This window comes from Anabrus simplex, chromosome 2 (genome assembly GCF_040414725.1).
Source record: "Anabrus simplex isolate iqAnaSimp1 chromosome 2, ASM4041472v1, whole genome shotgun sequence".
In the NCBI taxonomy this organism is placed as follows: Eukaryota; Metazoa; Arthropoda; class Insecta; order Orthoptera; family Tettigoniidae; genus Anabrus; species Anabrus simplex.
Window position 1 is genome coordinate 1215334127 of NC_090266.1, and position 144179 is coordinate 1215478305.

Consider the following 144179-nt stretch of genomic DNA (forward strand, 5'->3'; position numbering starts at 1 on the left):
ATTGCCTGCCACCACAGGTATCTAGCTAAAGAGGGCAGCACGGTGCTCAAAGATGGCTGCTGTCAAAAAGCATTTTTCAAATTATCCGCCACCACATTTCAAAGGTAAGTAGCTAAAGAGGGCAGCACTGTGCTCTATAGATTAAAGATGGTGGATGACAGCTGTCAAAAAAAGCACGTAGATTTGTTTATCTCACGCTAGTGAGGTTAAGTTGGTAGCACTAAGGTTTAGGCCCGTTAAGATGGCAGCACTGCGGATGACAGCTGTGACGAATTTACATCTACTACGATAAAGAGGGCAGCACTGTGCTCTATAGATTAAAGATGGCGGATGTCAGCTGTCAAGAAAGCACATGGCTTTGTTTCCAAACAAGAGCACGTAGAATTTGCCGCCACCACATTTCAAAGGTAAGTAGCTAAAGAGGGCAGCACGGTGCTCTCTGGATTAAAGATGGCGGATGACAGCTGTCAAAAAAAAGCGCATGGGTTTGTTTCCAAACAAGAGAATGTAGAATTTTTCAAATTGCCGCCACCACATAGAGGGTAGCACGGTGCTCTCTTGATTAAAGATGGCTGCTGTCACGTGAAATTGTCTGCCACCACAGGTATCTAGCTAAAGAGGGCAGCACGGTGTACAAATATGGCTGCTGTCAAAAAGCATTTTTCAAATTATCCGCCACCACATTTCAAAGGTAAGTAGCTAAAGAGGGCAGCACTGTGCTCTATAGATTAAAGATGGCGGATGACAGCTGTCAAAATACACGTGGCTTTGTTTACCTCACGCTAGTTAGGTTAAGTTGGTAGCACTAAGGTTTAGACCCGTCAAGATGGCAGCACTGCGGATGACAGGTGACGAATTTTGCAGCTACTGCGATAAAGAGGGCAGCACAGTGCTTTGTGGTTTAAAGATGGCGGATGACAGCTGTCAAAAAGCACGTGGCTTTGTTTACCTCTCGCTAGTTAGGTTAAGTTGGTACCACTAAGGTTTATTCCCGTCAAGATGGCAGTACTGAGGTTTGCGATGCGTTGTTGTCTGTCAAAAAGCACGTGGCTTTGTTTACAAATCGGTCAAAAAGCACGTGGCTGTCAAAAAACACGTGGCTTTGTTTACCTCATGCTAGTTAGGTTAAGTTAGCACTACTGGGGTTTAGGCCCGTCAAGATGGTAGTACTGAGGTTTGCGATGCGTTGTTGTCGATGACAGCTGTCAAAAAGCACGTGGCTTTGTTTACAAATCTGTCAAAAAGCACGTGGCTGTCAAAAAGCACGTGGCTTTGTTTACCTCGCGCTTGTGAGGTTAAGTTGGCACTACTGAGGTTTAGGCCCGTCAAGATGGCAGTACTGAGGTTAGCGGTGCGTTGTTGTCTGTCAAAAAGCACGTGGCTTTGTTTATCTCGCGCTAGTTAGGTTAAGTTGGCAGCACTGGAAGAGGCCTCTGGCTGAGGTGGAGGAGGCCACTGGGAGGCCACTGGCTGAGGAGGAGGAGGAGGTGGCCACTGGGAGGCCACTGGCTGAGGAGGAGGAGGCCACTGGCTGAGGAGGAGGCGGCCACTGGGAGCCGGAGGTGGCGGTGGCGCCAGAACTGTCCAATTATACTACTAGGGAAGAATAATCTTCTAGCGGATTGTTTAAGAAGGAATCCAAATTCTGAAACTCCGAGTATTCATCAGATCGAGCTAGTGCCAGAAGACCATGAGTTCTTACGCAAGCTCCGTTATCTCCTACAAGCACAGAGGCGAATTATTAATTTCTTAGAAAACAACCTTACTCCAGTTGAACCAGGATACAGGAAAATTCAAAGACAGGCTAAAATCTTTAGATACCTCAATGGAATCCTTTCTAAATTTGTAGATTCCGCTAAGTTGAAATTAAAGATCATAATTCCACTTAAATTTCAGACACCACTCACTTGGCATACACATCGGATTACGGGTCACGGCAGTGTGAACAAGATCATTTCAACCCCCAAGAATAATTTACGTGGGAAGGATTAAGGACATATGTGAAGGAAACCGTGAGGACTTGTGACACTCTTCAGAGGGCCAAAACAAGTTCCCATCTATCACAGCAGAATCATATACCTGGTTGCTGCTTGTTGTTTTAAGGGGCCTAACATCAAAGGTCATCGGCCCCAAATTATATAACAATTCCACCATCACAACCCAAAGAGTTATATGCAATGGATTTATTCGGCCAAATACCCACTTCAACGAGAGGAAACCGTCATGTTGTGGTGACAATGGACGTGTTTTCTAAGTACGTCACTCTGTGCCCTGTCCAGAAAGCAAAATCTAAATCCGTTCTAAGGAGAATCACCCACAACATCATCCCTCACATTGGGAAACCTAGAGTGCTTTTAACACATCATGGTCCTCAATTCACTTCGGAAGAGTTTAAACATGCAATGCTCTAGTTAAATATTAAGCACATCTTGAACTCCGTCAGGCATCCATATAGTAATTCAGCGGAACGTGTGATGCAGGAATTGGCGTAGTTTTGCCGGATATTCTGTGGATATGCTCACTGGAAATGGGTGGATGTACTCCCTATAATTATGCAATGTTCCAATGGTATGATACATGAAGCCGCTTCTCAAATTCTTTCAGTGCTGCACTTTAACCAATATCCCGGAGACCGTGAGATAGCATTATCTCTTGCCCCAGTACGCCGAAACCAACTCCACAGGAGAATATTGAAAATGCCGTTAAATCTCTCAAGCGCCATGCTGAAAGAAGACAAAGAAGAGTACGAGATAGGAAATTCCATCGTCCTCTCAGGTTAAATGAATACATTCTACTCAGAAAACCAGCTACATCAGAACCAACTAGTAACGCTAAGTTCGCACCTGTGTTTGTAGGACCTTACAAGATTATAAAGGTATTCGGCAATAATTCGTATAAAATTCAAAGCATGGACAAGTCTTACGAAGCGGTCCACAACGCGGCGAACTTGAAGGTTTACCATGCACCTAAATTGAGGATCAGCCGTCAGGTTAACATCTGTTAGAAGGTAAAATCTTCCGCCGAGGGAGAGTCCTGGACACCTCATGTCACATTCGTATAACAACTGGTTGATCAGCCGACGATATTTGTATCGAGATGTCCGAACTTATGAGACAGCCTGTAAGGAGTGTGTGTTACTCCGTGCCGAGCTCCTAGCGAGACATCATAACCTATAGAACAAGCAGCTGTGTAGAGTTAACACTATAATGGTGCAGCCTTTCCTGCAAACATTTGGGCACGTTATTATTAAAAACAACCACATCATAATTTACACTACTGTATAAATCATTTCTAACCAAGGGAGAAATGTACCCGACAAATTTGGCTATTGATAAACATTTACTCGTGAACCAGCATATATATCATTTGGTTTAATGTAAAGGGCCAGATTTTATTAACATCAAGTCATCCTAGCATATGTCAAATCGTCTAACAAGTTCTGGGGAGCAAAGTATTGATCAGCGAGCGGAATTCGATCGAGTACTCCCGCTCGTCACACATGACAAACTGGATTCTCCTAGCGAGGAAGTGCGCGTGTGCACAGATAAGAGATGGCCACACTTCTGGATTCATCCGAGCCAATAAAAATGGACAGCGAACCAATAGATGCCAAGCTACAGACACACCTCCGAACCAGAGGCTATAAGAGAGTTTACAGTTAATAAATCACTCTCTTATTACACTTGGACTTTTTCCTGTACTTTGCGTTCTGGTACGTTTACACTCCAAGATTTCGGCTATCGTTCTACTAACTTTGGGCAGAATGCAGACTAGCACGATTGTGTGCTAGACTAAATCTTGTAAAATATGACGTGGATTTTGTCACATTCTCAAATGTGAACATTAACTCACTCTACCACATCGATTAATTTACTAAATCATTTAATTTAATCATGATATTTCGTACGATCGTCAAGCCCGCAGTACATTTCCTGCCCCTAAATTAAGTGAAATGTTACCTGGCTCGAACGTACACTAAAATGTCACTGTCAGTTACAGCTACCTTTCTACTCAGCACGTGAAGAAGACAACGAGAATCGTCGCCTCTACAAAATGTATTTCACCACATCAAGAGGATCAAGATCATCGTGGGACATCAACTTTCCTCCCAGTATGATGTACTAAACATGCGATGCACCTCTAACACCGAGGGGATGGACGTGAAGGACATACTGATGTAATGGAGGAGCTGATCGAGAATTGAACCCCATCGTCAAATTTGAGTACACTTTTTAATTTGTTTCTGTTGCACCTACGTAGAAACTAGATGATCTTCCATCTTTTAGCAATATTTGGTTAAATTTAGTCGTATTTAATAATATTTCACTTCCTTCTCTTGAGGTAATGGTAGACTAGTTGCATGCGTGATTGAGTTTTGATGTTATTAGTGTAGTTAGACGTAGTTAGTCTTCTGAATATATTCGATGTGTGCTTATCTTTAATCAGAGCGTAAAATAAATGACCATTAGTTTAACAATGAATTAAAAAAGTAATTATGATATTTTCAGATTATGAGATTGAATGGAGTGTTATTCCATTGAATTAGATTGACGTGAGATTCATCTAAGAATAGTTAGTAACTTTGTTGAGATGATGTCATCTGAATTTTAGACTTAATTTGATGAAAGGATAGAGTTATTAATCACTAATTATAATAATAAATTCCAATCTTAAGACCGGGTTAAAGACCAAATTAAACGTCGTGAGCATAATTGGTGATTTATTGTTCTTGTGAATGAAGTTATTGTGCCCTTGATGTTGAATTTGCCTGGAATATTGGCGGATTCTGTGGGATTAAATTGTTACTTGGAAGCATGTGTCTTGGGAACAATGCGTTGTAATAGTTAATTTGAGCACGCTTGAGTGTCACTTCGTTGTGTGAATAATAATAATGTAGTGAAAGCTTACTGACCACGTATTTGTCAATCCGAGTCGTCAACAAACCTGATAGTGGTGCTGATTATTTTCTATCATATCCTTGAGATGTATTTAATTCAGATCGATCGTCATCGGAATATTACTATTATACATTTTTAAGTGATTTCCTTGATTCAGTCACATGTCAGAAACATTGCCGTGCATGTTCATGGATTTAACGCTCACCTATTTGAATTAGATAACCAGATTTTGACTTAAAAATCACTCAGTAATAATTACTCGACTAAGATTCGACTGTAAATAGTGTACATATAAAATATTTCGTGTATCCTTTGTATGAATGGATGAATGAACATGAATTTTGTATATTGTGTAGTGATCTAGTCTATTCCAGCGTTGCTTTGGTCAACTCCTCGTTGTAGGAATGTTCATTTCATTATTTATCGTCGTTAAATTATTTCCTTTTGATTGAATTTGAAGCAAATGAATTTAAAGACAAGACGAAACATCATTTTGTTTCAATTATAAAGGCAATGATTTAACTCTGTTAAAGCTGACTATCTAGACATTTAAAGTAGGCTTATCCAATTTAACAAGTGAAAATATTTAATTTAAATTAAGGCATCTCAAGTCAACATAAGAGTGTTAGATTAAAAATGTGCGTTCAAAGGTCAGGTTTTTGAATTGTAAAAATAATAATTTGCGAATAGGTATTTATCTAAACATTTATCTGTGATACTAAAGCCAAATCATGATGTAAATATTTTCAACTAGGCAATTGTGTTAATTATTTATTTAATTAATCACTCAATGAAAGAGGCTAATAATGACCTAGATTTGAGCATTAACGAAATAATTATTGAATAATTGTTAGCTTAGAGTTTAAACAAATTATTTACCACATGTTTGACTGAGGAATAAACCATGGCAGGTTCTTGGTGAATTTTGCATTCCACAACATCTAATATCGTTACTGAAAAGTCTGTATGGAAACAACATTGCAGCTATAAAGGTATAAGGCGACATTTCAGAATTTTTCAGTATTTCGCAGGATGTCCGACAGGGCTGGATATTATCACCTATTCTATATAACATCTATGCTGAATATGTGATGAAGAAAGCCTTCGAAGACTGGACTGGAGGCATATCAATTGGTGGACGAAAAATCAGTAACGTGCGCTTTGCTGATGACACCACTCACCTTGCCAGCAGTGAAGATGAACTTGCAGAATTACTAGCAAGGGTAAAAGATGCAAGTTTAGAACATGGGCTAGAGATCAACCTGAGCAAGTCCAAACTAATGATAATTGACAGAGCGGAACAGATCCAGCTGAAGGTCGATTAAGGGAACTGGAAATGGTTGTTGTTTGAGTCATCAGTCCATAGACTGGTTTGATGCAGCTTTCCATGCCACCCTATCCTGTGCTAAACTTTTCATTTCTACGTAACTATTGTATCCTACATCTGCTCTAATCTGTTTGTCATATTCATACCTTGGTCTACCCCTACCGTTCTTACCACCTACAATTCCTTCAAAAACCAACTGAACAAGTCCTGGGTGTCTTAAGATGTGTCCTATCATTCTATCTCTTCTTCTCGTCAAATTTAGCCAAATCGATCTCCTCTCACCAATTCGATTCAGTATCTCTTCTTTCGTGATTCGATCTATCAATCTCACCTTCAGCATTCTTCTGTAACACCACATTTCAAAAGCTTCTATTCTCTTTCTTTCTGAGCTAGTTATCGTCCATGTTTCACTTCCATACAATGCCACGCTCCACACGAAAGTCTTCAAAAACATCTTTCTAATTCCGATATCAATGTTTGAAGTGAGCAAATTTCTTTTCTTAAGAAAGCTCTTCCTTGCTTGTGCTAGTCTGCATTTTATGTCCTCCTTACTTCTGCCATGTTAGTTATTTTACTACCCAAGTAACAATATTCATCTACTTCCTTTAAGACTTCGTTTCCTAATCTAATATTTCCTACATCACCTGCCTTCGTTCGACTGCACTCCATTACTTTTGTTTTGGACTTATTTATTTTCATCTTGTACTCCTTACCCAAGACTTCATCCATACCATTCAGCAACTTCTCGAGATCTTCTGCAGTCTCAGATAAAATAACAATATCATCGGCAAATCTCAAGGTTTTGATTTCCTCACCTTGGACTGTGATTCCCTTTCCAAATTTCTCTTTGATTTCCTTTACTGCCTGTTCTATGTAAACATTGAAAAGGAGAGGGGACAAAGTGCAGCCTTGCCTCACTCCTTTCTGGATTGCTGCTTCTTTTTCAAAGCCCTCGTTTCTTATCACTGCAGACTGATTTTTATACAGGTTGTAGATAATTCTTCGTTCTCGGTACCTGATCCCTATCATCTTCAGAATCATAAATAGCTTGTTCCAATCAACATTATCGAATGCCTTTTCCAGATCTACGAATGCCATGTACGTGCGCTTGTCCTTCTTGATTCGATCCTCTAAGATCAGTCGTAAAGTCAGGATTGCTTCACGTGTTCCTACATTTCTTCTGAAGCCAAATCGATCTTCTCCCAGCTCAGCTTCAACTTGTTTTTCCATTCTTCTGTAAATAATACGTGTTAAAATTTTGCAGGCATGAGATACTAAACTAATGGTGCGGTAGTTTTCACACCTGTCAGCACCGGCTTTCTTGGAAATAGGTATAATAACATTCTGCCGAAAATCGGATGGGACTTCTCCTGTCTCATACATCCTGCACACTAAATGAAATAACCTTACCATGCTGGTTTCTGCTAAGGCAGTCAGTAATTCACAAGGAATATCACCAATTCCAGGTGCCTTGTTCCTATTTAGGTCACTCACAGCTCTGTCAAACTCTGACCTCAAAATTGGCTCTCCCATTTCATCAGCATCAACAGCCTCTTCATGTTCCAGAACCAAATTATCTACATCGTTACCTTGATACAACTGTTGGATATGTTCCTGCCATCTTTCTGCTTTGTCTTCTTTCCCTAGAAGTGGCTTTCCATCTGAGCTCTTAATATTCATGCACCTAGATTTCCTTTCTCCAAAGGTTTCCTTGATTTTCCTGTGTGCAGCATCTACCTTTCCCAGGACCATACAGCCTTCGACATCCTTGCACTTCGCCTTCAGCCATTCTTCCTTAGCTACCTTGCACTTTCTATCCACTTGATTCTCTAATCGCCTGTATTCTTTTCTGCCCTCTTCATTTCTAGCATTCTTGTATTTTCGTCGTTCATCAATCAGGTCTAGTATCTGCTGAGTTATCCACTGATTCTTAGTAGATCTTTTCTTCCTTCCTAACATTTCTTCAGCAGCCCTACTGACTTCATTTTTCATGGCTCTCCACTCTTCTTTTGTTGTGTTTCCTTCAGCTTTTTCATTTAGTCCTTGTGCAACATGTTCCTTGAAACAATCCCTCACACTCTTTTCGTTCAACTTGTCTAGATCCCATCTTTTTGCATTCTTTCCTTTCTTCAATTTCTTCAACTTCAGATGGCATTTCATGACCAAGAAGTTGTGGTCAGAGTCCACGTCTGCTCCTGGGAAAGTTTTGCAATCCAACACCTGGTTTCTGAATCTTTGCCTAATCATAAAGAAGTCTATTTGATACCTTCCAGTGTCGCCAGATCTCGTCCACGTATACAGCCGTCGTTTGTGGTGTTTGAACCAAGTATTAGCAAGGACTAAATTATGATCAGTGCAGAATTCAACCAGCGGACTCCCAATCCAAATTCTCCTACTGTACTACCTTCTCTTCCTTCGCCTACCACTGCATTCCAGTCTCCCATCACAATTAGATTCTCGTCACCTTTTACATATTGTATTAAATCTTCTATCTCCTCATATAGTCTTTCGATTTCTTCATCATCCGCTGAACTAGTAGGCATATAGACCTGCACTATTGTGGTGGGCATTGGTTTGGTGTCTATCTTGACGACAATAATTCTTTCACTATGCTGGTCGTAGTAGCTTATCCGCTGCCCTATTTTCTTATTCATTATTAAACCAACTCCTGCATTTCCCCTGTTTGATTTCGTGTTGATAATTCGGTAGTCGCCTGACCAAAAATCCTGTTCTTCCTGCCAACGTACTTCACTTATACCAACTACATCTAACTTTAGCCTATCCATCTCCCTTTTCAGATTCTCTAACTTACCACAACGATTCAAACTTCTAACATTCCACGCTCCGACTCGTAGAATGTCAGTATCCATCTTCCTGATGATCGCCCCCTCTCGTGTAGTCCCCACCCGGAGATCCGAATGGGGGACTAGTTTACCTCCGGAATATTTTACCCGGGAGGAAGCCATCATCAGTACATCATTCATACAGACAGAGCTGCATGTCCTCGGGAGGTAGTTACGGCTGTAGTTTCCCATTGCTTTCAGCCGTGTAGCAGTATCAACACAGCTAAGCCATGTTGAGTATTATTGCAAGGCCGTATCAGTCAATCATCTAGACTGCCGCCCTTGCAACTACCGAAAGGCTGCTACCCTCCTTTCGATGAACCATTCGTTAGTCTGATCTCTCAACAGATACCCATCCGATATGGTTGCACCTGCGGCTCGACTATCTGCATCATTGGGACACGCAAGCCTCCCCACCGCGTCAAGGTCACATGGTTCGCAGAGGATGCTGGAAATGGTAAATGACTTTATATACCTTGGGTCGACCATCTGTGATACTGGAAGTTCTGACAAAGAGATTAGGAGACGTATCACCTTAGGGCGCGCTGCCGTGAGCAAACTCACAAAAATATGGCAGAGCAGAGCAATTACAAACAGTACAAAGATTAGACTAGTTTATTCTCTTGTGTTCTCTGTCTTCCTTTATGTTTCCGAGACCTGGACCCTCAAGGCAAGAGATAAGTACCGTATCGACGCCTTTCAGATGTGGTGTTGGAGAAGGATTCTCCGTGTACCTTGGAGGAAAGAAGAACTAATGCATCTATTATTCAAGAACTGAATATCTCCGAACGTCTCTCCTCTAGCGTCATAAAGAGAATCGTCCAATTCTTCGGACATATTGTAAGACGTGATAGTGAAAATCTGGAGAAAAGTACCATGGAAGGCAAAGTTTTCGGCAGAAGACCACGAGGAAGGACATTGAGTAGGTGGATTGATCAAGTTCTGCGTACCACCGGTCTGAATCTTCAGCAGGTTTTAAGAGAAGCTGAACATCGTCAAAGTTGGCGCCGCTTAATCCAGAATATTGTGTGAAGTCCAATGGGGTCACGACGCTCAGCAATGAGTTACACGACTTATGATGATGTTTGACTGAGAGCTTGAGTGAAAATGTAGACATGAGGAAACAGATAGAATGAATTTTATTTGGTAGGAATGACTATGTCAGGACGTCTCCTCAATTATTTTTCTTTGCAGCCAGTAGAGGCCTAATTTTGATTTTGGTTATTTTCCAGCGGATAATCTTTTGCCTACGGAGCCGAAGTACCATTCCAGATCAACTGTACAATCAGATCAGAAGTTATCCACGTGAAATGTTACAGTTTGGAGTCAGCACGGATATTTTGTCATTATAATTTAAAATTGCTTGTGTAATAAAGGTACACCTGGGGTTTTTATGTGTTATTTTTCCTTGATCGTCAATCCTAACCCTTTTCAAATGCCTCGATATAAGGACCTTTGGGATTCCTCGTGCACGGGCTGAGCTGGACCGGGAAAAAGGGGAAATATAGAAGAATATCCTTCGAGAATTTGAATTAAGTGTAACTCGCGTACTAAATCAATAATGGTTCGCACGTCGCTGTCACGTCTGCACATCCTCTTGATCAGCAGTGTTAAAACTACAGATTGGGGGAGTCACCTGTACTGCGCGTGAAGTATAAAAGAAATAACTTAAGGATCTTCTGACGACTGATAGCGATCTGTAAATTGATGGTGGCTGGAAACAATCTAATGAACCATAACCATTTTTCATTGCGATACTTCACACTTAATCAACTCTAGGATCTCATAACTACGTCATGCATTAAATTCCCCTTGCCACAATAAAATGAAGATTACCCAATCATCGAAGACAAATTCCCTATAAAAAATATAATAAAACTAAGAAAGCTCGAATGTAAAGATGTAAAGATGGGGCCAACTGCTGCTGTTGTGTGAAACGCCTCTCCAGTAAATCTCGCCAATTAGCAAGATTAACAGCCAACAAGTGCCATTTGTGACATTCTCAGTGTAACTAATCTGTCATTGACCTGAAGCATCTTTCAGTATGTCCGCTAAAGAAGCTATTCGTCGTGTAGCGTCTATTGAAGATGTTATGAAAGACTTCCATGGCCGCTTGGAAGTCGCAAGCTGCATCTGCCGCGCGGAAGTGCTGCAGCGGCTAAAGGCTGAGTTCTCCCATTTCCAAGAAAGGTTGTGTAGTGAGCTGAAAGACACAACAAAAACTGGAATATACTGAACAGCGCCTCGAACAACAGGCTGAACTGCTTGATGAAGCTGAACAGTACAGCCGGCGGAACTGCTTAGTGCTGCAAGGTATTCCAGAGGAGCCGGCAGAGAACGTTTACGATAAAGTTATCGGCACGATAAAGGGCAAGTTAAATGTAGATATAACTATGTCTGATATACATCGTTGCCATCGATTAGGGGTGCTAAAACGAACCACAGCTCAGCCTGTTGCTACGGGTAAGCGCCCTATAATCATGAATTTCGTGCGTTATCATGACCGGGACAGTGTTTGGAGGACGAAGCAGCTGTTAAAAGGAACTGGCCTTCTACTGACAAAGTCCATGACAGGTATCAGAGAAACCATTTAAACAGGGCACGTGATCACTTCGGGCTCCGACGGGTGTGAACACAGGACGGCCGCATTGTGTTTTGAAAGACAATGGAGAGAAAATGTTTGTTAGCAGCATGGCACAATTAATAAGCCTTATGTGAGCGACGAGATTGACTGGGAAAATAACAACGAGTGATATAATAGCGTATATGTTTGTGTATGTGAAAGTGATAGTGTGTGCGAGAGTGATTTTGTAAATATTTCTGGAGGTGCTCATAAAGCAACTAGGGTGAGTAGTTTGAATTTTTCTGTTTATTTATTATTAATTTATTGACTTTAGCAGTGGCGAAGTTAGGGCTCGTGGCCCTCTCTTACCACGTAATTAATCTACAGATAATACATATATAAAAGAAATGTACTATTCTATCATAAAATAAAATTTAGGCTAAAAATTACAGATTTGGACAACATATAATGAAGAAAGAAAGCAGAGTTCAGCAAATAACATACAAACTGGAAAAATAAGCAATGCATAAAGAGAACACAATAAGTAATAAAGTAAATGAAAATATAAGTATGACCATAAAAGTGATCTGTGTACATGAGTAAGAAGCTAAATATTATGTACATTACACTATAATAATAATAATAATAATAATAATAATAATAATAATAATAATAATAATAATAATAATAATAATAATAATATGAACCCTTTTGGTCCATATTGATGGATACCTACCTTTCTTACATATCAGCAAAGTTCATGTGATCTGTCTCTTGGGTCGTATCGGGTTCTTCGTCACTTGCTGAGGTAAGGTAGGGTTCAGTAATTTTAATCTATCTACTAAATGAAAGGTCTGTTTAAAAGATTCCTATTTATTCATGAAATTCTGAAGCATTCTGATTTTTCAATGGTATCATTGAAATTAATCGTGTCCACTGGACACCACAATCATTTTTATTACATATAAGGTCAGAACACTGGTGTGAGCCTTTGACGTAACTGCCTGATGGGCATTCTTACTAGAAACCATTGTTTCATTTTTATTAAAGAAAGGAAAGTCTGGAAATCCTTAAATTCGGCTTCCATGTGAGACCACATGTACCATCATAGTGATTCGTTTGGTCCAGCCCTCGTAACACGAACTCTGGACTCTGGGTATAATTAAGGCAGTCCAATCGGTGTGTGCCACTCAGTGGTTATACGACATGGACCCTTAATTGAATCGATGTGACCTGCGTCTCTGCCATGGACCGACATCTAAATTTCTAAGTTACTTTAAAGTCATTGTGGATGATGACCGCAAGGAAAACGATGCTAGAGTGGCATATGGCCCTAATCTAAGTCACTGAGGTTAATGACCCCCTGACCATCCAAGTTTCTAGGCTGAAGGCTAAACACAATTAAGTTACATCGGTTGATGACCAAAGTTTCCACTTTACTATCCCAAGTACATTCACTGCTCAATCAATCAAAGTTAAATAATACAACAATAGCAATGCTCACAATACTTTGTGGCAGTAAAATCCATTACCTTCAGATATGTCCCCTTAATCGTTACGTTAACATTTACACATTCCCCAGAAACAAACTAAGATTTCCAGAACGCATCTCCAAGTTATTCGCTTGATATAAAGTTATTTCAAATGCGGTTTCACTGAATATAATAATTAAATAAATTTAAATGATTTAATGAAATCTTAAAGAACAACAAATTCTTTCTCCGCTGACTCTGGTTTCTTCACAAATTCCTACGCAATTGTGTTCTCACAATTTTAAAATCCTGTGATGTGTATCTGTTTATTCCTATTGGCTGAGAATTATTACATCATTCATGTCCAGTTTATATATCTTGTTTCATGACCTCACACTTTAAATCTAATCTAACCCTAGCCATTATTAACACTTGGATAACCCTAATAATCTACCTACAAACAAAAAGCAACTCGCCCTATAATTACGATGTCATATCTCGTCATATCATTTTATAAAGTTTGCGCACCCCTCACAGACAAACAGTCATCACTACCATCGCTCTATATTTTGGACAACCCTGAATTTGGCTATTCCTGTTCATTATACTCTAAGTCCGTGGCATCAAATGCACATTACGTCCCTAATTAAACAATTTTTACAGTATCTAATAATACTCAGGTTATTACCGGATGAAAATTTCAACTAAATCCAACATTTAACGTTCTCCCCGGCCGAGAAATACAATCTCAATTCCACGCGTAACATATTCTCCAGGCCCCGTTATCCCAGCGGTCAACCCCTATCAGCTGACGGCATCTCGCCCCCAAGCTTGTTTGTCAGTGATACGATACATCTGTTTCATTCTACCTGACTGGCTTCTCCCTTTTAAACTCCGCCGACTTAATTAAACAAATACGATATTCTAACCAACCAAAATGCACATAGTTTATACTTCAAAATGCCCACAATTATTATACACGTCGCAAATTTATACCAGCGCGGATTCCTTGTATATTGCTTTCCATTCCCAACATTATAAAATCTTCCTCGGGCTTCCACAAGTCCCGGCTTCATTGACAGGTCTCTATCCTGATTCACAAATCTCATCTCGACTCACACGACAAAACTAAACTCTGTTTCCCAACTCACGACTATCACCGACAAATGAACTGGAATAAAATCCTTACTAGAATCCACGACGCCTAATAACACACAATGCATTAATAATGAATAACTTCGCATAAAATGATATCGTAATTTAATTACTGGATTTCCACGAAAATGACTGAAAAATTCTACTAGATCTTTTTATTGTCAGTCAGACACAGTTTAAATGAGCCTAGAAAAACGTTTCACTCAGTGACCAAATTCATCACACTATACTCTCACCCGACAGCGCCCTTCCACTCGATTGAAAATGGGTAACTATGGATTTCTTATATTATTTACGTCAAAATTTCAGACAGAAAAATTTTACCTCGAATGAACATCTTAATTTGACATCACAAAATAAGGCAGTAAACACACGGAAATGACGATCTACATTGGACGTGATATCACTTCGAAACCCTATTTAATAACTTTTTACAACATCATACGGCACTCGCAAGACTTCAAAAATTTATCCAAGTGGAAAATAAAACAAATGACCCTTTTTAGTCGTATTCTAACATTTACAAAAAACCACATAGGGGTGACCAGCTGCGTCGTATATACCCCATTCAAATACACATTCAAGAGATCATGAAACAAGATATAATAGGTAGTAAGATGGTAAGTCACATACCTCATGTTACGCCATCGGTCATCATTGGACTCACCAGCGACCCTGGCATTTTTATTTAGCCATTTTTACATTTCTGGGTTTCCTGGAAATAAAGCATAAAAAAGAAAATGCCCTTCACTTTTTCTTGTTGAGCGCACACGGTAGACTGTATTTATTTCCGCACACGAATTACTTTCTTTATCACATAAAATTGTATTCGGTACTTTGACCGTCCTATCTGGTACAATTATTTCCACTCAAGAAAACTATCTCCACATGGAGTCAAGACCCCAGCCACATCGGCCGAAATATGTTGGTTGAACTTAGTCTACTTTCGTTGTTTGATTTTCACAGAGCAGCTCAACCCTCTGTCGTTTTCTTCGTAACACAAAATGCAGGAGAAGGAGACTTCGTCATGGCGTCAATTCTTATATATAACTAAACGGTAATTACAGGAGTTTTAAAGGTGACTACATATTCGCTACATTTCCAGCAGTAGTGTTTATGGACATTTAAAATTAAACGTCTGCAATTAGTTGGATAAATGACCTCATTTGATAGGCACTATATTTTCGACTTGGCTTAGGCACGCCATATACACGCGCTTTGAAATAGTTCACAAAAATGACTTAAGATTCTTCCGCCGTTGACACGTGCGACTGACGTCACGTATCCCAGAGCGTGGGACCGAAGGTAATCACCCCCTTGCCACGTGTCAATTCCACGCTATCAAGAATCGAACTTCTTATTAAATTGACAATTTATGCATAATATTCTTAGGGCACAAAGGTCATGGGTTCAAATAATAATAATAATAATAATAATAATAATAATAATAATAATAATAATAATAATAATGATAATAATAATAATAATAATAATCACAAACACACAACCTATCATACGTCATCATACACACGAAACAATCAGCGGTATTCTCTGCATGCAGTCTTAAATTTCAATATTGAGTTTTAGTCCCTGACAGCAGCTGGGAGTGAATTCCAAAGTCGTGACCCAGCCACAACGAAGGATCTGTTATATATTGAAGAGTGGTTGACGGGAATAGTGAGGGAAGTGCCAGATCCAGTGTTACAATTATGGAATGAGGATAATAAATGGAATTTTGAAGAGATGTATTTGGGTAGATTTTCCTTCTGAGTTCTATATATCAACACAAGTACTTGGGATTTCCGTCGCCTTTCGGGTTTCTGTTGACAATGGCTAACGTAAATGAGTCAATTATGTATACCGAATAGCATGCCCGTGATGTCATTGACCCTATCCCTTTTCATTGTCGACCGCCTTCACCCTTACATTCCCCTTCACCAGCTGTGGCAGGAGACATTCTTAAGGAAAGGTTAGCTCCCCACCAACAATATTTTCAGTGTTGTCACATCAATGCACAATATCTTCTTTGTCACTTTAACGAAATACAGGCTCTATTTAGAAACAGTAACTTGCATTGTATTTGTGTAACAGAGACATGGTTACAGCAGTCACTCAAATCTGATCACGTTAAACTGAATAACATGACGTTACATTGCCTAGATCGTTTAAATCGTGTAGGAGGCGGTTGTGCTATATATTGCCGTAGCGACTTAAGAAAAGTAGAATAATTATGACCTCAGATCCTAAGATTCCATTTCGACCTGAATTCATGTTTGCTGAACTCTTGGTTAATAATCAAAAATTACTGATCTGAGTGGTATACAAGGCACCGAACATACGACACATATCTGACCTAGAAGTGGCATTATCGAAGTTAACTCCGCTGTACGAAAACATAATACTTATTGGTGACTTCAATACTAACCTCCCAGTTACAAGTAACGAATCAACATACTTACAAAACTTATTCCATGGCATGGATTACAATATACTGAGACTAGACGCGACTAACCACGTTCACACAATAAACCGCTCGTCTCACACACTGATCGACCTTATTATAACAAACAATCCGCAGAAAGTAGTAAAACATGGACAGCTTGCTGTGCCAGGTATTTCGAGCCACGATCTCATATACAGTACTTATGTTACTCTCTCAAGGTACCAAAGTACAAAACCAGGTACATAATGCGACGGGACTTCAAGCATTTTAATACTGAGATAATACGAAATGAAGCATATCAATTGCCGTGGAATGGCATTCTACTGACTAATGACATTGATGATAGGGTTGACAGACTGAACTCTGTAATATTAGGACTGTATGACAAACACGCACAGAAGAAGCAAATTCGAGTTTCTCACCCTTCGTCTCCTTGGCTAACAAATGAAATTAAGTCGGTCATGGCAAATCGTGATGCTTGGTATAGGCGATTTAGGCGAACTGAAAGCACTAGTGATTTCGAAAATTACCGTATTCTTCGAAATCAAGTTAAGAAATTAATTAGTAACAGCAAGTATAAATATATTCAAGAGATAACAAACAGACGAATTCAGCACTAATATGGAAACATTTGCATCAGATGGCTATAGGTCGCAGCCTGACCTAGCAGACACCCAGTATACCACTTGATGATCTAAATTCTCATTCTACGAAAGCAGCATACACTAATAATGACATTACTAACAATAATGACTATGATAATAACTATCCTAATAATGATAATAATTATAATAATAATGATAATCATCTACCAGTTGATGACCTAACTGATGATTATGATATTAACGCCTTAAATGCGAGTGAATCAAATAAAATTCACATTCAAAGAGTTGGTGCGAACTATGTGAAGCGTGTAATTTACTCCCTCAAGTCAGTTGCTCCGGGTAATGACGACATACCATTATCATTCATAAAAATTATTATTGGTGCAATATTACCTATTCTGACTCATATATTTAATCATTTCCTAGTACAGGGAGTATTCGAAAAACTTACACGTCTTAAAACAATACGAAATTCCTCCTGTAGCACTAAACAATACAATTATTCCATTTTGTGAAACAGTTATGAATCTTGGTGTGGCTATAAGCGAAACATTGAACTGGTCGCAACGTGTGACGAAAGTGTGCCAAAAGATATATCAAAGCCTGCATCCCCTGAAGCGGTTTAAAAATATATTTCGTTGGTCCCTGAAAATAAAGCTCATTCAATCACTTTTGTTTCCAATTCTCGAATACTGTGATACAGTTGTTATTGATATCAATAACGAGCAAGGCATGAGACTGCAACGTCCCCAAAATGTATGCATCAGGTATGCATTCGACATACGACCATATGCCCACGTATCCCCATACTATAGACAATTACCTTGGTTACGACTGAATGACAAACGTAGACTCAATGAAACTACTTTGGTGTATCAAGTGCTTTCTGAAAACACTCCCCCTTACCTATCTACCAGATTTCGCTATCTTAGTTCCCTACACCTGTTTAATACCCGGTCAGGCTGTACGCTAGAAATTCCTGTGCATCGAAACGCAACCTACAACAGATCGTTCACGATCACCGCCACGAGCTGGTGGAATGAACTCCCCAATGACTTCAGGGAAGCTAAATCTAAGACAAAATTTAAAATCCTTTGCCAGCGTCATATTATAAGCACGTCCAGTCTTTCTTGAGTGTGAATGGGATGCATGAATGAGAGTGAATATGATTGTTTATTGTAATGTGTTCCTGTTTATACTTTAGTTATACTTTACTCACTTTAGTTAGTTTAGTTAGTGATACTTTAGTTGCTTTAGTTATACTTCAGGTTGTAAAGCTTTCATATTTTTAAATTTAATGTAAAAATTATTATATTGTATATACATGAAGTGGTTAATGTAAGAAAGGGCCGGGAGCCCTAACTTCGCAACAATAAAGACGCTTTAATAATAATAATAATAATAATAATAATAATAATAATAATAATAATAATAATTGTTACCGTGTTTTTGTGGTAGTTATGCATGAAAGAAGGTGCTGGGTGGTGAATAGGTCTCAAGCTACTAAAGTGAAATTAATTTTAAAATTTAACAAGGTTATATTTTCTTTTCAAAATTAGGTAACAACAAATAGAACAGGTACTTAGTAGCCGAAACACGATTGAAAAATACATTTACATAGGTACCCCATTTGGGGCTTCAAAAAGTCAGAAACATAATTCTTGAGCAATGAGCCCAACCTTACAATGAACACCATACAACAAAGGGGCCGAAAACCCCCAAACATGCCAGAAACATTTGCTTCCAATTACACCCAAAAGCCTCCTTGAGGCAGAAACACAATTTTCAAGAAAGGGCAACTTCCCCCTAAAATACAAGCCTATCATAAGCCACTCCGAACTCCACCTTTAAGCTGTCCTCAAAGGACATATACACAGGGGTAAAATACCCAACCTACTGAGGTCTGTTAAATGACAAGAAGGTTAATACATGACCTCTAAAATACAATTTGAGAGGAGGCGAACTTGCACTCCTAATACACTTTGCTTACGACCTACTTGGCACTAGGCCGTTAATACAAGGGCTAATCCCATACTACAGAGGTGACTTAATAGCAATTTACATTACATTACGGAAGAATTGGTTGAGAAAAATAAGTTCACCTCAAGACGATGTGAGTGGGAGCTCGAGAGGGTTAAGCACTCTCTATCCCAGTATGAAGCTTTAAAAGAGAATATATGAAAAGAGTAGTTACATTTTAGGAAAAGGTTACATGGTTGAACGCTTAGAACCCGCCCCGAAAGTTAAACTGCTGAGCTAGCAAAGAAAGAAGTTATTAATCGGCCATTACCTTGTTGTTGATCGCTGCCGAAGAAAGAGGCGCTTCCCGCCCCCTGCTATGTACTTAACACACTGAAAGATGGAATAGAAGTGGCGCAGAGACCCAAAAATCAGCAGTTTATATCCTCTCGTGGAAGGTTCTAGGCGTTAGGGGAATGAAAACACCCGCCCACAATTATTTTATTGGCTAGGTTACAGAAACATATCCAAGTTGGGGGGAAATACATCGGATTGGTCGGAAATTACTAAAAGAAATTCGGGATTGGATAAATCTAAAACAAGGGGGAAAAGAGGGGTATACAGCCAACTTAAACAATAACAGAAAGAAATTTAACAAGAAACAAACATTTGAAATAAAAATTTCTCCAACAAAATAGTTCTTTGACTCCGCACTAGGGTGCACTATTGTTGATCTTCAGTAGTGTCCTCTAGGAGAGAAAGTTTACACTTCTTACTTCAGGCGAAACAAAAACACATCAAAAATGACACAGTTCAAAAACTCAAAATTTTCCACGTGGTGACATCTTCTGAGAAGGTAAAGAATTAACAGCGTAGATAAAGTTCAGCCCTCCTCCAGCAGAGGAGTTTCAACAGGCGCACATTTTAAATTAGCGGCGTGGAGGTGTACCGCCCGGTACAGACCTCCCCCCCCCCAAAAGTTCCTCCAGGGGTGACACATGAAATTGTTTGAAACAAGGTCCAAGTTATGCTGTGGATATGAAGATTGATTGCAGAAGCATTTATAAGATTTCTTAATTTGGTTTGATTCAGTTTCAACATTTGTTGTTGCAGGTGAAGTACAGTCTTTATGTTTGTAGAAGTTGAGTTCTGAAGATAAACTTTTAATACTTAAAAGTGATGAAAAATTTTGCATAGTCCACCAAATATTGCAGTTAAATTCCCAAGTGTAGTCATTACTTATAGTAACCGTTCATGTAGTTGATGGTGATGAAGTGGGATGGCCAGACCGGCCGTTGCGGCTTGCGTCCAAAGGAGGCCGCTCGGACCCCTCAAGTACCCTGAGATACCGCTCGCCCGCACTATGAGGGGAGCAGAGGTGTTGAAGCACGCCGCGCCCGCGGTGAACATATACAGGCTGCGGGCAAGTAGCAGGTCGTGCGCCGCACATCAGCCTTGGCCGGGAGGAGAGCTCCGGCTCGCCGTGCACACGTCGTCCTCGCTGGGGCCGAGGGGGCCCGTCCTCGGACCCAGTTGCTGCACGGCGCCGCGCGGCTGCGGGGGCACTGAAACATTAAAGCTAGGCGGCAGAATATTGTTGGACCATCATCATTTTTTTGAGGGCACAGGCTTGGTGAGGAGGTTGAGGGGTCAGCGGCGTGCAGATATCCATGGCATTTACTCAAATCAAGCCACAGTGTGTATTGAAGCAGAAGACGGGAGCGTGGTAATGGCCGAGGCAAGGACAGAATGGCAGTTTAACGGATCGGGGAAGGTTTTACACGAGGCTTACATATAAGACCAAAATATTATAGAAGGGGCAGAAAGCCTTAAAAGTTGAACTCAAAAAAAAAATATAACCTTCATATTCCTTTCAAATTATATGAAGCAAGTTGACACAAAATTTACACTGGTTTCACCTGTGACAGGGACCCTAAATATCCTCTCGGTGGCTGGATTGCTTACTAACAACGTAACTGGCGTAAGAAAATCGAGAATGATACAAGGCCCATGAAATCTGGGGGCAAGCTTGCCCGCGGGAACAAAATTCTTGACCATCACCTGGTCACCTACCTTCAAAGTGGTGGGTCTCCGTCCACGATCATACTTTTCTCTAACCTTTTCATGAGATACCTTAAGATTGGCTTTAGCCTTCTTCCAAAGATCTTTAATATTATCCGGATCTATTGTCTCGGGTAGAATGTCACTCAGAGACCAAAGGTTAGAGAGCGGCGTGTTGGGAATAAACTTGAACATCAAGGAAGCTGGAGTGAACTTATGAGATTCATGAACCGCCGAATTCAAAGCAAAAGCTAACCAATGCAGGGACGTGTCCCACCTGGAATGATCTTCATGATGATAGGCAATAAGTGCGGACCTGAGATTACGATTAACCCTTTCAGCCAGAGATGGTTGAGGGTAATACGCAGAAGTAGTTACATGAGAGATGGATAAGTCAAAACAGAATTTACGAAATAAATTAGATGTAAAAGCCTTAGCATTATCAGATACAATATATTGGCACGGACCAAAAGAAGCAAAAATAGAATTTAGGCAAGTAATGGTAGACTGAGCGGTAGCCAGCTTAGTCGGAAATAACCAAGAAAATCTGGTAAAACCATCTACACATACAAAGATGAACTTGTTGGCATTACCCTTTGACTGGGGGAATGGTCCTACGTAATCAATATACAGGCGTTCCATGGGGCGCGACGCTTGCTGAGAAGACAAGAGGCCTACCTTGGTGGACATGGTGGGTTTACTAATCAAACAGGATTTACAAGCCTTTACTAGTTCACGGATTTCACCGTCCATACCTTTCCAGATGAACATTTCACGAATCTTTTCACGAGTTTTAAAGATTCCAAGATGCCCCCCTAATGGGGTCTCATGATAGTACTTGAAGATCATAGGCACAAGAACAGCTGGAACAACAACCTTCATCATCTTGTCATGCCTCGAAGGGCAACATAAAACACCATTCCTCAGAACATAAGGGACAACATGTTCCCCAGAAGAAAGGGTTTCCATTATCGGAGCCAGCGTCGGATCTTCATGTTGGTATTTCTCGATATCCCTAAAGAGCATGGGGGCATCAGTTAAAATGGCATTAACATCAAATAGTGTGGACTCGGGAGGAGATGAACGGTCGACCGGTTCATGGTTCTCAACGTCGTTTGAAAACATACTGCTGAGTCCATCAGCAACAACATTTTCAGTACCTCTGATATGCCTGACATCGAATTGGAAGGCAGAAATACGGATGGCCCAACGGGCTATACGACCAGTACGACGCGGCCTACCTAAGACCCAGCTTAAGGCTTGATTATCTGTCTCCAGGTCGAATTTAACGTGTTCCAGATAGAGACGGAACTTCTCTAAGGCGAATAAGACTGCCAAACCTTCGAGCTCATAGATGGAATACTTGGCTTCTTGAGCCGACAAAGTCCTAGATGCATAGGCGATGGGTCGCCTCCCTAGTTCAGTCTCTTGAAGAAGGACTGCAGCTACTGCTGACGACGATGCGTCGGTTTGGACAATGAATTTCTTCGAGAAATCAGGCATAGCAAGTACAGGGGCATTACAAAGAGCTAATTTAAGGTCTTCAAAAGCGGCTTGTTGAGAAGGTCCCCACTCGAATTTGATGCCTTTCCTACGAAGAAGGTTTAAGGGCGCCGCTCTATTAGCGAAGTTAGGAATAAACTTCCTGAAGAAATTCACCATACCAATGAACCTGGCGATACCTTTAATGTCCTTGGGAGGTTTAAAATCACGAATGGCCTGTGTTCTAGAATGATCGACTGCTACACCATCAGGTGACACAATATGCCCTAGGAAAGACATAGAGGGCTTAGCAAAGGCAACCTTGGACAACTTAACCGTTAACCCAGCCTTACGAAGGCGGTCGAGAACTTCTCGCAGATGATCTAGATGTTCTTCAAAAGTCTCTGAAAATACGACGACATCATCCAAGTAGTGATATAAGTACTCAAATTTGATGTCGGAGAAGACCCTATCTAGTAGCCTAGTGAGTACAGCTGCTCCGGTGGGGAGCCCGAAAGGCACGCGGTTGTATTCGTATAAATTCCAGTCCGTGGCAAACGCTGTAAGGTGTTTAGACTCTTCGGCAAGGGGAATTTGATTATAGGCCTGATTCAAGTCCAAGATGGTGAAGAACTTGGCCTTACGAAACCATGAAAAACAAGAATGAAGGTCAGGAAGGGGCACAGATTGCAACACCACCTTCCGATTGAGAGCCCTGTAATCAATGACAGGCCTGAAGCCTCCTTGGGGTTTCGGGACCAAAAAAATAGGCGAAGAATACGCTGACTTAGAGGGCCTAATAATACCGTCCTTCAACATCTGATCAATGATATCTTTCAGAGCCTTCATTTTAGGTGGAGATAGCCTATAAGGTGGAAAACGGACAGGAATAGAATCCGTGACCTCAATTTTGTATTCAATAAGGTCAGTAACACCAAGAGTATCAGAGAACACCTCGGGAAATGACTGACACAGTTTGCGAATACTATCAGCCTGCTCCTCAGTTAGATGTCTAAGGTCTAACAACATCTCATCCTGGGTAGGCGAAATAGACGAACATGACACAGAATTACACTTTAATAGTGGGATTTTACAATTAGAAGCAAATTTGAATGTGCACGACCTAGACTGGAGATCGAGCACAAGACCAGTGTGAGAAATAACGTCAGCTCCCAATATAATGGGGCAAGACAATTGCTTGGCCACAAACAATTTAACTTTCCATGTAAACTTAAAAATACGAATTTTGACCAGTAAGGAACCTAGAATTTCTAATGGAGATGAATTAGCCGATACGTATTGAACAGGAGAAGAGACCTAGTCAGGAAGTTTACAAACCGTTTTCAATTTAGAATACCATTCAGCCGAAATAATCGAACAAACACTTCCTGAATCTAAGAGAGCTGTTATAGGCTCGTTATTTAACTCAATCTTAAGAAAAGGAACAGGTGCGGGGGTATCCGCCGCAATCCTAAGACATTCTTTAGGGCATTCGAAAGATGAATTTGAAGGCTGATCGTCCTCTGAATTTACAACCTGTTTACCAGGGGTTGAGTCTCGGGAAGATGGATTAGTCGACTCAGCCGAAGCCACTAGTCACTTTTTATTATTGGCATAGGTAGAATTTGCACCAGAAGTTGAGCAGGAGGGGGTGCTATTCGAGTTTGGGCAATTCTTGGCGATATGTGAGAAGGCCCCACATTTAAAACAGCCTTGTGCTGAACCAGCTCCATTATTTGCCCTACTACTTTTGACCAATGGACATTTATTGCGAAGATGGTCAGGCGACCCGCAAGCATAACATTTACGGGGTGTGACTGGTCGGCGAGGTGGAGGCCGAGTATTACTAAACGAAGGAGGGGGTTCTTTTGCCACACCCAAGGAATCGGCGTACCTAACTCCTTCCGCTGAGACGGCCAACGCTTCAAGTTCAGAGAAAGTTTGCGGGCACGCCGCGAAACACAAGTATGACCTATAAGATGGTGAAATGCCTTCTACAATAGCCTGTACAATCTGATCTTCAGGAAAATGAAGGGCAAACACCCTAGTGTAAAACTTAATGTCCTGTATGAAATCAGCCAAGTTTTCATCCAAGCGCTGTACACGATAATAGTACTTCTGAATAAGGGAGGACCTGGCCCTAGCCGGGATGAAATTAGCTAGCAAATGGGCATGGAAATCCTCAATAGATGATTGCTCGGCAATGGCTCTTACGATTTTATCTGAGAGAATACCAATAGCATACGGATAAATAATTTGCAAAATTTGACATGGAGAAAGAGAAAACACAAGGGCATGATCCTGAAATTCAACTAGAAATCTTAAAAATGAAATTACATCACTGGTGGTATTAACAGAAAACTTAGAAATACCTCTGAGCAACATTGCCAATGGATGAGGCAAGCTGCTAAACCCAGGTGACATAGTAGGTAAAGGTTTCAATGGCAAGGAAGTTAATTCAGAACGGATGTTACTCAATGATGCACGACGTTCAGATTCGTTGTCCAATGGGGCAGGGATAGTTTGAGCAGCAACGGTTATCCTATTAACTTCTCCCTTGGGAGGCGCTTCCTCACTACCTGCATTCACTATGGTGGGTTGATCAGATTTGGGAGGAACTTCCCCAGTCAACAATAGAGTGACCTTACTAGATAATTCGGAAATATTTTCCAGGAGCGTACTAGCTTCCTTCCTCTGAACGTCATTCAGTTTTAGAGACAACAGATCGTTAACCCTATTCGAAAAATGATATAGCCTGCCTTGCACACGCTTAATTTGATTAGGAGACGGATCATTTTCATCAAAAAAACTAACTACAGAAGCTAGCCCAGTAATATTCTCGACGATCGTGGAAAGAGAGTCATCAATTTCTTTCTCTCCCAAATTGGGGATGGAAATGGGCAAATCTAGGGACTCTCTAAGCTTGTTAGTGTCTACTGCAACCGTGCCTCCAGATTGCACATTTCTGATAGTTAATTCATAGATCAACACCTCTTTGCGCAAATAATTAAGATGGAGAACATCGCGAGGGCCGGGCATGGTGACAGAACAATTTTGAAAAACTCAAAAAATTCCAGCAACTGGGAAAATAGTTAGAGTTCGGAACAAACAATATTTAGCCGTCAAAAGGGGCTAAATTGAGACCCATTCAACCACGCTCTGCTACCACTTGTTACCGTGTTTTTGTGGTAGTTATTCATGAAAGAAGGTGCTGGGTGGTGAATAGGTCTCAAGCTACTAAAGTGAAATTAATTTTAAAATTTAACAAGGTTATATTTTCTTTTCAAAATTAGGTAACAACAAATAGAACAGGTACTTAGTAGCCGAAACACGATTGAAAAATACATTTACATAGGTACCCCATTTGGGGCTTCAAAAAGTCAGAAACATAATTCTTGAGCAATGAGCCCAACCTTACAATGAACACCATACAACAAAGGGGCCGAAAACCCCCAAACATGCCAGAAACATTTGCTTCCAATTACACCCAAAAGCCTCCTTGAGGCAGAAACACAATTTTCAAGAAAGGGCAACTTCCCCCTAAAATACAAGCCTATCATAGGCCACTCCGAACTCCACCTTTAAGCTGTCCTCAAAGGACATATACACAGGGGTAAAATACCCAACCTACTGAGGTCTGTTAAATGACAAGAAGGTTAATACATGACCTCTAAAATACAATTTGAGAGGAGGCGAACTTGCACTCCTAATACACTTTGCTTACGACCTACTTGGCACTAGGCCGTTAATACAAGGGCTAATCCCATACTACAGAGGTGACTTAATAGCAATTTACATTACATTACGGAAGAATTGGTTGAGAAAAATAAGTTCACCTCAAGACGATGTGAGTGGGAGCTCGAGAGGGTTAAGCACTCTCTATCCCAGTATGAAGCTTTAAAAGAGAATATATGAAAAGAGTAGTTACATTTTAGGAAAAGGTTACATGGTTGAACGCTTAGAACCCGCCCCGAAAGTTAAACTGCTGAGCTAGCAAAGAAAGAAGTTATTAATCGGCCATTACCTTGTTGTTGATCGCTGCCGAAGAAAGAGGCGCTTCCCGCCCCCTGCTATGTACTTAACACACTGAAAGATGGAATAGAAGTGGCGCAGAGACCCAAAAATCAGCAGTTTATATCCTCTCGTGGAAGGTTCTAGGCGTTAGGGGAATGAAAACACCCGCCCACAATTATTTTATTGGCTAGGTTACAGAAACATATCCAAGTTGGGGGGAAATACATCGGATTGGTCGGAAATTACTAAAAGAAATTCGGGATTGGATAAATCTAAAACAAGGGGGAAAAGAGGGGTATACAGCCAACTTAAACAATAACAGAAAGAAATTTAACAAGAAACAAACATTTGAAATAAAAATTTCTCCAACAAAATAGTTCTTTGACTCCGCACTAGGGTGCACTATTGTTGATCTTCAGTAGTGTCCTCTAGGAGAGAAAGTTTACACTTCTTACTTCAGGCGAAACAAAAACACATCAAAAATGACACAGTTCAAAAACTCAAAATTTTCCACGTGGTGACATCTTCTGAGAAGGTAAAGAATTAACAGCGTAGATAAAGTTCAGCCCTCCTCCAGCAGAGGAGTTTCAACAGGCGCACATTTTAAATTAGCGGCGTGGAGGTGTACCGCCCGGTACAATAATAATAATCCCTTTGAAACAGCTTGAGACAGTTACCTATACTATAATTTATTTACATGAATAAAGTTATCTATTTACAATTATGGGGGTGATACAACTTTCAGGCCTAGAAGTTTGGAGATGTGCTTATCGCTTCAGCTTTGTGATCAGTTGTCATCAGGCAGGTACATCCATAGCGCTTAGGCTGTCATCACGGCGGCTTCATTAGTGTGGAATCATGGGTTCGTCTGCTTCTGGGTCCCGTTCATGCTGTTTGGATCTTTAACTGGCGTCGGACGACCTAAAAGTTCTTTGGTGTACTAGTAGTTGACACAAGGCAAACAGCTCGAAACTCCTCCTGGTTCTGACGATCTCGCTCGTTCCTATAGGCCTATGCAAATGAGGAAATTATTCTATTACTGCTATAGTAATTTTATGCAACATAGTATAACTTGCGGCGACTAGGATCACTCATAGACTCAATTGTACTAGTCTGGTAACGATATCGTCCCTGTAGCCCGTTAACTTTTTCCTATCATTTGCCTATAACAGTTAATAATAATCAGTTAAGTATTGAAGCATCACACGTTCACTTGAACACTGACTCTGGATACAGGAATGCTTCTGATTAGTCTAACACCTTGCGTATCATTGATGCTACACTTGCCGGATTCACAGCATTTACTATTGGTAGGACATATTACTCTTGGGTTTTATGGTAATTAGCCGACACTGCCCGTTCCGTCCGTATCACACACATAAGCCGCTATTTCGTCTAGCAAATTTCCACTTTCCGTATATGCTATCGTGATGTTATCAACATTCCTAAAGCGCATCCCTTTCTTTGTCTGACCTATGTATTCATTATTTTATGTACATATCAATCCGTACATAATAAAACCTCGCCAACTACCACACGGTTCAATGTAAGTGAATAGCTCTCGCTTCACTAGATTTATATTGTTTCACTCATGACACTAAATTTTACAGGAAATGAATAAATTCATAGCTCCGTAATACTCCGGCAAGTAATAATAGAGGTCAGTAACTAATACCGTGCTTACATATCAGAGGGTAACAAAGTACATGCGAACCGCACAAGACGTAGAATGCAGAACAGAATAGAACAGAATGACCCGAATTATAGAATGTCGACTTCAAGTGAACTGACTTGGCACTAGGGGAGGTGGCAAACCACGTCTACTTGCCAAAAATCGGGCCACCAATACCTGCTTCTCAGCGTTGATTGTCCGACTCATTGGCTGAATGGTCAGCGTACTGGCCTTCGGTTCAGAGGGTCCCCAACATCCCTGCAACTCACACATCACACATAACACTATCCTCCACCACAATAACACCCAGTTACCTACACATGGTAGATGCCTCCCACCCTCATCGGAGGGTCTGTCTTACAAGGGCTGCACTCGGCTAGAAATAGCCACACGAAATTAAAAAGCGTTGATTGAGGTATCAAATAAAAGCTCAGATATTCCTCTTTCTACTGATCAAATTTCATTCTGATCGCATCGTAGGTTTGGTCACAATCACTAAAGCATCATTAAACAATTTTCAGTTTGGGACGCCATGCCGTGGGGATTTCTGAAGTTCTGTCTCACGGTCAAGACCCAAACATGTGTTTGTCATCAAATGCACCCGCATAAAGTGCGTCACTAGTGATACATTAATTATGTAAGACATATCTTGATACTATAAATCAGTATAAAATTCACTGATTCGTATTAGTCCTTATTCATAAACATCCGTCACGTATTTCAGAATTTCCCTTATTATTATTATTATTATTATTATTATTATTATTATTATTATTATTATTATTATTATTATTATTATTATTATTATTATTATTATTATTATTATTATTATTATTAATGACAGTTGAAGAGGTTTGCATCATTGGATTTATAGGGAAAATCGTAGAGAATTGCTATTTCAAGCGTTGATACACCGTAATAAGTCCTGCATCTGCTCTCGTGCGTAGCGTGGGTATTCTCTTCTCTCTCTCGTACAGTAAGAGCACTTCTCAAGAACCCGCTGGTGTGAGCTCTCTTTTATCTCGTTACGCACAAATAGACTGCCCAAATTACACGATCACCCGGTCCAAATTACACGATCACCTGGTCCAAATTACACGATCACTCGGTCCAAATTACACGATCACCTGGTCCAAATTACACGATCACTCGGTCCAAATTACACGATCACCCGGTCCAAATTACACGATCACCCGGTCCAAATTACACGATCACTCGGTCCAAATTACACGATCACTCGGTCCAAATTACACGATCACCTGGTCCAAATTACACGATCACCCGGTCCAAATTACACGATCACCCGGTCCAAATTACACGATCACTCGGTCCAAATTACACGATCACCCGGTCCAAATTACACGATCACCTGGTCCAAATTACACGATCACCCGGTCCAAATTACACGATCACCTGGTCCAAATTACACGATCACCCGGTCCAAATTACACGATCACCTGGTCCAAATTACACGATCACCTGGTCCAAATTCCACGATCACCTGGTCCAAATTACACGATCACCCGGTCCAAATTCCACGATCACCTGGTCCAAATTACACGATCACCTGGTCCAAATTCCACGATCACCTGGTCCAAATTACACGATCACCTGGTCCAAATTACACGATCACCTGGTCCAAATTACACGATCACTCGGTCCAAATTACACGATCACTCGGTCCAAATTACACGATCACCTGGTCCAAATTACACGATCACCTGGTCCAAATTACACGATCACCTGGTCCAAATTACACGATCACCTGGTCCAAATTACACGATCACCTGGTCCAAATTACACGATCACCCGGTCCAAATTACACGATCACCCGGTCCAAATTACACGATCACCCGGTCCAAATTACACGATCACCTGGTCCAAATTACACGATCACCCGGTCCAAATTACACGATCACCCGGTCCAAATTACACGATCACCTGGTCCAAATTACACGATCACCTGGTCCAAATTACACGATCACCTGGTCCAAATTACACGCTCTTACCCTACTACTACCAAATTGTTTTCATGTCTCTCCTGAAGGGAGAGGGTGGCGCCGTCTCTCAGGCCAGGAGATGCTCGGAGAAGGTGAGGAGGTTGGCGGCCGTGGCGTATACGAGGAACTCTCCTAGCATTCACCTTAGTGCAGGAGAATGGGATCTGTATATTCTACATGTTTCTGACTCGAAAATAATAATAACAAGAAATCAAACTTCGATTTGCAAGTGGAGTGTGAATTACAGGGACGTGACTTTTCATTTCCAAAGTGTCCAACGTGCATTGGCGAGATTCGAACCGCGGTCATCTTCATGAAAAACTTAAGACCATGCCACTCAGTTGTCATGAGGTCATGCCAATAAGCAATCAGATCTGATGACCAATAAGAAGCAACATTAACCAACTTTCAATTATGACAATCTGAACGTGAAGCTAAATGGACGACGACAGGCGGTTATAATCACAATCATATGCCAACAATTCACCTTGAAAGGACAATGGCCCAGTACACAGAGAAGAACGACGTAATATGACAATGATGAGTTACTTCAGAGAAAAGCCTTTGACATCTTGAAGGACATTATATGAGGAACAACCATCCGCACAGGGACAAGTTCATTACTTACTCATAAACGCATGATTTCTTCGCATTAAGGATAAACGCGACAAAAAATTTCCTCAAGCGATTTCGAGATATCTTAATGAATCGTTTGATTCTGGTTAAGAAAATAGCTATTTCGTTTTTGCCACTTAAAGCGAATTAAAGCGACATTTACTTAGGTGTTTTACCAGGCGAGTAAGCCGTGCGGTTAGAGGAGCGCAGCTGTGAGCTTGAATCCGGATGATAGTGGGTTGTAACCCCACTATCGGCAGGCCAGAAGACGGTTTCTCCGTGATTTCCGATTTTCACGTCAGGAAAATGCTTGGGCTGTACCCTAAGTGTCTGGTGAAAATAAAAATCTACCCTTTATTTTGTACACATTTGAAACTTTGCTCACTATTGAAGCTGGGTTAGTCCACTTTCAACACAAATTTTGGAACCAGTATATTAAATGGTTCTTCAGTTAATTAAATTTCTCATTAAAAATTTTAGCAAAAAATTGTTAAATAATAAAAAACCTCCTTGTATAATTGTTTTTCGTTGTAGCCACTTGAATGTTTTCTGCAAGTTTACCTCAATACGTATATTTTCAAGGATTTCATTGATGTTTTTTTTAATTATAAAGATAATTTGGAGATATTAATTATTTAATATATTAATTTTTCACAAAAAATTATCAACTTTATAACATATGATTAATAAAAATTAGGTTTTCTTATCTTCCTTCTTGAAAGTACTCAGCGAGTCATTACACAACCAATCAAGGAATAACTGGCTAAGAAATCTTCTGTAAGGAGCATTTTAAACACAAAAAAATTGTTTTTAAAGTTTTACACTTCCAAGCCGCCTGCACCATATGGACACCGTTCCTTCTTCTTCATGAATTGTTCTAACCTTATTTTCTTAAGTTCCAATTTCCTCTTCACTTTTTGGACTGTTCAGAACACCTACTTTTGGATAGGTAGATGCGTTGCCTGTCTCCTTGCCCACTGATGTTCCTTGCAGCGTCACTTATTTCTTCTCCTGAGACAGCTTTCCGTACTTCTAAGCTACTTTCACACCTGGCAAGAAGTTAATTTGCTGCCAGCCTTTGGTAAGCGAGCATTAGTTTTACTACTACTGTAGGCTCTAGCTTGGTTTTCATGTCATTGTGACTTGCACTGTTGTAGAAGCATCATGAGTGTTGTCATCACTGCTCATTTCCTGCACAGTTGTAATGTTATTTTTCACGGCATTCTTGTAGTAGGAAGTTAATTTCTTTATGGTAAGAGCAGCCAAACTCCCTTCTTTCCGACCACCCAAAGTAACACCTTTCGTCTTCAATTCGATTACTTTATTCCTTAGACTTGTCCCTAAACGTTTGGCTGCATGATTGAGACATTTTTCTTTCACAATTTTAACATAATAAATACTGAGAGAATTTAGAAATAAAAAAGTCTTAGCATCTCCATCAGACACCATCACAGTGTACCTGAACTTACAAAATTCAACGGACCTCTTCCAGATTTCCTCAGCGGCTACCATCTCCATTGCATTGGAGGACCCAGTGAAATTTCTCTCACAGTCTTTTGCATGATTTTCATACCATGCATTATATTCAGCACTTCCTTTCTTCAGTTTCCTATCAGTCCTAATGCATTTGATGCAAAATTTTGATAGGACCTCATAATCAAGGCACCTATGACAAATCCTATACCATACAAAAGATGTGTGACCTCGTTTAGTCCACGTACCGTCATAGGACACAGATATGTGTAGTATTCCCTTGTTCTTCAGTCTGCTATCTACATCCAAATAAGCTTGACGTACTGCTCTATGAGCTAGGGAAAGGACTTCTTTTTTAGACTGCATCCAACCTGCACCAGAAAATTTAGGTGATACTGGCTAGACTTACTCAGACAATTCATGGCTACGGTCTGTGAAATAGACAACAAGCCAGATCTACCTTGTCCAAATCCAAGGAAAGAATCTACCATTTTCTTCTTTATATCAAATTCTGGTTGCTTGGTTGATGTGAATTGTATTCTTGTACTGCAGTAAGTCTTTCCAAGCTGATAATCATATTCATTACACTTACAAACACTAACACAGAATACCCTGTACTGTACCTCATTTGCACTTCACAACTTGCTTTCCCACATTCACTGCATTGCACATTTCTAACAAGTTCACTAAAAACAAGGACGTATTCACTGTAATATGAAAAAGATGGTTTGTTGTTTGTTGTGATGCCAGGAGACGCACGAAATCGCTTCAGTTTTTCCTCACTTTCAGATGACATTTCATTACCACTTGAAGGACCATATTTTCGTTGATTTCCCTCTATAGGAGTTTCAGGCTGTTGGTAACAACTTGTTGAGGGAACTGCCTCACCTGATGTTAAAAATTATGTTGTCCTTCACCTACAGAAGATCTCAGAGTAGTGGGGTTCAGGATCTGTCTTCCACCTCGTCTCCCTAACTTTGCCCATTTTGATGGCTAGTTTAGTCCTCCGTTTCCTTGAATGCCGAGTCATATTATTATTTTAGAACACTGTAACGTAAATAGAGTGCATATAAAATACCTACAACTCTCTAACAACAAACATAGCAACAAAGAAGGTAAGCTGCGTGAAGACACCAGCCAAACGATTCCCCGGTACTATACTTGACTCAAAGAAGAGAACATTCACAGTGCCTAAACAGCAGTACGGTATAGTGAAAAAGCAGCATGTACTTCAGTGATAAGCCAATGAATTGCAGTGACCCTTACCTCAGAGCAAATCACTCATATGATGTCGCCAAGCAACACAACAATAATATATCATAAAACAGAGAAACTAAAGAATAAAACAACTATAAAATTGTTTCATAATGTAAATACAACATCTGGGACAAATACTATATCACGTTATTATATAATGGAGGGAACAAATGAATATTTTTTCACAACGGAAGCTCCAGCTGCTTTCGCCTGACCAAGCCCACTTTGCAAGGTGATTTAAAAATGGAATTCAAAGGTCTTTAAACATTCCAAATGTCAAAAATAACAGTATCATATGGGCTCTGAATATTCTAGGAACTCCCTTAATGCCATGAGCATGTAGTGTGAGGTCCTTTCTGAGTATCGTGACGGCCTCTTGTCAAGTGAAGTGTTGTCCTTTCATAGCTGTTCATCCTTCAAAAGCTCAAATCCTCGGAAATACTTAATGACATCTGTACCGGAGGTGCACCCGCTCCGTACATTTAAAACTAGCGCCTTGTATAAGGCCCTCTGTAACATACACTTTGAAACTACTAGTACAAGACGTTTAGACATTTTCCGACAGATGTCGCTACTATCAACTTAGGTTGTGCCCTCTGGGGTGATGATGAACTATTAAAATTCAAGAGTAATTTTGTATGTTAAGGTTTCCTAAATAAAATGTTTAGTGTTTGTTTTTGATGTTCGAAAGTTATCAAAACTTCTATCTCTTCCCGCCAGCTTAAGGCTTTGACCAATCAGAAATTGTGTACATTTATTTATTCACCAATGAAAAAATTGTGTTATTTATTTCATAAGCCCATGAGAATTGGGGGCTCAGAGTTTTCTGGAACCTTTCCCTCTGCTATAAAAGCTGGCACCAGTCGGACCAGGTTGTCTTAGTGATCGCTACAGTCTAGAGTGTGTTCGTAACGGAGGCGGAGGGTCACCTCATTCTTCTTCGGAAGGTCCAGCAGCTCAAGGTAATGGCAGATCCTGCTTAACATGCGATAGTCTTTCAAAGTTAGCTCGAGGGGAAAGTTTCAGATCTTCAGTAATGTAACCTTGAAAATGAAAATCAACAACCTGTTTTCCAGTCACCAGGACTTACAACCGCTCCTTTGTAGTGAAATACCCTCCCTGCTACCATTAGGGATTAACGTTCTCGTAGGAGATTTAATATGCATTGCCGAAATCACTTGCTGACTACTTCTAGCTGACTTGTTCGATGTGCGTAGAGTGAATGAGTGCGTGAATGAGCTTAATTTCATAAAAATTAGAAACGTATTTGCTGGTTATATGTTTTTACTGTGTTTCCTTATTTTTATTACTAGTGTTAGTTTTAAAATTATTGTCATGTTGTACATTTTATAATATGTAATATGTAGTTTAAAAGAATAGATACAAGTTTCTTTACATTTTAAGGAAGGTTACATAATGGAAAAACTTCGGACCCGCCCCGAGAGTTAAACTGCTGAGCAAGCAAGAAAAGAAGTAATTAATCGGCCATTACCTTGTTGTTGACCGCTGCCGGAGAAAGAGGCGCTTCCCGCCCCCTGCTATGTACTTTACACACAGAAAGATGGAACAGAAGTGGCCCGGAGACCCTAAAATCAGCAGTTTATATACTCTCGCGGAAAGTTCGAGGCGTTTGGGGAATGAGAACACCCTCCCACAAAAACTTTATTGGCTAACCAAGAAAACCCCTACACAATATGAAGAAGAAACACATAATTGGTGGAAAATTAATTCAAGAAATTCGGGATTGGCTAAATTCAAAACAAGGGGAAAGAAAGGGTTAATATTGCCAACTTAAACAATGACTGAAAGAAATTTAGCAAAGAACAAACTTTTGAAATTAAATTTTCTCCAAAAGAACAGTTCTTTCACTCCGCACTGGGGTGCACTATTGTTGATCTTCAGTAGTGTCCTCTAGAAGAGAAAGTTCACACTTCTTACTACAAGCAAAACAAAAATACGTCGAAAATGACACAGTTCAAAAACTCCAAAATTTCCAGGTAGTGACATCTTCTGAGAAAGTAGAAAATTAATACCGTAGATAAAGTTCAGACTTCCTCCAGCAGAGGAGTTTCAACTGGCGCAAATTTTAAATTAGCGACGTGGAGGTGTACCGCCCGGTACAATTATTATTATTATTATTATTATTATTATTATTATTATTATTATTATTATTAGGGTTCTTAACAGTCGTTTTAAATCCGCGGTCTTATCTCGACTCTTACATATGTTTACAGAGTAATAACAATATAGTAATTAAAAGGATAATATAAATAAGTATAGTGTAATTAGATTTGGAGTACAAGCCAGTGTCCCTGAGGAAGTTGATGACTTAATGACTCAGTGCTGGAGAAGCCAGTGTCAGTTCCATTTCCTTAGGTGTGTTGTGGTGTTGGCGCCAGTGGTCATACAGTTGACATTCTGAGATGATATGCTTGACAGTGAGAGAGCAGTTAAATTTACTGCAGGTGGGAGGTTGTTTCTTCCCTAGGAGATAGTTGTGCATGATCTTGGTGTGTCCCATCTTTGGTTGGGAGATTACTACTTGTTCATGTCTGCTGAGGTTTTGCAGAGGGTATGTTCTCGTAGATATCATTTTAATTTTTTGAAGGTTGCTAGTGGAAGTTTTAAGACAGTTCACTTTCCATTGCTCGTATAGTTTGATTTTGATGTAAGCGATGACATAAGAATGTAGAGTGGCAATTTGAGGGTCGTTGATTGGAAGAATACCAGCCTCTTTTGCTGCTTGATCAGCTGATTCTTCGCCTTGCAATCCTCTGTGAGATGGTCTCCACATAAAAATAACATTTTTCCTACAATCTTGATGTAGTGTCCAGCATTTGAATTTCTTTAACAAGGAGGTGTGTTACTGATGGATGTTGTATTGAAGTTAATGCACCTTTGGAATCAGAGAATATTATGAATGAATTATTGTAGCTTGCTTTTGCTTGTTCAAGAGCATACAGCTCACTTGAAAAAACTCTGAAAAGATCTGGTAATATGTATAGCATACTATAGTCTTAATATTTCACCGCACAGCCAATTCTATCATTGAATTTTGATCCATCAGTGTAAATTGCACTATATGATGAGTATCTATTGTATATTTCATTAAATAACTGTTGGGATTTCGCTCTATCAGTTTGAGCTTTAAGACTGTTGTTCACGTCCCAGTTGATTGGAGGCAAATGAGCCTCCCACGGAGGGGTATCTAGGGAGATGTGTGGAAGTAAAATGGGTGGGAGGCTGAGGATTACTTCTTTGAGAAGAGTGTATATTCTGATGTTAAAGGGTTGTTGTTGAGATCGAGTCAGTTTTCCTTTATGTCTCTTTGAAAATAGGAGAGATTTTAAGCAGTGGTTACTTGTGCCAGTTATCTTGAGTGCATATGTCAAACTCAGCTGTCTACGTCTGATTTCAAGTGGAGGCTCGTTGGCTGCAATCTCTATACTAGCCACGGGGGTGGTGCAATGCGCTCCCAGGGCAATTCGAAGAGCTCAGGATTGGATGGAATCAAGGATCTTGAGAGTAGGTGGTCTGGCAGAACAGTATACTGTACTGCCTTAATCCAATTTGTTCAGATTTGACTTTGTATGTGTTTATTAGGACTTGCTTTTCTGCTCTCAAGTTTTTGCTGTGAGAATTTTCATGATGTTCATTCATTTTTTTGACACTCATCTTTAAGATTTTTAAGGTAGAGGGTCCAGGTGAGCTTGTTATCGAATAGAAGTCATAGAATTTTAATAGCTTTAACTGATCCAATTTTATGGTCTTTCGTATATAATTCAGGGTTAGGAATGGTATGTGTATTTTTGGAGAAGAGGATACATCTGGTTTTAGTTTTAGAAAATTTCAACCCTGTGGTATTAGTCCAGATTTGAATATTTAAAATTGATTCTTATAATAAGAGTTCAGACGTCGTAAAGATTTTCCCTGGGCAGAAGGTTATCAAATCGTCAGCAAAAAGGCAACACTTAACTAGTGAATGGATGTTGGAGACTATACCATTAAATGCTACGAGAAACAGTTTTACACTGATAACTGATCCTTGCGGGACTCAATTATTATTTACTACTTCCTCTGACAGCATTCCTTTTACCCTAACTTGCATTAGGCGCATTTGAGGAAAATTATAAAAGGAATATAGCATATTTCCATATATATTGTGTATCATTAATACTATGATCACATAATCCTTCCATACCATGTCATATGCCTAGATATTAGGTGTTTGTTATTGAGGAACGCTTCCTGTATTTCAGATTCCAGACTTATCAAAGTGTTTGTTGTGGAGTGTGCTTTACGGAACCCATTTTGCACATTACTGAAGAAAGGTATGTGTTCGATACACCAACGAACTCTTTTGTTGACTATCTTCTTCATGAAATTTCACATTTCCTTTGTTAAAGTAATAGGACGATAATTTTCTGCGATGGAATTGTGCTTCTCTGGTTTGGGTATTAGAACTACAATGGCACTGCACCATTGATCCTTAAAGGTCTTAGAACCCCATATGCGGTTGAAAATGGCCAGAAGATAATGTATTGCATTTAGTTGACGCTGTTTTAGAAAATCATAAGGGACCGTATCTGGGCAGAAGTAGATCTGCTACATTTTTCATGTTCAATAATTATTTCCTGTAGTGGAAAATCATCGTTTAGATTACGGTTGGGGTCAGAGATGGTTTTCCTTAGATCAATGGATATACTGGATTTCTTTCTATGGAGAAATTTGGGATCATAATTGTTGTCACTAGAGATCTCGGCAAATGTGTCAGCTAATTTATCAGCGATGTTTTGAGGTTTGCTTATGAAGGGTCTATCAACCGAGTTTCTGAGGGATGTAATGTAGAAGTGATTATATTTGTCATTTATTACATTTATTCTTTGAAGTTTATTCCACATTTCTTTTTGTGGGGTTTGGGAACATAGCGAGGAGACAATTGATAGCCATGAATCATTTTTGGTGAGTTATATTCCTTTTCGAGCGATTGCCACACATTTCTTAAATTGGGCTTTATTTTCAGGTGTGGGTTTTCTTTTGTTTGGATGTAAAGCGTGTTTCTTATTCTTAATACCCTCCTTGCAAGTGTCTTTCCACCAAGGGACCATTTCCTTAAAAGAATTTGTGATTACTTTTGGAAAACTCATGTCGACAGATTTAACAAGAACTTCTGTGTGAAATCTTGAACAATTGTATTTATGTGTTTAGAAGGGAAATCATTTAGTCCAATATGCCTTATTTAAGTTCCATTTAGGGTTGTTGATAAATGAGCAGTTGACAGAAGAATTTTCATTATTAATTAGTATCGGGAAGTGGTCACTATTTCCTTGAAGTGTTGAATAAACTGACCATTTGAAAAGGGTTGCTATGTCCGGTGTGCAGATGGTTAGGTCTGTTCTACTACAGGTGCCGTGGACTATGTCAAAGTGAGTTGGAGCAGTAGAGTTCATTAGAATTAAATCAAATTCATCAAGTACATTTTCTCTCTCTTTTCCTCTTGCATCAAAACTATGGCTACCCCATAACGAGTTGTGGCTGTTGAATTCACCTACTAGGATGAATTGTTTAGGTAGCTGGTGGATAAGGTTTCGTAGATCGTCACCTTGAACAAAAAAACTGTTTGGAATATAAACATTGCAGATACATAGAGAAGGTGGAAGATGGACTGAAATTACTACAGCTTTCAAATTAGTGTTAACAGTAATTTCTTTGGCATAGATATTGTTTTTGATACAAGTAGCTACTCCTCCACTCGCATGATTCACATTAGTTCTATTTCAGTGGTAGACACTGTAGAGTCTTAGAATGGCAGAAAAGTCGTTCTGAAAGTTTGTTTCTTGGAGACAGATAACGGATGGTTGATGTTTATTTTTTAGGAGTTGTAGATATTCTAACTGTGATCGATAAATGTTAAGATTCCATTGGAGTAATTTTGCCATAATAATGATCAAAAGCAGAACGGAGATTCATCTCCATTATTATACTGGGAAGGAATTGTCACTGGAATAATCTGCCGTTACATTGATATGCGTTGGGTCTTCATTTGGACTGGTCTATTTCAGTTTTTTTTTTTACTATTCGCGTTCTTTTGTTTTTATGTTCTTCTCGGTGTAGTAAGGACAGAGTTTTTGTAGGGCTTTAGCATGACCCTTGTGTGTAGTTGGAAGCAATTGAAGAGCTGGATTCCAAAACGTACTAGGTCACTTTTCTGTTATTTTGCATTTTGCGTCTGTTATTGATGATGATGATGCTTGTTGTTTAAAGGGGCCTAACATCGAAGGTCATCGGCCCCTAACGCGTCTGTTATTCTTTAGAAGGCATAGATGTATCACTTGAGAGAAGAATATTTGCCAAGCGGTGTTTAGTCACGTAGACAATCAGGTGTAAAAATGGAGAATTATTCCAAACTGTGCTAAGGCATTTGATATAATATTACATAATGTTCTTAGTCACAGTCTACGCATGGGCAGTAGAACACGGAGTGTCCACTTCTTTTCTTCACACATAGTTTGGTATTAGTAATATTTTACCGCGACATTTCTTGTGAAACTGTGGAACAATGTGTGATTTTATTTATAGTGTTTAGTTACTGCACAGGAAAATGAGAAGAATAGGAAGACAAAACTAATCCAGAAAACTGGGACAAGAAACCAACGCAAGTATGCTCGGAATAGTAGTAGTGTCCATGGTGTTCCTAGCAATGATCACGTAACGAGCCAATGTATGGCATGGTATTTGAATAAATAAGACATTGCTGATTTTCAGAGTAACTTGTATGTTTCTAAAATCAAACCTGAACAAGACAATTTTCTTTTCAAATACCTGAGAGTTACAGAACCTAAAATTCGAGGGCCAAAAAACAAGACCAATCCAAGGCCAAGATTAGTAACGAAATGCTTCATTAGGAAGAAAACTGGACATATTATACGTGTGTGCGGAAAACTCTTTGCTTCTATAACCAAAATAACGAGTAGGAGTTTGAATGGTATAGCAAAGTATTTCTCAGAAACTGATGAAAATAGACCTGAGAGGAGAGGGGGCTCTCGAATTGGACGTAGGGATGTGGAGATTTCACAACCAATATCTGATTTCCTGCAGGCACTGAAGTGCAAGGAAAATCACTATGGTCGGTGGAAAAGTAAACGTGTGTTCATGGACCCTTCTCTTTCTGTTAAGAAATGTTGGCGACTTTGGAAGACCAAAAGAAATGATGAAGGAAATCCTAGTGCATCATTTAGAAAGTATTTTAAAATTTTCCAAACCAAATTTAACATAGGGTTTGGAAATCCAAAAACAGATATCTGCTCATTTTGTGAGGATTACAAAGTTGAAATAAATTCGAGAAGCCCAGGTGAAAAAAGTGGAATGGATGACGAGATGTATTTTACACAAGCGTAAATCAAAGAAATGTTATGAGATAATGAAGTCTGAGGAAGAGAGTAGTGTGAAGGTTGCCATTGATGTGCATCAGAACCAGCCCCGTCCAATGATCAGGATATCTGAAACATTCTATGCACGACAGATATGGTTGTATAATCTTACCTTCCTTATTCATGAGAAAGAACAGTGCACCAATAACACTTTCATCTACACTTAGACTGAAGATCCATCTGGACGTGGATCGAATGAAGTGGTGTCGACAAATCACAGCTTTCTACAAATGTTTGAAGAGAAAATTGCTGAAGAGAATGCCCCAGCACTTTCTCATACCCTGAGACCCTTTTCATATTCTGCAAGCAGCCAGAACAAAAATGCAACATTGTTGAGTTTACTCCTGGACTATGTTAACACCAGTCAGTATAACACTACTTACTGATTACAGGGCACAGCTTTATGCCTCCTCATCGAGCGTTTGGGAGAGTTGAGAAAGAGTACAATTCTCAGCAACAAATACTTCATCCAGATGACTACCATTCAATCCTGGCTAAACACGGTACTGTAAATGTTCTTGGTAAAGACTGGAGGATTCAAAACTTCAAAAATTGATCTTATAGGGCTTTGAAATTGAAATTACCATTCTTGATGAGGGATCAAAGGGTTTTTATTTACAAAAAGGGGTACAGTATCTTACAGGCCGAAGACACATACGCAGGAGACCCAAATACATAGTGTTCTGAAGAAGACACCAGGCTCTTTCTGGAGATCCTGATACGAATCCTGCTCAGAAATTGAAGAGAAGAACAAGATAAGTGAGTTAAAGAAGAAACTATTAACATTCGTGAAGTTCAATCCAAAGGACAAGGCCTTTTATGAAAAGCTCTGGGCCACTGCACATCACTAGCTGAGGATAATGACGATGAAGAAGAACGTTTCTGTAATATAACTGGGATGTCAAGCTGTAATATTACTCTAATTATGTTCTATGAAGACAGCACTCAAGAATGCTTTTGTTTTTATAATTCATATACTTAAACACTTGTACTCTTTTCCAAAGTGCACTAAGTCAGCATGACTTAGTCCATTTTGGAAAAAAACCAGCATTAAAATCCAGTACTTTTCCGAGAGTGGACATTTGTATTATCAAAATAATAATCATTCTACCGTTAACAGGCAATTAAGAAAGGCCGTGGTACAAGCATTACGAATAATACCTAAATATATAAAAAATGCTTCTCGAAAAATACTATTTTTTGACTTAGTGCGTTTTGGAATCCGCGTCTTCAGTTGCTTATACGTCCTTGGCACCAGATATACTTTCGAAGAAGGAATGGAGCTGTAGGTAGTTGATGGGGAATAGTGATTGGTCGGCTTCCATGACTTGTATTACTGGCAGGAGCATATCACTTATTGTTAATTTTTGCATGTCTGTCAGTATGGATTTGTTGCTATCAGGAGGATTTGGATTGGTTGTTTCACTACTAGCTAGTGAAATTGGCCTTTTACATCCAGGAAAATTCACTGTTGTAGGGGTGGAGTCTGTTTCCATAGGTGCTGCAATTTCTCCCTGAATTTCAATTCCGGAGAAGAGAGGGGCATTACAGACGTGGCTAAGTGCTGAGTCAGGGTTGGTCAGTGAAGTGGCTTGTTGAATATCTCTTGAGGGGATTTAATGTATTCTGAAAGGAATACCTTTAATTTGTATTTTAAAGGTGGAATTCTCTTAAAAGTACCATAACGCTTTTTAAGGTCGACAATACGGGCTAAAAATGAATTTTATTTCTTGTGAAGTCTCGCTCTTACCGGAAGGATCTGGGTTCAATTCCCATGCAGGTTGGCGATTTTAACCTGGATGTGTGGACAGAGTTTACGTGAGAACAGCAACAGAGGACCAATGATGTCCTCCTTGCAGGACCTGCCTGCGTAGTAGGGGAAGAAACTAAAATTAACGAATAACCGATTTACTTTTCTTTTATCTCCTCTCTCTCATTCTCCTGCCGCTTTCAATTCGCCTATCTTCTCTTATTTTATCTTACATTATATTGCGGGGTATGTGTGGAACCCAGAGATGGTGAATGAAGGTGCGGGATTGAATGGGTCTAACTACAATATCAGGAATTGAATTAAAATCTTAACAAATGTTATATTCCTTTCAATATCAACAAACAAACAAATTTCCACAAAGAGAAATAACAATCAGGTACAATGCCAATCTTGAAACCAGATTTGGAAAAGTCCAAGATTCAGAACTTTAACAATTTTGGGCTTCATGCCCATAGTTTTACAATTTCAGAGATACCGGATCCAGTTTACTAAACTTCAACTTTGTCAAGGACAGAAATCCCCTAATTCAAGAGCACTTGCTCCCTAAATACAATACCTAGCCTTCTAGGGGCACTGTTTACTATTACAAAACCTTGCAAAGAGCTAACAGGCTCTCTGTTTCTTACAGCCCGCTCAAGGCAATATTACATCAAAATATTACAATCTCTGGCCTCACAAGGCACGAATTACAAATGGAAATTGCTTAATACAGGGGTATCTAGTACCCAACCTACAGGGCCTTTGCGAAAACAAACTGAATGGAGGCGAACACTGCGCTCCAGATAATGAAATATAAAATCCTACAGGGCTCTTGGCCGATGAAACTGGGGCTAGTCCCACACTACTGAGGTGGCTCGGATGGAAATAACTTTAACATATTACAGAAAGGTTGCAAAAAGTAGTCACCTCAAAGCAAGATGAAGGGGAGCTCGAGAGGGTAACTCCCTGTCTATCCCCGATTTACAGTCAGAACTTTATGGAATTTTTACGTTAGCCGAAGGAAGATTTACATTTTAGAAAAGAATTGTTACATAATTGAAGATTCGGACCTTCCCCTCGGATTAATTAGCGGATACAGCAAGAAAGGATGAATTTATGTGGCCATTACCTTGTAGATGTTCTGCAGGCCGAAGAAAGAGGCGCCTCGCCTCCTGCCTTAACAAACACACTTATGAAGACGGCGATCAACTGACAAGGAAACGTGAAAAGCCGAGAGGTTCGAGAGAATTCAGGACTAATCAGGACACACCCCCTTAATTTTTATTGGCAAATTCAAAGTGAACGAGAAATGCGTGATTGGTTGAAAATTAATTACACAAATTCTTGATTTCCTAGATTCAAAACTGGCGGAAAGGAAAAGAAATATTGCCAAACCAAAAATAAATGAACATTGATTCAGTAATGAAAAACCTAGGAATACAAAACTTCTCTAGGTTATAAGTTCTTCCATCTTGCACCAGAGTGCAAGATCATAGTTTCTGGTAGTGTCATTTGTGGAAAAATGTCCAAACTTCTTGATACATACCAAAACAAAACAAGGAGAGATTCAATCAGTTTAGGAAACTTCACCATAACACAATTACTTAATATTTCAGTAGTGACATCTTCTGATTAACGTTCTAAGTTCATGTAGTATCAGTTCACCTTGTGATCGATAGAGGAGTTTATCAAGGCGCTTATTTTCAATGCGCGGCGTTGAGGTGTGCTTGCCGGTAAAATTAAAATAAAGTTAAAAAATATTATTATTATTATTAAATTAAACCTAATAATAATATTATAAGGCGCCAGTAAAATAGATATAAAAATAAGTAAGGAGAAAATTATTATGAAAATTATTTTTCTGATAACGAAAAAATGTATTTAAGAAATGAAAACAAACGGTAATTAACTCAAGAAATTCTTTCAAAATTTTCTTCATTTCTTATTAAAAATTTTCAGGTACTGCTCCAGGTACTGCTTCAGTAGTGACATCTTCACCATAACACAATTACTTAATATTTCAGTAGTGACATCTTCTGATTAACAACCTTAATTGTTTAATTCCAATGGCTCGGGGGCTGGGTGTACGTGTTGTATTCATCATCCTTTCATCCTCATCCCGACGCGCAGGTCGCCAACGGGAGTCAAATAGAAAGACCTGCACCTGGCGAGCCGAACCCGTCCTGGAATATCCCGGCACTAAAAGCCATTCATTTCAACGTTAACATAACATAAAAGTTCACATATTTTTTTCTTAAGAAATAGTGTTTGTTCATTATGATGCTGAGGCTCTTAAGAAAGCGAAACAATATAGGAAGATTTTTCAGAAATGAATGAAGAATGTCTAAAATGGAAGAAGCAACTTATAACAGAATATGAGAAATATAAAAAAGATCAGCCTGTTATTTATGCTGTTAATGTTTTAGGAAATGGGTTGGATAACATTAGTAAAAATGTTATTAAAGCTATAGAAGAAAATAGAGAGGTTGAAAAGCAATTAATTCCTTATAGAAATGAGTAAAAATACGATTTTGTCCTACTTCTGACGATTCCGTTTTTATAGATGAATTGGGTGTTAGTGATGAGAAAGGGAAGCTTTAAAATCAGCAAGAAAAGTCAGAAGAAATTAGAATCAGAACTTCAAAAAGAAATAATTTATTATTCTATTACACACTTGGGACCAATAAATTCAAAATATTTACCTTTAATGTGTGATCCTAAGTTTGGTTTAAGATATGATGACCATTTTCATACTTATTTTATAGGTGTTTAAAAAGTTGAATTTCATAATGATGATATTATAATTAAAGGTAATAATTGTTAAGCCAAAAAAGGCTTAATGCTATTTTTAACATCAAATGATATACGGTACCAAACGATGATGATTATACTAATGAAGACAAAACTACGTATGAAACAATTTTAAAATGCCAAAGGTAATGCATCAAAATAATGATCCGAATAATCCAAAATCTAGAAGTAGTGGGGGTAGAAAGTGTAATTACTTGATAAGTGATATATGGTGCTCAGAAAATTCGAATAGAACACAAAGATCTGCATCTGTATCATCTCCTCCAAAATCTGGATTTGGATTGTTTAAAAATCAGAAGCACCGATTGAATATGTTTGGATGAATGATGTTAGAGATTTAATAGAGATATTAATGGTTATTCACTGTGGAGAAAATGCTGGAAATAAGTCTTATTATAATGAAATAGTTGGATTAACAAAGCTGCTTACTAGTGAATTTAATGATTTTGTTATTAATAATTCTAAAGGAATTCCATACCTAATTAGATTTTAAAATGTCATTCCTCATACTCTCTGGAAATCAGAATAACATGGAAAAGGATTAGTTAATTGGGCTTTAAATAATTTACCAATTCCTGAAATGCATTTGCCAGGATATTCGTACTGCGGTCCATATATTAAACCATATGAAAGATTAGCTAGAAGAGATAAGGGTATACATGCTTGAAGCTTGTAAACAACATGATATTGCTTATAGAGATTATAAAGATTTAGTACATAGATATGAAGCTGATAAAAATTACAACAAGCTGCAAAAGAAAGAATATTTAGTAAAGATGCAGATTTTAAAGAAAGATTAGCAGCATTAGCTCTTACTGGAATTATGTTTCGAAAAAGAAAATTAGGTATTGAAATAGATGAAAATGGGTGGTGTCTTTAAATGTTAATATTTTCCTTTAATAACTGAAAGGATTTAAAATTGATTATAATATTTCTCCAAAAACGGGATGCAAAACCTAAACCTGTTAAAATAAAACTCTCAAACGAAGATTTAAAAACGAATAGCTTTTTAGATACATACTTAACAGACACACAAAAGGATCAGAAATCAAAAAAATTTAAAAAGGCGGAAGTTCGTTATTATGATTGGCTATTCCAATTGTAAAACAAATTGAGATTGTCTAAAAAAAGGTTTGAAGGAGGGTTTTTACCAATATTAATTGCTGCATTAGGTGCTCTCTGGGCATTAGCTTTCGGAGCAGCAGGAATTGCACCTTCGGTTCATAATAAACAAATGTGATGCTGAACGAGCTCAACAGAAAGGAAATAATTTGGAAATGGAAAACAAAGTTAGTGGAGTTAGAGGACAAACTTTAAAAAATTGAGAAGATAATTAAAAGATATAATAAACCACGGAGCAATTTCGATTTAAAAATTAGTTAAAAAATTAAAAATAAAATATTTCAGAAATATTTTTGTGATTGATGAATTACCATCTAAACCAAAAGGATTTGAATCAGGAATTGTTAATTTAGATACTTCTGATCATGTTGGTACTAACTGGATGAGTTATTTTAAAATAAATTGTACCGGGCGGTACACCTCCACGCCGCTAATTTAAAATGTGCGCCAGTTGAAACTCCTCTGCTGGAGGAAGTCTGAACTTTATTGACGGTATTAATTTTCAAGTTTCTCAGAAGATGTCACTACCTGGAAATTTTAGAGTTTTTGAACTGTGTCATTTTCGACATATTTTTGTTTTGCTTGTAGAAAGAAGTGTGAACTTTCTCTTCTAGAGGACACTACTGAAGATCAACAATAGTGCACCCTAGTGCGGAGTGAAAGAACTTTTTTTTTGGAGAAATTTTTATTTCAAAAGTTTGTTTCTTGTTAAATTTCTTTCTGTTATTGTTTAAGTTGGCTGTATACCCCTCTCTTTCCCCTTGTTTTGTATTTAGCCAATCCCGAATTTCTTTTATTAATTTCTGACCAATCCGAGGTATCTTCCCCCAACTTGAATATGTTGCTGTATCCTACCCAATAAAGAGTTTGTGGGAGGGTGTTTTCATTCCCCTAACGCCTCGAACCTTCCGCGATAGGATATAAACTGCTGATTTTAGGGTCTCCGGGCCACTTCTGTTCCATCTTTCAGTGTGTAAAGTACATAGCAGGGGGCGGGAAGCGCCTCTTTCTTCGGCGACAGTCAACAACCAGGTAATGGCCGATTAATTACTTCTTTTCTTGCTTGCTCAGCAGTTTAACTCTCGGGGCGGGTCCGAAGTTTTTCCATTATGTAACCTTCCCTAAAATGTAAAGGAACTTGTATCTATTCCATCTTTTAAACTGCATATCGGGATAGAGAGTGCTTAACCCTCTCGAGTTCCCAATCATATTGTTTTGAGGTGAACTTATTTTTCTCAACCTATTCTTAGTTAACGTAAAACAAATTGTTCTTTTCTAAAGTCACCTCGGTAGTATGGGATTAGCCCTTGCATTAGTGGCCTAGAGCCAGATTAGGTTTTAGAAACAAAGTGTATTAGGAGTGCAGATCGCCTCCTCTCAAATTGTTATTTTGGAGGTCATGTAATTACCCCTTTTCATTTAATAGACCTCAGTAGGTTGGGTATTTTACCCCTGTGTCTATGTTCAGTGAGGACAACTTGAAGGTGGAGTTTGGTGTGGCCTTTGAGAGGCTTAAAGTTGAGAGCGAGTGGCTCTTTTTCGAAAATTGAGTGTTGTATGCCTCGTGGAGGCTTTTCAGTGTAATTTGGAGCAAATGCTCCTGAACATGAATGGGGTTTTCTGCCCCTCTGGTAAAACTTATTTTGAAGTAAGGTTGGGCTGATTGCCCACGAATTGTGATGTAAGGGCGCTGAGCCCAAATCCAGTAAATATTGTACCTACCTTGTTAAATTTTACATTAACTTTGATTCCGTAGTTTGAGACCCGTTCACGCCCGCACCTTCTTTCACCTCTACCTACCACTAAAACACGGTAACATAAATAATGAAAAATTTATTTCAGATTCATTTGGTGGTAATAGGTGCAAACAATTTGTTTTAAAATGCACAACGATTTCAAAATTTTTATGAATATATATGTGGTCATTTGTGTTTTTGTTTTAAAACTGTTTTCAGTAAATTATGAATTTAATGACATTTTAAATGTAATAAATGGATATATTCGGAAATAAAATTAAAGGTGATGATAATATTATAACACGAGATACGGATGATAAAATTAAGCCTTTGTTACCAAAAGAAAAGTTTGACAAAAATCAGAAAAATATTACAATTAATAAATAATACTAAAAGTAATGTTCATAAAAAGACAAATATAGATAACAAAATTAAAGATTTTTTACCTAAAATGATATTTGATGATGAATCCAAAAACCTGTAAAAATTAACAAATAATATTGGTGATAAGGTTTATAAAAAGAAAGATGTAGATGATACAATTAAAGATTTCTTACCTAAAAAAATTTGGTAATGAATCCAAAAAATTATCAGACTCTATAAAAACTATAGATGATAATGTATATAAGAAGAAAGATGTAAATGATAAATTTGTTACCCAAAAAGAAATTTGATGATGAATCCAAAAGAATATTAGGTGAAGTAAAATCTATTAAAGATAATGTCTACAAAAATACAGATGTAAATAACAAAATTAAGGATTTGTTACATATAATAATATTTGATAAGACATTGAACTGGTTAAAAGTGTTTGCAGAGAGATAGGACATTTGTTACCTAGAAAGGAATTTGATGAATATTTCAACGGCTTTTTGGGATCTATAAATGTAGTTTTTATAATAAGAAGGCTGTAGAAAACAAAATTAAGGAATTGTTACCTTAAAAGGAATTTGATGACGAATCCAAAAATATCATATTCTACAAAAACTATAGATGATAACGTTTATATAAAGAAAGATGTAGATGATCAAATGAAAGATTTGATATCTAAAGACAAATTTGATGAAGAATTCAAAATTATAATCTGGTATGCTAAGGATTATTTTGGATTCAGGAAAGGATCGAACCTGCCCGGCTAAATGGTCATCAGACTAAAGTCAAGGAAGATGCCCCTCATTGTTTCGCACACCGATTAAGTCTAGTGGTGAATTACCAACATATCAGAGTGCCGTAGTCTTTTTGCTAGTCTTGGTGGTATTCCTTCACTGTTTCATTCATCAACCGAAAGAACTTCGTCGCTGATTCAATAATTGCGAAGCGAATACCATCTGGTGTGAATACATGTTGATCGTCACATGGGAAACTTTTGAACGTGGTTGTCGAGGAGCGGGAGGGATTGAAAGAAATTTTTGAATGACTTATGTACGCTCCTCTGTCAGACGAAAGAAACCATTCGTCAATCAGTGGGTTGCTTAATAATTTCAATAGCTTCCAGTTCATATTTTTATCAATAGTATTCAATGACATTTTTGAGCGTGCTAAGATATTATTTAACATGCTCCAAAAGAAGTCTCTGGACGTTTACTTCTGCTTCTCAAAAATAAGTACCACACGGCAACTGATACTAGGTAAAAGGAATGCAGAAACATTTAAATCCTACTTTCATACGGCTGAGAAGAAAACTAAAATTGAACTAGAAAGACATTCTAGTTTAAAAACAGAAAGTGAAATTTTTCTAATTTTCTTTCAGATTTTTTCAGATACTAGATTTAGTCTCCGTAGAAACTGATACAAGATTTAAAGATATACAGGAGCTCCAATTTCTTTGCTTAGGAGATAGCTCTAAGTTTGAAGAATTTTCTAAAATTATCCCTCTTGATGCTCTAGAGAACGTAAAAATCTCTTATCCCACTATATTTGACACAGACAGGTTAAAAAAATGAATTTCAGTACATCTATTCCGATTCTACCTTCAAAGATGCCAGTTTGAATAATTATGTCGCTCAATAAAAATGAACTCAAGGACGTGTTCAAAGAAGCGTATCAATTATTTTGTTTAATCCGTACCATACCGTCTACCAGCTCCTCAGTAGAAAGGCTGACTGGATACAATGCCCTTTTACGGTGACATTCTTGCCAAGTTCGCTGCTTCAAAAGACCGAAGAACGTATAAGCAATAGACGTTCCGATTGTAATATTTGTCTTTTATAGTTACATAGTGCTTTTTAAAGTAAGTGCATGAAAATTGCACAGCGCATATTTGTAGCTCAATATCTTCCCAAAACATCACCCCGATACCTCCTAGCTAGATTATCCAACACACGCGCGAGTTGGGCTGCACCACACGAGCCGCCATTGTAATTACTAACATCGTGCTGCCTCCGGAGAGGACTGCTGGACGCCCTATAGGCGGCCTGCGCCTTACGGTGAATTCTAATGCTGAGCACAACACAAGTCGTGAGACGGCACGTGGAGGTTCTCGCTCTCACGCTAAAGAAATTACGTCACCCGCACGTGTAGAATGGGCAGAGACATTTCCGGACTAGTTTCTCTAATAAAAAGTACATTTTAAGAAGAGTTGGCGACGAAACTGCCGTAGTAAACGTCAGGAAATTGTAAGTGAAACGATTTGGTCATTACTGGTAAAGATCTTAGACCACTAAATAGCTCCAGAAGGAAATTGGTCAAAAGACGCGCCTATTCGTTCGTACTCTGTTACATTTAATTCAATTAATTTAAGAATTCAGTTGGTTAAGAGAAATCCTTAAATGCTTATCATCTACACCGCTACTAAACTATTGTCGCGGCCACCAAATTAGGCGGGTGAGGACGCTTGGAAGGGCTTAAGAAGAAGAATTTAGCCAGCCAGACAAAATCCGTAATTGTCTATGTATTGCAATACGTGCAGAAGTTGTCCGGCTCAAATATTTTGCAGACTGTGAACTTCAAGAAAAGCCAAGAATTGACTGCAACAATGTGTAATGTTAGCCCTCGTTCGGTCCAGAGATGAGTTAATGAAGCGAAATATTCACCCAACCAAAAAATACTTTCATCTCCAAGGAAAAACTACGTAAGGGAGACAAAGTTTAGTGTGCTTAGTAATTTTCACTGCGATGTAACTAGGCGAAATGTGCTCGAATTTTACGACCGTGGGGAATTCCCTACAGCGGAGAAGGTGCGTAAACAGCTAAGAGAGAAGATTCGATGTAGTGGGAGTGTACGTTCAGTGCGACGAGTGCTGCACAACTTAGGCTTCAAATACAAGAGGACTAACGATGCAAGAAAATTTCTTCTAGAAAGACAGGACATTGTCGTAGCTCGTGCACGATTTTGAGAAAAATGCGTATCCTCAAACATGAACAAACCCGAGGCAACGTATTTATTTAGGCGAGACTTGGGTTAATCAGTCGCACAGTATTCAGATAAGAGCGGTGGACTGAAGGTGCCCACTGGGAAAGGTGGAAGACTGCTTGTTTGCCACGCAGTGGTATTAAAGGTTTTATACCCCAGTGTAAGTGGGTGTTCCTATCCTGGACTACCACTCAGAAATGAACCAGGCATCTTTTAAAAAGTGGTTTGTAAAAGACCTGCTATTAAGTCTCGAGGAACCGTCTATAATAGTTGTGGACAACGCTCCATATCATTCAGCTTTACTTGAAAAAGTACCCAATACAAGCTGGAAGAAGAAAGAAACTCAAGAGTGGTTGCTGAAGAGAAACATACTTTTTAGTGAACAAGAAACTCGAGCCGAACTTTTGGAAAAAATTGCTCCCTTCAACGTAGAAAAAAGTACGAGCTTGATGAATTAGCTCTCTCTTGGGGCCATGCGGTGGTAATGTTGTCACCCTACCACTGCCAATACAACCCAATTGAATTGACTTGGGCTCAAGTCAAGAGAGAAGTGGCAGAGAGGAACAAGTCATTCAAAATAAAGGACGTAGAAAAACTCACGTCAGAAGCCATCAACCGCGTGACTGTTGCAGATTGGGAAAAGTGCTTCAATCGCGCGAAAAATCTTCAAACAGACGATTGGACCAAGCAAATAGTAAGATACCAAAGAATGGAGCCATTCATCATCAGTGTAAATGACGACTCGACAGATAGTGAGATGAGTGATGTGATGACAGTGACTAAGAAACCTTAGACTGCCTTGTAGCTAGAAACCGATTCTTAATTCATTGTAAATTAATACAAACCCATTCTTTAAAATAGTTCTTTTTCTTTATTACTCAGTACAATATACAATACAGTATTCAAATATTTAAAGTTATAATATAATAAAACTGATAGAGATTAATATGTAATCTGAAAGTATTTACGGCGTCCTTCAGTCTGTGCTGGCGCGCGCGCCCCTAACTGCCCCAGCTAGCGACATTTGCATCATCGTTTTCCGGGACATTTTTCAGGAAAACAACAATACTCAGGGAAATATGTTTCAGATAAAAAATATAAGTCAGGCGATTTTTTACATTTTTTCCCGCAGACAAAATTTTGGCTGAAGAAATAAAAACTTGGCCGTTTACCGAAATTTTAAATTTACTCGTTCAAAAATTTATATTTAATAATTATTTAAAGAGGTTTATACCACTGAAATCAGCAGCCTTTTCTGAAGCTTGTAGTATAATTTGTTTTGAAACATTGGATCAAGCAACATCAGAGAACAACTTGCCTCGCGCTCCGAAATGATGTGCCCAGTTAGACATTTCTTCGCCAGTTGCTACACAACCTTGGCAACAGCGTAATTTCTTTGACCCGCCTAATTTGGTGGTCACGACAATAAACAACTATGTGTCACGTCGTGATCTACTATCAGTATATATTTATGGGATGGAAAAAGTGTCTGTACTTTTTTTCGGCATATGCAGACGGCATGAGAGTGGGAGTAAATGTTATAAAAGAACGATGCGCCATTGTATTCAGAAAATTTGAAGCAACCGCACGCTACTCAGAAGAACAGTAAAAATCGATTGTGTGTTCTGCGTACTGGGGTCATACCCTGCGTAGATGTTTCATGAAGCGGGTCAAAATTTGAATGTACCGTGCAGCATTCAACGCCTGTCCCTCAGGTAGAATTTCTTTGTGTATAATGCTGTCGAGATATTTGTAGATGTTCAGGTTGGCAACTTTTGCTCCTTTACTCATTGGGTTTTAGTATTGTGTGGACTGGTGTTAACATTTTTTTATTATGAATAAAAGTTGTTTATGAATATTAAAAATTGAATAAGTTATTACAAATATAATGTGTATTCATGACCTACTCAACATATGGCGACCGCGACAGGACTTAGCGTAGACTTTGTTGAATTATAATTTGATGATAGCGAGTATAACTGTATCTATATATCCAGTATACGGTATCCTGTTGTTTACCTTCGTGCATAGTAATTATTACGTCTATACAAGTAACTAAGAAAAAAGCGGTTATCCGCACATTATTCACGAAAGCTTGCAATGATATAGACGAACTAGTGACGCACAGGGATGCAGATTTACAATTAATAAGTGCGCGTGTACTAGTGCTCGAAGAGAGAAGAAACGATTTATCGGAACTGGACAGTCGTATTTGTGAAAACACCTGTGCCGAAACAAAGGAAGAGGAGATTGAAGAAGTGCGATGGTAGAAATGGAGAAAGCAGAGGAGTATACCTTACGTTACCACAGCATTAAAGGTAAGGCTTCCGATTTGATCACAATGAATAGCGTTGCCCATATTTCATCTATTTGTGTTGGTGATCGTTCGGGGAACGAAATATCTCTTCGTCTGCCGAAATTGGAATTAAATAAGTACGACGGGAAAATAGCCGGTTGGATATCATTCTGGTCACAGTTCTCACAAATTGACGAGAGTCAGTCGTTAAGGATGGAGGAAAAGTTTCAGTTTTTGATTCAAGCCACGAAAGAAAATTCACGAGCACGCACGGTTGCTAATGAGTTTTCCTCCCTCAGGTGAAAATTACGGAAGGCCTTTCAAGCACTTAAGGATAGTTTTGGGCGTAATGACCTCCTTATTGAGTATTATGTTCGGGAGCTGTGATTTTGGTTTTGGAAAAGGAGACAGTCAAGATCAGAATTTCGTATGACAAACTAGAAACTCAGTTATGGGCACTAGAGACATTAAATGTATTCTCGGATAATTATGTCACATTATTGTTTCCGCTAATATAATCGTGTCTGCCAACAGACATATTGAAGGTGTGGCAACGTTCCAATGAACCCAACAGGACACTGCAGGAGCAAATATATAACGTTGTTTTTGAAAAAAGAAGTAGAAGGGGAGGAGAGAGTCGTAATGGCAAATAATCAGTCCCTTTCCTATAGCCAGGCTAAGAATCCGGGGAAATCACATGATACGGACAAAGTTCATTTTGCCTCTGCGATCGATCTTGCTACTCTCGGAATTGAATCTGACTTTCAGAAGTGTGTATTTTGTAAAGGAGTGAATTATTATTCAACAGAATGCCTCCATGCACAGAAAATGCCACTTGAAGACAGAAAAGAGGTTCGGTTTAAAGTTAAGCACTGTTTTTCTTGTATGAAAGCAGGCCATTCTGCGCAGCAATTTCGAGCACGGTGTGTTGTTTGTCGTGGACGGCATGTGCCATTATTATGCCCATCTGTTGAGAAGTACGAAGCGGAAGAGAAAGAATGTGTTGAGGGGAGGCACCCTGAAAGCAAACGAGAATAGGTTTCCCTCATCTGTTGATAGCAATTTGTCAATTAGCTCCCATACGGAGGTCTATCTACAGACTCTGCTAGTTTATGTAAAGAAGGGTGACAAAATCAGGTAGGCCAGGTTACTGATAGACAGTGGATCCCAACGTTTGTACATTCCTAGTAGTTTGGCGAAGAAATGAGCGACTTTCCAATTGGGGAAGAAAACATTATTCTTTCTCTTTTTAGTGGTAAGCCAACAGGTGTAGTCAAGCACTTACTCAGCTTATGTAATGACCTTGCATGCAACTTCATAGCGCTAGACCAGTGAACAATTACAGCTGCGATTCCGTCAGTAGAAGTCAGGGAGGAAGTGAGGGAAGAGTTACTGAGAGAACACATTCCGATGTACAGAGATTCTAGGGCTCTGAGTGACAGCTTGATAGGTTCTGACATCGCGGGAAAGTTGTGGACGTGAAAAATGAAGACACTACCTTCTGGACTGGTAGCCGTTGAAACCCGTTTAGGATGTACGGTAACGGGGAAGAAGAAGGAACTACACACCATAAGAAAGAACGATCTAGCCAAGCATGCAAGTATCGCGAATACAGTCACTGCATTCATTATTACTCAGCTACCTGTATCTGATGTGTGGAAAATGGAGACCATTGGGATAACCGACCCAGTAGAGAATGCAACAAAGGATTAGAAGAGGATGTCAGCAGAGACTTTAACTACACAGTTCGTATGACATGGAATTAGACACTAGGCCCAGTTCGGAATATTCACAAATCATGTAGTAAGTTCAGCATGAGTGTGAGTGTAACAGTCTATAAAATTCATGCGTAAATTCAATTAACACGACTTCTACAACAGTCTAGAATTCTAGCATTCACTGCTTAAGTGGATTTTATGTGTGAATTCTCCTAAGAAGAGTTCATATTTCCTATTATCGACATAAAATGTCCTTAATATTCAGTCCCTTTTTCTAACGATACCGCTCAAATATTCACGAAAATACGTGAAAATTGACCACATATAATCTTATTACTCACTAAGTATTCGATTAGAATAACACCTTAAATAGACCACAATCGTAATTACCGACGAAATGCATGTCTCAAAATTCATGAATTTGTCAATAGTCGTAAGTTTAATTTATCGCGCACATTTCTTCTAATATTCTTATCACCGTACGTGATCGCGACAGAGTTCAAATATACATCGAACTAGCAAAGTTCATAATGCACTGTAAACTGGCAAATTTAATACTTGTATTCTAAGTTCCACCCGAATGCACATTTAAGATCACGAGTTCAATACTTGTTAAAGAAATTCGTAAGTCTTGTACTACGAAACTCAATTTTCTAGTACTTTACAATATTCCACACCTTCACGACGCGGTTGAAGTTTCCAATTATTGCGATCTCGCACAACGAAATTCAAAGTCTTACTACACGACTCACTTTTACTTCGCGCAACGCGACCTAACAGCATAACTTACACCCAGGGTGGAGTTGCGTACTTCAACTGAGTATACCTCTCAAGTTGTTGACTTATATATGCCCCGCTGGGGCGGGTTCACTGTGTCAAGCGACAGACAAGTGGTTTCGTATGACAAATTTCTATCTGCTGTATCTTCCAAGTTAATGGATGGATTAATCCCCAATTTTGATCATTATACATTCAAAATGTGGGATCCACGTTGGTGTAGATCTCATTTTTGTATGTTAAGCCGTTCAAAAGTTACGGAAGAGTTTCTAGAGCATGAGTTTCTGCATGAAGCAGCGGAGACCAGAACTTTCTTTCGTGCAGCTGTTTCTGACGCTAAACCTGAGCCGTTCTTTAATGTTTAAAGACTTAGGTGCCAGGCCTATGCCTTCCTGGTACAATATGCATATGTCGTCTTTATCAGGAGCGGTTACCAGGGAGACTGTACTTATTGACTGTGAAGCAGTGATCAGTGCAAGACCATTGACATATACGGCGGAAGATAATAAAGATCCTATTCCATTGACTACATCCATGCTACTACAAGTTGTACGAGAGACAGGAGTGCCTGACTGGGACTGCATTAGGTCTGCAAGCATCACTCGAAAAATTCAGTATCTTCAAGGACTAAGAGAAGAGTTAAGAAGACGTTTCCGTTCAGAGTATCTGGGCCAGTTAACTTGGACAAAACGACGTGAAACTCGGAAGCCTATAGTTGGTGAGGTGGTAGTAATAGGATCGGACAATCGAAAGAGGATGGATTGGCCTTTGACAAGAATTGAGTATCCCATTCCAGAGTGGAGAAAACAGTGGAAAGCCGGAGGGGAGTTTCCAGGGTTTCTCCAGAAATAAGAAAGCAAATCAGCAGTTACAATGTTTATTAAATAAATAATGTAGAAATAACAAGAAAATTTAGGAAAATTCTAACAATGATTAATATATTATATTTCAGCACTTGGCCTTGAGCTAAAAGTTGTCACAGGCTGTGCGAACAAGAACAAATAGATAAGACTGTGTCTTACGATAGCTGTGAAATGAGATTACAATCTCCAAATAATTAATTTACGTTGAAGGCTGGTTAAAAAACCAGACCGAATAAGTGGAATAATTAAAATACTTGAAAAGTAAAGCTATAACAAGGTTAAAGATAGGAATTTTGAAAAAATTTACAGTGTAGCACAACAGTACAGAAATTGTGTCTTAATACACAAGTCTCCACCGGGGAGTAATAAGTTCAAGAAAAAGGGGACCTTTTGTCCAGTATCTTCATTATTCGTTTAAGAGCTGTAGTAAATGAGTTTGCAGACGAACCAGCCGACATCTGGGTAAAACATGTCCATAGACAAAAACCAGTCATTAAAAAATAATTCAATAGATACTGGTGCGAAGACCAAGCCTAAGCCGGTGTTGTTATCATGTTCAAATGTAAAGTACGAGGCCGACAAGGCCACGTCGGTGCAGCTGGCTGGCTAACATGCTTAGAGCAAACCAGACCTGAGCGATGAAGGCGAGGCAAACAACCTCGCGTTGACTGTAGCAAAGATGCACGCTGAAGAGAACTTGCTATTACATATGCGTGCAGCGAATATGTTTCTCAAGAAGGTACAGCATAGTAACTGCTGCGGAACACCAGGCGGCGATTCCGGCCAAATCCGGAATGATAATGCGAAGCATACAGGCAGGCATGTCGCTTAAATAGCACAAAGGAAGATTCCAGATGCGACGCAACATAGTACTGGAAAACTAACAAAAGTAATTTACAAACTGTGCCTGGAAATCTTAACAAAAAATAACCAAACAGTAAGAAAAGGGGAACCCAGAAAGAATATCCTTAAAATTTACAATTAATAAATATAATAAATACTAAATGCAAATAACGAAAAGAACCAATAAAAGAACAAGAAAGCGCGGAAGGATACAATTTTGGCACCAATCAAGAGAAAAGTTGCCAGTGACGTAAGCAGTCATGTTAAGGTGCTGCAACCAATCAGAAACCAAGAAGGAATGACGTAGGGCAACGCAAAGTGAAGGAAAATATGTGCACAGAGTTCGTTTAACCGGTAACATAAGTGCACGTCGAAGGAAACTTGTAAGCAATCAACGAAAAGTAGCCAGATCGAAAAAAGTAATTAAGGTAAGAACAGCATGTAACTTAAATTTAGAGAAATATGAAAGGTACCGAAAACAGCGAAAATTATCATCAAATGGTACGTTCATGAACGCATGAACGACATGGCAAGATGGAAGAGTCCGGGTGGTTCAACTAAAGACTAGCAGTGGTACCGTTGTACGTCCTCTACAGAGAGTGTACCCCTTGGAGGTCAAGTCTAGCGCCGAGAGTTGCCGAACAAAAAACCAGCTCAAGGATGAGGATGTGTCTAAATCTCGTGAAGAATTAACAACAGCAGCAGGAAGAAATGTGGTTCCTCCTAAAAGACTAAATCTTTGATTTGATGAGGCAGAGGAGAAAGAATCCACTTGGCATACCTTGTTCAGTTACTCTCAATGTTTTGATAATTTCCAACTTTGAGAAAATTGTAAATTAAGTGGGAGTATGTCGAGATATTTGTAGATGTTAAGGTTGGCAATGTTTGCTCCTTTACTCATTCTGTGGACTGGTGTTAACATTTTTTATTGTGAATAAAAGTTGTTTATGAATATTGAAAACTGAATAAGTTGTTACAGAAATAATGTGTATTTACGACCTAATCAACAAATGCCTTGACTATCGGAAAATGGGATGAGCATCGTTTTGATGCGTGACTTTTCGGCTTTGACCTTTTTCCGACGAGGGGAATCCGGAGAAGGCCATTCCATGCGTTGCCGTTTCGTTCCAGGGTCGTACCTGAGACACCAGGTTCATCCTCAGTGAGCTTACAGTTCAAGAAATTCGGTGTCGCATCCGCCGTTTCGACAAAATCCTGTGAAGCCTCTAAACGTGCCTGCTTCTTATAGTCAGTCAAGTGATGTGGCACAAGACGAGAACACGTTTTCCTCTTCCCTAAATTCTGGGTAACGATTTGTTGCACGGATTCACGGTTAATCTGCAGTTCATCCGCTATCATGCCCACAGTTAATCGCCGAACATTCGTGATTAATGTCCTCACCTTCTCAATGTTTTCGTTACTGACGGTCACGCCGGTCTTCCGCTAGGGGGTTGTCAGAAACACTTTCCCGGCCTCCTCGAAAACGAGCAAACCACTCGTAAAAACACTTCAAGTACAGTGCTTGATCTTCATAAACACGTACCAGCATGGCAAGCGTTTCTTTCGGTGTCTTGCCAAGCTTAACACCTTGAGTGCCACATGAGACCAACGTTGCCTACTCACAGAACTTAATGCCATTCGGGCACTCTCAAAGTCTCAGGCCCCCTGGTGCCATACTGTCATCACACTTGACATGTAAACGTATGTTAAATGAAAGTAGGTGGCCAGTACGTCATGAATCTATTCTTGGCCTGTCCATTTGCGAGTCCGATGTGGCACCACGTAGCCTGTACGTCACTGCAATATATCAACCACAATAAATAAATTATAATGACATTATTTATTGTTTTCTGATCGTGTCATGTGTACAAATAACTAAAGATTGTACTGTATAGTGTACTCATTGTTCATTATCTCATATCAGGGTCTATAGACTAATTGAAAACATAGGACAAAAAATGACATGAACTTTCTAGAAAAACGTATTTGTAACTTTGTCTCATTCGCAATCACACCACAAATTGGTACACTTTTGCATATGAATTTAAAGTATAATCAATGAGACTTTCTTAAGAAATATGATTCAAACTGTGTTTCTCAATCACAATCACACTACAAATCTGTGCACTTTGAAGAAACAGTCCAAACAGAAAAAATCTTCACAGGCTGGTCATTTAAACTTAGACTGTAGAGTCTTCCTCATGGCATATTGCCTTCCTCATTCCTGATGGATCTCTTCATAAGAATTACTGCATCTCTGTCTCCCCTGCCGGCCTACATCCTCCAGTCGGTGGGGTAATACCTGTTTCTTTGGAACTTGTGGGGGAATGTGAAAATGTTTGATACCGGTACCTGTTAACTGTTCAACAGTCTCCTCTTTGAACTGGGTAAGTGATATACTCTCATTCCCAAGTTGATTGGAAATATAGATGGCATTTACTATACTTGTGCTGATCAATATCTCTATAGCTATTTTTCTGTACCATTTTACTCCACCTCAGGGAAGTACTATAGCCCTTTTTATGATCTGATAAATAAATATACGGTTTGTATTTGTCATACTCTATAACACTCCGTGGTTTTTGCACTTCACTATCCCTCCTCTGAATAGTGACCATCTCACCAGTGTGTTTAGTTGTCAAAATTAACACATCTCTTTTATCATGCCATTTCTGAACAACCACACCAGTGTTACTTTCACGGGCTCTTGTCTCTCCTCTTGCTAACTTCCTTTTAGTAACATCGCTTGGATTATACTTCCGATTAGATTTCAATGTTCCAAAGATAGTTTTATTCTTTAGTAGTTCATGAGCTAATGAGACAGACGTATACCAGTGTGTCAGGAAGGTGAGAACTGTGCTAGGATACCTTGGTGACACATTGGTCTCACGCGGCCTATACAGCTAGAAGGTAGTGTCAGTGGCCACGTGAGACCAATGTGTCACCACAATTTCAACACAATGTTATGACTACAATTTTGGCCCAGGATGACTAAAAGGAATATTTCTGTGATAAGAATTTTATACTCTATAGTAAAAAAGAAAGAATGGCCTGGATGGAATTTTTTTACTACATATATGGCATTTAATGTGTTAAACAAAAGTGTACATTGATCTTTTGGTCTTTCATGTTCTTGTTCGCAGTTCAGAACCAACCCACTAAATACGCACTGTGTTAAACAGGTCTCACACGGCACACACACTATGCTCAACTGAACAACGTTGGGAGCAGGTGGTCAAAACCGGCTGCTACGCAGTCAAATGTACTTATATACTAAATAAATAAATTATCTTCCCTATCAGTAGATAGAAATAATCATACTACATCGACAAAGTATCAATATCATGCGGCAGCTTCGAATCCAAAGTGGTAATTAATTGAAAAGTGACATGTCGCCAGTGTTGCGGGATCGACCGTTCTGACTTCATTCACCGAACTTTATTGTCACAGGTTGTATAATATATTCGCTTTATAATGACCAATACTATCACCTCTTAACGTATACAGTAAGCCCTTCCTCTCGGGACACCCTGTATTAACTTAAAATACGTAGGCCTACGTGATCCCCATGAGGTAGTATCACCTCATCATTACAGCCTGGGCCTGTGATTGCTGCCTGGGAGACTGATTACCTCGGATCGAGTAGAGGTATTTCAGTCGCCTTGGCAAACAATACTGCAATGTATTCGAATCGTCGGTAAACTATACGGAATGTACAGAAAACAACAACACGGATCAATCCGGAAGAGGAACTAAATAAAGCATAAACACGTGTTTGCTGCCGAAGAGGGGCAACGGGTGCGCGTGGTTCACAAGTTATGAATACCAATTATTTTGTACTGGTGCGCCATAAAAGAAAACATGAGCCTGTAAACAGTGAATCAAGTGGGCCCGATTGTTGGACATTAACTCGGAAAAACGATTTATTCCAGAGAAACGAGCGGTTTAATGCGAGAAATAAAATTCTAGGTTGTAAGATTAGGAAAGATTTTACAAGTTTAGGACCAGAAATAATGTAGAAGTGAAAATTTCTTATGAGTGGCGCAAGAGTAAAATCAGTACCTTTGAAAGAGAAGGGGATATGAACTAAGTGTGACATTCAGTGTATGAGGAAGTTCGGGTGAGTAGCGCAACATTTTTTTCTGATAAAAAGATACTGCCGTACATACCCCTCAGTTGGTGGCGCGTCGGTCCCTTCGACGTCGTTTCTCCTTCACCCAGTCCTAATGCTGGTTAATCCAAACTCTCATCGAAATAACCCAACGCACATCTCACAACTGATATTCGAAGCCAAGCAACACCTCCAGCACAACCTCAAACATCCCTCCCCTGTCTCCAAATCAGCACTTACCGTGAATCGAACCCGCACAAATCTTTACAAACCTCGCCTACAATCTTCACTGACTTTCAAGTTCTACAATTGCCTACAGCTAAGTCACTCCGGTGCAAACTGCCGAAATGAGACCCGCTGTAACATCACACCGTTTGCCCAGTCCCACGAGAACAGGCCAAGTGTGCCAACTGTCAAGGTAAACACGCTGCCTCTTATTCAAGCTGACCATTCTTCAAACAAGAGTCAAAGCTCACTATATCGTTAGCAAACACTTCCATCGTCCTGAACCACCAAGCCAACAACTTCCGTCACTATTAAATCTCAATCTCAGACACCCTGCCAATCATAATTCACATCACATATCACAATCTCTTCCCACGATAGAGCTTCCTAAATATCTTCTCTCCTTCCTAACAAACCCAACCACAGCCAAGTTCCTTAAAACATAAGACCCATTCCAACCCCAGAAACACCGTGTGTCTATCCAAGAAATACCGCATGCCATAAATTAATCTCCTTGTAGACCTCAAAGCGACCCCTACACATGGCAAGCACCTTCTATCATTTCAAGTAGTCTCATATCCTTAATCCGCCTATCATAGCTACGTCATGTTGCCACCGCAACATTTCAATTTCTCCACATTCACCCATACTCCTACGTTTCCTGAAATACTGGAATTAGGAGCACATATCGCAACATCTGCAATGCAGCAAGTAAAGTACGTCGAAACCAAGATGTTTCAACCAATAGAAATGGGACATAGGACCATAACTGGTCGGTGGTCCCACCTTCAAAAATCCACTGGGTATCGCAAAGAGTTCAGGTAAGATCAGACTCATACAGCGTTGTTTACCACTGTAGCGCCTGTTCCTTTCTTATAGCTGCAGTCGCTTAAGTGCGGCCAGTATCCAGTATTCGGGAGATAGTAGGTTCGAACCCCACTGTCGGCAGCCCTGAAAATGGTTTTCCGTGGTTTCCCATTTTCACACCAGGCGAATGCTGGGGCTGTACCTTAATTAAGGCCACGGCCGCTTCCTTCCCACTCCTAGCCCTTCCCTGTCCCATCGTCGCCATAAGACCTATCTGTGTCGGTGCGACGTAAAGCAACTAGCATTCTGTTCCTTTCTTAAACGAAAAATGGTCGATAATTATTTATATCTGTTCCTTTGTTCTTGATAAACATAGGGTCGGTGGTTTAGACCATCGCGCGCCTTGTAAAAAACGTGAAATTTTGGAAGCGATGCAGTGTTTTAATTCTGCAACTCCGAGTTGTACATTGTACATTTTTTAATGGTTGGTGGACTTCCCCGATTTTATGAACTCTTAACGAGAAATCCTTGTTGAAAATGAAATTTCTGGATAAGGGGCAGAGAAAGAAGATATTTGGCAAGAATGGGATCATAACACGGACACCGAGAATGAATTTTCTGGTGAGGAAGCTAACGTTGGGAAAGATTTATCAGATACCAACGGAACTTCCGTTTTAGGAAGGGACAATACGAAAACCTGGATAAATTTACCACTTAATTACTTTACCTTCAACAAGTTTTCGTTTATTACACACATACATAAAGAGGGGGCGATAACAATCCTAAGAGAAAGAACAAGGCGTGGCATTGTTTGAAACAGTTTGTACTTCATTTTCTCAATCCTCTGTATGAGTTACAAGGCTCTATTATCGATGTATACGATGTAGCCAGCAATTTCGTCAGAAGAACCAAGGGCGATGAACCGAGCCAACTGTGACCACTAGAGCGCCTCACTACGGGATACACAAGCTCACCGGACAAAACATTAGTTAGGCCCCTTAAAACAACAAGCATCATCATCATCATCAAATCATTACAAGCATAATTTAATACCGAATAACTCCACCTCTGGGCTTGATAACTGCCTGGATTCGGTCAGGAAGTGAGTCCACAAAGTCGTGCAGGTACGTTGTGTCCAGGTCAAGGCACTCGCTGAGGATTTGATCGCGCAATTCCACTTAATGTCGGGGATGCTGATGTCGGCGTTTTACCCGCTGTTCCAACATTTCCCAGAGATTTTCAATGGGGTTCAAGTCAGGTGATTTTCCAGACCAATGGAGATGTAATAGGGTGAGAGAGTGTTCATAAAACCAGTCACATATGCGTCCAGCCCGATGAACTTTGCTATTGTCATCTTGAAAAATCGGCGTATCAATAGCATACTCGTCATGCAGATGTTGACTGAAAGGCGAGACCTGATCATCCAGGATGTTTAAATAAACATGCTGCTTCACGTTAGTGGTCACCTCAGAGAGCGGGCCAAACCCATGATAGGAAAAACACCCCCAAAACATCACAGACCCACCTCCCGCTTGAATCTGACCTTGCACACATCCAAACTGAAATGCTTCAGTTGGCCGTCGGTGCACTCGACGACGTACGTCATTGGAATACGGGAAAAACGTGATTCGTCAGACCACATTACGTTTCGCCCGCCAGCTTCTGTTCCACGTTCGATGATTTCTAGCCCATTTAAGACGCGCAGCTTTATGTGCCTGTGTGAACAATGCCCTCTTGCAAGGTGACCGATTCCCAATATTCCTTGCATGCAGTTCCCGTCGCAATGTTCTCTCGCTAACAGGTTGGGTTGGATCTTCAATCACTGACTGCAGCAATTCCTGTCGGGTTTGGAAGAGATTTTGATTCACAAGCCGTGAAACGCGTCTACGGGCCCTCTCAGTCAGGATCAGTTTCCCACTAAAATTACGACATCATGTTTCGTGGCCACGTACAGTACACAGGTTGAACAGTCCGCTGCGAAACACCAACAAATCCAGCAACCACTCGCAATGGATTGCCATGGGCACGGCCTAACACGATTGCCCAGTTTGGACACTCGGTCACTTCCTTAGATCTACCCATGTTGATGTACACTGTCCGCTTGAAGCATCGCTACAGCCTTTTATATATTTGTTTAATTGACCTTTGTTGGAACAACATTTGATCCTCCTCCATGTAAATGGTACATTCACGGCACATGTACAATGGTGTAAATTGTCAGCGCAAAGTACATATAATAAAATAAAAACCAAATATTCCACACTATTCAAGTACATAACACCAAACTGAATCTATCTTCTGGGAGGAGAGGGAGAGAACAAACAAAACACCGGCAACAATGCGATGAGCACAAAGTCAAATTATTATACCCGCGGTTCTCAAAAAGTCCATCACAGCATTGAGAACTGAATTGTTTTAACCTTGACACACCAATGCAGCGCTGGTCGCGAACGGCACTAGTAGATGATAGTTCAGTTCGAAAGCGGCTTCGAGAAGCATCATAAGGGCCACACTTAAACAAATTGTGGTTGAGATCTCCATTGTCCGCGTACTGACATCGACAGTGCGGTGAATCCAAAACCCCTATGCGATGTAGATGTGAAGGGAATGATCCATGATTTAGCCTCATGCTGTTTATTGAAACCGTTAGACCTCATGACCGATGAAACTTATAATACCTTGGCTTAAGAAGGATGTTGGGTTGTACGAGAGCATAAGCTCTACCTTTGTGCAGTTGAGATGTTTCCCATTCCGTAGACCATTTGTGACGAATTTGTTGTCGAATAATGAAATAAAGTCCATCCATGGAAGTTTCAGCGCTGTAAGTAGACCCTCCGATGCACCACGTTTGGCTAGTACGGCAGCCTTTTCATTGCCAAAAATTCCACTATGTCCTTTGACCCAAAGAAATGGATACGGATATGGATTTATGGGTATGGATTTATTGAACATTACAGGCTTTCGCCCAATACTTAGTTCAAATCCGTAGTAGCCTAAGCAAAATACAGAATGCATAAAATAGAGTAAAATAAAATTAACGGCAATCTGCCCCCGTATGCACTGTCATATAGCCCTTGATAAACCTTTGTTGGTGATCCAACGGTCATGGCAATAGGCAACAGGATAATAAAATACTAAAATAATAGAAGAACATCGGCAGTCGGCACATGTGGTTTAAACAACCTCCATCTCTCACCCTGCACAATCCAGTCCGTGCGCTGACCTCCTTTTTAGCCTACTTAAGTTGCAAGCCCAGCTTTGGCGTTACATCAACTGCTGTGCTGGTGTGTCACATTCTCTTTACGTAATATTTATAATATGCACTACTTCCTATTTACTAATCCCCATTATCTAACTACAACTCAAATATATCTTCATATTCACTATCTCTCTTATTAGTTATCACCAGTAACTTACTCACTCTACATGCCCGTAAACATTATCATCCTTGGCATCCTTCACCCCGATTTACCATCAAAATATACTACCGCTTCTTTTTCTTTCACTAATTACCGTCAATCAACCTCTTATAATTACAAACCCAAACAAACACCACATTTCAAATTCTCATCCATCTCATCAACTAATCATTCACATATACTTTACTCTCCAAATAAATTCCACTTACCTTAATTACACTCAAATCACTAAACATTTCAATAAATATAATCACAGTCTAACTCCACACTTTCCAATCTCCTACCACCAACTCAGCTTCTTATTCATATTCTCTCTTCTCTTCACTATTCACTACTCCTTTAGCTACCCTTAACAGACACACTCTCCCCTTTATCATCATTCTTACCCTACCACGAGATAGCCACAATCCAACTCCACATTAAATACACTAATCATTACAACTTCTCGATCCTCTCATGCCACCAACATATCCTTCACCTACACTTCCCTCCAAATCACTTCCAAATTATCTTATTTACATTCAAATCACTAAACATTTCAGTAAATATGATAACAATCTAACTCCACAATATATTCCCTAGACCTTTCCCATTCTCAACCCTCTCATTCCACCACCTCAACGCTCACATATACTTAACACTCCAAATCAATTCCAAATTAACTTATACTTTACAATTTCTCATCCCTCTCATGCAATCCAGACCATACGCATCATCAAATCACAAATATCCTCCACATCAGACTATACCAACTCTTCTTACATGGTTCACATATACTTCACTCTCCAAATCAATTCCAAATGATCTTATTTACACTCAGATCCCTAAATATTTCAATAAATATAATCACAATCAACTCCAAAATAAATTCACTAGTCCTTTCAAATTCTCAACCCTATCCTTCCACCAACTCATCATTCATATATACTTAACACCCCAAGTCAATTCCAAATTACCTATACTTTACCCACCAAATCAATTCCAAATTACCTTAGTTACACTCAAATCACTGGACATTTTAATAAAATAATCACAATCTATCTAACTCCTAAATATTTCACTAGACCTTACAAAGTCTCAACCCTCTCATGCCACCAACTAATCATTCACATGATCTCACTTTAATAACATTATATTTACCAAACACTACATGACTTTACTCCATCATCTACTGACTCTCTGTAATTAACTTACTATTTCTCGTTACGACACCCTCCTCTTTTTTATCTTTTTCCCCACAGATCTTTTGGACTCATGCTTCTCCCTTTCCTCAAAGTCTACCCTTTACTAAGTATCTCCTTTATCTCTTTCTGACCTTCGTGGTACTTCTCCATTGCACTTAAACAACCCTCCCATTTCATCTCTTTACATGCTTCACTGATAGCGCACTTGACTGCTGTCCTAGGCTATACCATTCCTTCTCTATTAACCGCTGTCCTCTCTTTATCACTACGTATGACCACTCCATCACTGCGATCATCTCTCTTTCTTTCCTCTGCACGTGTCACCTCCGAAGCAGTTTCTACGACTTCATTGGTCCTTGTTTCTCCCCTTTCCTCATGTCCCTCTTCTGCAGGAATGTTTCCCGCTATCAGCCTTTCTTCCTCTCTCGTCCCTGTATCTTCATCCTGTTTCATCTTTTCATCTTTTCTTCAAGTTCCAGTAAGTTTGTCACTGACCAAAATATTATCCACCTGCCATTAGTCAATACTAATTGCTGTCCCCAAATGTAAGCTTTCAATGCTTGGTGTCTAGCCCTCACAAAATGTTTCTGAGAACTTTTAAATTCTTGATCTCTTCACTTCTCATGTCTCCCTTAATCCAATTTCTTTCACTCTGAATGTTACCCGTTTATTCCCTGTTTAACAAACCGTTCTCCATTGTGACTGCCTTCCATGTGTCAACGGCGACTTCTGCAGATAAGCACCTCTCTCAATTTAGCACAAATAAATAATATTATCGACTCCTGGCATTCGATAATTCTGTCCTTAATTATGTGTGGTGTCAGATCCGTAGCGGATTAATTGATTTTAATTCAGATGATTCCAGCCCTGGGGAATAGATATTTGTCAACCTGTGACACTTGTCCTGTAGATCCCCTCGTTTAAATCTCACCCCGTCCAGGTTGCTGCCCTTGCGCTTGGTGGTCTAGTAATACGGTTAGAAAACGGTAATTTTGTGATTTTTGTCTTGGTAAGGGTGGAAATACTTGCTCATGTGTGAGAGGTAATGGCTGAACCACTTCTGCATAATGATTTTTTCGTAACAGCTTCCTTGGCTTCCTTGAATGGCATGTTACATTTGGCCGAAACATAATTTACCTCTAATCGTTTGTTATACTTGGGGCACCCTTTACAGAGGGCATTGTGATGACCTTGAAAATGTACGCACTATGGCAGAGGCAGTGAGCAGGGTTTTGGAGCGTGTGACACACCAGAGTTATTGTATCTACCCTGAGAGCGACAGTGTTTACTAATGTGTCCGAAGCGCAAGCAATGATATCAAGTAGTAGGGCTATGACAGTTCTAAGAAACCTCGTCAGCATTTTTCTGCTGAGTCAGCACCTGAGGTCATTGACCCGGCCATGGTCATTGGCCCCATGACATCATGACTACGTGACCGTGACTTTAAATTGTTTGTAAACATAGACACGTACTTAGCTACGTGCGGTTTGACAGCTGTCAACTTGACGGACCCTAACCTCACTTTTAAGGACATCAGAACATCGCTAACCTCACTGCTGCCATCTTGACGGGGGTAAACCTCATTGCTGCCTACTTATGCACGTAGTGACGCGGAATTTAACATCCACGTGCATTTGGGCATCTGTCATGAAGACAACTGTCATCTTGATGGGCCCTAACCTCACCTTTTCGAACAAGTAAGCACCGCTAACCTCAATGCTGCCATCTGAACAGGACCAAACCTCATTGTTGCCACCTTTTGCACGTGGTGGCGGGCAATTTAAAATTCACGTGCTTTTTAAAAGCTGTCAAATGACAGGTCCAAACTACGTGGGGAGCGGATTTTGAACAAGTTAACGTGGCTAACCTTAGTGCTGCCATCTTGACGGGGCTAAACCTCATTGGTGCCAACTTATGCACGTAGTGCCGCGGGATTTAAAATCACGTGCATTTTGGAATCTGTCAAGAAGACAACTGTCACCTTGACGGGCCCTAACCTCACTTTTTCGGACAAGTAAGCACCGCTAACCTCAGTGCTGCCATCTGAATAGGACCAAACCTCATTGTTGCCACCTTTTGCACGTGGTGGCGGGCAATTTAAAATCCACGTGCTTTTTAACAGCTGTCAAATGACAGGTCAAAACTACGTGGGGAGCGTATTTTGAACAAGTGAACATGGCTAACCTCAGTGCTGCCAACTTGACAGACCCTAACGGCACTGCTGCCATCTTAACAACGTAAAGGTCGAGTAATTTAGAATCCACGTGATTTTGACGGCTGCCATCCTGACAGGTCCTAACCACGTGGGCGCGGAATTTTTAACAAGTCAACGTGGGTATCCTCAGTGCTGCCATCTTGGCAGACCCTAACCTCACTGCTGCCATCTTAACGACGTAGGGGGCGCGGGATTTAAAATCCACGTGCTTTTGACATCTGCCATCTTGTCAGGTCCTAATCACGTGGGCGCGGAATTTTTAACATGTGATCGTGGATAAGATCAGTGCTGCCATCTTGACAGACCCTAACCTCACTGTTGCCATCTTAACGACGTAGGGGGCCCGGAATTTATAATCCATGTGGTTTTTAACAGCTGACAGGTCGTAACCACACGCACTTATTTTGAACGTGGCTAACCTCACTGCTGCCATTTTGATAGGGACCTATCCTCACTGCTACTACCTAGGAGCGCGGAATTTAAATTTATCTTGATGGTACTTAGCCAACGCCGCAGATTTTTATGAACGAAGACATAGCCAGGGGGCCCTACCACAGCGGATTAATGCAAGGTGCCCTTCTCGACACTATCTTAGAGGGGGCTATAGCTTTACATCAAGCTGTCCTTCTCAACACCATCTTAGACGACATAGTTTTAAGTCAAAATGCCTTCTGGACATGACCCCCTCACGTCAACATCTTGGAGGGGTCTAAGGACCATAGTTTTATTGCAAGATGCCCTTCTCGACTTGGAACCTGTTTCTGAAGCACACGGAAGATGGCATGGACGCCATCTTGTGCATTACCACCTAGGTCGTCAGGGTACGAGTTTGATTTTTGGCTATTATCTTGCTACAGATTTGAATCCAGGAGAGAGAAGACTGTAACGCTGTTCATTCACCAAGGTGATGGGCTAGCCTACTCTCATAGGAGGGTCTGCCTTTTAACGGTCTTAGCTCGGTAGCACAAGGAAAATGCACATAGCCATCTCACGCATTACTCCCTAGGCCGTCAGAGTCCGAGTTCGATTTGTGACTACTATCCTTTGTGGATTTGAACCTCGGACTGTCATCGGAGGGTCTGCCTTTTAACGGTCTCAGCCCGGAAACACAAGGAAGTTGCACATAGCCATCTTACGCATTACTCCCTAGGCCGTCAGTGTCCGAATTCAATTTATGACTATTATTCCGCTATGGATTCCAATCAGGAGAGTGAAGAATGCAACGCTGTTTATTTACCAAGCCAGCCCCACTTTCATCGGAGGGTCTGTCTTTCAAAGATCTCAGCCGGTAGTACAAGGAATGTGGATATATCCACCACCTTGCGCAATCGCCCCTAGGCCGTCAAAGTAGAAAATACCTTTATGAATATGTCACGATCGAATATGCCATGTTGTTGGTAACAGAATTTTATTATGCAGGCCTACTAGTTAATAATCTTAACTCGATAAAACATTATGTGAATAAATTTTACACAATTCCTCTGTATGTTAGAGAGGCACGGCGAACACACACAGTGAGCAATGCTGCATGTACAGTAATTTAACACGCGTTTCCTGTTGCGAGAAGCATGCGGCCAGCTCGCCATGAGCAAATGTTCACTTCGATTGTACAGTGTGTTAAATGCAGTTCTGTTCTTATTTACTAATTGCAAAATTAATTATAATCATGGTTAACTTCCCTTCCATATGTAAGTATTGTTAATCCCAGGTAAGCTAGTAAATGCGTATGTGTGCGTGTACCTTTTTATCTAAGTTTGTGCTGTGCAGTGTGATAGTGGTGGTGATTATTTATTTTACCGTAAAAATATTCCAACACCTCAACGCGTTCGAAATCCGAGTGCATCTATGCCTGTGTGTATATCCCTTGCCTGTTGTAAGAGGTGACTAATTATCTTATTGCCTTCCTGCCTATCGTAAGTGACAACTAAAAGGGGCACTCTTATCTTGAGAGCATTTCCTGTATGTGCTCTTGCAAGCATCTACAGTATTTTCTGCCCGCTGTAAAAGACGACTAAAAGGGATTCTCAACTTGAGTATAAACTGGCTATCGTAAGTAACGCCTGAAACGGGGGCTCTGAACTTGTGTATCCCTCTTGTTGTGAGAGGTGACTAATTAACTTGGAAGTAATTCCTGCCTGTTACAAGTAGACATGCAACAGTCAGCAACTTATTATTTAGCTTTTCGTAAAACTACGGAGGACTTTGGCTACCAAACGACTGCTGCTCAGCCTACGAAGGCCTACAGATTATGAGGAAATGTGTGGTCAGCATACATCGTTCTTCATCACAACACGCCATATATAGTCGTGCGGTTAGGACCGTACAGCAAATAGTAGAACTCTAGATAACTTTGTCGTGAATCAATCCAGAGCAAGTAGCTGCACGGTTCAGGTCACGTAGCTATATGCTTGAACACCACTGTCGCCAGCCCTGAAGATGAGAGTCCGTGGTTTCTCACGAGGCAAATGCCAGCGCTGTACCTTAATTATGACCATGATCGCTTTTACTGCGCGGTTTAGGTAACAGCGCTATTAGCTTGTAGCGGGTTCGAACCCCACTGTCAGCAGATCAAAATATAGGTTTCCTGGGTTTCACATTTTCACACTAGTCAAAACTGGGGCTGTACCTTAATACCACGGTCGCTTCTACTGCGCGTAGCTATTAGCTTGCATTTGAGTATAGTGGGATTCGAACCCCACTGTTGTAGTCACTAAAATACAGACTCAGCTATCTGCCCTGTAGTCGTCAACTCCATGCCTTTAGGGCGTTAAGGCGTCAGTTTAGAAAAAACAATTAACAAACAAAGTATTACCCCGAAGACATGCAACAACTACACAGGGCTAAGTTTTACAGACAAATGCCCTTCTTAATACGTAGACTTTCACGACCACTAAATGACATTATGATAATTATTTGGGGATATTAGGTCGTGTAATAATAAATAAATACCAGCTGACGCGTTTCAATCCTGCGACCAGGATCGTCTTCAGAGCAACAACAAAGCAAAATGGCTACGGTCTCTCCATAGTAACCAGACTCAAGATAGAGAGACCCTGTTAGAAATATAGTTCATTCCAGGCTCTCCAGAGTCACGGAGAAAGATGTTAACGAGTTAACTATGGAGGGTAGCCATGATCTACTCAGTATATAGCCGTCACCATTGTTGAAATTATTCGGGCGTTTAGCAATTTCTATATACTGAGTAGATCATGGCTACCCTTCATAGTTAACTCGTCAACATCTTTCTCCGTGACTTTGGAGGCCCTGGAATGAACTATATTTCTAACAGGGTCTCTCTATCTTGAGTCTGGTTACTATGGAGTGACCGTAGCCATTTTGCTTTGTTGTTGCTCTGAAGACGATCTTGGTCGCAGGATCCAAACGCGTCAGCTGGTATTTGTGTATTATTATACGACCTAATATCCCCAAATAATTATCAAAATGCCCTTCTCCTTACTACTTTGTTTCACAGCAGACAAATGCTGAGGCTGTATCTTAATTAAGACCACGGTTGCTTCCACTGCTTGTAGCTATTAACATGTAGCGGGTTCGAACCCACACTGTTGTAGTCGCAAACCTGCAGATTCAGCTATGTACCTCGTAGTCTTTAACTGCATGCCTTTAGGGCGCTGAGGGATCTAGTTTAGTAAATCCCGGGTTTCAGCAGTGGTCGCTTGCTGGGACAAGACCCTTTAGAGGTGTATGCTATGAAATTAAAGTATTATCTCTGTTACGGAACCACATTTATTCCATGGACTGCCGTGTCATATCTTACTGGCATATCTATGAACATTACAAGTGACACAACACTGTTTATCTTGTTTGTGTAATCTTTGGTTGTGGTGTACATCATGGCGTACAATGTATCTCTTGGTCAGTGCAGTGAATTGTAAACTTGTTGTATGTAAATAAATTGGAGCATTTGTGTTAAATTGTGTTAACGTTACATTATAAGCACTTTTCTCAACATCTGGCGACCGTGGCAGGACTAGTTTCCGCGTAAATATGGCAGAAATTACGAAATTGAAAAGTGAACGAACACAATTGCGCCGATTGTTTACACGTGCTGGCAATGACTTTGAACAGAAGTTAAATGCAGAACAACCCACAAGAGAAGAGGTCTCCGCAGGATTCAAGATCTTCGAGGACAAAGCTGAACGATTATTCGTGCTCGATGAAAAAATTCGTGATGTTTGGTACGCCGGAGAGCACGAAGAAGAAGAAGAGATCGCTGCCGAATACGAAATCATGGAGGGATACCGCGAAAGGTGGTTAACCTTAAAGACCAGGTATGAGAATTTTTTGCATGATGACACACTCAGTGACATTGGGGCAAATAGTATTGCTAGTACTAGTTCTAGTAAATCCAGGAGTAAAAGAAATTTAAGATTGCCGAAATTAGAACTTAAACAGTTCGATGGAGATGTGCGCAACTGGATAGCCTTCTGGGGGCAGTTCAGAAAGATACATGAGGATGACGAAATCGAGGAAGAGGATAAATTCCAATACCTTTGCCAGGCTACTGTACCCGGGACGTCAGCTAGAGAACTCGTGGAAAGTTTCCCACCCTCAGCTTCAAATTATCAGAAAGCTATAGAGCAATTAAAATCGAGGTTTGCAAGAGATGAACTTCTGATTGAGATTTACGTTCGTGAACTCTTGCAATTAGTACTTCAAAAGAGTAGCATGCTAAATGATATAAGTCTACGGAGTCTTTTTGATAAACTGGAGACCCAGTGAAGGGCACTAGAGTCACTAGGGGTTACTAGCGATAAATATGCGGCAATGCTCTACCCGCTTGTAGAATCAGCACTACCAGATGACATTTTGAAAGCATGGGAGCGGTCTCGTATGTCGCAGGCATGTAAGAAGGGTGACCAATCTAATTATCTCGAGACACTTTTGAGATTTTTGAGACAAGAGGTAGAAAGTGAAGAACGTCTCCTTCTGGCTCGTTCTAATTTCCTAGGTGGCTGTGGGAGTGCATCGCAAAACAACAAAGAAAAGCTACCGACAGCAGCAGTAATTTTCTCGAGTGAAGAGAGGAGGGGTGATAGGGCATGTATTTGGTGCGATAAAGGGAACCACATGTCTCAGGACTGTTTTAAAGCTAGAGGTCTCACTACAGAGAAAAAACAAGAAGTTTTGAAAAAGAAAGGAGCATGTTTTCATTGCCTCAAGGTGGGCCATGGTGCTAAAAAGTGCAAAGTTGTACTCAAGTGCTTGATTTGTTGCAAGGGGCATCACACTATTATGTGCAAGGGTTTAAAGGATATAATTCCAGTCGATAGCAGCAAGAAAAGTTCAGTTGAGAAAGGAAACGAACCAGGTAGAACAGAGAACTTACTGTCTCATCAAAAGTGTCAGACATTGTTGCAAACTTTGGTAGTTAAAGTGTCGGTGGACAAGGTTGTTAAGTTGGCAAGAGTGTTACTAGACTCAGGATCTCAAAGATCATACATCACGAAGGACAGTGTTCACAAGCTTGGGCTGAAGAAGATAGGGGAACAGACGTTAATACATAATCTGTTTGGTGGAGTAGAGACAGGGCGAGAAGTGCATGGTATTTATGAAGTTACTCTTAGAAGTTTAGATGAAAAATTTGAGTGCACCATTCCTATGTTGGACCAACAGAAAATTTGTGATTTTGTACCCCGGCTTGAGACACAGCGGTATTACCCAGTGCTTCGAAACCACAACATAATCTTATCAGATGTAGGCTATAATGTTCCTGAGGTAAAGATATTACTTGGGGCAGACGTAATGGGGCAACTGCTAACAGGCTGCATATTAGTTTTAGATGACACGATGGTTGCTCTCGAAACTAAGCTGGGCTGGACGGTGATGGGGCAGCGTAGAATATTCAGCAACTGCAATACAGTAACTGACCTCTTTTGTATGGCAGGTTGTAATGTAGCTGATTTGTGGCGTCTGGAAGCCATAGGCATTAGCGACCCGGCAGATGTCAAAACCAAAGAAGTTCTAGAAGCAGAGACACTTGAATTCTTCGAGAAGACAGTGAAAGTTGACCAAGAAGGAAGATACGAGGTTTGCCTTCCCTGGAAAGAGGGGCACCCGCAGCTGAGGGACAACTACGATTTAGCGGAGAAGAGATTGTTGAGTGTAAGCAAAAGACTAGAAACCATTGGCAAGTTGAAAGAGTATGATGAAATCTTTCGTGAATAGCTGCGGGAGGGCATAGTGGAAATGATACCCTCTGCCAGCAAGAATGATGGTCACTACCTCCCTCACCAGCCAGTAATAAAGGAATCTAGTATGACCACCAAAATTAGGCCTGTGTTCGATGCCTCAGCCCAAGATAAAAGAGGCAACTCACTTAACAGCTGTCTGGAAAAAGGGCCCAATTTGGTGGAATTAATACCCAAGCTGTTGATACAATTCAGAAAACATGCTATTGGAGTGACAGCTGATATCAGAAAGGCATTTTTACAAATCAAGCTAGCCCAAGGTGACAAGGATTTTTTGAGATTTCTTTGGTGGAAGGACTGTCGTAACAAAGAGGTGGCAATCCTCAGGCACTGCAGAGTTGTCTTTGGAGTGTCGTCTAGTCCATTTCTACTGGGTGCGACTATATCACATCACTTGAGACATGCGCCTGAGGAACTGAATAGTACTGCAGAGCGACTCAGAGACTCTTTCTACGTGGACAACTGTGTTACCAGTGTAGCCAATGAAGAACAGTTGCAGAAATTTGTGAGGGAAGCCACTGCACTGATGTCTACAGCACAATTTGATCTTCGCGGATGGATCAGCAGCCCCGTTCATCAAGAAGACAGAGCTGCGATGCAAGATGGAGTTGTTCCAGTCCTGGGTCTCTTATGGGATGTCACTACAGATGAGTTTCTCTGTGATGTCAAAACCATTGCGATGACCACTTGTCGAGTTACCAAGAAGAATCTGTTGTCTGTGGCTCAGCGTGTTTTCGACCCAATTGGCTTCACGTGTCCGTCTACCTTACTACCAAAGCTGATGCTGCAAGAAACATGGAAACACAAATTTCGATGGGATGAAGAGCTTCCGGATAGCATTACAAGTAAATTCAAGAACTGGGTGGAGCAGATGCAATGGTTAGCCAGATGTCGCCTTCCAAGGAGAATGGTACAAGTGGACTGGGGAGCGGAAGATATCAGTCTTCATGTATTTTGTGATGCGAGCAAACTTGCTTATGCAGCTTGTGTATTCTTAAGGGCAAGGAGAGGCGCAGAGGTATCGGTCCAGTTGGTCCAGGCTAAGGCGAGGATTGCGCCTGTCAAACATGTCACTATACCACGTTTGGAACTGTTGGCAGCAGTCATTGGTACCAGAATTTCTACCCAAGTGAAAGAGGCGTTGGGACTACAGCGGTGCAGAACATTCTTTTGGAGCGACTCGTCAGTAGCCTTGACTTGGATAAAGCGGGCGGACAACTGGAGTACATTCGTGGGTAACCGTTGTCATGAAATACGACAGTACACCAATACTGAGGATTGGTGCCACCTACCGGGGACTCTGAACGCAGCAGATCTTCCATCAAGGGGATGCAGTCCAAAGGCACTCTTTGAGAGCAAATGGTGGGAAGGACCACGGTGGCTAAAGGATAATCCAGAGCAGTGGCCTTTTTATGAAATTGCCGCACCTGAAGACAAAGTCAATATTGAGAAACGGAAGACAGATATATCGAGTGTGGCGTGTAGTTCACCTGACTTTTGCTCGCGTCTCTTGTATTTCTCAAGTTATGTCAAGATAGTCAGAATGATTGGTTGGATCATCAGATTTTTCCGCAACCTTACTAAGGCAAAAGAAGCAAGAAGAAGTGAACTCACTGGTGAAGAAATGCAACAAGCCGAGAACACCTTGTTGAGAGTTGTGCAGCAGGAATGCTTTCGAGATCACGAGCAGGAACTTGAGAAGAAAGTCAGGGTATTCAAGGACGAAATGGGAGTTCTGAGGGTTGAAACAAAACTTACCTTTGGGGAAGAAAGTGAAGCATTCACGAAACCCATCTTGTTGCCGTCAAACCATGCCATCGTGACCAGATTGGTTTGGAACGAACATCATCGGTCACAGCATGCAGGGCTACTGACGCTGTTAGCTAGACTCAGGGAAAGATTCTGGATTCTTGGAGTTAGGAAAGTGGCAAAAAGTGTTATTGCAAGATGTGTCAAATGTAAAAGGTACAAGGCTAGTCCTACAGCACCAGCTTTTGCTCCTTTGCCCAAGGATAGAGTGGGCTCAACAGCAGCTTTCGAGGTCTCGGGAGTGGATTATGCTGGACCGCTGTACCTAAAGTCTGGAGAAAAGGCGTGGGTTGTATTATTTACTTGTGCGGTGTATCGTGCGATACATCTGGAGCTGGTGCAGTCTTTGACAACTGATGCTTTCATTCTGGCGTTAAGAAGATTCATTGCCCGGCGTGGAAGAAGTTCTGTGCTGTACTCAGACAACGGGACCAATTTCATAGGACTTAATAATGCCCTGAAAGCGTTGGATTGGGATGAGATTGTCACCCACTCGGCTGTGAGAAAGATTACTTGGAAATTTATCCCACCTACAGCAGCCTGGTGGGGAGGATGTTGGGAGAGACTAATCAGAACAGTGAAAGAACTACTGCGTCGAATCTTGGGACGAGTCTCTGTGTACTATGAAGAGTTATATACTGTGTTGTGTGATTGCGAGGTGACGATCAACTCTAGACCACTTACATACATTGCGGACCATTCGTCTGAACTAAAGCCTTTGACACCAGCAACATTTCTGCAGGGTATTGCTACAAATGAGACTCCAGATTTGGATGCAGTTGACAAGGTTGACTATGTTAAACGATGTAGGTACCTCCAGAAACTACGTGAGGACCTACGACAAAGATTCAGGAATGAATATTTGGCGCTCCTAGTTCACCACGGCCAGAGGAAGACCAACAGCATCAAGGTGGGAGATGTGGTATTGATAGGAGCAGATTCCACAAAACGCATCAACTGGCCCCTCGCGGTCGTCGTGGAAGTGTATCCAGGGAAGGATGAAGTAGCAAGAGTAGCCAAACTGAAGACATCTGAGGGAGAGCTGATCAGACCACTCCAGCGTCTCTATCCATTGGAGGTGCACACAACTCCAGAGGATTGGAAGCAGCCTGAAACTGTGACTATCACTTCGCCTGAGACAAAGCCTCCACATGAAGAATTCAAATTGTCAAAAGGGGGGCGGAGAATTAAAGTGCCATCAAGACTTGATTTGTGAATACTCTTGATGTGACATTGCTTTTGTGTTCATTTATTTATTGTGTTATGTGTTTGTGTTTCAGTTGTGGTACGGAGTATTTTGCAATTGAAAATAACAATTGCAAGGTGGGAGGATGTTACGGAACCACATTTATTCCATGGACTGCCGTGTCATATCTTACTGGCATATCTATGAACATTACAAGTGACACAACACTGTTTATCTTGTTTGTGTAATCTTTGGTTGTGGTGTACATCATGGCGTACAATGTATCTCTTGGTCAGTGCAGTGAATTGTAAACTTGTTGTATGTAAATAAATTGGAGCATTTGTGTTAAATTGTGTTATCGTTACATTATAAGCACTTTTCTCAACAATCGCAATCCCTGCTTGTAATTCTGCATAGAAGTGTAAAAGTGCTCCGTATGCTAAGTCACATCCTGCGACGGGCAGGCAAATATCTTGCTGTGTAGCACAAAATGCGGACAGATATTGAACTTTGTTCGATACGTGCGATGTCACACGTCAACGTCATGCAAGCACAAACTTGCAGTGTAGTAAAAATGCAGACCGATGCGTCAGTATATAAGAGACCGATCAATTCTCCTCCCTGAGCTGACAGCCGTAGTGAAAGGACGTACGTGCCTCTCACTGCGCTTTCTCTCTCCTTGCCAGGCGCTCTGTACTTTTCAAGTATCAGCCAGGCACTTGTACTTATTAGCACATCTTCGAAGGAGCATTGCCTGAGCTGTAGCACTTTTCAGTGCTCGCTCTTTCTTCTGTTTCAGGATTTATTACAGGAGGACCAGGATGGAGAAACTATCAGTTCCAGCGAGACCGGCCGACCACAACCACAAGGGAGCGGTGGGGAAACTACAAGTGGTGCTCAGGTTGTTGGACGCCCCCGATTTTCGACGCCCGTCGCTGGTGGTGTACAACCGGTGGGGGAAGAACACCTACCGGTGAACGAGCGACATAATCGATCTCCTTAGTGTGATCGCTGAGTTCCTGGGAGAGAAGATCACCGAGAACATCGGCGAGGTGATCCCTACCTGGGCGGTCATCATCCGCCCTAAGGACGCACGCCGCTTCGAGGTCCACGCGGAGCTGGTGTCCCAACTGTACCAGGTCGCCCGGCTACCAGGACTCAGGGAGAAGCAGGACGCCTGGGGCAGCCACGAGGATGCAGCCACCCAGACGGAGCCGAGTACCAAGGACGACGACGGCGGCGCTTCCCAGCGCCGCGACGGCGCGACCCCTGTTGGACCGCTGTGCTCTACGAAGTACACGCAGACCGACAAGGCCGCCAACCAGGATCGTCGACCACCTACCAAGGCGAAGTGGTCGCAGACGCAGGCCTACCAGGAAGGGCCTGTTACCCTGGAGCAAACCAGGAGAGCGCCCGTGATGGTGGAGAGCAGCACAGCTGTGGAGAAGGACGCCTCCTGGCGTTCCGAGGCTGCTGTCCAGGCCCAGCCTGCCTGCATGTCAGTCGAGCTGCAGACCTCGATGTGCGCCTCTCAGGACAGGGAACGCAGTCGAGTGTTAGCACCGACCGACGCCGCCACCGCCAGCCAGGAGAAGGAAGAAGACGGCGACGCAGCCTGCATGTCTGTCGAGTTGCAGACCTCGATGTGCGCCCCACAGACAGGGAACGCGGTCAAGTCTTAGCACCGACCGACGCCGCCGCCGCCACCAGCCAGGAGAAGGAAGAAGACGTCGAACCAGCGGAGCCACCAGCTACCCTGGGGTCACCAGGCCGGGAGGAGGGCCATCAGGACGAGGTCTCTTCCCCTGCCGAGAAGAAACCTCCGGGAAGAAGAAGACGACACCGGACGAGGAAGCAGAAGGCGACGCCGGCCCACCAGGAGAGGGCCGCCCAGCCGCAACCCAAGACTGCTCCCAGGACAGCAGTCAACCGAGGAGCCAATCAGGAGAGGACCTCAGCGGGTAGCGGCAGTCAGGTGAGAGTAAAACGTCCCCCTCAGCAGCTCTTGGAGTGTTTCCGCTGTCTGAGGTGGGGCCACCGTCAGGTCAGCTGTGGGCTCGAGGGGAGGTGCAACCGCTGTGTTGGTGATCACCACTACACGGCCTGCGCAACACTTAGGAAGGCGCCGGTGTGCGCCAACTGCTCGGGGGCCACCCGGCCTCCCATCGCAGTTGCCCTATCTACCGGGCCATGGCGCGGGCAGAGAGGAAGGAGGCCCGGCGCCATGACCCACCCCTTCCAGAAGGCCCCCGTTTCGGCGGGCTTGGCCTCATTCTCCGGGATCGGAGACTGGGTACGAAGTACCCCAAGGAGGTGGAGCCGTGCGACAGGCCCTAGTGGTACTCGACGCATGGCTTCGCAGCCGGCAAGGACCGCGCTAGCCACAGCAGTGCCCAGACGGACTGATCCCCAGACGATGGAATGGCGAGGAATGGGTTTATGTATTGTGCATGTTACCTGTTCCTAACTAACACAACCTCTGGTCTTTTTCCAGCCCACATCCTTGCATGTGCTATCACAAGATGTCAGGTTTTACATGTAGGCTCTTTCTTCTTTCTGCCTATGTGGTTTTTCCCTGACCCTGCAATACCACACCTTAACACTATCCAACCAACACAAACTTTGCCGTGGTAGCGAGTCTGACTCGGAAACCGGCAGATACTCCTTGTATCACTTCCCACTCTACCCAGCTATCTCTTTTCTTCTTAGAAATTAATAGCATGTCGGAGGCCATGCAGATTGAGTCGATGGTCACGGCGGGGGAGCGGGCTACGGGGGCCCCCCGTAATAAAAAAAATCCTCCCTCTCTCAATTTTAGAGAAGCAGCTTTCGTGTGAAGTTGAGCAAATTTATGTTTGATATCTACTGCTATTCCACCTGCTGTCTACAAAAAATCTTGCACCTTGATTATCTACATAAATCTGAGAAATTAAGTTTGATTTTTAAATCTATAATTTATTATTATTATTATTATTATTATTATTATTATTATTATTATTATTATTATTATTATTATTATTATTATTATTGTAATCGATAAATTTTACACATTCAGACCTCACTAGGCACAACCTACAATTTGCAAGACCATATTGGTAGTCTTTTAAGTTTACAAGAGAGAAATATTTCAGGGGTATTGAGTACCCATTCTACCGGGCCTTTGTGGAAAGGTACAGGTTAAAGTTACTGGCCCAAAAATCATAACGTATGGAGGCTGAAACTTGTGCTCCTTGAAATCAAATATAAAAAAGCCCTTGGGCTAGTGGCCCGACGATGCAGAGGCTAATGCCACACTACTGAGGTGACTAGATGGACGAGTTATGTTACAATGTACAAGTGAAAAGGGTTACAAAATTATAGTCAGATCAAGATTGATTGAAGGGGAAATCGAAAGGGTAACGCACTCTCTATCCCCGATTTTCACTGGAGTACTTTAACTTACTTGGACTTTTACATGAGAAGAAAGAGAATTTTATATGTTATGAAACTGACTGTTACATCGTTAAAGATAGGAACGTTCCCCTCGAGTCGGCTTGCGGAGCTAACTACTAAGTTAGAAACTGGTGGCCATTACCTTATCTGATGTTCTGACTGCCGAATAATGAGGGCTCCGCCTCCTCTCTTAACACACACACTCAGTATCCCGACGATCAATAAGAAAAGTTAGCTCGAAAAGGCGTCAGCTTTTATACCCGAGAGGAAGGTTCGAGAAGGCTCTGGACTAAAACCGGATACACCCTATTTTATTGGCAGATAAAAAAAGGTACAAGGAGCGTTTGTTTGGCTGAAAAATAAATACACAAAATTTTTGATGGTCAGAATCCAACGTTGGCGGGATGAGTAAGAAGTGTTGCAAACCTTGAAGTATCAAGAATAAGGAAAGTCAATTCAGTTCAGAAAACCTATAAACACTAAATTGCTTTAAATTTCTAGTTGTTCCACTTTGCACCAGAGTGCATGACCTCAGTTTTTTAATAGAACCATCTATAGAGAAAAGCCCAAACCTTCTTGAAATATTTGCAAACACGAAAGAAATTCAGTCAGTTTATGAAACCTTAAAATAACACATTACCAATCTTGAAGTCCTCCCGCAGTCATCTAAGTCCGTGGTGCCTAGTTCAAGTTTGACGACAAGATTGGCTGTCACCGCCGATAACAGTCTGGTGTCCTCCGGACCCCCCGAGTAGGCCTACCTTCAGGTACACCTCTCCCGCTACCATGAGAGGGGTAGTCATGGGGATGTTCGACGCAGACCGGATGTAGAGGTACTGTTTCAAGATGGGTTGGCGGTAGAGTTACAGCACCTCAGCCCTTGAAGGAAAAGATGAAGCTCCGGCGCGTCGTTCAGAAGGAGACTGGACCAGAGTGGAGTGCGCCCTTACCCCCAAGCCGGCATCCCTCGCCAGATGTTGAGACATGGATGCCGATGTCTGACGGGGCATTGAAGCAGTAATTAACTCGGCGACAGAGATTGTTTGATGGAGATTGAGAGTACTTTTTTTAGGTTGTGATGAGGCGGGCGGCATTGAGGATGAGTGTGTGTCTGTAGGCCGGGATTTGGAGACGGGAGCTAGGCTATGGCCACCAGGCCATGGACAAGTGGGAAATCTATCTAGAGGGGAGGTTGTACAAGATAATTCCCTTATGGTCGGGGAAGAAGGCCTCAGTATTACAAACAATCTTCATATAATTAATTTTAAGATGCAGGACAGTTACTGTAAGGAATATAACCTTTTCCTTACTGCCAAGATTTAGTGGCCTAACTACTAAAGTAAGACATTTATACTGGTTTTACCTGAGAAAGGTGCACCCTAAATATACTCTCAGTGGCTGGGTTGCTGGCCAATAAATTGACAGGGGTTAAGAAATCTAAAATAATACATAGCCCATGAAATCTGGGGGCAAGCTTGCCCGCAGGTACAAAATTCTTGACCATAACCTGATCTCCGAATTTCAAATAGGTGGGCCTCCGTCCACGATCATTTCTTTCTTTAACCTTATCATGAGAAGCTTTAAGGTTACTTTTAGTCTTTTTTCACAGATCTCTAATATTATTGGGATCTATTTTCTCTGGCAATAAGTCATTAAGTGACCAAAGATTAGAGGGCAGCGTGTTGGGAACAAACTTGAACATTAGAGATGCCGAAGTGAACTTGTAAGATTCATGAACAGCCGAATTTAGGGCAAACGATGACCAATACAACGAAGTACCCCACTAGGAATGATCTTCATGATGAAAAGCGATCAACGCCGATCGAAGATTACGATTGACCAGCTCAGCAAGATATGGTTGAGGGTAATAAGCAGAAGTTGTCACATGTGAAATAGACAGGTCGAAACAGAAATTTCAGAATAAGTTGGATGTGAAAGCCTTAGCATTATCGGAAACAATATATTGACAGGGACCAAGAGAAGCAAAGATAGTATTAAGACAAGAAATAGTTGACTGAGCGGTTGCCAGTTAAGTCGAAAAAACCATGGAAATTTAGTGAAGCCATCTACACACACCAGAATGAATTTACTTCCATTCCCCATTGATTGGGGGAAAGTCCCGACGTAAATACATAGACTCTCCATGGGGCGAGCTGCTTGATGTGATGTCAATAGCCCTAGTTTAGTGGACCAGGTGGGCTTACTAAGCAAGCAAGATTTACAAGCTTTGACAATTTCTAGTATTTCATCGCCCATACTCTTCCAAATAAACATTTCTCTGATCTTTTCCCGAGTTTTGAACATACCTAAATGACCTCCTAATGAGGTCTCATGATAGTATTTGAATATCATGGGCACAAACACAGCTGGAACCACTACTTTCATCTTCTGATCGTGCCTCCAAGGGCAACACAAATCCCCGTTCCTCAATACATAAGGGACAAGAAGTTCCCCAGAAGAGACGGTTTCCATAATGGGAGCCAGCACTGGATCTTCACGTTGATATTTCTAAATATCCTTAAATGGCATAGGGGCATCAGTCAGAACAGTGTTAATACACGATGGTATGGGCGTGGGAAGAGAAGAACTATCTTCCTTTTCACTGGTCTCAACCTCATTGGAAAACAAGTGGCTTAGTCCATTAGCACTATATTTTCTGATCCTCTAATGCGTCGCACATCAAATTGGAATGCCGATACATCCAGTACGACGTGGCCTAGCAAAGACTTAACTTAAGGCTTGTTTATCCGTCACTAATTCAAATTTGACATGTTCCAGATAAAGGCGGAACTTCTCTAGGGCAAACAAGACTGCCAAACCCTCATTTTCATAGATAGAATATTTGGCTTCTTGAGCCGATAAGGACCTAGAAGCATACGCGATGGGCCGCCTTCCGAGTTCGGTTTCCTGAAGGAGGACAGCGGCAACAGCCGATGAAGAGGCATCTGTTTGGGCTCTGAATTTCTTAGAGAAATATACATAGCCAATACAGGTGAGTTAAAAAGAGCTAATTTCAGGTCCTCAAAAGCGGCTTACTGCGACGGCCCCCTTTCATATTTGACGCCATCCCTACCCAGTAAGTTCAGGGGCGCCACCCAGTTAGCGAATTAAAGAATAATTTCCTGAAGGAATTCACCATGCCTATGAACCTGGCAATGCCTTTGATGTCATTAGCAGGCTTGAAATCACGGATAGCCTGAGTTCTGGAATGGTCTATGGAAACACCATCGGGCGACGCAATATGCCTTAAGAACGACATAGAAGGCTTATCAAAAGCTACATTAGATAGTTTAACAGTCAACCCAGCCTTCCGAAGGCGATTGAGAACTTCCTTCAGATGATCTAAAAGTTCTTCAAAGGTCTCAGAAAACACGACGACATCATCGATGTAATGATAGAGATATTCGAATTTGATATCAGAGAAGACCCTATCCAGCAGTCTAGTAAGAACCGCTGCCCCCGTAGGGGGGCCGAAAGGCACGCGGTTGTATTCCGTAGCGAAAGCCGTTAGATGTTCCGATTCTTGTGCTAGAGGTATCTGGTTATATCCCTGATTAAGATCAAGGATGGTAAAGAACTTGGCCTTTCGAAACCATGAAAAACAAGAGTGAAGATCAGGAAGGGGAACAGACTGTAACACCACCTTACGGTTCAAGCCCTGTAATCAATAACAGGCCTGAAGCCACCTTGGGGTGTCGGCACAAGAAAAATGGGCGATGAATACGCCGACTTAGAAGGTCGAATGATACCATCCTTTAACATCTGATCGATCATTTCCTTAAGAGCCTTCATTTTAGGAGGAGACATCCTATAAGGCGGACACCTAACTGGAATAGAATCAGTTAGCTCAATCTTATATTCAGTAAGGTCAGTGACGCCAAGTGTGTCTGAAAATACATAAGGAAAGGTCCGACACAACCTTCTAATACTTTCAGCCTGCTCCTCAGGTAGATGCCTAAGATCTAACAACATCTCTCTCTGGGTAGACGAAACAGATGAACATGATACAGAATTATATTTCAAAAGGGGAATAGTACAGTTACTACCAAACTTGAAGGTGCACGGCTTGCTCTGAATGTCGAGCACAAGACCAGTATTGCACAAAAAATTGGCCCCCAATATTACAGGGAAGGACAATTGTTTAGCAACAAACAACTTCACTTTCCAAGTAAACATTGAAATGCAAATTTTAGCAAAAATAAACCTATAATTTCTAACGGAGAGGAGTTAGCCGAAACACATTTCATAGAGGACATACAATAGTCCGAAAATTTACAAGAAATTTTTAATTTAGATTACCATTCTTCAGAAATAATTGAACTCACACTTCCTGAGTCTAATGGAGCCGTGACTGGTTCGTTATTTACTTCTATTTTCAAAAATGGCATAAATCCTGTGGTCTCTGCCGCAATTCTGAGGTATTCTCCAGGGCCTTCAAATGACAAATTAGAAGAAATTTTGCACTTAACAGAATTTTTACTTGGTTTATCGGGAGCTGAGCCTCGGGGAGGTGAACATGCTGACTCAGCCTATGACACTAGTCATTTCCTATTATCAGGGTTAGCGGAGGTAGCAGCAGAAGTTGAGCAAGATGGTGTGCTGTTAAGATTAGTGCAATTCTTGGCAAGATGAGCAAATGAGCCGCATTTAAGGTAACCTTGGGATGGACCTGCTCCGTTCCTCGTCCCACTAGATTTTATCAAGGGACATTTATTTCGAAGATGTTCAGTTGAACCACATGCATAAAACTTGCGAGTGGGAAAAGTTCGGCGAGGTTGTGGCCGAGAACTGTTAGAAGACGGAGGAGGGGCTCCTTGGTGACTCGTAACGTATCGGTGTACCTGACACAGCCATTGCCTCTAATTGTGAGAAGGTTTGAGGTCGAGATGCAAAACATAGATACGACCTATAGGGCGGACAGATACCTTGAAAAAACGTCTTCAGGGATATGAAGAGCGAATACCCTGGTGTTAAACTTAATATACTGGATAAAGTCTGCCAGGTTCTCATCCAACCTCTGCACTCTAAAGAAATACTTCTGGCTAGCCGGAATGAAGTTAGCCAGTAGATGGGCATGGAAATCCTCTATAGATGACCGATCAGCTATTGCTTTAACTATTTTTTGTCCGAAAGGACGCCTACAGAATAAGGGTAAATAATTTGAAGTATTTGAGAATGAGTGAGAGCAAACGCTAAGGCATGGTCTTGAAATTCCACCAAAAATCTTAAGAAGGAAATTACTTCGTTAGTTGAATTTACTGAAAACTTGGAAATTCCTTTATGTAACATAGCCAAGGGGTGTGGTATGCTGCTGAAACCGGGCGACGTAATAGGGGACTGCATTGAAGGTAAAGAAGGTTCGACCACAGCATTAGTCATAAAGAACGGTAGAAGTTGTCTTGCATGACCAGACTCTGGTTCCGATGGGGCAGATATTTGTTGAGTGGCAACAGATTTCCTACTCTCAATAGATTTGGTAGGATCCTCTTCCGTGGATAAATTTTCTATAGGCACTTGGTCGGCCTTAGGAGTAGTGGCCCCGGGCAACAATTGAATAACTCTATTCGACATATCAGAGAGGTGTTCTAATAGATCACTGGCTTCTTTAGCATGATCCTCCTTCAAATTTAGAGACAATAGGTCCCTAGCCCTATTGTAGAAATGAAACAGCCTAGCCTGCACTCTTTTAAGTTGGCTCGGAGATGGATCACATACTTCAAAGAAAGTGACTATAGAAGCTAGCTCGATGGTATTTTCTGTGATAGTGGATAGAGCCTCGTCAATACTTATATTTCTTTTCAAATATTAAATTTGATCAAACAACAAGATTTCAGGTACAGAGTTAGCTTTGTACAGAATAGAAAAGCAGAAAAACCAAGAACTGGTAAGCTTCAAGCTCATAATTTACAAAGGTTCCAACCTCTTTAATGTTCCGTTTAGTTAAATAGGCAATATAAATCTCCCAAAACACAATTTTCAAGAGCACTTTGCTCCGACGGTTACAAGTTACGACAAAGGAGCCTCAATGCTCCACACTACGCTCCCAAACCCTTACAGCCTAATCAAAGCAACAATAAACTTTTACAATTCAGATAAGAACGTCTGTGCTAGATAACTTTTACACATTCACGCCTCTCTAGGCACAACCTACAATTTGCAAGACCATATTGGTAGTTTTTTAAGTTTACATGAGAGAAATATTTCAGGGGTATTGAGTACCCATTCTACCGGGCCTTTGTGGAAAGGTAGATGTTAAAGTCACTGGCCCAAAAATCAAAATGTATGGAGGCTGAAACTTGTGCTCCTTGAAATCAAATATTAAAAACCCTTGGGCTAGTGGCCCGACGATGCAGAGGCTAATGCCACACTACTGAGGTGACTAGATGGACAAGTTATGTTACAATGTACAAGTGAAAAGGGTTACAATATTTTAGTCAGATCAAGATTGATTGAAGGGGAATCGAGATGGTAACACACTCTCTATCCCCCGTTTTAAGTTAAGCATTTTGACTTACTTGGACTTATACTTGAGAAGAAAGAGAAGTTTATATGTTAGGAAATTGACTGTTACATAGTTAAAGATAGGAACCTTCCCCTCGAGTCGGCTTGCGGAGCTAACTACTAAGTTAGAAACTGGTGGCCATTACCTTATCTGATGTTCTCACTGCCGAAGAATGAGGCCTCCGCCTCCTCCCTTAACACACACACCCAGTAACCCGACGATCAATAAGACAAGTTAGCTCGAAAAATGCGTCAGCTTTTATATCCTAGAGGAAAGTTCGAGCAGGCTCTAGACTAAAACAGGGCACCCACTCTCATTTTATTGGCAGATAAAATAGGCACAAGAAGTGTTTGATTGGCTGAAAAATAAATACACAAAATTTCTAATTGGTCAGAATCCAACGTTGGCGGGATGAGTAAGAAGTGTTGCAAACCTTGAAGTATCAAAAACAAGGAATGTCAATTCAGTTCAGAAAACCTATAAACACAAAATTTCTAGTTGTTCCACTTTGCACCAGAGTGCATGACCTCAGTTTTTTAATCGAGACATCTATGGACAAAAGTTCAAAACTACTTGAAATAGTTGTCGCAAACACGAAGGAAACGAGAGAAATTCAGTCAGTTTATGAAACCTTAAAATAACACATTACTCTATCACTTCTTGCACTAGTGATTTCAAGTTTTGTATGTTAGATAGCGTTCTTCAAGGCGCTTCATTTAAATTCACGGGGTTGAGGTGTACCTCCCGGTACATTTATTATTATTTTTGTTGTATTCCTTTAAGATACACTGACTGACAGAGCAAATGCAACACCAAGAAGGAGTGGTCAGAACTTTATGCCAATTACAGGGTAGACTGACGTCACTGAGGTATACTCATGATGTGAAATGCGCCGCTGTGCTGCGCACGTAGCGAACGATAAATGGGACACGGCGTTGGCGAATGGCCCACTTCGTACCGTGATTTCTCAGCCGACAGTCATTGTGGAACCTATTGTCGTGTGCCACAGGACACGTGTATAGCTAAGAATGCCAGGCCGCCGTCAACGGATGCATTTCCAGCAGACAGACGACTTTACGAGGGGTATGGTGATCGGGCTGAGAAGGGCAGGTTGGTCGCTTCGTCAAATCGCAGCCGATACCCATAGGGATGTGCCCACGGTGCAGCGCCTGTGGCGAAGATGGTTGGCGCAGGGACATGTGGCACGTGCGAGGGGTCCAGGCGCAGCCCGAGTGACGTCAGCACGCGAGGATCGGCGCATCCGCCGCCAAGCGGTGGCAGCCCCGCACGCCACGTCAACTGCCATTCTTCAGCAAGTGCAAGACACCCTGGCTGTTCCAATGTCGACCAGAACAATTTCCCGTCGATTGGTTGAAGGAGGCCTGCACTCCCGGCGTCCGCTCAGAAGACTACCATTGCCTCCACAGCATAGACGTGCACGCATGGCATGGTGCCGGGCTAGAGCGACTTGGATGAGGGAATGGCGGAACGTCGTGTTCTCCGATGAGTCACGCTTCTGTTCTGTCAGTGATAGTCACCGCAGACGAGTGTGGCGTCGGCGTGGAGAAAGGTCAAATCCGGCAGTAACTGTGGAGCGCCCTACCGCTAGACAACGCGGCATCATGGTTTGGGGCGCTACTGCGTATGATTCCACGGCACCTCTAGTGCGTATTCAAGGCACGTTAAATGCCCACCGCTACGTGCAGCATGTGCTGCGGCCGGTGGCACTCCCGTACCTTCAGGGGCTGCCCAATGCTCTGTTTCAGCAGGATAATGCCCGCCCACACACTGCTCGCATCTCCCAACAGGCTCTACGAGGTGTACAGATGCTTCCGTGGCCAGCGTACTCTCCGGATCTCTCACCAATCGAACACGTGTGGGATCTCATTGGACGCCGTTTGCAAACTCTGCCCCAGCCTCGTACGGACGAACAACTGTGGCAAATGGTTGACAGAGAATGGAGAACCATCCCTCAGGACACCATCCGCACTCTTATTGACTCTGTACCTCGACGTGTTTCTGCGTGCATCGCCGCTTGCGGTGGTCCTACATCCTACTGAGTCGATGCCGTGCGCATTGTGTAACCTGCATATCGGTTTGAAATAAACATCAATTATTCTTCCGTGCCGACTCTGTTTTTTCCCCAACTTTCATCCCTTTCGAACCACTCCTCCTTGGTGTTGCATTTGCTCTGTCAGTCAGTGTAATATCGGAAGACACAAATATATCAGAGCGACAATTGTTTACTGTGCTGTATACACATTGCGGAGAAGTAGTTTGCTACATCGAGCGGAGAAAGGACTAGGAAGGTGGTTTTATCCATTGAAGAAAAGGCTAGGGTGTGCTGTGCTTTATCTACATTCAACACGTACATTATTCAAAGGTATGTTTCTATCTTTTTATTAATCATTTATGTAAATGTTAAAAAAATGTAAACATTGAAATTTAATTTTTCGGTATAAAAATTGAAAGGATAACCAACTAGGTCGCTTTACAGGGCCAAATACAAGACGACTCAGTGATCTTCCAGTTAATGAACCATTTAAAGTAAATTCACTTCGGAAAATAAGTACAAGATTTGGGGTTAGAATATTGTGCCTATGCGAAGATATTCAATTATTTTTGCCGAATAGATTTAGTGTGTTTACAGATTCAGAATTAGATAATATATAACAACGTTCAATTCCCATAATATACCATGGAATAGAAAACAATATATACTAATAATTTTGTTGAGATTTAATTTTTGATTAACATGGCAGCAAATTGGGAAACTATTCATACATGTTTTCATCACGTATACTAAGCGGCTATTATAAGAAACTGATTGAATATTTTCGATCCAAAATCGTTTTTAATATCTTGCTATAATATATTTGAAGAAAAAGTGTCTTCTTTGCTCACTACGCATACTGCGCTTAAGCTAAATGCCTCACCTACATGTTCATCCATTCTTTTAAAGATAACGCGGAATTTCATGAAACCTTTTACATTTCATCGAAAATGACCAAACTGTTATATTCTGATAATACACCGACTGACAGAGCAAACGCAACATAAGAAGGAGTGGTTCGAAAGGGATGAAAGTTGGGGGAAAAACAGAGACGGCACGGACGAATAATTGATGTTTATTTCAAACCGATATGCAGGTTACACAATGCGCACGGTATCGACTCAGTAGGATGTAGGACCACCGCGAGCGGCGATGCACGCAGAAACACGTCGAGGTACAGAGTCAATAAGAGTGCGGATGGTGTCCTGAGGGATGGTTCTCCATTCTCTGTCAACCATTTGCCACAGTTGGTCGTCCGTACGAGGCTGGGGCAGAGTTTGCAAACGGCGTCCAATGAGATCCCACACGTGTTCGATTGGTGAGAGATCCGGAGAGTACGCTGGCCACGGAAGCATCTGTACACCTCGTAGAGCCTGTTGGGAGATGCGAGCAGTGTGTGGGCGGGCATTATCCTGCTGAAACAGAGCAATGGGCAGCCCCTGAAGGTACGGGAGTGCCACCGGCCGCAGCACATGCTGCACGTAGCGGTGGGCATTTAACGTGCCTTGAATACGCACTAGAGGTGACGTGGAATCATACGCAATAGCGCCCCAAACCATGATGCCGCGTTGTCTAGCGGTAGGGCGCTCCACAGTTACTGCCGGATTTGACCTTTCTCCACGCCGACGCCACACTCGTCTGCGGTGACTATCACTGACAGAACAGAAGCGTGACTCATCGGAGAACACGACGTTCCGCCATTCCCTCATCCAAGTCGCTCTAGCCCGGCACCATGCCAGGCGTGCACGTCTATGCTGTGGAGTCAATGGTAGTCTTCTGAGCGGACGCCGGGAGTGCAGGCCTCCTTCAACCAATCGACGGGAAATTGTTCTGGTCGATATTGGAACAGCCAGGGTGTCTTGCACATGCTGAAGAATGGCGGTTGACGTGGCGTGCGGGGCTGCCACCGCTTGGCGGCGGATGCGCCGATCCTCGCGTGCTGACGTCACTCGGGCTGCGCCTGGACCCCTCGCACGTGCCACATGTCCCTGCACCAACCATCTTCGCCACAGGCGCTGCACCGTGGACACATCCGTATGGGTATCGGCTGCGATTTGACGAAGCGACCAACCTGCCCTTCTCAGCCCGTTCACCATACCCCTCGTAAAGTCGTCTGTCTGCTGGAAATGCCTCCGTTGACGGCGGCCTGGCATTCTTAGCTATACACGTGTCCTGTGGCACACGACAACACGTTCTACAATGACTGTCGGCTGCGAAATCACGGTACGAAGTGGGCCATTCGCCAACGCCGTGTCCCATTTATCGTTCGCTACGTGCGCAGCACAGCAGCGCATTTCACATCATGAGCATACCTCAGTGACGTCAGTCTACCCTGCAATTGGCATAAAGTTCTGACCACTCCTTCTTGGTGTTGCATTTGCTCTGTCTGTCAGTCAGTGTACTTCAGAATGGTTTCGTGAACACGTTGTAGACGAATTGCTTGGCAAATTTCAAAAGTTTGAAGAGGGTGCGAGCAATAAAGCACTCCACAATATTTCTCATCTTCAGATTAATGTGTGTAAATTTGATCCGTTAAATTCAGGTAGACGATATATCGCACTTCCGAAAGCCACTGTAGATAAGAGAGCTGTTCTCAGTATTCATAATAAAGATGACTATTCCTTTCTGTGATGTATCGCAATGCCATTAAAACGAGCAACACATCTCCTTCAAGAACTTTACAGTATAAAGATATGTTTATTTAGTTGCAACAGACGTTAAATTTTGACTATGTTTCTTTTCCAATGGACTTAAAAAACATTTCTAAATTTGAGAAAAACAACCTTAATTTTTCATTTTCTGTGTACGGTGTAAACGGAGAGAGTATTGTAGGTCCACTTTATTCAGCTTCCTCTCGAAAATTACACCATATTCATCTTTTATGTTTGCGATGATAACACAAGCCACCACTGTCTTATAACAAACCTCTCACGTTTGTTTAGCTCTCAACTTTCATCGCACGATGGAAAAAAGTATGTATGTGACAGATGCTTGCAGTACATCTCAGTTGAAGAAAATGTTAGCTACACGCTTAGATGATTGTGCAACACATCCAGCCGTAAAACTTGTTCTTCCAAATAGTGAAAATGCCGAAATGGAATTTGCGAATTATTATCGTCATGAACCTGTTCCGTTTACTGTTTATGCAGACTTCGAATCTTTTACAGTACCTTTTCATCGTTGCCAACCAGACTTGACTGAACCATATACTGATTTTATACAGAAGCACACTCCGTCTCCTGTAGCATACAAAGTTGTTTGTTCATACGATTCATCTCTATCATTTTTAAGATGTATCGATGAGAAAACTGTACTCTATGTTTGTTAAATGAATTACAAGAGTTAGCACATCACGTTCTTTTTCTTATTTCGTATCCAGTTCCAATTGAAATGTCATTAGATGATATTATTTTGCATGACCAAACAGATGAATGTCACATCAGTAAACAGCCAATTACATTTCCAGAGATTAAGATTAGAGATCACTGTCACTTTACTGGAAAATATCGTGGACCTGCGCATCATTCATGCAACCTTTTATATCGTGTTCTTAAATTTACTCCTCGCTTTTTCATTACTTTTCAGGCTATGACAGACACTTCATTGTTCGTGAGTTTTCACAATTAAATTGCAGAAAGTTCACTGTAATTGCAGGTTCCTATAAATTTATGAACTTTCTTGATACACTCGTAAATGGACATTCAAGCGATGACTTGAAATACATTCATTAGTATTTTCCAGATCCTGAGCAATTTAATCTTTGTATAAGGAAACTTGTTCTGCCATATGACTATATTCAAAGCTTTCAAACGTTAGAAGAAACAAAATTACCTCCTCAATCTGCATTTACAAGTATGAATGTAGTACACCATCACTAAGCTCATCCTCATACGATAAGCACACAGATGAAGACTAGTTGCATGCACGTAATGTGTGGTCAACATTTCATATACAGTCATTAGGTGAATACGCAGACTTGTATTTGAAGGTAGTTGCACTTTTACTCTGTGATGTGAATGAAAAGTTTCGTGAAATGTGTATGTATTAGACCCTTGCTATTACTACACGACACCCGGTCTTTCGTGGGATGCCATGTTAAAGTATACAGGTGTTAAACTTGATCTTGTTACAGATGTCGACATGCGTTTGCTTTTTGAACGCGGAATTCTTGGTGGACTTGTTTCGCTTGTTAACAGGCATCCCATTGTATATAATCCATACCTCAAGAATTATGATTCAGCGATTGAAGATTCTTATCTTATATATATCGATGTTAATAATCTGTATGGGTGGACAATGTCATAGCCATTACCGTGTAAAAATTTTATATGGCTAACACAAACTGAAATTGAACATTTTGATTTTTTCAAGACGCTAAAGATCCTAATCGCGATTTTGTGTTAGAGGTTTCTCTTGCATACCCTTCTAATCTGCGTAATTCACATTCTGACCTTCCTTTTTGCGTTGAGAAATGATTCCGCCTAAGAATACATCAAAGCATAGAAAACTGCTAGCTACTCTTTTTCCTAAAATGCGGCATGTTATTCACATAAAATGTCTTATTCAATGCCTAGAATACGGCTTACAATTAGAGTCTATACATCGTATTATCGCGTTTAAACAGGAAGCATGACTTAAACCGTATATGGATTTAAATACAGAGCATCGTCAACGTGCTACAACAACATTTGAGAGTACGTTTTTCAAACTCATGAATAACTCTATCTATGGAAAAAGTGTGGAAAATATACGCAAACATCGCGAAATCCATTTAATTAATCAATGGGATGGCTGGTATGGGGCACACAAGTACATCTCAAAACCAAATTATATTGAAACGAAAAAACTGAGATCGTTTATGCGAAGCCAATTTATTTGGGAATGGCCATACTTGATTTTTCAAAACTAAAAATGTATGATTTTCATTGTCGATTTGCGAAGCAACAGTTTCCTGATCTTTGACTTTTGTATATGGATACAGATAGTTTTATTTATCATATTCGGAATACAGACGTCTACGATGTCATGCGAAACCATTCTGAATACTTTGACACTTCTTTCTTCTCACCATGTAATCAATTTAACATTAAGCCACTGAGCAAGAAAATCATAGGGCTTATGAAAGACGAATGTGGTATGAATACTATGACAGAGTTTATTCGTTTAGCACCAAAAATGTATGCCTATGAGACTGAAAATTCACAATCTGTTAAAAAAGCGAAAGGTGTACGTTCAAGCGTTGTTAGCCATTTACTTATCCAACACTGTCGCAATGTAATATCAACTTAAAATGCCGCTTTTTGTACGCAGACAAGAATACAATCACACAGACATCATGTTTTTACAATTGAGCAGTATAAATGCTCATTAATTCCACTTTATGATAAACGTGTATGGAATAGTGATTCTCTTACAAGTGTATCATGGTGGTACAACAACATATAGTTCTTTTGTTATGCCATGTGTAAATAATGTATATATATATATATATATATATATATATATATATTTATGGGTAAGTATGTGAAAAGATATTCTATTTTTCTATATTCAAGATGTGAAATATCAAGTATGTAAACTATTTTCAGAAATGCATAAAATTACTAATAATAATATAGAATGCTATAATAGATTAACTTGTAAATATTGTAAAATCAGTAATAATGTCAATAATGATGATGATAAAAATAATGTAAAAATAGTATATCGTTTCATTTCGCTAAATAGGATATCATCACACATATATTCCTCTTCCCTTTTCCATCTATTTATGAATATGTAAAAAAGTATTACCTTTGCCTTACCGCATCCTCCTCCTACCGCTTAGACGTGTTTATCAAACGAAATGGAAAAATATGAACAGGCGAAAAAAGTATTACCTTCTCCTTACCGCATCCTCCTCCTACCGCTCACTCCTCTTCTTTTATAAAACAAAAAAGAATAAAGAACGTATACGTTTCAAGAACAAGAGGACGGCGGTACACTACGCTTTCCAGTTCAATAGCGTAAGTATTTCTGGTAATATTTGTCTAATCCTCTTATCCGTTATTCTTCGCAAACAAGACTGCGAGATCGACATCAGTTTGCTCTTTAATTGTATTAGTAACAAAATTATGATTTCTAGCAAGACCCCCTGGCTATTATCTGTCAAGATAATAGCAGAAATGTTAGGATCGTTTCCTTAAATTCCGCGTCTGCAGTTCGGAGGAGGTGGAGGAGGAGGAGGAGGAGGAGGAGGAGGAGGAGGAACGCGGCTGTGTACCGTCGGAGGAGGAGGAGGAGGAAGCTGTTATCTTGACAGCTGCTACATTTTCAAAAAATATTGTCGGGAAGGAACTATCTCGAGAAGGGCAGCTTGCTTTAAAACTATGTCGGGAAGGGCCATGTCGAGAAGGGCAGCTTGCCTTAATCCATTGTGGTTAGGCACCCTGGCTTTACGATCGCTCAAAAAAATTCCGCGGCGTGGTTAAGTACTGTCGAGATAATTCAAATTCCGAGCTGCATACCTTGACAGCTGTCATAAAAGCACGTGGATTTCAAATTCCGTGCCCCTATGTGCATAAGGTTTTAGCAATTGAGGTTTGGCCCCATCAAGATGGCAGCAATGAGGTTAGCGATGTTCTGTTGTCAATGACTGGGTCAATGACCTTGGCTGGGGTCAATGACCTCGGGTGCTGACTCAGCAGAAAAAAATGGTGACGAGGTGGCTTAGAACTGTCATAGTGCTACTACTGTAGCAAATACCCACTGGCGCCACGTATGGAGAAACCTCACAACGTGCCCCGTATACTGGCACACTGACTGGAAGAGTCTGAGGGTCAAAGGTAACCACACCAAGTCCGTATTGGACCAGCAGTTGAAACCTTGCCCTTAAGTGTGCGCCTATACATACGGCGGACTCGTCTGATTTTAACGGAAGAATCTATCATTTGGAATAGTTCATCTTCCGTTATTTCTGTATTAACAATCGAGTGATGACGTGAGAAGGAATGTAACTTTCTAATTCATGTGAGGAAAATAAAGTAGAACTAAGGAACCAGTTTGCTGCGTGTGCTGAATAAAATTCCATTTTAAGACGAGTTTTCCCGATGGAAGAAATATCAAACGCCATCGGATGTAGTTTACCTATGTTTCCTTCTTTCCCTTCCACATAGACGTAATAAGGCCCTGAATAATCAATGTGATACCGGTTAACATTGTTATAATCATATGCACTGAGCCGAGGCGGTGCTCCGGTATTTTGAGGGGGAAGCACAGCTGGTACCGCATTAAATTCAGAAACACTATTACCTTGACTAGAAGCTGAGCTAGACACTGAATCACGGTATGTTTTGAAACATTACCTGTAGCGTTTTCTGGTGTAACTGCTTGTTTCTTAACGACGTTACCTGAAGATTCTTCTAATGCGCACTTGTTTGCCAGCAAAACAGATGGAAATCTCGCCTCCATATTACAGTCGTAGGTAGGTGGTGGATTTAGAACCGCCAGAGCACTTCCGACGCTATGTATACTGCTCGGTATGAGCACATTAGACGGTGATATGGGGAGAGGACCACCCTCCCCATATAAGCCCCCTTCCATAGCACTAACTGCTAATTAAATTGCGAGGTATGTCCTTAGGCTAAACACTAGGAAGACGTAATCACTGACAGGCACGAACTACTAAGTCCGTATTGCCGTACTCTAAGTGAGCGTGAATCACAGGGAGCGAATACACAGCAACTGCGCGCTACTGCCTTACGCTCACGCAGAAGCAGTGGAGCACGGGACTCGTTCGCTGCGCCATCCGTACAGGCTTAACGACCCATCTGTGCGTGCGTACTAGGGTGACTAATGTTTTGTCCGGTGAGCTTACATCTTCATTAGAGACTGTTATGCTTTTCAGCGTTCAGTCTTCAAGCCTCTGTGAATTTAGTTATTTCCAGGGAGTTCCGCGACTGTCAAGTGGGAATTGGAATCCGTTACTCACATACGTCCAAGGACCATTCATTGTAAGGATGGCTTTGCCTTTGAGTAATTCCTTTGTCTCAGAATCTGGCTGATTGTGCTTTTCAAAACACACAATTTTTCATTTACACACACGCACGCACACATCGCACTATTTAACTACAGAAATACGTAAGCATGAATACATTCCTCCACATAAGTATGGCTACAGGGTCTTAAAACCAGGTCCGCCTCTGTGGTGATTAGCCGCCAATCCCGGAGGCCTGGATATAATTTCCGGCACTGCCACGAAATTTGAATCGCGGTACGAGGCCTGCAACGGCCTCCACTCAGCCTTGAGAGGTCAACAGAGTAGAGGGGTGTTCAATTCCCAACTCAGCCATCCTGGAAGTGATTTTCCGGGGGTTCCCAATTCTCCTCCTGGCAAATGCCCGGTTGGTACCCAACATAAGGCAATCCCAGTTTCCTTCAATCTTTCTTGCCTATCCCTTCCAATCTACACATCCCCCACAAGGCCCCTGTTGAGCATAGCAGATGAGGCCATCTGGGCGAGGTACTGGTGCTCCTCGCCTGTTGTATGCTCGACCAAATGTCTCACGTTCCAGGATACTGCCCTTGAGGAGGTAGAGGTGGGATCCCTGGCTGAGTCCGAGGGAAAAACAAACCCTGGAGAGTAAACTGATATAATAATAAAAATTATAGTAAAAATAATAATAACTGTTACGGAAATACCGTGGTGTACAGAGGTGTATGAAGGTGAGGCATGAATGGGTGGATAGAGAAAAGATCAAATTTTAATTTAAAATTCTAAAATTTGAAATTTTATGTATTTCCTTTTTTAATTCTTTTCATATCTTAAATTTCGTTAAACGATAACAAATAATAATACAACAAAAGTCAGCTCGTGAGCTCAAGAAACAATTTTAGAAAAGACTAGAACAATCAGACGAAAACGATTTAACAAAATGAGCTTGAAACTCGCAAGTTACAAATTTTACAAGAGCACCACTGCTCCGTCAAGGAGACTGAGCGTGCTTGCTTCACATACTTAAGTACGAGACTATTCTGTAAAATTTACAAGTTTCAAGGCTCTCCAAGGCACAAACTAACTTTTCCAAAATAAACAGTATGCACTGTCTTATCCGTGCAACTGTCTGATTCAGATTTAACAAGGAACAGAATAATCGTAGTTCACTTTAACAGGGGTAACAAGTGCCCATTCTACATGGCCTTAGTGAAAAAGAAAAGGTTAAAGTTATTGGCCGAAAATCAAATCCTTTGAAATTCGTCATTAAAACCCTATGTGGACTTATGCCCGGAAGTTACAGAGGCTAACTCTAAACTACGGAGGTGATTAGACGGAGAGAAAGTTTTAAATTAAAAAATTAAGAGATAGATTCTACGGAAAACAAAATCATAGTCACCTCAATACCAAGTTGAAGGGGAATACACTCCTTATTCCCTAAGTTTGACTAAGGTCTTATACCTGATTCAAAGATTTACAAAGTTACATTAAGAAAATATTTTGAAACCTTCCCCTCAAACTAGCTTTCTGAGACTATTACCTGATTGAAAGATGTTTGCCATTACCTTGAGCAGGAGGGCCTTCCGAAGATGGGTGAGGCGCGTCCCCTGCCTCCTCTATGAACACAATCTGCTGCTGGACCGGGTACATGGCCCAAAAGGTCCCAGCTTTTATAGCGGAGAGGAAGATTCCTGAAATATCTGGGCCTAAGCCCTGAACACACCCACAATTTTGATTGGTTGATTAAATAAATTTTGAAAATTCCTTATTGGCTAACATATTAAGTCGGCGGGAAGATATAGAAATGTGATAACCTCACAACACCAAAAACTGTCTACAAACAATTCAGTTTTACCAACTCATGACTTCAAAATTTCTCTTGAAAATTATCTTTCCGTCGTCTCACAAGAGGGAGCACTTAGGTTGACAGTAGAGACATCTGTCGATAAACGTTCAAAATTCTTCCGTAACAAGTTTCACTGATCATGGCCTTCTAAAAGGCGCTTATTTTGAATGTAAGGAGAGAGGTACGTCAGGTACAGACCTCCACACACTAAAGTCTTTAGACGGCTGAAGCAGTTTTGAAATTTTACTTGTTAGAAAATTTTAAAAATTATAGATCGAAGTCAAAAAATTTCTTGATGGAAAGTTCGTTCACCAGCTATTTTGAGAAAAAAAATAATTCTTGAATTCTTTAAAAAGTTGGAGAATTGTGGTAAATAATGTCCAAGTTTGACAGCACGAGCGGCGCCACTGTCGATGTCAGGGTGGGGTCCCTCGGACCCCCAAAGTGCCCTCAGATACGTCCCTCCCCCTACCTTGAGAGGTGATGGTCTCCACGGAACAAATATAGAAGTTCTGCCCAATGATGAAGTAAGCGGTTGTGGTACCATATCTCAGTCCTCGCCACTAGTGAGGGTGCTCAAGTTTGCTGTCGTGAAGGAGACTGGGCCAGAGCGAGGTGGTCCCTTACCCCGCGCCGCCTCCTCTAGCCAGTTGTTGTGACATGGTCTCAGATGACATTAGGGCACTATAACAATAATTTCCTGGGAGAGAGTTTGTTTTAGTTTTGTTTGGTGGTACAGTTAAGGTGGGCGGCATCTAGGGCGAGTGTGTATAATCCAGGCAGAGGCTTGGAGGCAGGGGCAAGGTAATGGCAGACGGGAAACTGAAGGAAAAAGGAATTCTTTCTAGAGGGAAAGGTTTGAAAGAAGGTTGCCACAGCAAGAAGAAATACTTTGGGTCTATTTTTACAGATTTAACAAGGAAGAAAGCCTCCTCTTTCAGCTTATATAAAAAAATTTAACGTTTTAAACTGTTAAGGAAAGATATAAAATTACATTCTGAATGCCATAACTTGATGGTCTACACAAAAAACAGAGATATCATACGGGTTTTACTTGGGACAGATGAAACCCAAAAATCCTCTCAGTGCCTGGATTGCTCACCAAAAGGCTGTCCGGCGTTAAGAAATCCAGAATAATGCACGGCGCATGAAATCTGGAGGCAAGCTTGCCTGTGGGAACAAAATATTTCACCATGACTTATCTCCAACTTTTAAATTGGTGGGTGTCCGTCCATGATCATATCTCTCTCTAACTTTCTCACGAGAAGCCTTAAGGTTACTTTTAGCTTTTCTCCACAGATCCTTGATATTATCGGTGTCTCCGGCAAAATCTCGTTGATGGACTGTACATGTTATACGGCTTGTTCGGAACAAACTTGAACATTAGAGAAGCAGGTGACTTGTGAACAGCCGAATTTAACGCAAAAGATAACCAACGCAAAGAAGTATCCCACCTAGAATGGTCTTCATGATGAAAGGCTATTAAAGCAGATCGAAGATTACGGTTAACCCGCTCAGCAAGCGATGGTTGTGGGTAATAAGCAGGCGTTGTGATTTGTGAGATGGATAAGTGAAAACAGAATTTGCGGAATGAATTCGAGGTGGATGCTTTGGGATTATCAGAGACTATGTATTGACAAGCAAAAAGGGTATTAAGGCAAGAAATGGTAGACTGAGCGGTGGCGAGCTTAGTCGGAAATAGCCAAACCCTCTACACATACAAGAATGAGTTTGTTCCCGTTCCCTTTCGATTGAGGAAAGGGTCCGACGTAATCTATGTAAAAGCGCTCCATAGGGCGAGATGCTTGATGAGGTGATAATAAGCCTTGCTTAGTCGACAATGTGGGTTTATTAAGCAAGCATGATTTACAGGATTTAACCATTTCACTGCTTTCGCTATCCATACTCTTCCAGATCAACATCTCCCTCATTTTTTCGCTAGTTTTGAAGATGCATAAATGTCCCCCTAACGGGGTCTCATGATAGTACTTGATAAAATAATAATAATAATAATAATAATAATAATAATAATAATAATAATAATCCCCACGACACCACATCCCTGAAAAGCTTTGGCCTACCAAGTGGCATCCATAAGGCCTGCAGATTACGAGGTGTCGTGTGGTCAGCACGACGAATCCTCTCGGGCGTTATTCTTGGCTTTCTAGACCGGGGCTGGTATCTCACAGTCAGATAGCTCCTCAGTTGCAATCGCGTAGGCTGAGTGGACTTCAAACCAGCCCTCAGATCAAGGTAAAAAGCCTCCGACTTGTCCAGGAATCGAACCCTGGCCCTCCGGGTAAGAAGCAGGCACGCTACCCCTACACCATGGGGCCGGCTAATAATAATAATGATAATAATAAAAAATCTGCGAGCAGCACCGACCGCAAGTAACTGGGAACAGGCAAGGAAATGGTCGGCGTAGTGGTGGCCAGGTGTTTGTGCTCGTCTCTTCATCGAACTCATTGTCCGGCTCCATGGTCCAAGGAGTCCCGGGTCTGAACTTCCTCTACATCGGGGGCGGAGGTCAATTGCCGCCCTACTAACCACCACAGAACCACGCAATAATGAATACATATACCCTATTCCTTCCAACTCCTTACACCACCATACACCACCATACACCGCCATACATTTCCTCCTCAACTGAGGCGTCACGAACGGCATCAGAGGGTAAAACGGGTCAAATATACCATATGAATCTCAGCCCTGATCCCATCAGGAAATGGGACTCACGGGTAAATGAAAATCCTCGGCCTGTTTGCCCGGGTCAGCCCCATCCAGCGGCGCAGACAGCTCTTACGGCTGGGAGTGGGAAGGAAGCGGCCGTGGGCATAATTAGAGTACAGCACCAGCATTTACCTGGTGTGGAAATGGGAAACCACGGAAAACCATGTTAAAGGCTACCTACTATTGGGTTCGATCGGTATTTGAACCACGGAACCCAGCAGTGAGAGGCCGGCGCGCAGCCGCCTGAACCACGGGGCTGCGGGTAGAGATACACATACTGTATTATATATATATAATTCGCTGGGGCCATCAAGGACCACGTTAAGACTTGTTGCATTTGACACTGAACTTGGCCTTCTTTAGAGCCTAAAATTTCCCTCACTCTTTGTAAGTGGGCCTGGTTACGCTCCTCTGTCCAAGGGGCACCGTGCCTTCTCTTCGGTTGCTCGTCTCGGTTTAGCCCGTTCATCAATATTTTCTTGCGGAAGAGATCCCTGTTAAGGGCGTCTTCAGCTGAGATATGTAGCATTTGCAGGTCTTCTTTGGTATTTCTGAACCAGGGAATTGTGGTTTTGAGGATTGAATCAAAAAAGTGAAAGATTCCTTTAGTTAACTTTCTTCCGTCCATTCTTTTCAGATGACCGTAAAATCGTGCCCGTCTTTTTCTGATTGTGTCGGTAATTTTCTCTATTTTGCTGTAGACTTCCTCGTTGGATCTCTCTTGATGGATTCCATTTCTGTACTTTGATCCCATGATTCCTCTCACAATTTTGCGTTCTTTTTTCTCCAGTTCTTCAAGGAGTCCTTTGTTGGCATTTAGAGACAGGGTTTCGGCTGCATATAGCACTACTGGCTTCAGAACTGTTTCATAGTGACGTATCTTGGTGTTTTGGGAAAGGCATTTTTTGTTGTAGATTGTGCGGGATGTTTGGTGGGCTATTTCCAGTTTGCGTACTCGCTCCTGAAATGCTTCTTTGTCCAGTCCATTTTTCATGATGATCTCACCCAGGTATTTGAATTTGTCTACTCGGGTGATGTCCCCGCATTTTGTATGGAGATTTTTTGGAACCTCTTTGATGTTAGTCATTACTTCTGTTTTCTCAAACGATATCTGCAGACCAGTTTGTTCGGCAATTTCCTTTAAAATTTCAACTTGAGCTCTAGCGGTTTCTATGTCGTTTGAGAGAACAGCAATATCATCGGCAAATGCTAAGCAATCTGTTGCGATCCCCTTGGATTTCGTTCCTGTTCTTAATGGACTGTAGTTGGTTTCCTGTAATCTCACCCGCCAGGTTCTGATGATCTTTTCAAGAACACAGTTGAAGAGTATCAGGGATAGCCCATCACCTTGTCGGACTCCTGTTTTGATGTCGGAGGAATGCGAGAGACATCCGTGGAACTTCACCTTGGATTTTGTATCGGTCAGGGTGGCTCCAATTCATGCCAGCAATTTCAAATCAACTCTAAATTCATTTTAAGATGTTTAGCATGACTTCGTGGTCAATGGAGTCGTACGCTTTCTTGAAGTCCACAGACACGTACTGCTTGGACCTTAGTGTACAATATCTGATGATCGTTTTGAGATTTTGGATCTGTTCGGCTGTTGAGCGACCTTTTCTGAACCCTCCTTGGTATTCACCTATTTGATGTTCGGCTTGTGCTTCCAAACGCTCCAGGATGGCAAGCGATAGAATTTTGTAAGTCACGGGTAGCTAGGATATTCCTCTGTAGTTGTTGATGTTCTTCATGCTGCCTTTTTTGTGCAATGGATGAACCAAAGCTACTTCCAATCTTCGGGTAGGGTCTCCTTGTTCCAAATTTCCTCTATTTGCTTTTGTAAGACATCAAGTGATTCCTCTGGGGCATATTTCCATAGTTCTGCTACTACTGAGTCTTCCCCGGTGCTTTGTTATTTTTGAGACGGGCAATGTGGCGCTTGATTTCATCTCTGTTGGGTGGTCTGGAATCTGGGTACCTGAGTAAGGGTTCCTTGGTCTCAATGAGGCTTTGCGGTTTAGAGCAATTAAGTAAATTCTTGAAGTAGTCTGCCAGAATGCTGCAATTTTCTTCATTTTACGTCGCCAGTGTGCCGTCCTTTCACTCAAAGCATAGAGATGGTGGTTTATAGTCAGTGAGTTTGCGTTTGAAGGCTCTGTAGTACTCTCTGCTTTCATTATCCCTAAAGTTTTGTTCTTTTCAATGAGAGATTTCTCGTATTTACGTTTCTCAGTTCTGAACACCCTAGCTGCTTGGGGACGTTGGGTTTCGTAGGTTTCCCAATCATTTTTTGATTTCGTAGAGTAGTACTGTTTCCACGCATTGAGTCTTTCTTTGAGGACTGATTCGCAGGTACCATTCCACCAGGCATGCTTTTTGCTTCTCTTGATTTCTGCAACGTCTTTGGCGGCCTCAACAAGGAGACTTTTGGTGTTATTAAAGTCACTGTCATTTATTATTATTATTATTATTATTATTATTATTATTATTATTATTATTATTATTATTATTATTATTATTATCATTATTACTGTTACGGGGTTTCTCGTGGAACGCAGAGGTGAAAGAAGGTGCCGGGGTGAATGGGTCTAACTACAATGTCAAGAATAGAATTTAAAACTTAAACTGATGGTTATATTTCCAGAACTTTAAACTTAACCATTTTTTCATGCCAATATCACAGGTACAAGTAGCAATCATTAAACCAGATTGGGAAAAATCGAAGATTCAGAACCTTAACACTTTGGGCTTTAAGCCCCTAGCTTTACATTTCCTGAGCTACAAGCTCAAATTTACAAGGAGCACAAACTTATTCAAGGGCAGAAAACCCCCAATTCATGGAGCACTTGCTCCCAAAATACAATATCTAGTCTTCCAGAGGCACTCGTTACAATCACAAAATTTGAAAACGAGCTAAAAGGCTCTCAGTTTCTTACTGCCTACTCAAGGCAACATTACATCACTCTCTGGTCTCTCAAACCTCCATTTACAAAATTGAACTTACTTTTACAGGGGTATTAAGTACCCAACCTACTGGGCCTTTGTGGAAAAAGAAAAACAGGTTATATGAATGGCCCGTACACAAAATGAATGGGGGCGTATACTTGCACTCCTAGATTCGAAAACAAAAAACTAAGGGGCTCTAGGCCGATGAAACAGGGGCTATTCCCAAACTACTGAGGTGACTCCTATAGAAATTACATTGACACATTACAGTAGGAAGAAACAGTTAGAGAAAAACGTAGTCACCTCAAACCAAGATGAAGGGGAGCTCGAGAGGGTAATTCACTCTCTATCCCCGACTTACAGTTAAAGTTTTTATGAAGTTTTTACATTAGCCGACAGAAAGTTACATTTTTAGAAAAGCAGGTTACACAGTTAACGATTCGGGCTATTCCCTCGGGTTAAACTGCGGAGTTGGCAAGAAAGAAAGATGTTAAGTAGCCATTACCTTGTAGATGTACTGCTGACCGATGAAAGAGGCCGCCCGCTTCCTAATTTGACACACACACTTAGAGAGATGACGATCAATTGCCCAAGAGACGTGAAAAGCCGCAGTTTATAAACCCTCAGGGAAGGTTCGAGATCTTTCAAGATGAATCAGGGCACGCCCTCTTGATTTTATTGGTTAAACACAAGGTGAAGAAGAAATACGGGATTGGTTGGAAATTAATTACATAAATTAGGGATTGGCTAGATTCAAAACTGGCGGAAATAAAAGGAAGAAATGCCAACCTTAAAATAAATGAACATCGTTCAGTTACAAAAACCTAGAAATACAAAACTTCTTTAAATCGTAAGTTCTTTCACTTCGCACCAGGGTGCATGATCATAGTTTTTAGTGGTGTCATCTGTGGAAGAATGTCCAAACTTCTTGACGAATGCCAAACAAAACAAGTAGAAATTCACTCAGGTTAAGAAACCGCACAATGACAAAATTACTCAATATTTAGGTGATGACATCTTCTGTTTAAAGTTCCAAGTAAGTGTAGTTTCAGTTTCACTGTTTTGCCAGAAGAGGAGTTCTTTTAGGCGCTAATTTTGAATGCGCGGCGTAGAGGTGTACCTTCCGGTACAGACCACCCCCCCAAATGCCCTTCCTTGGGGTGACACAGAGGAATTTTGAGAAAACATTTTCAGTTGAAGAGAAAGTTTTTTTTTTCTTTTTGGAAGTTGATTTATAGCAAAAATTATTAAATGCAGATTCAGAGTGTCAAGCTAGTCGTTGAAGTTCATTACATGTTGATTAGATTAGACGGCAAGATCTACCGCCGCTGGCGATACCCATTTGATGTCACCCGGACCCCCCGTGTATTCTGAGATACACCTCTCTCGGTACTATGAGAGTGGTAGTCGTGGTGAAGGACGCCGCAGATTAGAAGTATATGTGCAGTCCTCAGATGAGTTGGCGGTAGGGTCACCGCACTTCAGCCTTTGCCGGGAAGATGCACTCCGGCGAGCCGTTCAGAAGGAGGCCTTACTAGAGCGAAGAGGGTCCATTCTTCTCTCTTGTGTCCCTCACAAGATGTTACAGGACGGCGGCAGCCAGTTGAGGGGGCACTGAAACAGTAAGATCTCGGCGAGAGAGAAGTGCTGTTGCAGACTTGAGAGTACGATCTTTATTGGTGATGCAGAGGGGCGGGCGGCGTGGAAAGTGTTTTAGTGCCAATAGTGCGGAGATGCAGGAAACGGGGGCTTGGTAATGGCCACTAAGGCATTGACAGCAGGAAAACCAGAGGGGAAGATCGTACATACATATCATATACATAATTACATAAAATAATATTGTCGGAGTCCTCAAAATATCAAAAAACATAACCTTCAAACTGCTGCTAAACGTTGATGGCTAAGTTAACAATGACATTACACAGGTTTTACCTGAGAGTGGTCCGTGGCTTGGCTAGATTGCTCACTAATAATGTAACGGGAGTCAGAAAATCCAATATAATTACACGGCCCGTGAAATCTGGGGGCAAGCTTGCCCGCGGTTACAAAGTTTCTAACCATGACTTGATCTCCGACTGTTAGATTGGTGGGCATCCGTCCACGATCATATCTTTCCCTAACCTTTTCATGGGATACTTTAAGATTGGCCTTAGCCTTCTTCCATAGATCTCTAATATTATTGTTTCTGGTAAGATATAATTAAGTGACCAAAGGTTAGAGAGCGGCGTGTTAGGCACAAATTTAAACATCAGAGAAGCTGGAGTGAACTTATGATACTCATGAACTGCCGAATTCAAAGCAAAGGCCAACCAATGCAGGGATGTATCCCACCTGGAATGATCTTCATGATGAAACGCAATTAGAGTAGATCTCAGATTTCGATTGAGCCGCTCAGCCAGAGATGGTTGAGGATAATACGCCGATGTAGTTACATGTTGTATAGACAGGTCAAAACAGAATGCTTTAGCATTATCAGAAACTATATATTGACAAGGACCAAAAGAAGCAAGTATGGTATTTAAATAAGAAATGGTGGACTGAGCGGTAGCCAGCTTAGTCGGAAATAACCAAGAACACCTAGTGTAACCATCTACACACACTAGAATGAATTTGTTGGCGTTCCCCTTTGATTGGGGGAAGGGTCCGACGTAGTCTATATAGAGGCGTTCCATGGGGCGTGACGCTTGGTGAGGTGATAATAGACTTAGCTTAGTGGACAAGGTGGGTTTACTAAGCAAACAAGATTTACAAGCTTTTACCAATTCTCGAATTTCACAGTCCATACCTTTCCAAATAAACGTCTCTCGGATATTTTCTCGAGTTTTGAATATGCCTAAAAGCCCCCCTACTGGGGTATCATGATATTACTTGAAGATCATAGGTACAAGAACAGCTGGAACCACTATTTTCATCTTTTGATTATGCCTCGACGGGCAACAAAAAAAACCTTTCCTCAACACATAAGGGACAACATGTTCCCCAGAAGAAAGAGTTTCAATAACAGGGGACAGCACAGGATCTTCACGTTGATATTTTTGCAATATCCCTGAAAAACTTGGGGGCATCAGTTAGAATGGCATTAAAACCCGAAAGTATTGGCGTTTGAAGACAGGAACTATCATCCTGTTCGGTGATCTCCACATCATGAGAAAACATGCGGCTTAGGCCATCCGCAACAACATTTTCAGATCCTCTGATATGCCTAACATCAAAATTTAAGGCAGAAATTCTGATGGTCCAACGGGCTATACGACCAGTACGACGCGGCCTAGCTAAGACCCAACTTTAAGCTTGAATATCCGTTTCCAGGTCGAACTTGACATGTTCCAGATAGAGGCGGAACTTCTCTGGCGCAAATAAAACTGCCAAACCCTCAAGTTCATAGATGGAATATTTGGCCTCTAGGGCCGATAATGTCCTACACGCATAGGCGATGGGTCGCCTTCCGAGTTCAGTTTCCTGAAGAAGCACAGCAGCCACCGCCGACGACGAGGCGTCGGTTTGTACGATGAATTTCTTGGGAAAATCAGGCATAGCGAGGACGGGGGCGTTGCAAAGAGCTAATTTCAGATCTTCAAAAGCGGCTTGTGGAGACGGTCCCCACTCAAATTTGACGCATTTCCTACGAAGTAAGTTCAAGGGCGCCGCTCTGTTAGCGAAGTTGGGAATAAATTTCCGGAAGAAATTCACCATGCCTATGAACCTGGCAATACCTTTGATGTCCTTAGGAGGTTTGAAATTACGGATGGACTGTGTTCTAGAATGATCAATAGAAACACCATCTGGCGACATAATATGCCCTAGGAATGACATGGAAGGTTTATCAAAAGCTACCTTAGACAACTTCACAGTCAACCCAGCCTTACGAAGGCGATTGAGTACTTCCTTCAAATGATCTAGGTGTTCTTCAAAGGTCTCAGAAAATACGACGACATCATCCAGATAATGATACGAGTATTCAAACTTGATGTCGGAGAAGACCCTATCTAGCAGTCTCGTGAGCACAGCTGCCACCGTGAGGAGCACGAAAGGCACGCGGTTGTACTCATACAAGTTCCAATCCGTGGCAGAAGCTGTTAGATTTTCTATTCTTCCGGGAGAGGGATCTGGTTGTACGCCTGATTAAGGTCTAAGATGGTGAAGAACTTAGCTTTCCGAAACCATGAAAAAGTGAAGGTCGGGAAGAGGCACAGATTGTAACACCACCTTCCGATTTAAAGCCCTATAGTCAACCACAGGCCTAAAGCCACCTTGGGGTTTCGGCACCAGGAAAAATGGGCGATGAATACGCCGACTTAGAAGGTCGAATAATACCATCTGTTAACATAAGGCAGGAATCTAACGGGAATCGAATCCGTAACCTCAATCTTGTATTCGATAAGATCAGTAACACCAAGAGTATCCGAAAATACATCCGGAAGTGACTGACACAACTTACGAATACTATCTGCCTTCTCCTCGGGTAGATGTCCAAGGTCTAACAACATCTCATTCTGGGTAGGCGAAACAGATGAACATGCTGCAGAATTACATTTAAGCAAGGGAATTTTACAATATTTGGCAAATTTGAAAGTGCACGACTTGCTCTGAATGTCGAGCACTAGACCAGTAGAAGACATGAAATCCTCTCCTAATATTATGGGGCAAGACAAGTGTTTGGCACAAACAATTTTACTTTCCAAGTGAATTTAGAAATGCGAATTTTGGCAAAGATGAAACCTAAAATTTGTAATGGAGAGGAATTAGCCGAAACGCATTGAACTGAAGACGAACAATAGTCAGAAAATTTACTGTCATTAATTTAGAATACCAGTCAGCCGAAATAATGGAACAAACACTCCCAGATTCTAATAGAGCAGTGATAGGATCACTATTCAATTCGATTTTGAGAAAAGGTACAAGTGCGGGGGTCTCCGCCGCAATCCTAAGGCATTCTTCTGGACATTCAAATGATGGATTAGAAGAACCCTTATCCTTACCCGAGCTTCCGCTGGGTTTAACAGGGGCTGAGCCAGGAAAAGGTGAACACGCCGACTCAGCCGATGATACTAGTCACTTTAGATCAGTAGGGTTCGCGGAGGTTGCAACAGAATTTGAGCAGGAGGGGGTACTATTAGCATTAGGGCAATTTTTGGCAATATGAGTAAACGAGCCACATTTAAAACATCCTTGTGATGACCCTGCTCCATTCTTTGTCCCACTCGATTTTATTACTGGGCCCTTGTTACGCAGATGATCTGTCGACCCACAAGCATAGCATTTGCGGGTGGTGAAAGTTCGGCGAGGTTGAGGCCGAAAGCTACTAGAAGACGGAGGGGGCTCCTTAGCGACCCGTAAGGTGTCGGCATACCGATCTCCTTCGGCTGAGACCGTCATTGCCTCTAATTCTGCAAAGGATTGAGGGCGCGGCGCGAAACACAGATGTGACATATAGGGTGGGGAAATGCCTTCAACAATGGTCTGCACGATTTGATCTTCAGAGAGATGAAGAGCGAATACCCTGGTGTAGAATTTAATGTCCTGAATGAAGTCTGCGAGATTTTCATCCAGTCGCTGTACTCTGTAATAGTACTTTTGAATTAAGGAAGACATGGCTCGAGCCGGAATGAAGTTAGCTAACAGATGGGCGTGGAAGTTTTCTATAGAAGGTTGCTCAGCTATTGCTTTAACAATTTTGTCCGAGAGGACACCTATGGAGAAGAATTTGGGAATGAGAGAGAGAAAACACAAGAAAATGATCTTGGAATTCAACCAAAAACCTTAAAAATGAAATGACCTCGTTAATAGAACTTATAGAAAACTTAGAAATTCCCCTAAGCAATATAGCCAAAGAATGAGGCAAACTACTGAACCCAGGTGACATAGTAGGTAACGGCCTAGAAGGTTGAGAAGTCTCAGACACATTATTATTTAAAAAGAAAGGTCGAATTGATGTGTGACGATCAGACTCGTTTCCCAATGAGGCAGATGTTTGTTGAGTAGCTCCAGATTTTCTGCTTTCTACATTCTTGGAAGAATCTTCCTCACTCACCATGTTTATCGGAGGGGCTTGGTCGGTTTTGGGAGTAGCTGCCCCAGTCAACAATTGAAGAACATTATTTGACATTTCAGAAAGGTGTTCAACAAGATTACTGGCCTCCCTAGCATGGCCTTCTGTTAACTTGAGAGACAATAGGTCCCTAACTCTATTGTAAAAGTTAAACAATCTTGCCTGTACTATCTTAAGTTGATTGGGAGTTGGATCACTTACTTCAAAAAAACTTACTACAGATGCTAGCTCAGTGGTATTATCAGTGATCGTGGAGAGAGCCTCATCAACTTCCTTCTCTTCCAAAGTTGGGATACTAATTGGTAATTCTAGGCATTCCCTAAGTTTGGTTGTATCTGCCGCACCCGTGCCTCCAGATTGAACATTCCTAATCAGTAATTCATAAATTAATTCCTCCTTGCGCAAGTAGCCGGGATGGAGGGCTTCGCGAGGGCCAGACATGATGAAAGAAAATTTAACAGTTTAGAAAAATAATTCCAGGGACTGAAAAAATTCTTAGAGTTCGATCCGAATGCTATGTTCAGCCGTCAAAAAGGGCTTAATTGAGACCCAATCAACTACGCTCTGCTACTACTTGTTACGGAGTTTCCGTGGAACGCAGAGGTGAAAGAAGGTGCCGGGGTGAATGGGTCTAACTACAATGTCAAGAATAGAATTTAAAAGTTAAACTGTATATTTTCTGAACTTTAAACTTAAGAATTTTTTCATGCCAATATTACAGGTACAAGAGTTATGTATCCCGACAACCAGTGTCGAGTCCAGGACTTTCACAGTCCAGAACTTGGGATTTTAAATATATATTATATTATAAGCCACTAACTAAGGCCATACTTGGTCGTTTCACAAGGAAGTAAAATTATATTGCTTCATACTATTTCACTTAGGAAGCACTCTCCATGAAACATGGGTTCCTTGAGAATAACAAACTTTGACAATAACAAGGTTACCCTCCTTTTCTGAGAAAATATGTGTTGTTCAGTTTTGGTGGCACTCACGACTTACTGCAATATTTCACAAGTATGTTGCAATATTGCTCAACTATACGTCACCGAACCATCTTGTCAAAAACATGTAAGATTGTTTTCCAGTGGACCGACACGTGATTGTATCCTGAAAGCTAAGCGTATAAAACCAGCAGTCTCATAAGGCTCATTACGCATTCGTCAACCAGTCAGCTACAGACTAGTAATCTCTCAGGCTTCGCACGTCTCGGATCACGGGTTCGATCTCTGATCACAGTAGAGGTGTAATTAATCAACAGTTGTACATAGGAATAATCAGTTAAGTTAATATACAAGTAACATCAAATTGTCTTCTCATATCGACTGAATAGATAAGGCTCAGCGCGATATTGAACTATCGGAACCTGATAGCTCAGTACCCGTAAAAATATAAATGTTGTTGATCTACAATTTTAACTCAAGTAGCAATCATTAAACCAGATTGGGAAATATCCAAGATTCAGAACCTTAACACTTTGGGCTTTAAGCCCCTAGCTTTACATTTCCTGAGCTACAAGCTCAAATTTACAAGGAGCACAAACTTATTCAAAGGCAGGAAACCCCCAATTCATGGAGCACTTGCTCCCAAAATACAATACCTAGTCTTCCAGAGGCACTCGTTACAATCACAAAATTTGAAAACGAGCTAAAAGGCTCTCAGTTTCTTACTGCCTACTCAAGGCAACATTACATCACTCTCTGGTCTCTCAAACCTCCATTTACAAAATTGAACTTACTTTTACAGGGGTATTAAATACCCAACCTACTGGGCTTTCGTGGAATAAGAATAACAGGTTAAATTAATGGCCCGTACACAAAATGAATGGAGGCGTATACTTGCACTCCTAGATTCGAACACAAAAAACTAAGGGGCTCTAGGCCAATGAAACAGGGGCTATTCCCAAACTACTGAGGTGACTCCTATAGAAATTACATTGACACATTACAGTAGGAAGAAACAGTTAGAGAAAAACGTAGTCACCTCAAACCAAGATGAAGGGGAGCTCGAGAGGGTAATTCACTCTCTATCCCCGACTTACAGTTAAAGTTTTTATGAAGTTTTTACATTAGCCGACAGAAAGTTACATTTTTAGAAAAGTAGGTTACACAGTTAACGATTCGGGCTATTCCCTCGGGTTAAACTGCGGAGTTGGCAAGAAAGAAAGATGTTAAGTAGCCATTACCTTGTAGATGTACTGCTGACCGATGAAAGAGGCCGCCCGCTTCCTAATTTGACACACACACTTAGAGAGATGACGATCAATTGCCCAAGAGACGTGAAAAGCCGCAGTTTATAAACCCTCAGGGAAGGTTCGAGATCTTTCAAGATGAATCAGGGCACGCGTTGATTTTATTGGTAAAACACAAGGTGAAGAAGAAATACGGGATTGGTTGGAAATTAATTACATAAATTAGGGATTGGCTAGATTCAAAACTGGCGGAAATAAAAGGAAGAATTGCCAACCTTAAAATAAATGAACATCATTCAGTTACAAAAACCTAGAAATACAAAACTTCTTTAAATCATAAGTTCTTTCACTTCGCACCAGGGTGCATGATCATAGTTTTTAGTGGTGTCATCTGTGGAAGAATGTCCAAACTTCTTGACGAATGTCAAACAAAACAAGTAGAAATTCACTCAGGTTGGGAAACTGCTCAATAACAAAATTACTCAATATTTAGGTGGTGACATCTTCTGATTAAAGTTCCAAGTTGGTGTAGTTTCAGTTTCACTGTTTTACCGAAAGAGGAGTTCTTTTAGGCGCTAATTTTGAATGCGCGGCGTAGAGGTGTACCTTCCGGTATAATGATAATTCCTGAATAATAATAATATATTAATTATTATTATTATTATTATTATTCAGGAATTATTATTATTATTATTATTATTATTATTATTATTATTATTATTATTATTATTATTATTATTATTATATTTTGTCCACAAAGTAAACCATCCATCTATGTCAGATTTAGCATTTGTACCCGTTCTTCGCACGTGGATTAGATGCTACCTTCAGGAATTTAAGCGAAGTAGCATGCGACATGTTAAAATGATATTTTCGTACGAAAGCGCGTGGCATTATCGTCAAATATGATGAAGTTGAACAAAGTCGAGAGAGAATGATGGCGATTTCCGAGTTTATTGTATGGTACAGTTCCTAGTCCAAAGTTGTGCGAAATTCTCCGTGGTTCTGAGGTTGCATATTGTATCTCTGATCACTGGCGTGGTGCACTGACATTGATGATATATTGTACCCGGATGAGATAGGCCCTAGTTATCATGATTTCTTGATTATAATATAAATACAGATATATGGGAATGATAAATTACGTACAGTGTCAGTTTTGTGTGGACGGAAGAATTTCAACATAGTCAGACATATCGCGACAGTCCGTCGCCACAGTTAAGCTTGTCATTATGGGGAGAATGTTTCTTGGTCAGAAGCTAAAAGGATTAAATCTAGAGCTCACAACAACAGGAGTAATGACTATAAGGAACTGAAATAGTATTTATTTCTGAACAAGGGCGAGGGCAGGTGCATCACCGATACCGAGAATATGACGTACCAGTTTTTCCAACGCCTCGAGGCATTTGGTGTTGTCAAGTTGCAACGAATAGATTTTAAACTAACCGATGCGGTGTTGACCAATGGCAAAATTTACCAGAGGCTCGCAGATAAACCAACATAAGAGAAACTCAGAGAGAACTCCAGTTAGCTTCTCCGATAACAATAAATTATTCCAACCACAGAATTGAATAGAGGGGATTTTTGTGATATCATTCCCATGCTGATTAATTGTAATTGTAATAAATTAAAGTAATGAATTCTTGGAAATGACCCACGCTATCTCGCCATTGGTGAAGGTGAGCACGCCATCAGGGACGCCGACTTAGCGCGCGAAAGGTGGAGGACAGGAATTAAGTGATATTTCCATGATCAACGAACGGTATGAGTTCAGAATACGACACATGAATGTGTATCGCCAGTTTATTAAGTGGGATAAATTAAGAGATCCAAATCCACCTGCATATGCCGATTTAGGATAACCAACCCCCTCCCTATGAGATGACCACGGATGACCCCGGCGGGAAACCATATCGTCCATAAATAACCAGCAGTGGGGCCTCACATCACCCAGTTGTTACCAGTCACCAGTTGTGACCAGTCGAGCTTCACATCAACCAGTCGTTTAAAATAATTTGATACGCTGACACGGTGACTGTAACTCAGTACCAGAAAACTCATTATAGATTCTGTTAGAGTGAAAGTACGTTAGTAGTCATGAAGGTGAAGACGAACAGTGATAATTATTCAGTATATCGACTGTAAATTATCAGTATCACTGTATAATACTTTATCAACATTTCATGTGTTGGAATTTAAAGGAGCGAAAGGAACGCCGATAATACTTTGTGAAGGCAGTGTTCAGAGCCTGAAATAAATATTTCATGATAGACGGTGTAACAATTGTTGTAGCAGGGAACTGTAGGAGCGAGGCTATCACAAAACGGCATCGTATACTTCAGGAAGTGCGGATTGAAGAACGCGATACGCGCCGGTTCGAATGAAACGACACTTCGTCGTAATGTGTCACGACGAGCGATTCGGGCTCAAGGAAGAATAATTGTGCAAATGAAATGGGTCTAGAGGCACCTATAAGTGTTTTTCTTTCTTCTTGTATAAATTAATGTAAATTCTGTAAGTAAGGTATCAATCATGGGTAGTCGCCCAGAAGTGTTTTATTGTGTTAAATTTATAAAGTGCGATATGAAGTACGAGTAAAATTACCATGGGGCCATAAGGCTTCTCATCCGCTACGAGACAATGGAATTCTACATAGGAATGAGTACACAAATTTAATATTTGGGGATTTTATCGCGACTAAACGGGGTCCAGTGTAGATTAATTATGGTTACTTAACATGGTCCGCCTCCCGAATCCATGATTTTATTTTTTTGTTAGACGGACGAACTAATTTATATTAACGTAATAATGGGTTAGGTTAATTAATTTGAGTATTTCTTTGTTGTATATAATGTAAATATGGGATATATTTCTTTCAATTAAGGCATGCTGTTTGTAATACTTTGATTTAAGTTCATTGCAAGTGTTAAATTCCTTTTTGTGCTAACCCATTTATGTGATTTTCAATCACTGCGGTGATTATTTGTATTTTAGTTAGGAATATTTTCTACCAGACAGCCAGAATATGAAAGTGCCAGAGTATGTAAAATTTGTGTTGCGTACGGAAGGTCATAAAAATAATAATGATACTGTTCTATCTGCTTTGGGCGTTCGCAGGTTCTATATAATAATAATAATAATAATAATAATAATAATAATAATAATAATAATAATAATAATAATAATAATAATAATGCTCGGTGTGTTTGCGAGTGAGAAATAATAATAATGTTTGTGAGTTGGCAAAGGAAAGTAAATTAATAATAATAATAATATTTTGTGCGTTTGCAAGTTAAAGTATAATAATAATAATGACAGAGCTTCGTGAGTTAGCTAGTGCAAATAATAATCAATGTGCAGATGACATGTAGCGTTAAGGAATTTAATTCGCGTAGTCAGTTTGATTTTACGAAAATTGTTGATTTCACGTTTTTGGACTTTATATTAACCATGAAAATTTGTTTAAAAGCGATAGAGGCACGTGAATTAGAATGGTCACGATATGTTAAAAGCCCAGAGTGGTTTGAGCCCATGTTTAGAGTCGGAAGTCATGATGGACGAGAAGCCGGCATGAAATAAAATTGAGCGGTACTGTTTGTAATGATGAAATAGATGAATCTCAAGGCCTAAGATGATACAAAATACATATTCCGGTGTTAGGAGTGGCAAAATCTACGCACCGAGGATTAATTTACGAATTAAATGTTTGAAGAGTTCCAATAAAAGGAAATGGACTTTAAATTGGAAGGAATAGTTTAGCAATCACCGGCATTGGAGGTATTTGCCCAGCCGCGATGTGCCATAGGTTGTGAGATGTGTCTTGGGAGGACGCGTGTCCCCATATAAATTAACGGCAGTACGAAACTGAAGGTACGGTCCCGAATACCGTGTTGTATCAACCGACATAAAGCAGGTCTTGGTGGTTCATAACGGGATTTAACATATGTGACTAAATTCTAAAGAGTGGAAATTAAAATATCATCTTTCCATTTTTAATAATAATAATAATAATAATAATAATAATAATAATAATAATAATAATAATAATAATAATAATAATAATAATAATAATAATAATAATCCAAGTGAATCTTGTCTTAAATCAATTGCTTAGTGCCAACGTAGACCGAAACTGTAAAAGCTTATGCATTAACCATAAATATCGCTAACGGTAGTGTAACACGTGAAATTTAAGTTACTATAATAATGATCATAATAATAATACGAAAAGGATTAATAGGAAGAATTTATTCGATTAAATTGAGAATAATTATGGTGAGATCAATGTAAAATACACTGACTGACAGTGACAATGCAACACCAAGGAGGAGTGGTTCGAAAGGGATGAAAGTTGGGGAAAAAACAGAGACGGCACGGACGAATAATTGATGTTTATTTCAAACCGATATGCAGGTTACACAATGCGCACGGCATCGACTCAGTAGGATGTAGGACCACCGCGAGCGGCGATGCACGCAGAAACACGTCGAGGTACAGAGTCAATAAGAGTGCGGATGGTGTCCTGAGGGATGGTTCTCCATTCTCTGTCAACCATTTGCCACAGTTGGTCGTCCGTACGAGGCTGGGGCAGAGTTTGCAAACGGCGTCCAATGAGATCCCACACGTGTTCGATTGGTGAGAGATCCGGAGAGTACGCTGGCCACGGAAGCATCTGTACACCTCGTAGAGCCTGTTGGGAGATGCGAGCAGTGTGTGGGCGGGCATTATCCTGCTGAAACAGAGCATTGGACAGCCCCTGAAGGTACGGGAGTGCCACCGGCCGCAGCACATGCTGCACGTAGCGGTGGGCATTTAACGTGCCTTGAATACGCACTAGAGGTGACGTGGAATCATACGCAATAGCGCCCCAAACCATGATGCCGCGTTGTCTAGCGGTAGGGCGCTCCACAGTTACTGCCGGATTTGACCTTTCTCCACGCCGACGCCACACTCGTCTGCGGTGACTATCACTGACAGAACAGAAGCATGACTCATCGGGGAACACGACGTTCCGCCATTCCCTCATCCAAATCGCTCTAGCCCGCCACTGTGCCAGGCGTGCACGTCTATGCTGTGGAGTCAATGGTAGTCTTCTGAGCGGACGCCGGGAGTGCAGGCCTCCTTCAACCAATCGACGGGAAATTGTTCTGGTCGATATTGGAACAGCCAGGGTGTCTTGCACATGCTGAAGAATGGCGGTTGTCGTGGCTTGCGGGGCTGCTGACGTCACTCGGGCTGCGCCTGGACCCCTCGCACGTGCCACATGTCCCTGCGCCAACCATCTTCGCCACAGGCGCTGCACCGTGGACACATCCCTATGGGTATCGGCTGCGATTTGACGAAGCGACCAACCTGCCCTTCTCAGCCCGATCACCATACCCCTCGTAAAGTCGTCTGTCTGCTGGAAATGCCTCCGTTGACGGCGGCCTGGCATTATTAGCTATACACGTGTCCTGTGGCACACGACAATACGTTCTACAATGACTGTCGGCTGCGAAATCACGGTACGAAGTGGGCCATTCGCCAACGCCGTGTCCCATTTATCGTTCGCTACGTGCGCAGCACAGCGGCGCATTTCACATCATGAGCATACCTCAGTGACGTCAGTCTACCCTGCAATTGGCATAAAGTTCTGACCACTCCTTCTTGGTGTTGCATTTGCTCTGTCAGTCAGTGTATTAAACCCATGATGAATAAGTGATGCGATAATGATAATCTCCACTGATGGAAATAATAATAATAATAATAATAATGAAAAGTTGAAGGAGCAGAAGATGAAGAACTTGCAATAGTATTTTGAGAATAATAATAATTGATGAAAGGAAATTAAGATTTTTTTGGACGTTGATTCATTGTAAGAATAATAATAATAATAATAATAATAATAATAATAATAATAATAATATTAATAATAATAATAATAATAATAATAATAATAATAATAATAACAATAATAATAATAATAATAATAATAATATTTTATTAGGAAACTGATCATTAAATTGTGCGGATAAATTACGAGGAAGAACGACCCTTCGTTTGAAACGTCGGTAAGTGTTGGAATATAATCATCCCGGATGACAAATGATAATAATCAAATACAGGATTATAATTGAAATTAATGATAATAATAAAATAATTGATGGTAATCACAGAATATGATAATGATCAGATAAAGAATCATAATGATATTATCTAATAATCATAGGAGGATATGGAGCCTCCGTGGCTCAGGCGGCAGCGCGTCGGCCTCTCACCGCTGGATACCGTGGTTCAAATCTCGGTCACTCCATGTGAGATTTGTGCTGGACAAAGCGGAGGCGGGACAGGTTTTTCTCCGGGTACTCCGGTTTTCCCTGTCATCTTTCATTCCAGCAACACTCTCCATTCTCATTTCATAGCATCTATCATTCATTAATAAATCACTTTGGGAGTGGCGACCCCATCGTACTAATAGCCTATATCTGCTTCATTCATTACATCCCTGACTCGGTCAATGACTGGAAAACAGGTTGTAGGTTTTCATTTTCAGGAGGATATATTAGGGACAGTCGTCATGTGTCGAACTGGTCACCAGATGATGGGTTTTCACGTGGGAGATTGTCAGCGGTAGATGCGAAATAACCCACGGACGGCATATGTCTTCATTGTCAGAGCATAGTAATGAACCTTTCCGTACGTCTTGTCGTATTGACAAGTGTAAATATTGAAATAGGCTTTGAGTTAATGAGCTCTGCCTGGCATGTTTGTGAATCTGGAAATAATAGGCTAGAGTTTGTCCGTACTATAAATTCCCGTTTTTTCGAGACGATAACATTTCCACGGTGGGTGTCCGGCTCACCAGAATGTACATGCCGGAAGTGTCTCATGTCCAAACGGAACGAGGAGATGACAGTAAATAGTTACTGTCATGCCTTCGTCTCCGAAAGAAGATCTCCAGCGATGAAACGTCCACTCATACGGATGTGAATTCGACCCCCAGTAACCAATTGGGGCGAATTCACCAAATATTTTACACTACCAGAGTAGTGAGGTAAATCCAAGTAGTATGTCGTTTATTTTTCAGGATGGAAGTGTCCCAATGTAATAATTGTCATCATGTGTAGTTTGCAAAATAAGTGAATAAATTGCTCCTCATTGCAATTTCAATAGGAAACAGTTTCCATATCTTTTTATTGTAGTTAGTCCAGTATGCCCATGAAATTTAAGTTGTGACTTCCCAGTCCTATTGTGGAGTCTAAAATTTGTATCCATGAATGAGCCGTCCCCGTTACCTTAATTTGCATGCCCCGTTCATCCCTGTGTTCATTTGGTGCGCCGATTTATAATTATATTTTCTTCTAAAAAAATTTTTAAAATCTTTTTCGAACTGATCACCCCTGAGATTAAGGCTAGTCTGGGACTCAGGAGGTGAGCGGCTGCAATATGTAATATCGAAAAGAAAGATGGCTGTTTTATTTTTCACGTTACCCACTTTGAAGTGACTTGCACGACATGCCCACGGGACTTGGACTAAAAATCCAGTTTTTCGTAATCATCTGCGTAATAATCCGTCGTACGATAAATACCTACATGACTTACAGGAACTTAAATAACATATCACTAACGTTTGTTGTATACAGTCTTTTGGTAGACCTAACATTAATGAAAATATTTGAGAATAATCTTCCTATAAGTACCAGCTCCATGTGTTTACCATGAGATAATATGCACCTGATAACACAATCGTGAGTGAGTAGAATCCAAATACGTAGTTTGGTTGAAATAAGTCAAGCAGTTTACCACGTTTAGTAATATACAAACAGAGAGATAACCAGAGGGACACCAAAGGAAAAGTTCCACCTTATGTTACTTCAGTGTTCAGGTACATTAGGGGAGGGTAATTTAAAGCCACGAGAAATATGATGCATCCTCTGTTCTCTTTTTTCTGTTATGGATCCTTCCAGTAACTGTAGGTCTGCGAATGTGTCCGTCATTGGCTGCAGAGCATGAAGCCTGTAGAAAATAGTAACTTTCTTCGTCATTTGAAGAGTAAGTGAAATTATATGCATAACAAATATTTAAAATGAAGAGGCGTTTCACATAGAGTGCACAGATTTTACATACAATCAATAGTGTAAATAAAAATTGAAAAATAACTTTTCTGCTCTTCCCTTAAACACCCAGCCTATTTAGTTATTTTTAAATGATATGTGCATATCGAAACCTGTTCCCGAATGAGTAGACTCTAAATGTCAAGTTTGGTCGAGATATATTCAACATTGTAACAAAAAATTTAAAAAGACACTTCTGGTCTCCCTATAAAACCAAAGTATTTTTTTTTTTTTGCTAGGGGTTTTACGTCGCACCGACACAGATAGGTCTTATGGCGACGATAGGATAGGAAAGGCCTAGGAGTTGGAAGGAAGCGGCCGTGGCCTGAATTAAGGTACAGCCCCAGCATTTGCCTGGTGTGAAAATGGGAAACCACGGAAAACCTTCTTCAGGGCTGCCGATAGCGGGATTCGAACCTACTATCTCCCGGATGCAAGCTCACAGCCGCGCGCCTCTACGCGCACGGCCAACTCGCCTGGTAAAGTATATTTTTAAATGATATGCATAGGCCTACCCAAACCTGCTCCTGGATGAGTTTGGTCGAGATCTATTTGGCCATTTACAAACGAACAGACAGCCACGACAGCTAAAAACTAGTGATACGATCTTTTTTATTATTTTTTTTTATTTATTATAGTCGATTTAACTCCAAGGACTTATCGCGACTCCTACATATGGTTACAGAATAATAGTAATAATATTGTAAGTATAAGGAAAATACAAATAAGTATAATATTATTAGATTTTGGAGTGCAAGCCAGTGTCCTTGAGGAAGTTGATGACTTGATGACTCAGTGCTGGAGAAGCCAGTGTAAGTTCCATTTCCTTAGGTATGTTGTGGTGTTGGCGCCAATGGTCATACAGTTGACATGCTGAGATGATATGCTTGACAGTGAGAGAGCAGTTACACTTACTGCAGGTGGGAGGTTGTTTCTTTTCTAGGAGATAGTTGTGGGTGATCTTCGTGTGTCCTATCCTTAGTCGGGAGATTAAGACTTGTTCATGTCTGGTGAGGTTTTGGAGAGGGTATGTTCTCGTAGATATCATTTTAATTTTTTGTAGGTTGCTAGTGGAAGTTTTAAGCCAGTTCATTTTCCATTGTTCGTGTAGTTTGATTTTGATATAAGCGATGATACCAGAATGTGACGTGGCAATTTGACGGACGTTGATTGTAAGCCTAGTAGCCTCTTTTGCTGCTTGATCAGCTGATTCGTTGCCTGGTATTCCTCTGTGAGATGATGAATGAGAACCTACAACCTGTTTTCCAGTCATTGACCGGGTCAGGGATGGAATGAATGAAACATATATAGGCTGTTATTACAATGGGGTCGCCACTCCCAAGGTGATTTATTAATGAGTGATAAATGCGATGAAATGATAGTGGAGAGTGTTTGTGGAATGACATATGACAGGGAAAACCGGAGTACCCGGAGAAAAACCTGTCCCGCCTCCGCTTTATCCAGCACAAACCTCACATGGTGTCACCGAGATTTGAACCACGGTATCCAGCGGTGAGAGGCCGACGCGCTGCCGTCTGAGCCACGGAGGCTCCCTGTGAGATGATATCCACATAAAAATAACATTTTTTCCCCGCAATTTTAATCTTGTGGTACAGCATTTGAATTTCTTTAACAAGGAGGTGTGTTGTTGATGGATTTTGTATTGAAGTTAATGCACTTTTGGAATCAGAAAATATTATGACTGAGTTATTGTAGCTTGCTTTTGAAATATGAATCATGGCCTGTTTAAGAGCATACAGTTCACTTGTAAAAACTCTGAAGAGATCTGATAATCTGTATAGCTTACTATGGTCTTTATATTTCACCGCACAACCATTTCTCTCATTGAATTTTGATCCATCAGTATAAATTGCACTATATGATGAGTATCTATTGCAAATTTCATGAAATAACTGTTGGGATTTCGCTGTGTCAGTTTGAGCTTTAAGATTGTTGTTCAATTCCCAGTTGATTGGAGGCAAATGAGCTTTCCATGGAGGGGTATCTAGTGAGTTGTGTGGAAATAAAATGGGTGGAAGGCTGAGGTTTAGTTCTTTGAGAAGATTGTATATTCTGATGTTAAAGGTTTGGGGTTGAGATCGTGTTAGTTTTCCTATGTCTCTTTAAAAATATGAGACCGGGCGAGTTGGCCGTGCGTGTAGAGGCGCGCGGCTGTGAGCTTGCATCCGGGAGATAGTAGGTTCGAATCCCACTATCGGCAGCCCTGAAGATGGTTTTCCGTGGTTTCCCATTTTCACACCAGGCAAATGCTGGGTCTGTACCTTAATTAAGGCCACGGCCGCTTCCTTCCAACTCCTAGGTCTTTCCCATCCCATCGTCGCCATAAGACCTATCTGTGTTTGTGCGACGTAAAGCCCCTAGGAAAGAAAAAAAAATATGAGAGATTTTAAGTAGTCGTTACTTGTGCCAGGTATCTTGAGTGCGTATGTCAAACTCAGCTGTTTACGTCTGATTTCAAGTGGTGGTTCGTTGGCTTCAATCGCTATACTAGCTATGGGGCTGGTGCGATGGGCTCCTAGGGCAATTCGAAGAGCTGAAGATTGGATGGTATCTCAAGGATCTTGAGAGTAGATGGTCTGGCAGAACAATATACTATACTGCCATAATCCAGTTTGGCTCTGATTTTGGCTCTGTATGTGTTCATTACGACTTGGCAGTCTGCTCCCCCGTTTTTTGCTAAGAGAATTTTCATGATATTCATTCTTCTTTGACACTCGTCTTCAAGATTTTTAAGGTATGGGGTCCAGGTGAACTTGTTATCGAATAGAAGTCCTAAAATTTTAAAAGTTTTAACTGATTGATTTTTATGGTCTGCCATATATAATTCAGATTTAGGGATGGTATGTTTATTTTTGGAGAAGAGAATATATTTGGTTTTAGTATTAGAAAAATTTGAACCCTGTGGTTTTAGTCTAGTTTTCAATATTTACAATTGATTCTTGTAATAGGAGTTGAGTCGTCGAATGTTTTTCCCTGGGCATAAGATTATCAAATTGTCAGCAAAAAGGCAACACTAAACTAGTGAGTGGATGTTAGAGACTATGTCATGAATTGCTACGCGAAACAGTGTTACACTGTAACTGATACTTATGGGACTCCATTGTTGATTATTACTTCTTTTGACAGCATTCCATTTACTCTAACTTGAATTCGGCGTATTTGGAGAAAATTATAAACGAAATATAGCATATTTCCAGATATATTATGTGTCATTAGTACTTTCATTACATAATCTTTCCATACCATGTCATATGCCTTATTAATATCCAAACTGACTGCTATTAGGTGTTCATGTATTTCAGATTCCAGGCTTATCAAAGTGTCTGTTGTGGAGTGTGCTTTACGGAACCCGTTTTGCACATTACTGAAGAAATTTATGTGCTCGAGATACCAGCGTAATCTTTGTTGACTATTTTCTCCATGAGTTTACACATCGCATTAGTTAAAGCAATAGGGCGATAATTTTCTGCAATTGAGTTGTCTTTCCCTGGTTTGGGTATTGGAAATACAATGGCATTGCGGCATTGATCAGGAAAATTCTTAGAACCCCATATGTGGTTGAAAATGACCAGAAGATTATTTATTGCATTTAGTTGAAGCTGTTTTAGAAATTCATCAGACACCGTATCTGGGCCAGGACTAGATTTGCCACATTTGTCAAGTTCAATAATTATTTCCTGTGGTTGTAAAGCATCGTTTAGGTTGGGGTCAGAGATGGCTTTCCTTATATCAATGGATTCACTGGATTTCTTTGTATGGAGAAATTCGGGATCAAAATTGTTGTCACTGGAGATCTCGGGAAATGTGTCAGCTAATTTATCAGCGATGTTTTGAGGTTTGTTTATGAAGGTTCCATCAACCGAGTTTCTGAGGGATGTAATGTAGAAGTGATTATATTTGTCATTTATTCCATTTATTCTTTGAAGTTTATTCCACATTTCCTTTTGTGGGCTTTGGGAACTTAGCGAGGAGACAAATGACAGCCATGAATTCTTTTTGCTGACTTTTATGTCTTTTCGAGCGATTGCTCTACATTTCTGAAATTGGGCTTTATTTTCAGGTGTGTGTTTTCTTTTGTACAGGCAGAAAGCGTGATTCTTATTCTTAATACCCTCCTTGCAAGTGTCGTTCCACCAAGGTACTGTTTTCTTAAAGGAATTTGCGATTACTTTTGGAACACTCGTGTCCGCAGATTTAACGAGAACTTTTGTGAAGTCTTGAACAATGGTATTTATGTGCTTAGAAGGAAAATCATTTGGAGGGGTTAAGTCATTTAAGTGATTATTGACTGTCTGCCTAAATTTCGTCCAATCTGCCTTATTTAAGTTCAATTTAGGGTTGTTGATAAATGAGCAGTTGACAGAAGAATTTTCATTATTAATTAGTATCGGGAAGTGGTCACTATTTCTTTGGAGTGTTGAATAAACTGACAATTTGAAAAGCGTTGCTATGTCCAGCGTGCAGATGGTTAGGTCTGTTCTACTACAGGTGCCGTGGACTATGTCAAAGTGAGTTGGAGCAGTAGAGTTCATTAGAATTAAATCAAATTCATCAAGTATTTTTTATATCTCTTTTCCTCTTGCATCAGAACTATGACTACCCCATAACGTGTTGTGGCTGTTGAATTCACCTACTAGGATGGATGGTTTAGGTAGCTGGTGGATAAGGTTTCGTAGATCGTCACATCATCATCATCATCATCATCTAAAGGCTTCGCCTTGTCGCTGCAACCATTGATCTCTTCTCTCTGCGATCCTTTTCATCTCTCCATAACCTTGGCATCCCATCATCTCAACTACCTCTTCAATGATCTTCTTCCGTGGTTTCCCTCTGCCTTTCTTTCCCATCACCTTGCCTTCGAACAAGTTCTTTATGAAGTTATTATGCCGGAGAATGTGACCGAAAACTGATGCTTTTCTCCTTTTTATCGCTGTTATTAAATGCCTCTGGGTGTTTATTTCTCTAAGCACTGCTTCATTAGTTTTCTTCTCAATCCAGCTAGTTCTAGTCATCTTCCTCCATAGCCACATTTCCACTGCCTCTAGTCGTTTCACGTCCTCCTTCAAGAGAGTCCATCCTTCACAGCCGTATAGCAGCACACTCCAAATGAACGTTTTGATAAATAATTTCTTTTGTTCAGTATTTAAGGATTTATTAGTTAAGAGCTGCTTCTTCTCCTCAAAGGCTTTCTTACACAGGGAAATCCTTTTTTTTATTTCCACAGTGCATCTGTTGTCATCGGTAATAACTGATCCTAAGTAGCAGAACTTGTGCACCTGTTTTATTAAAATATTTCCAATTCTGAGCTGTGCCTCTGGCTTCATTTTAGATTTGCTTACAACCATAACATTAGTTTTATTTACATTAATGTTAAGTTGGAAATCTTTTAAGATGGATGTTAATTTGTTGAGCATGATCTGCATGTTCTTCTCATTGTCAGCCAGAAGTGCAATATCGTCGGCAAATCTAATACAGTGTACAGTTGTTCCATTTATTTTAATGCCAGGTGTTTTGGATTTAGAAATTTTCATGGCCTCTTCAATGTACAGATTAAATAGAAATGGTGATAAGGAACACCCCTGTCTTACTCCTTTCCTGATTCTCACCTTGCATACTTTATCATTACTTTCGATGTTTATTCTTTGATTGATGTAGAGGTTGAGTATTGCTTTTCTGTCTTTCCAGTCCATATGAATGTCCTTCATAATTTTGAACAGCCTTTTCCAATGAACATTGTCAAAAGCTTTTTCCAGGTCTACAAAAGCTATATATGTATTTCTGTTAAGCTCCAGTCTTCTCTCCAAGATGGTTTTAAGTGCTATAATAGCTTCTCTTGTTCCTACTCCTTTCCTGAACCCAAACTGATCATCATCTAGATTCTGCTCAATTTTCATTTTGATTCTGTTTTTTAATATGCATGTGAATATTTTTGCTGCATGTGAAACAAGACTTAGTATTCTGTAATTGGAGCATTCTGTTGAATCTCCTTTTTTGTGCAGAAGTACTGCTTTGCTTTCAACAAAATCCTCTGGCATATCTCCGTTTTCATAGCAGTACTGGATGATTTTGAAGAGTTCATCCTTCAGATCGTCACCTTGAAACAAAAAACTGTTTGGAATATAAACATTGCAGATACATAGAGAAGGTGGAAGATGGACTGAAATTACTACAGCTTCCAAATTAGTGTTAACAGTAATTTATTTGGCATAGATATATTTTTTTTATACAAGTAGCTACTCCTCCACTCGCATGATTCACATTAGTTTTTTTTTTTTTTTTTCTATTTGCTTTACGTCGCACCGACACAGATATGTCTTATGGCGGCGACGGGATAGGAAAAGTCTAGGAATGGGAAGGAAGCGGCCGTGGCCTTAATTAAGGTACAGCCCCGGCATTTGCCTGGTGTGAAAATGGGAAACCACGGAAAACCATCTTCAGGGCTGCCGACAGTGGGGCTCGAACCCACTATCTCCCGATTACTGGATACTGGCCGCACTTAAGCGACTGCAGCTATCGAGCTCGGTAGTTCTATTTTTGTGGTAGACTCTGTAGAGTCTTAGAATTGCAGCAAAGTCGTTTTGAAAGTTTGTTTCTTGGAGACAGATAACGGATGGTTGTATTTATTTATTCGGAGTTGTAGATATTCTAATTGTGGTCGATAACTGTTAAGATTCCATTGGAGTAATGTTGTCATAACAATGATCAAACGCAGAACGAGATTTATCTCTATTATTATACTGGGAAGGAATTGTCGTCACTGGAATAGTCTGGCGTTACATTGATATGCGTTGGGTCTTCACTTTGACTGGCGGATTTCAGTAAGATTTTTGATGATTTTATCGGTGTAGTAAGTATAGAGTTTTTGTAGGGCTTTAGCTATTTGTTTTACGTTGCACCGACACAGATAGGTCTTTGGCGACGATGGGATAGGAAAGGCCTAGGAAGTGGAAAGAAGCGGCGTGGTCTTAATTAAGGTACAGCCCCGGCATTTTCCTGGTGTGAAAGTGGGAAACCCCGGAAAAACCATCTTCAGTGCTGCCGACAGTGGGGCTCGAACCCACTATCCCCCGATTACTGGATACTGGCCGCACCTAAGCGACTGCAGCTATCGAGCTCGGTAGGGCTTTAGCAAGACCTTCTATGCCATGTGTGTAGTTGGAAGTAATTGCTGATATGTCCTTGGCACCAACTGTATTTTAGAAGAAGGGTTGGAGCTATACAGTAGGTAGCTGAGGGGGAATAGTGATGGGTCGGCTTCCAGAACTTGTTTTACTGGCAGGAGCATATCACTTATTGTTGATTTTTGTGTGTCTGTCTTGGGTTTCTTGGAAATGTGATTTGTCTTACGGTTTTCCATTTGTTCGGGTGAGGCCAGTATGGATTTGTTGCTATCAGGAGGATTTGGATTAGTTGTTTCACTACTAGCTAGTGAAATTGGCCTTTTTACATCCAGGAAAATTCACTGTTGTAGGGGTGGAGGGTGTTTCTATAGGTGCTGCAATTTCTCTCTCAATTTTAATTCCGGAGAAGGGAGGAGCATTATAGACGTGGCTAAGTCAGTGAAGTGGCTTCTTGAATAGGCCTATCTTTTGGGACGGAGCTAGAGGTATCGATGACAGTTTTGAAGTTTTCGATCTCTAACGTTTGTGAATTCTTTTGGAGCTGAGGAAAGTGATTGGAAGAGGATTCATATTTTGGAAGTGAAACGTTATTAGGAAAATCTTTGGACAGATGTCTTCGGTATGGCAAAGAAAACAAGTGGGTGAGCCAGTAGTTACTACCATCATTCTGACTGATTATTTGTCTTCGAAAGCTTAAAATGTGGAAGAATCCTGGAATTGACAAGCCTGCTCTCATTGGGGTAATCCTAGGGATGATTTTCACACCGAGTTTTAACATTTCGTCTTCGATAACATAGTTTGGGATCACAGGACAGGCGTTGGATAATATAATAAACTTACGCTTTTTTTTGGTTAGAAGCGGTCGTATTTCCAGTGATACATTGTTTATTAAGATCTTAGGGTTTGTCAATATCAGATCTTCAACAGTTTTCTTACTAGAGAGAAAGATGCATTTCCTTCCGTTCGATATAAGTGTAACAAACCGAATGTTGCTAGGGGTTGTAAGTTTACCTATAGCTAGCACATAATCCTTGATACTGATCCCATCATGGGATTCGATTACAATAGCCTGTTCTTTGGAGGGGTACGACTGTATTGCAGCAGAATAGCTTAACCCCTTGAATTACGTTCGTTACTAGTTTTGACGATTGTCATTTGATTACCTGATGCACTGTTAGGATGTGGAGGGTTATATGCGGTGTTGTTATTTGTTGGCTTACTTGGTGTCCGTTGAGGAAAAATACCATTGATTTCTTCATTCATTGAATTCGATAGATGCCGACCTCTATCAACAGAGGTGGCCATTTTGAGTGAGTCAACAAAGGGTTTTAGGTTATCTGTATAGTTTTTCGCTTCTCACAAAGACCACGGATATAATGTCAGGTACCTTACTTACAAGAATATAGTAGGTGATCCAAATATTTGCTTCTGATCACTCATACACTAATGTAACGATTACAGACCTCTATTATACAGCAAAACTTAAGCAAGAGAATTACTCTCGAACATCATCAGTCACTGCCTTCTCGATCATTTTGTGATACGATCTTGAATTGACCTGAAACGGATAAATATATACACATTTGGTGAAATAAATGACATTACAGACAACGCACCCCCTAGAATTTTATTTATAAGATTACACTTCTTCTCCTTTTTCTACAGCTTTTCCCACAGCTTTGGGGTCGCGAGTGCGAACTATTTATTTATTTATTTATTTATTTATTTATTTATTTATTTATTTATTTATTTATTTATTTATTTATTTATTTATTTATTTATTCAGTGGCGAAGTTGGGGCTCGAGGCCCTCTATTCCACTTAACCACATACTAATCAAAATCTTAAATAAAATACTGATATATTTAAAATAGTTAAAACTACAAAAATTAATAGAATTGAGAATATATTTAAATAAATTACTAAGTTAATACTAAAAGTAATTAATATCAAAAACTCTTAATGATGACTAATCCTCAGGCGCGCACACATTCATACTTCAACCATTCAGTCAGCTGTCCACAGCAGGTAGTCTCGGCAGGTGACCTTAAATCTTTGTAAAGAGCTAGTTTCTCTGACCTGAGCTGGCAGGGAATTCCATAATCTGGCGCCGGTCACTACAAGCGATCTATTAATTTATTTGTGCGGTGCACTGGAATAGAAAGAGAGGATCTGGAACGTGTATTTAAGTTGTGAAATGATGATCAAAATGTGAATTTAGAAGAAATACAGTGGCTGACTTTCAACTAACACTCTAAACACCATCGTTAAAATGTGTAGCTGCCGGCATTTATCAGGTTTCAGCCATGAGAGAGCTTTATAGTACGGAGTGATATGAACATCGTACCCGATATTGTAAATAAATCGCAGCAGGAGTTCAGTGCTCGTTGAAGTTGAAGTGTTTCTTCTCTCGTCATGTCAACTAGAACAACGTCACAATAATCAAGAATAGGGAGAACCAGTGTCTGTATTAGTTTGACCTTTAGCTCAAATGGATATACATCCCTTTGCCGTTTAAGAGGGTGAAGCACTCCAAAAATCTTTTTATGGATTTTTTCGTGTGATCAAACCGATCAAGTGTTTCATTCATAATTACGCCCAGATTTTTAACTGTTTTAGTGTAGGGAATAATGTTACCATTCAGTAGAATAGGCGGGATTGCAACATTGTTTGAGCAGTTCAGTAATTTTCGTGATCCAATTATGATTGCCTGAGATTTTGTGGAGTTTAGTATAAGAGAATTTCGTTGTGCATATATACTGAGTCGTCGGAGGTCATTGTCAATATGTTGTATTGTTTCATCTAAGTCCTGTTTTACGACCGGATGCCCTTCCTGACGCCAAACCTGTCTGCAAGAATGTATTCGCTATTGCGTGTGGTTGTGTTGGTTGGTAGTGTTGTGTGTTGTACAAATATGAAGAGGAGAGTATTGGGACAAACTCAAAGACCTAGTCCCCGAGCCAGAAGAATTATCAAACTCGACTAAAATCCCCTAGTCGGCTGAGAATCGAACCGGGGTCTCTCTGAACCGAAGGGCTCAACGCTGACCATTCAGCCCAGGAGTCGGAGCATTATTTAAATTACACTGGCCTGATATATTGCATGGTGGTAAAAATAATGTAGCTGCTGATGTTTCTTGCTTTTTAGATCCGAATGAGCATAATTTTTCCTGCTAGAGACAGTCCTCTTTGTGCAGTAACCCCTCACTCGGGGAGAGTAAATGAAGGCGGAGTTACACAGGACATTTAAACCGTAAGATATTTGTCACTGATTATTCTCATGAAATGCAAAGCTTTTTTTTTACTATAAGAATTATTATTATTATTATTATTAGTAGTAGTAGTAGTAGTGGTAGTAGTAGTGCTCTACCGGGTGAGTTGGCCATTCGGTTAGGGGCGCGCAGCTGTGAGCTTGCATCCGGGAGATAGTGGGTTCGAATCCCACTGTCGGCAGTCCTGAAGATGGTTTTCCGTGGTTTCCAATTTTCACACCAGGCAAATGCTGGGGTGTACCTTAATTAAGACCACGGCCGATTCCTTCCCACTCCTACCCCTTTCCTGTCTCATCGTCGCTATAAGACCTATCTGTGTCGGTGCGACGTAAAGCAACTAGCAAAAAATAAAAAATAAAAAATAAAATTGTAGTAGCAGTATTTATTTAGTCCGCCTCTGTATTGTGGTGGTTAGTGTGATTAGCTGCCAACCCCGGACGCCCGGGTTCGATTCGCGGCTCTGCCACGAAATTTGAAAAGTGGTACGAGGGCTGGAACGGGATTGACTCATCCTCGGGAGGTCAACTGAGTAGAAGGGATTCAATTTCCCCCCTCAAACATCTTCGAAGTGGTTTTGCGTGCTTCCCCACTTCTCTTCCAGGCAAACGTCGGGATGGTACCTTCCTTAAGGCCACGGCCGTTTCCTTCCCTTTTCCTTGTCAATCCTTTCCAATCTTCCCATCCACCTACAAGGCCCCTGTTCAGCAAAGCAGGTGAGCTACTGTTCCAACTCCCCAGTTGTTTCTCCCCGACCCAAAGTCTCCTGCTCCAGGACACTGCCCTTGAGTCCGAGGGAAAAACCTACCCTGGAGTGTAAACATATTAAGAACGAAAGAAAGAAAAAAAGAAAGAAAGAAAGAAAGAAAGAAAGAAAGAAAGAAAGAAAGAAAGAAAGAGAGAAAGTAAGATTATTTATTTATTTATTTATTTATTTATTTATTTATTTATTAGTAGTATAATAAGCGGGTTCTGCGGCACCTCCGCCGCCGCACGCCTCCGCCCGCCTCCTCCTCCGCCGCCGCCTCCGCCTCCGCCGCCGCCGCCCGCGGGAAATTTGAATTTTGGCGGGAAATTTGAATTTGTAAACAAAGCCACGTGCTTTTTGACAGCTGTCATCGACAACAACGCATCGCTAACCTCACTGCTGCCATCTTGACGGGCCTAAACCTCACTAGTGCCAACTTAACCTAACTAGCGCGAGGTAAACAAAGCCACGTGTTTTTTGACAGCCACGTGCTTTTTGACAGACAACAACGCATCGCTAACCTCAGTACTGCCATCTTGACGGACCTAAACCTCAGTAGTGCCAACTTAACCTCACTAGCGCGAGGTAAACAAAGCCACGTGCTTTTTGACAGCCACGTGCTTTTTGACAGATTTGTAAACAAAGCCACGTGCTTTTGACAGACAACAACGCATCGCTAACCTCAGTACTGCCATCTTGACGGGCCTAAACCTCAGTAGTACCAACTTAACCTAACTAGCGCGAGATAAACAAAGCCACGTGTTTTTTGACAGCCACGTGCTTTTTTGACAGCTGTCATCCGCCATCTTTGAGCACTGTGCTGCCCTCTATATCGCAGTAGCTGCAAAATTCATCACCTGTCATCGGCAGTGCTGCCATCTTGACGGGTCTAAACCTTAGTGCTACCAACTTAACCTAACTAGCGCGAGGTAAACAAAGCCACGTGTTTTTTTGACAGCTGTCATCCACCATCTTTAATCTATAGAGCACAGTGCTACCCTCTTTGTGGTGGCGGATAATTTGAAAAATGCTTTTTTGACAGCAGCCATCTTGCATCGCAAACCTCAGTGCTGCCCTCTTTAGCTAGATACCTGTGGTGGCAGACAATTCCACGTGACAGCAGCCATCTTTAATCAAGAGAGCACCGTGCTGCCCTCTATGTGGTGGTGGTAAATTCCACGTGGTCTTGTTTGGAAACAAACTCACGTGCTTTTTTGACAGCCGTCATCCACCATCTTTAATCAACAGAGCACAGTGCTGCACTCTATGTGGTGGCGGCAATTTGAAAAAATCTATGTGCTCTTGTTGGGAAACAAAGCCACGTGCTTTTTTGACAGCTGTCATTCGCCATCTTTGAGCACTGTGCTGCGGGCAATTTCGTCAGCTGTCATCCGCCATCTTTGAGAACAGTGCTGCACTCTATGTGGTGGTGGCAAATTCCAAGTGCTTTACAAACCTATGCGCTTTTCTGACAGCCGTCATCCGCCATTTTTGAGAACAGTGCTGCCCTCTATGTAGCGGTGGCAAATTCCAAGTGCTTTACAAACCTATGCGCTTTTCTGACAGCCGTCATCCGCCATCTTTGAGAACAGTGCTGCCCTCTATGTGGTGGTGGTAAATTCCACGTGCTTTACAAACCTATGCGCTTTTCTGACAGCTGTCATCCGCCATCTTTGAGAACAGTGCTGCCCTCTATGTAGCGGTGGCCAATTCCAAGTGCTTTACAAACCTATGTGCTTTTCTGACAGCTGTCATCCGCCATCTTTGAGAACAGTGCTGCCCTCTATGTAGCGGTGGCAAATTCCAAGTGCTTTACAAACCTATGTGCTTTTCTGACAGCTGTCATCCGCCATCTTTAATCACCGTGCTGCCGGGTGACGGCAAATTCCACGTGCTCTTGTTTGGAAACAAAGCTTTTAATCCAGAGAGAACAGTGCTGCCCCGGTAGCGGCAAATTCTACGTGCTTTACAAAGCTATGTGCTTTTTTGACAAAAAAAAAATTCTGCTCTCGAGATACTTACCGAACTATACTTACGAAACTGCTCATCACCTTCTTTCTTCTTCTATGAGTAATAAACAAAAACTCTATCTTGCAAATAAGGAGTGGGAGGAAGGTAATACCTAACCTAAAATAAAAGAATATGCCAATTCTACATTATTTATTTACATCTTGTATGTACAAGTTTTATCTTGAATCATTTTACCCCAGTGATGTTTGCGTACTTCTCGATGCAATTCTTGAATGTACAAGTTTAAACTTGCCGTACTACACTCTCAGCATACCTCTTGGTGATGTAAGACAGCGTAACGTAAGTACACACACACCTCTAGCATAATGTTTATGTAAAGTAGTACTTATCAATACTACTATGCCCCCAGGCTAGCGTGTTGGTAGAATTTGGAATGACAAACCGTTTACAATCATCGCTATTAAGGGCTACCTTACTAATTAAATGTGTGTACAACTGGTGCTTCTTGCTTCTAATGACAGACATTTGCTTATGCAAAACAGGTGGATTACTTTTAATGCAATTGTTATAGTTTTCAAAACTTAGCTGATTCTGAACGACATTCTTTTTAACCCCCTTCAATCTCTTTATTTGTAATTCATTTAAGAGTTTTATGCAATATGACTTGGATTTAGTACCTACAAATGAATCGATAATATTCCCAGCACATTCATCTTTCATTTTACCTAGAACCTTTTTGTTCACTAGCGGTAGATGATATTGATTATCTGCAGGATAGTTACTCGTATCAAACCTACCCAAGTCAGGCTTTATATCATTGTAATAGTCATCAGTTTTGATTTGATAAATAAACGAATCGGTATCTGTGTAGAGCAATTGCGCATTATGCGCGTACTTCTTCATCATATAATCGTAATGGAATTCATACATGAGTGTTTTAGCCAATTCAAGTACTGCAAAGCCGACGTAGGTAGGTTTGTCATACTTAACCTTGACACGATTCATCTGTATAATAACTAAATTCTCATGTATGATGGTGCAGCTGTGGAAATTTGGTTTACTTATTAAATAGTTAGCACCATACCTTTTCTTAATATTATCCCAGTTTGTAATCAATTTTACATCAACGCGTTTGTCAACATTCTCCATAGTCTTACCAAACACACTGTTATTCATGAGCTTGTAGAAATCTTTTTCAAACTCGTTAACCGCATTCGTTCTTAAATTATTGTTCAGATCGATATATGGCTTTAGCCACGGTGACTGATTAAATTCTAGTACACGATGAATTTTGGATAACTTCAAACCATGCTGCAAACACTGTTTTAAATTTCGGTAATGAATGATATACTTAGATTTATCGCATAAATTAGCAATGAGCATTTTCGTCGTTGATGCAATGTACGGGGACTTCATATTTTCAGGGCAGAACGGTAGGTCATTATGAGAAGTGTGTAACTCTTTAGGATACTGTAAGTCAACTTCGAGGAAATAACCTTTATCAGCTTCATCACCTAGGGCGTGTAGCTGTAAAGCATCAATTTCGCACTGCGTCAACCAGCGGAAACCACTCACCGGTAGATGCTGACTCATCGCCCACCCATACTGATTATTAGCATCCAGATAAACGATATACTGAGATTCCTGACTAGAATCGAAACTCGGCATGTACTTATTATTAGCCCTCGAATATCGTCCGCTGCACTGACTCAGACCGCCTCGAATGGATGCTTTTATAAAGTGCACCATATCGATATCGGTCAGCAGTTCCAAATTCACACGCGTGTATTTTAACATCGCGTCCCAACTTAACCCAGGTGCAGTAAAATACTGACATGGGTCAAGGCTGTAGGTGTTCATGCAAACACAGCGAAAATTTTCAAAAACATCAGCTAACAAAAGTACATCTGTCTTTAAATATAAATCGGAGTATTCACCTAGCGTTTGAATGTGGAACTGCTCCCAGATATGTTGTGCATGTAAATAGTCATCATCACTAATATCTGCTGAATTCAGCGAGCTGTAAAAGGATTGTTTCGATGGTAAGGCACGTTCTTCGAGGCGGTCTAAGCAGTCGAGATATTCGTAACAAAAAACACCCTTACGCTGAAGTAAATTAAACTGCGCTTCTTCAGGGAAAACGCGTCGAATTTCTGTAAATTGTTCAGGCTGTAAATGACTAGAAAGTTTATCGAGGCTACTCGCCATAAAGCGAAACGAGTCAAGGAATCTCAGTTTTATAGAATGCTCAGCATCTACTTTTACAGACTTTGCAAACGCAATGTACCGCTCTTTATTCTGAGGGATTATATCTACTTTTTCATCCGAAGCTCCAAATTGTGAAATGATGAAATGAGAGTCGTAACCAGATAAGTTATGAAAAACTACAGGGATAAATTTAGGAACTCTATACTTAAGATTACAGCTATAATGAGCGGCACATCTGTAGAAACCAGTTAAATGATCATGATCAAAAACTTTAGGGTCATTTTCGGAAAATTCCCCATCACAAATGCTACACTTTGTAGCACGTTCATGATCATTTAACTGAATTTCGGTGAGTGGCTTCATAGGAATATTACTATTCAGAATACGACCGAGACGAACTGCATCACTTTCAAGTCTTTCTAAAAATACTTTAGCAGCATCATGTCCTCGATACAGCTCTAACTTGTTAAGCGTACTATCGTAACTACACTTGATGTAATACGCGAAGCTATACGGGACATGCATGTGCGTAGTATTAGTGAAAGAGTTGTCAGGATTAGGTGAGCATGTGTTGCATGGCGTGAGGATGGCTTCAAAGTCTGCATAAATCACGAACGGTACCCACATCTGCTTGTGAAAATTTGTAAATTTTAAAACATTATTGCCTGTAGTAGGTATCTCTGTACGTACATGATTGCAGTCATTCTTGGAATGCTTCGTTAACTGATCTTCAGTTCTAAAATACTGCAAGCATCCATCACATAGCCACTTTTTACACTTATCTTTTGACAATTGACTACCAACAAGTCTACTCAGATTTTTAATCCAGCAAAAGTGGCTATTCTCACTGTTTTCAATATAGAGTAAATTAACATGAGTACTCTTCTTATGACATGTATAATACAGAGGACCTACTACAGACTTTTTCTCTACACCATACACATTAATACTAATGTTATTTAGTTCCTCAAAGCGCTTAATATCTTTTAACTGTACGGGAAATTCTATACTATCGAAATTTAGCTGCGTTGAATAGTGTGGATAGGATGATGTTCTCTTAGCTACGTCTGATTTCGCAGGATTTAAAGCCGACATCACCGCCCATGCAAAACATGCTTCGTCATTGTTTCGGATGTTTACAACATCTTTTCTTTGCTGAATCCATGTCGGCAGCTCAATGTGCGAAGATCCACGCATAGGATTGTACTTATTGATGTTAACTTCTAGATACATTATCTCAACTAAAGCCCACCCTGATTCCTTTTCCTGAAATTCCTCGCTCTTAGTTGAAATAATGTTAGAGACATCCCTAAGTACATCACCAAAATTAGTCGACTGACTTATGACAAAATTCTTCGTATTAAATGATTTAATGTCCGTTATTTCGGATTCATCCGTGCTTTTAATGTACAAGGCGAAAAGTTCAAAATTAACTTTAAATAAACTATGATTGGACAAAGATTTAGCAAGAAGCTGTTGTACATCCGGTTGAACGCAATTTAAAAAGTTTGAAGTGCTCTGAAACTTTTGACTGGTGCGAATTCGGTAACTAGCAATCCTACTTTTAAATGCTGTATTAATTTCCTCGATGTTTGCGTTACTACCACTTCTACACGCATTATTTTTATGCGCATTACTCCGTAAGTGCCCCTGAAAATGCGAAGATGGTACATCAGTGTTACAGTGCTCGCAGTGAATAGTTTGAAGTTCATGATTTCTTCTAGGTTTTTTACTACTAGTACTTTCTACAGCTACATCAGTAGCTGCACGCTTTTCCCCTACTACTACCTGAGGGCAAGTAGATATTTGATGTACCTCTGCTAAGTGATCCTCATATCGCTCTACGTTAGCGAAATACACACTACAAACTTTACATAAAGCTGATGTTATGCTAGGGTGTTTTGATTTCATATGGCGCGTGAAGTTATCACGCCTTGCAAACGTTACATTACATTCCTCGCAGCAGGGGGACATCTGTTCATGATTTTTTCTAGGTTTTTTACTACTAGTACTTTCTACGGCTACATCAGTAGCTGCACGCTTTTTCCCTACTACTACCTGAGGGCGAGTAGATATTTGATGTTCCTCTGCTAAGTGATCCTCCTATCGCTCTACGTTAGCGAAATACACACTACAAACTTTACATAAAGCAGATGTTATGCTAGGGTGTTTTGATTTCATATGGCGCATGAAGTTATCACGCCTTGCAAACGTTACATTACATTCCTCGCAGCAGGGGAACATCTGAAAAGAGAACGACCGATAGAGATTAGGTGAAAGTTACGGAAGAAACCAAGTTTCAGCGTATAGAGGTTGGACATGGCTGTGAGTTAGGCCTATAGCATGAGGATTGAAGAGAACGACTAAAGTTACGATGTTCGGAAGAAACCAAGTTTAAGCCTGTTGAGGACGGACATAGCTATGTGTGCGTGTTTGAAATTATACCACGTCTATAGTATGTAGGTTGAAGAGAACAATTATTTATGAATAGCTTAAAGTTACGGAAGAAACCAAGTTTCAGCCTGTTGAGGGCAGACATAGCTATGTGTACGTGTTTGAAATTATACCACGTCTATAGTATGTTGATTAAAGAGAACAACTATTTATGATTAGCTTAAAGTTACGATGTTCGGAAGAAACCAACTTTCAACCTGTTGAGGGCAGACATAGCTATGTGTGCGTGTTTGAAATTATACTACGTCTATAGTATGTAGATTAAAGAGAACAACTATTTATCAATAGACTAAGGTTACGATGTTCGGAAGAAACCAAGTTTAAGCCTGTTGAGGACGGACATAGCTATGTGTGCGTGTTTGAAATTATACCACGTCTATAGTATGTAGATTAAAGAGAACAACTATTTATGATTAGCTTAAAGTTACAGAAGAAACCAAGTTTCAGCCCGTTGAGGGCAGACATAGCTATGTGTACGTGTTTGAAATTATACCACGTCTATAGTATGTTGATTAAAGAGAACAACTATTTATGATTAGCTTAAAGTTACGATGTTCGGAAGAAACCAACTTTCAACCTGTTGAGGGCAGACATAGCTATGTGTGCGTGTTTGAAATTATACTACGTCTATAGTATGTAGATTAAAGAGAACAACTATTTATCAATAGACTAAAGTTACGATGTTCGGAAGAAACCAAGTTTAAGCCTGTTGAGGACGGACATATCTATGTGTGCGTGTTTGAAATTATACCACGTCTATAGTATGTAGATTAAAGAGAACAACTATTTATGATTAGCTTAAAGTTACAGAAGAAACCAAGTTTCAGCCCGTTGAGGGCAGACATAGCTATGTGTACGTGTTTGAAATTATACCACGTCTATAGTATGTTGATTAAAGAGAACAACTATTTATGATTAGCTTAAAGTTACGATGTTCGGAAGAAACCAACTTTCAACCTGTTGAGGGCAGACATAGCTATGTGTGCGTGTTTGAAATTATACTACGTCTATAGTATGTAGATTAAAGAGAACAACTATTTATCAATAGACTAAAGTTACGATGTTCGGAAGAAACCAAGTTTAAGCCTGTTGAGGACGGACATAGCTATGTGTGCGTGTTTGAAATTATACCACGTCTATAGTATGTAGATTAAAGAGAACAACTATTTATGATTAGCTTAAAGTTACAGAAGAAACCAAGTTTCAGCCCGTTGAGGGCAGACATAGCTATGTGTACGTGTTTGAAATTATACCACGTCTATAGTATGTTGATTAAAGAGAACAACTATTTATGATTAGCTTAAAGTTACGATGTTCGGAAGAAACCAACTTTCAACCTGTTGAGGGCAGACATAGCTATGTGTGCGTGTTTGAAATTATACTACGTCTATAGTATGTAGATTAAAGAGAACAACTATTTATCAATAGACTAAAGTTACGATGTTCGGAAGAAACCAAGTTTAAGCCTGTTGAGGACGGACATAGCTATGTGTGCGTGTTTGAAATTATACCACGTCTATAGTATGTAGATTAAAGAGAACAACTATTTATGATTAGCTTAAAGTTACAGAAGAAACCAAGTTTCAGCCCGTTGAGGGCAGACATAGCTATGTGTACGTGTTTGAAATTATACCACGTCTATAGTATGTTGATTAAAGAGAACAACTATTTATGATTAGCTTAAAGTTACGATGTTCGGAAGAAACCAACTTTCAACCTGTTGAGGGCAGACATAGCTATGTGTGCGTGTTTGAAATTATACTACGTCTATAGTATGTAGATTAAAGAGAACAACTATTTATCAATAGACTAAAGTTACGATGTTCGGAAGAAACCAAGTTTAAGCCTGTTGAGGACGGACATAGCTATGTGTGCGTGTTTGAAATTATACCACGTCTCTAGTATGTAGGTTGAAGAGAACAATTATTTATGAATAGCTTAAAGTTACAGAAGAAACCAAGTTTCAGCCTGTTGAGGGCAGACATAGCTATGTACGCACCCCGCGTGAGGATTAAAGAGAACAACTATTTATCAATAGACTAAAGTTACGATGTTTTAGAAGAAACCAAGTTTCAACGAATAGAGGTCAGACATACCTTAAAATCTTCGCGCTGCAAACTGTTACTCGGATGTATAAAATGCGTGCGTTCAAGCCTGAAACTCGAATGATAATATTCTCGTCGTACCTAAAAAAAGAAGAAACATATATGAATGTAGTGTAGGGTGCATCATCTAACCTAGTTATCTTTATAACTCAAAGTTCGAAAACATACCTTTTTAAAAAAATGCACGTGCTGCAGACTGTTACTGGGATGAATAAAATTGTGTACTTTCGAACGGTACCTAAAAAAAGAACAAACATATATGAATGTAGATGTCTAGCGTAGAAGTTGCTTTGCAAATAAAAAAAGTAACTAACAGTTCTACCTTACCTTAAGATAAAGGCTGAAGAATAATATTCACTGCAGACGGGAGATGTGTGTGTACGTAATAAACGCATACAGAGAACTGTGAGCACTTCGCGCAGACTGCAGCGGCTAAATATTCTGCTTGTTACCAACCGGATGTGAAAAAATCGCTGAGCTGACAACTGCGGTACAGTCGGGACGAATGCAACAAGAGCTCCCACCTGCAGGCTGACGTATTCGAACCTCCTGTTGATGCCGAGGTGTCAGAATTTAAGAGTTCGAGCCTTGGAAAGTTAGCGTGTGATCCTCGACTTCTCGAGGGTACATACGCGGTATTCCTTACCTGTAGGTATTGAGCTAAAGATAGATCATGTAATGACGATCGCGCAGGGCCCCCTCGCCTAGCATTTACGGCTTCTAGTTCGAACCCGCTATCTACCGAAGTTGCGAGAATGATTGAAGAATGTTG